At 43.3% G+C, this 102,312-nt stretch overlaps 2 protein-coding genes across 2 annotated transcripts; one reads left to right on the top strand and one right to left on the bottom strand.

The window, feature by feature from the left end:
• The first annotated feature begins 8,615 nt into the window (after positions 1-8,615).
• On the top strand, positions 8,616-50,188 carry LOC121283143 (histone-lysine N-methyltransferase PRDM9-like). Its single transcript, XM_041197298.1, has 13 exons — positions 8,616-8,669; positions 19,458-19,581; positions 20,643-20,914; positions 21,253-21,314; positions 23,340-23,611; positions 29,884-29,994; positions 31,236-31,829; positions 33,391-33,519; positions 37,231-37,812; positions 40,740-40,886; positions 44,055-44,705; positions 48,577-48,705; positions 49,146-50,188. Exons 2-13 carry the CDS (start codon positions 19,464-19,466, stop codon positions 49,361-49,363), a joined length of 3,285 nt encoding a protein of 1,094 aa, XP_041053232.1. The 5' UTR covers positions 8,616-8,669; positions 19,458-19,463; the 3' UTR covers positions 49,364-50,188.
• A 1,783-nt stretch (positions 50,189-51,971) lies between these two features.
• Positions 51,972-100,774, bottom strand: LOC121283144 (L-lactate dehydrogenase A chain-like). The gene is made up of 8 exons (XM_041197299.1): positions 100,743-100,774; positions 96,355-96,522; positions 94,242-94,356; positions 80,098-80,271; positions 72,320-72,493; positions 66,402-66,507; positions 58,986-59,109; positions 51,972-52,136 (listed from the first exon to the last, which is right to left on the bottom strand). Exons 2-8 carry the CDS (start codon positions 96,478-96,480, stop codon positions 51,972-51,974), a joined length of 984 nt encoding a protein of 327 aa, XP_041053233.1. The 5' UTR covers positions 96,481-96,522; positions 100,743-100,774.
• Positions 100,775-102,312: the final 1,538 nt, after the last annotated feature.

Below are 102,312 nucleotides of genomic sequence, written 5' to 3'. Positions count from 1 at the left end.
GTGAGGGGATGTGCAGATGTAGTTATTTTGTTATCCAATATGCACGTCAAATAGATCACATTAAAATTGCATAGTAAACCAAATGCTATTGGTCAAAGTATCAATTCCGTTCAGTCAGATAGTTCAGGGGCTGAAATTTGTGCTGAGTGGGCAGGCACGCATCCAACCCACTCGAGCGTAAAATGACACATGATGATGTCGGGTGAGCATCCCGACATCGTTGCGCATTCGCACTATATTTCGGTCGGTGGGCGCGTGTGGGAGTTGGCAGCGCGCCGGCCGACAATTAAGAGGCATATTAAGGCGGTTAAAGTTGTAATTGAATGAAATTTTTCACTGCCTGTCCAACCTTATGCAGGCATGCGAAAAGGCCAAGTGGCCCACCGACAAGGTAAAAATCCTGGCCCAGGAGTAAAGTCTCCTGATTTTTTGTCCCTCTGGGAAAGCAAATCACTTATGTTGACATACCTGTGTGCAGTGTAAACTAAACATAATATTGGCAGGGGTGAGGCACCAAGTAGGAGATGGTTTTTGAAAAGGGAAGGCTTTTACAATAACAGTGTATACGAAGTGTGTTCTTGGTCAGGGATCAAATATACATTATCACTTATTAAACTTGCAAAGGATAATGATACAATGTTTGTTCCTACAATGTGGATATTATTACACATCAACTATGCTTGAATGTAATGACTGTTGCTATTTGTTATCGTACCCACAAGGTAAAATGATAGTTGCAAGCTCAATTATATCTCCACAAGGAACACCATAGCATAAATTATTGAACAAGTGGGGATAAAATTCTTACCTGCTGATTTTTATTAAAAAGACACAAGTGAAATGAGGTATGCATTTCATTCACAACTTCAGTCAACTGTACTCTGATGGTAAAACCCATTTTAAATACCTGTCTGTATTTGGTGCTATGGTATGAGTTTCAAATGTTGTGCGCGCCACATTTTGCCTGTGACAGAATTAATTTATGTTTGTAGGACCTAGACAATAGGTAGTAATGTACAGGTATATATTTGTCACAACGTAGTTAGTCTCTGTTTGCATTCTGCTGTTTCCATAATCCTCAGGTTTCAATAGCTAAATTTTAAAAGTTTTATGGTGAATTTCTCTTTGCATTGAATAAAGTTGGCTTTTCTTTCCATTTGCATAGATCCCGTATTTTTGAAAGTTTTTTGTACATGTCCTATATGCTTGTATAATCTTAATATAATTTGAAATAGTTCTTTGCTGATAAACCTCAACAATTTCACGTGGACAATTATCTACACTGGACAGGCTTCTGACTGAAAACAGAAAGTGCTGGAAATACTTAGAAGGCCTGGCAGCACCTGTGGAGAGAGCAACAACTGAGTGCAATCATCCAGTCCCGTTGGCGTCAGGTGTCATTGTGCGGTTGGGGGGTGGTGGGGAGACAATTCGGCATGAGGGACAGAAATTGGTTCCACGCCAGCATGAGAGCACAGCGGGATCATCCAACTGTGTCTGCCATGGCGGAATGCAAACCCCACTGGAGGTCGGAGTGAATCCAATTTGCATCCCGGTAATGAGATGCAAAATAAGGCCAGACTGGGATAGCACCCCCCGCATGCCACATTTACTGTTACACTGGTGGGAAAACACACTGGCCCAGAACATGTCTGGACAAGTGTGATGTGCAGAAACTGGGACTTACTGTTAGGGCCTTGCTCAGATCGCGGACATCCAAGGAGCAGAAGATGCTGGAGCCCTACAGCTATGGAGGGACACATGCATCACATGCTGGGTGGATTCTCATGGACATGGTTCTGCTGCGAAGCAGTTCACAGAAGGTGGGAGGTCTCTGTTAATGTCTTGGGTCTGCTTCGGAACATCATGATCTTGGCCATGAGCTGCTACAGATAATCAGCGAGGAGCATGTACCGGACATGGGGGGCAGGGGGGGTTGTGGGAAGAATGGGAGAGGAAGGTCTATGTTTGACTGGGGGAGGAAGGTGTACTGGGTGGGGGGGGGGTTGCTGTGAATTTGGCGGGATGTGAGGAGAAACAAAGGTGTCGGGGGGGCTGAGGTTGGGAGGGGGAGGATAGAGTATGGGGGGAGGAGAGTGTAACGGGGAAGATTGTGGCAAATGGGGAGGTAGGTGTAAGGACAGGAGTTTGGAGTTGGGGTGGTGGAGATTGGAGGTAGGGTGGTGTCTGGGGGGAGCGGGGAGTTCTGGGGGGTGCGGGGGGAAGGTCCAGGTGAATGTGCAAGGGAGGGGGGAGGGGGGAGGGGTCTGTGGAGTCAATGACTGCCTCCTGGGGGGCAAACTGAGGGTGGACATGGCAGAAGGGAATGGTGAGTTTGAGAGGGGGCAGAGGAAGCCGGAAAGGTGGGAGGGTGAGGGTACGTCGGTAGTGGTAAAAGGGATGGCAAGGATGGATGATGGAGACTCGGAGGGAGACATCGACTCTGGGAGTGTGAAGGAGGAGCTCAGGGAGGTCAATGTGGATGGGATTGGAGTCTCAGGAAGGTAGGGAATGTGCACGTTCACCTGGACATCCTGGAAAGACAAAAGTTCAGGTTGGTAGGTGACAGTGGGGAGAAGGAAGGTGATGCCAGGGGGGTCAACTGTGATGGGGGTAAGGACATGGGTGACTGGGGGAGGGGAAAGGATGGGGGAGCTGATCAGAAACTTAGCGACTACTATGGTCGTCAAAATCCAAAGTGGGTGGAGCTTCATGTTGGACGGGCACGAGTGCTGCACAAGAGTGCAATCAGTGTGTGGGCGGAGATGCAGGTCAGCTCAGATGGACAACTGAAAGAAAGCCCCAGCAGGCAGCACGGAAAACACTTGGGACAATGAAATGAGTGTGATGGGTGAAGGCTCTACATGCATGGGAGAGTGCTTGCACAAGACTCTGAAAGGCCCTGCCACACATACACTTCTCCCTCCAGAATCATTCATGGTCCGGCTGCGTGCAGCTGAACTGCCAGTGTCGGGGGGAATGCAGTGGGAGTACTTGTGAAGCCTGTCAATGAAGCTGAAAGACAACATTACACATTATTCAATGAAAGTGAACATATTTTCAGATTATAAAGTGAGAAAATGTGTCCACCCATGCAACCACTTGTGGTCAGAATTTCTTAACGTTTCCAGGCCTACCACTTCTTCTAGGTGCTGCCCTGACACCTGCAGCAGGGGTGGAGACAGCCTGTGCACTGGTTGGACCTGTTGCCTCTGATGATTCCAATGTGCATCTTCTGGACAGCTCGAGGGCCCCGGCTTGCTTTGGCTGTCCTCCTGTGGGCCAGTTGCTCCCTCTGTGGTGGCAGAAGACAAGGTTGACGGGGTCACAGGCAATGGGGACTTGGAGAGAACTGACAGCCTCTGCTTTGCCTGAGTGGATGACCCAGGGGTGTCCAGCTGCCGCTTCTCCTCCCTTCAGGTGTCTGAGGGTCCCAGCCTGACTTCTTGAGGGGAAGGAGCACCTGGAGGTACATTGAGGTGCCGTTTCCCTCTCACGTTGCCTCCGAGGGACTCACCCATGGCTACTGCGATGGAGCGCAGGTCTGCGCACACCTACAGGTTCTGCTGAACCAGGGTCTCCATGGCATCTGTCATCCTTCCCATGGAGATGTGGGCACTACTTCCTCAGGGCGCAGGCGGACACACTCCTCCAACTCGCATGGCACTCTGTTGAGGACTTCCAACAGCTTTGCATTATGTTCCCCTGCCTTCTGCTGACTTTCCAGGAGCAGTTGGAAGGCCGATTTCAGAGGCTTGTCATCTGACTCAGAACTCACAGATGCCTCTTTCCCAGCAGTTCTCCGAGTGCTGGGGGGCTGTGCTGAGCCTGCCTCTCCTGCTGTGGACACGTATCCATGCGGTGACCACCACATTGTGAATCCAAGCCTGCTCTAGATCTAGGTCCCGCCTATGTGTGTGTCTGCACTGATGGAGGGTGTGGGTAAGCACTGTGACAGGTCTTCCAGGCTGTTTATTTACAGTTCTTCAATGGAGGAGGTGCCCTCTTGGCTGGAGGTAAGAACGTGGTGGAGCTGAGGGACTGGCTGGCTGAGGGTTTCGGTCGCTTGTCAGAGCTCCCTGTGAACCCAAGTAGAGATAACTAATGCATGGCAGCAGAGTCAAAAGCAGGAGAGAGAACATTCACATTTGCGTTGAGGGAGGAATGATTTGGTGCAGGATCCTCATGTGGATGTTCGTTGCCAACAGGGATTGTCCATGTCCTCACCAGTCTGCACGAAGCCACGCTCCTCAAAGTGAGTGAGGGGCCTAATGTGGGCCACTCCACCAGCGGTCTCTCCCTGCTGTTGTGAGCCAGCTTCTCCTGCATGAAAACAGATGGATAGGCTGTGAGCAGGACATATGGCACTACGTGGAATGTTTGTGTGGTGAGTGGAGCCATGGACGGAACAAGGACACGAGCTTCAGAGGATATAGGCCTGATGGAGATATGAGGGTGTGTGTGAGAGTTAATGGTGTTGTCCCTTGGGGCGTGTGATGGATGTGTGAGTTTGTGGGTTGACAGTGATGAAGTAGTTGCCTTACCCTGGCAGAACAGATAAGAGCATTCATCCTCTTCCTGCACTGGATGGTTGTGACCTCCTTTGTGGTCTGATGGCACTGACCACTGCTGCCCCCACCTCCCAGGCTGGATTGGTGACTCCGGGTGGACCTCCTGCAGCCAAAGGACATCAGGGTGGCCTTCCACTGCTTTCAACAGGCACCCCAGAGAGGAGTCACTAAATTTGGGAGCTGCAATCTTCTTTGCTTTCAGGCCCAGACTGATGTCTGCAGCAGTCCCAGTCTGAAGACATGAAGTAAACTTGCGCTCTGATGCACTTCAAATACGGATTGAGAAAAGGCTGAGCTCCGCCAGCAATCCGGAGTGTTTCCTGTAGATGCATTATTAGAGGCAGGATGCACCTGGAATGGGACAATATGGCATGAAAATCTACCTTTGTGGCTGGTGGGTAAAACAACCTTTTCCACAATCACTACTGCACTTAATGAAAATCTGAGACAATCGTCCCCAGTGGTATGGATTTTCCAAGCAGTGGTAATGACAGTTGGATTGCCACTGTGCTCGAAAATTCTCACAACTCAACTGTGCTCCACTTTTCTTCTGGGGTCTTCTGAGCCCGACTTTCACAGATGTGCAGTGCAGCATCGCTCTCTCTTTATACAACAGTCCCGGGAACAAGTCTGGTGAACCTTCGGTGCTGTCCTTCTATGGCAATTATATCCTTTCTAAGGTAAGGGGACCAAAACTGCACACAGTACTCCAGGTGCAGTCTAACAATGTTCAGTACAATTGAAGCAAGACTTCACTACTCCTGTACTCTGCATTAAAAGCCTTCTGAAAATCCAAGTATACTACATCCACCAAATCTCCTTGATCAATTCTGTTAGTAACATCCTCAAAAACTCCAACAGGTTTGTCAAAGATGATTTCCCACTCGTTATTCCATGTTGATTATGCCCAATCAAATCATTATTATCCAAGTGTCCAATTACCACATCTTTTATAATAGATTCTACCTTTTTCCCTACTACTATGTAAGGCTAACGGGTCTGTAGTTGCCTGTTTTCTCTCTCCCTCCCTTCCTAAATCATAGAGTGACATTTGCTACCTTCCAGTCTGCAGCAACCATTCCAGAATTTATAGAATTTTAGAAGATGATCACCAATGCATCCAATATCTCCATAGCCACCTCCTTCAACACTCTGGGATGTAGGTCATCAGGTTCCAGGGACATATCAACCTTCAATCCCATTAATTTCCTTCTTATTGATTCCCTTCAATTCCTCAATCTCCCTACTGAGATCAGGTTCAGCTGCCTCTGCCGTTTCTGTCCCTTCCCTGAAGTGATCAGGTCAAAGGTTCTTGTACTGAACTCACATCTTTCTCTAGTTTCTTTCCTGTCTCCCTTCATGCCCTCTCCAAGCTCATCTAGTCTATGAGACCCATCTCCCTAAATCCTATTCACACCAATCTGCTAACCACCCAACTTGCCTTCCTGACCCCTACGTTCGCTGATATTGTAAACAGTTCCCTCTCCTCAGGTATTGTCGCTGTTCCCTTCAAATCTGACATCATCACCATGCTTCAACAAACCTATCCTTACCATCTGTGTTCTTTCAAACCACTGCCCCATCTCCAAACTTGTCCTTGAACATGTTGTCACCTCCCAAACTGTGCCTATCATGCCACTAATACCATGTTTGAGCCCCTCAAATCAGCTTTCTGTCCCTGCCAGAGCACTGAAACAGCTCTTGCCAAAGTCATAAATAACATCCAATTGTGACTGTGGCAAATTATTCCTCTTCATTTTTCTTTACCTGTCTGCAGCTTTTGACACAATGATCACATCATCCTCCAATGGCACCTCTTCACCGTCATCCAGCTGGTGGAAAGGGTGGAGTTGCTTTCCTCTTGTTCCATTCTTATCTGTCTGGTTATAGCCTGAGAATCAACTGCAATAACTTCTTTTCCCACTCTTCTATCATTACCTCTGGAGTTTTCCATGTTCTGTCCTTGGCTACCTCACATTTCTCACTTATATGTTGCCTCTCAGCAACATCATCCGAAAAGACAACATTAGGTTCCATGCCTACACTGACGACACCCAGCTCTACTTCACCACCACCTCCTTCAATCTCTCTGCTGCCTCTGATTTGTCATGCTGCTTGTCCAACACCCGGTACTGGATAAGCAGAAATTTCCTCCAACTAAATATTTGGAAAACCAAACACATTGTTTTCTGCCCCCACCACAAACTCCATCCCATAGCCACCAATTCTATCCCTCTCTTTGGCAACGTAGCATCGGATTTGACTGAGATGAGCTTCTGACCATATATTCGTGTCATCACCAAGCTCACCTATGTCCAATTCCATAACAGTACCTGATTTTCCTGCCTCCGATAATTACTTGATGAAACACCCATTTGTTCCCTCTAGGCTTGACTTTGTCAATGCTCTCCAATCTCGCATCCCATTTTCCACCCTCCATAAACTGGAGCTCCTCCAACATGCTGCTGCCATCATCTAACATACACCACTTGCCCTGCCTTCTGCTCTACATCAGATTTTCCCTTTTGATCTGTCTTCCCTTTTGATCTGTCTTCTCCTCTACCCCAATGCCCTGTTTTAGTATGTGTTTAAATCCTTACATCTTCCAGTTCTGATGAACAAATCACTGTCTGCAAAGTTAATTCTGCCTCACTCTCCACAAATGCTGCCTGCTCTGCTGAGACTGGACTGCTGGGAGAGTGCTGTTTTGTCTTTCGGATCAGAAGTTAAATCGAGACCCCGCCTGCCCTCTCAGATGGATGAAAAAGATCCCATGCCACTATTTCGAAGAAAAGCAGGGGAAATCTCCCTGGTGCCCTGGCCAATATTTACCCCTCAACAAATGTTTTTATTCAGTGTCAATGAATATTTTTAGGACAGAGGTAGATAGGGTCTTGACTAACATGGGAGTCAAAGGTTATTTGGGGTAGGCAGAATGTGGAGTTGAGGTTACAGTTAGATCAGCCATGATCTTATTGAATGGTGGAGCAGGCTCGAGTGACCAAATGGCCTACTCCTGCTCCTAATTCATATGTTCATATACTCAACTGACATCACAAAAAGAGGTTTTCTGGTCATTATCATGTCGGTGATTGCAAGAGCTTACAGTGCATGAATTGGCATTTCTTACATTTCAATAGTGACCATACTTCAAAAGTTCATTGCCGTAAAACACTTTGGGGTGTCCAGAGATTGCAAAACATGCTATGTAAATGCAAGTTCCTTTTTGAGCATTTGTTTTATTTAAGGTTTCAGGTAGTCACTTTGCTTCTGTTAAACTTGTATTTGTTTGCTGCGGCTATTGAAATGGAATGGAAGGATCCTTTAAAACGACTAAAAGTCATTCTCATAGACGTTTACAGCAGAGGAGGCCATTCGGCCCATCGTGTCCACGCCAGTCAACAAAGATCTGACTACCCTAAGATAAAATCAAAATACTACAGACGCTGGAAATCTGAAACCTAAAGTCATATGGACTCGAAAGGTTAACTCTGTCTTTCTCTCCGCAGATGCTGTCAGTCCTGCTGAGCTTTGCCAGCAATTTTTGTTTTTGTTTCTGACTACACTAATCCCATTTTCCAGGTTGGGCCATAGCCCTGGAGGCTATGGCAACGCAAGTGAATATCTAAATACTTCTTAAATGTTAGAAGAGTTTCTGACTCAACCACCCTTTCAGACAGTGAGGTCCAGACTCCCACCACCCTCAGGGTGAAAAAAATTCTCCTCAACTCCCTCTTAGCCTTCTACCTCTTACCTTAAATTCCTTGGTTATTGACTCCTCTACCATTTTGTTAAACTCCGAGCTCCCGCCTGTCCGCCACGTGCTTTGCACCGAAACCCCGCCCCTCTTCCTCGGCGTTGCGCCTGCGCGATGAGCCCTCTCCCTGGGGTCGCGAGGGCGCCTGCGGGCATCGCGCACGCCGATGGACGTCGGATGACGTCAGGCGCCGTGCGGATGTTCCCATTGGTTAGGAGCCGCCAACGGGCTTTTGTGACGTCGCGATTCCCTTCCCCCACTACCACCCCCCCCCCTTTCCCCGGTCTGTTCGGGGAGCCGGAATTGCGCATGTGCAGAAGGCGGCTTCTGGGCGCAGGGAGGTGACGTATAGCGCTCTCTGTTTGTGATTGACATGAGGCTTGTGTTGAGCTACACCTGGGCCACTGCGGTGTGCAGTCCCCGGGGGCAGGGCCGGGGTGGGTTGAGAGGAGATGGGACTGTGTGTGTGTGTATATATACAGCTGTGCTCACCCACATCTGCTTACTGGATGATGAGCACAGCCGCACTGTGTTGGATGGGCAGGGACATCAGTATTACTGAGCGACCTGATGAGGGATGCAGGGCAAGACTGGCGGAGGCCAAACCCAGTGTGACCAACTCTTATGAAGTAAATTAAGGGAGACCTCAACCATGGGACAGGAGATGAGGGTTTCTAATGACTGTAATGGGGAGGCGGGGGCGTGGAGATGTTAGCGACCATGAATGTGAAGGGGAAGGTGGGGTTTGTGTGCTGGCGACCATGAGAGTGTGGGGGTTGGGTGGGTGGGCAGGTGTGGAGAATGTTCTGGTGACCAGGATATTGTAGAGTTTGGGAAGGGGGTGGAGTGTTGTGAATGATCATAAGATTGCAAGGTTGGGAGGAGGGAGTGTTAGTAACCATAACATTACAGGGTTGGGATGGGACGATTGTTTGCTAGCATAACATTGCATGATTGGGAGGGGGTGTTGTTAGTGACCATCATAACATTGCATGATTGGGAGGGAGGGATGTTAGCGACCATAACATTGCAGGGTTGGGAGAGGGGTTGTTAGCAATGATAACATTGCATGATTGGGGGGTGGATGTTTAGTGACCATAATGTTGCAGGGTTGATGGGGAAGGGGTATTAGCAACCATAATATTGCAGGATTGGTGGGGGGGTGAGATGCTGTTAGTGACCATAACATTGCAAGGTTGGGCTTCGGGGTTGCTGGTGACCATGAGTGGGGTGGGGTGGTGTATGCTCACTTAAGGAAATCAAAGAGGCAAAGGCAAGATGATACTCCCAGGCTCAATATCCCCGAGGCTGTCCGAGAAATAAGAGACAAAAGGCACCTCCTTAGACCCTTGGGATAAACAATCAAAATAAGGGACAATCCCTTAAAATGCAGGAAACCCTGCCAGATCCATCCATGCAATTATGGAAAGTTGAGGTCCACAAGACAAATTCTGCCAACAGCAATGAAGCTATTCAGCCCCTTCACCGTTCACTTAGATCACAACTCAATCTCAGGTTGTCAGCTCTGGTTGGATGTATTCCAGGAGGTTTTATGCAGTGAAGCTCCCCATCCAGTCAAAACGGCCATTCTCTCTGTGTCCTCCCCCCCCCCCCATCTGATATTTTTTATAATTAATCAATGAAAGGTTGCCAAAAATGCTTTCAAAAATGTTTTTTAAGTACCCCTATGATTTTTCTTCTGGATTGTTGGCAGTAGTGTCCAGGAGATTAATTTTTCAATCCTGGGGACTTCAGGACAATCGTTGAGGTTTGGTAATCCAACCAAAACTCACCTTTGATCCATATCCCTTGATACCCTTGCCCAATAAAAATCGATTGATCTCAGTCCTGAAACTGCAATGAACCCTTGGCCAATTTTGGGGAGAGAGTTCTATAGTCTTTTTGATGGTGGTTGGGCATTTTAGCGCATCCTGTCCATGTTCTTTCTTGGTACCTAAATGTGCACCTTCCCACGGAGGATCAAGACATTCATTTTGTCTTAATTTCGTTCTTAATTATGATTTTGGGTATCAGCTTGGCTTATTTGGGAACATTCTTGCCTCAGTCTGAAGGATCTCAGTTTGAAACCTGCTCCTGAACTTGGCTGTGTAATGTGGGCTAATAATATACTGCAGTACCAGTGGAGTGATGCGTTGTCAAGAGTTTTCACTATACTGATTAGATGTTAAATTAAAGCTCTGACTGACTACGCGATCATAAAAAAATCCCATGGCACTATTTGAAGAGGGCAGGGAGTTTTCTCACTGACCTGGTAAATATTCTTCAAACAAAAACAGATCAAATTTTGTAATTTGCTGCAAGTTGTTTACCATATTTACCTACGTAACAATCATGATTGCGCTTCAGAGGTAATTAATTAGATGTAAAGTGCTTGGGGATGTAATTCTAGAGTAATATGGTGCCATGTGGATGTAGATCCTCTTTTACTTCAGGCCTTTGAAGTTGCATTTAAATGCAATAATATTTATATTGTTAGCAAAATAATCAGAACTTCATTTTGGAAATTCTCATTCTTTGGCATTGGAATATATGATAATAGCTTATTTATTTCTTAACCGTTCTTTGAAACATTTGCAAAGTGGTAAAAAGCCTGGCTTAAAAATCAACATGAAAAGCTTGAAGCATTTTGAGTTTTGTGTGGCAAGTTCACTAACATTAACATTATACAATGAATTGCATGTAAGCAACCTGAAAAATCTGCATACTGTAGAGAATGTTTAGAAAGGTATCTTAAATTTGAGGTTTGTGTGCGTGAATGGATTGGATGCTGGGAATGCCATTGGTTTAGTGGAAGTTAATTTTTGATGAGCATGATACCAAACAAAAAGATGTTTTAATATTTATGAATTTCTTTGGGGATTATGATTGTATAAGTTCTTACAGATATCTAATACTGACCTGTAAAGTTAAACAAAAGATCAATGCTTTTTATTTATTTGCACCACATTTTCATATCCTTTTAATAGTGTTAAAGAAGTACAGTCTTTGAACAAAAAATGATTGTCATTTAACAAGATTGTTAGCAGGACATTGACAGACGTAATAATAGAAATTCTTTGTTCAGTTAGAATTTCCACTGTCTGATGTTAAAAATGAAGAATTCTAACAGCACTTCCACTTATAGTGTTACATGCAATAAATCTGGTCTCTTGGACACCAGGAAATCTTAACAAACACACAGGTTGTTTTCCTTTCATATCTTCTGAATTCCCAGTTGGGAAAACCATTGTTAGTGATTTCAAATGACGAGCAGAGGTGGCCAGTGAGGTAGTAGATGTTGGTGTTAATTTTCTAAAATTCCCTAGATTCTGGAAAGTAGCAAATATAGCCCCTCTAATCAAGAAGGGAGGGAGGCAGAAAACAGGAAACTATAGGCCAGTGAGCTTGATGTGTGTCGTGGGGAAGGTGTTAAGATCTTTCTTTAAAGGGGTTATAGCTAGGCACTTAGAAAAGCTCAAGGTAGTTGGGAAAAGTCAGCATGGTTTTGTGAAGGGGAAATCCTGTTTAACCAATTTATTAGAGTTCTTTGAAGCAGTAACATGTGCTGTGGTTAAAAGGGAGTCTGTAGATGTCCAGAAGGCATTTGATAAGGTGCCACATCAAAAGTTATTGCAGAAAATAAAAGCTCATGGTGTAGGGGGTAACATATTAGCAGAATAGAGGTTTGACTGGTTGGCAGAAAACAGAGAGTATGCATAAATGGGTCTTTTTCTGATTGGCAGGATGTGACTAGTGGAGTCCCACAGCCGTCTGTGCTGGGGGCTCAACTTTTTACAATTTAGATTAATAACTTGGACGAGGGGAGTGAAGGCATGGCAGCCAAATTTGCAGATGACACCTAAAGATAGGTAGCAAAGTATGTTGTGATAATATAAGCAGTTTGCAGGCGGATACTGATAGGTTGAGAGAGTAAGCAAAAATCTGGCAGAATGAGTATAATGTGGGAAAATGTGAAGTTGTTTACTTTGACAGGAAGAATAAAAAGCAGAATATTACTTAAACAGAGAACGACTGCAGAATTCCATGGTGCAGAGGGATCTAGATGTTCTAGTGCTTGAGTCACAAAAAGTATGCAGGTACATTTTAAAAAATTCATTCGGGGATGTGGGCTTCGCTGGCTGCACATTTATTGCCTATCCCTAGTTGCCTTTGAGAAGGTGGCAGTGTGCTATCTTCTTGAACCGCTGCAGTCCATTATATCACAAAGCTATTAATGTATATAATATTATTAGAAAATATTTTTCTTTTAAAATAGAGGTTTAGCCTATGGGTGTGTCTTAATTGGATTAAAGCCAGCTCGTCTGGGTGCTTTGATGTGTGCTAGTTTTGAAATGTATGAGAGGTAGAGTGCATTTGCATTTTTTTTTTTAATAGAGCATTCAAGAAGTGGGGTGAAATCTGGCACCTGGCTAACAGAGACCAAACAATATGTTTATATCACTAATAAAATTGGTACAAAGAAAGGGGTTTTATTGTTAGAAGAGGTGGAGTTCAAAGGGGCTGATGATACAATGAGAATTTTTATTCAATGAGCTGTGTTGGGTATAACAGCAGTTTTGTGTGTATAGGACAAAGGCAATGTAAGATCAAATCAGCTGTAAGCCTACAACCGTCTCCATAGGAACCAAAGTGAAAGTAACCTCATTTTGAATTCGTAAAGTGAAAATGCTTTGCCTGGTGTCTGGTTAAGTTTATGGGTGCTGTTACCTTAATGGAGATTATTTTGTGAATTTGTTAAAAATTATGATAGTAGTAATTTGTAGCCATGTGTATATATTTAACTTGTGTAAATTAATAAATGTCTCATGAATTTTGATATAAAAACCTCTCGAACTGGTGGTCTGAACCCTGAATTTAGAGCTGCATCTCAAACATACAAAAATAAAATATAGGTTATGACAGTTGTCTAAAGTTTCCCTCTGGAATTTGTAAATAACTCGAGCTTTATCAACTGCTGGGTCATAACAATTACTCACGTAATCAAGAAGGCTAATGGAATGCTATCCTTTATTATGGGAGAAATTGAACATAAAAGTAAGGATATTATACTTCAGTTATATAGGGCATTGGTGAGATTGTATCTCGAATACTGTGTGCAGTTTTGGTCTCCTCAGTTAAGGAAGGATGTAAATGTGTTGAAGGTAGTTCAGAGGAAGTTTACTAGATTTACCTGGGATGAGCAGGATGTCTTATGAGGATAGGTTAGACATGCTGGGCTTGTGGCCAAAGGAGTTTAGAAGAGTGAGGGGTGCCTTGACTGAAGTATATAAGATCCTGAATGTTCGTGACAAGACGGATGTGGAAAGGATGTTTCTTCGTGTGGATGAGTGCAGAACTAGAGGCACTGTTTAAAATTAGGGGTTGCCCTTTTAAAACAGAATTGAGGAGAAATTTTTTGAGGGTTGTGCAACTTTGATACTCTTTCCCAGAAGGTGGTGGAAGTGGGGTCATTGCATATTTTTAAGGCAGAGGTAGATAGATTCTTGTTAGGCAAGGGAACCAAAGGTTATCGGGGGTAGATGGGAATGTGGAACTCGAAACACAGACAGATCAGCCACAAACTTATTGAATGGCAGAGCAGGCTCGAGTGGCTGAATGGCATACTGCGCCTATTTTGTATGTTCCTATGAGCATCATTGTTGTCGTGTGGAATATAAATGTCCAAATATCCTTACTTCTGAACTTGTTCAGTTATCTCTATGCTGACCTAGAATATTTGTTACCCTGATCTGCAAATTGTGATGTCGGAATGGTTAATCTTGGGTCGCGATACCACCACCTGCAAGTGACCTTCAGTCATACGCCATCTGGACTTATATCACTGTTCCTTCACTGTCACTGGGTCAATGTGTTATATTTTGTTTGTGGACTTCAACAGAATTTCAGTTTTTTCTGTACTCTTTCCGGTTATATTTTCTTCAGTGTCAACATTTCACGTAGCTTGCATAGCTATTATCCCAACTTGATATTATTATTATCTAGGTCAGTAGAGAGATAACTGAACAAGTTTAGAAGTAAGGGTATTTGGACATTTGTATTCCACACGGCAACGATGGCCCACTAAATACTATTGTTGCAATATTTATAGGCAAAGTTTGTTGATAGCAAATGGAATGTAAAACTTCCAACAATCTCTAATTTATACCTCTGGCCAAAGCCCGTACATTGACTGTAATATAGAATTGTCAAAGCTTTCTTCGTGGCACCATTTGGAGCATTGGTCCCATGCAAGCTCTCTGAAAGAGCTACTGATTAGTCCCGTTTCTCCTCTTTTTCCAATAGCCCTGTAAGTTTTTCCTTTTTAAATAGTGATCCAATTACCTTTTGAATGTTACTGTTGAATCTCCTTCCACTATCTTTTAGGCAATGCAATCCAGATCATAAGAAAATGACTGCCTCCCTCACAACAAATTCATGTATTGACAGTAGAGGAGGCATAGAATCTCATTCCTTCCAATTTGCATTGTTGTTGAAGAAATATATACATAAAAAACTTACTTTGTTTCTCCTAATCTTTCTTTCCCTCTATATTTTTCTTTCTGCACTTGATTTGAATATTGGAAAAGAAGGAGAAATGGGACTAATCAGTAGCAATTTCAGAGAGCTTGCATGGGACCGATGCCCCAGATAGTCCCCTGTGAAGAACGATTCTACAATTCTATATTGCAGTCAGTGCAAGGACTTTGGGTGGAGGTATAAATGCCTGCATTTCACAAGTCTTCAATCTGATTAGTTAAGGAGATGCAAAGCTGCCTGCCTGGTTAATCAGATCCCAGATGCCCAATGAAGAACACCACACTGTTTCTAGCAAGTTGTCCTACAAAGTATCATGGAGATTAGAAGTGAGCAAAAGTCTAATGAATTGTGGGTGCCATTCATTGACTGGTTACATTGGGGCAAATGAATTTCATTTTTTGTGGCCATAGAGCGCCTTGGGATTCATTCATTCATGGGATGTGATCGTCGCTGGGAAAGTCAGCACTTATTGCCCTGGGGAAGGTGGTGGTGAGCTGCCTTGAACTGCTGCAGCCCATGTGTTGCAGGAACACCCACAGTGCTGTTCGGGAGAGTGTTCCAGGATTTTGACCTAGCAACAGTGAAGGAACAGCAATCTAGTTCCAACTCAAGATGGTGTGTGACTTGGAGGGGAACTTGCAGGTTGTGGTATTCCCATTCATCTGCTGCCATTATTCTTCTCGATGGTAGAGGCCACAGTTTTGGAAGGTGCTGTCGAAGGAGATTAAGACCTTATTAGTTTCATTGCTATTTAGACATCAGATTTTGGGCAAAAACAAAAATACCTGGAAAAACTCAGCAAGTCCGGCAACATCTGCGGAGAGGAACACAGTTAACGTTTCGAGTCTGAATGACCCTTCAACAGAACTAAGTAAAAATAGAAGAGAGGTGAAATATAAGCTGGTTTAAGGAGGGGTAGGACAAGTAGAGCCAGTGATAGGTGGAGATAACCAAAAGATGTCACAGACAAAAGGACAAAGAGGTGTTGAAGGTGGTGATATTATCTAAGGAATGTACTAATTAAGGGTAGAAAGCAGGACAAGCAAGGTACAGATAGCCCTCGTGGGGGTGGAGTGGGGTGAAGGAATCGAAAAAGGCTAAAAGGTAGAGATAAAACAATGGATGGAAATATATTTAAAAATAATGGAAATTGTCTGTTACATCTTTTGGTTATCTCCACCTATCACTGGCTCTACTTGTCCCACCACCACCACCTCCCCCCCACCCCTGAATGCCTATCTTGAAGAAGTATTGCTTTTCTCTCCGACAGGATTTTCGTATCTCACTTTTGCCTTGTTCACCTTCATTGCTTTCGATTTCTCTCCTGGTGTTGACAAGGTGTTCACTAAAACCCGCTTTCACAGCCATATTTCCTTCCTCAGTGACTGTCTCCGTCTTCGACTTACCCCACGTGGATTTCAACCGAAGTTCCATCCCTCATGTTTGGAACCCACCCAGGATTTCAGGTATCTCCAGGACATACAACGCTCCTCAGACTGCTGTTCTTGTCGCATTCTGAGATCCACACTCATTGCCATGCACTGCCATATGAACACACTCGACCTCTCCCTCCAGCAGCACCGCCGTACCCTTTTTCAAAGCTGTGCATGCTCCCAGTGTCATTTTATTCTTTGTCTCATCCGACGCCTCAACAAGAAACTTTGTCTCTTTCTTTCAGGTGCAAAGGAACGCAAGCTCCAACAACTCATCGACACCAACACCCATCTAGGACCTTCCACCCCTAGCCCGTCCCTCTGTCCCCCAATTCCAGCCCCGGTCATGTATTCATCATATCCCCTGACCTTCCCTTCTCCGACGCTGAACGTTCAGTGCTCAGCAAAGGACTTCGTTTCATACCCTTACGCCCTCATCTCAATGAATTTCGGGCTCGGCACGATACTGAACTCTTCTTCCGCCGCCTTCGTGTCCATGCTCACTTCTTTGGGCAGGAGTCCTCTCCCCGTTCAATGGATCCTTTTACCTGCCTCCAATATTCTCCCTCCACCTGGACCCCTCCTTCTGGATTCTTACCTTCTCTTGATCTTTTCATTGAGAACTGTCGGCATGACATTAGTCATCTCAATTTCTCTGCTTCTCTCACCCACTCTAACCTGTCTCTCTCTGAACTTGCTGCACTCTGTTCTCTCAGGTCCAACCCTGACATTGTCATCAAACCTGCTTACAAGGGTGGTGCTGTTGTTGTCTGGCGCACTGACCTCTACCTCGCGGAGGCTGAGCGTCAACTCGCAGACACTTCCTCCTACCTCTCCCTGGACCATGACCCCACCACTGAACATCACGCCATTGTTTCCAGAACTGTCACTGACCTCATCTCCTCTGGAGATCTTCCTTCCACAGCTTCCAACCTGATAGTCTCCCAACCTCAGATGGCCCGCTTCTACCTCCTACCCAAAATCCACAAACAGAACTGTCCCGGCAGACCGATCGTGTCAGCCTGTTCCTGCCGCACGGAACTCATTTCTTGCTATCTTGACTCCAATCTCTCTCCCTTTGTCCAGTCCCTTCCCACCTACATCCGTGATTCCTCTGACACCCTACATCATTTCAACAATTTCCAGTTTCCCTGGCCCCAACCACCTCCTCTGCACCATGGACATCCAATCCCTCTACACCTCCATCCCCCACCGGGATGGTCTGATTGCTCTCCACTTCTTCCTCGAACAGAGGCCTGAACAATCCCCATCCACCACTGCTCTCCTCCGTCTGGCTGAACTTGTTCTCACCCTGAACAATTTCTCCTTCAACTCCTCTCACTTCCTCCAAATAAAAGGTGTGGCTATGGGTACCGCATGGGCTCCAGCTATGCCTGTCTCTTTATGGGGTATGTGGAACATTCCTTGTTCCAGTCCTACTCCGGCCCCCTCCCACAACTCTTTCTCCGGTACATCGATGATTACTTCGGTGCTGCTTCATGCTCTCATCTGGACCTGGAAAAATATATTAATTTTGCTTCCAATTTCCACCCCTCCATCTTTTTCACATGGTCCATCTCTGACAATTCCCTTCCCTTCCTTGACCTCTCTGTCTCAATTTCTGGTGATAGACTGTCCACCAATATCCATTACAAGCCTACCAACTCCTACAACTACCTCGGCTACAGCTCCTCACACCCTGCTTCCTGTAAGGACTCCATCCCATCTCTCAGTTTCTTCGCCTCCGTCGCATCTGCTCTGATGATGCCACTTTCAAAAACAGTTCCTCTGACATGTCTTCCTTCTTCCTTAACCAAGGCTTTCCACCCACGGTCGTTGACAGGCCCCTCAACCGTGTCCGGCCCATCTCCCGCGCATCCGCCCTCTCACCTTCCTCTCCCTCCCAGAAACATGATAGGATCTCCCTTGTCCTCACTTATCATTCCACCAGCCTCATTCAAAGGATCATCCTCCACCATTTCTGCCAACTCCAGCATGATGCCACCACCAAACACATCACCCCTTCACCCCCCCGGCGGCATTCCACAGGGATCATTCCCTCCGTGACAACCTGGTCCACTCCTCCATCACCTCCTACACATCAACCCCCTCCCATGGCACCTTCCCAGAAGGTGCAACACCTGCCCCTTCACTTCCCCTCTCCACTGTCCAAAGGCCCAAATACTCCTTTCAAGTGAAGCAGCATTTCACTTGCACTTCCCTCAATTTAGTCTACTGCATTCGTTGCTCCCAATGCAGTTTCCTCTACATTGAAGAGACCAAATGCAGACTGGGTGACCACTTTGCAGAACACCTTCGGGCTGTCTGCAAGCATTACCCAGACCTCCCTGTCGCTTGCCATTTCAACACTCCACCCTGCTCTCATGCCACATATACGTCCTTGGCCTGCTGCAGTGTTCCAGTGAAGCTCAACACAAACTGGAGGAACAGCACCTCATCTTCCGACTAGGCACTTTACAGCCTTCCAGACTGAATATTGAGTTCAACAATTTTAGATCATGAACTGTCTCCTCCATCCCCACCCCCTTTCCAATCCTCCCCTTTTTTTTCCAATAATTTATATAGATTTTTCTTTTCCCACCTATTTCCATTATTTTTAAACATATTTCCATCCATTGTTTTATCTCTACCTTTTAGCCTATTTCGATTCCTTCACCCCACCCTACCCCCACTAGGGCTATCTGTACCTTGCTTGTCCTGCTTTCTACCCTTAATTAGCACATTCCTTAGATAATATCACCACCTTCAACACCTCTTTGTCCTTTTGTCTGTGACATCTTTTGGTTATCTCCACCTATCACTGGCTCTACTTGTTCCACCCCTGCTTAAACCACCTTATATTTCACCTCTCCTATTTTTACTTAGTTCTGTTGAAGGGTCATTTGGACTCGAAACGTTAACTGTGTTCCTCTCCACAGATGCTGCCAGATTTGCTGAGTTTTTCCAGGTATTTTTGTTTTTGTTTTGGATTTCCAGCATCCACAGTTTTTGCTTTTATCAGATTTTGGGCCTTTGTTTTAGTGTGGTTGTTAATTTGTCAACTGGTGTTTGAGTTTCTGAGTGCATATTTTCCCTGACGACTGTGAGAGTTATGTGCCTCTTTCCTTTTTGTTAAACTATCTCAATTTATTCTTGTAGGAAGTGATGCTTGATGGAAACATGGACTCAAACCGGACTGAGGAGATGCAGTTAGTAACTCCAAGGGAACTAACAAAGCACAGCAGCGTTCTGCGACAAAGTAATTGTGAAAATGTTAATTTATGTAAGTAAATCTTCATTTTGGACCATTTCTGTGTTAAACAGAGTTTTCTTTACATCACAAGAATTTTCAAAAAAGTTTGCATTATTAAGGTCTCCTTTGTCCTTCGTATCCCTAGTGCAAAACTACTCCCCTCAAATTGTTCAAAGTTTTCTTCGAGCACACAGGACCAGCAGCATGATCTGTTTTGAGACCCTCTTATTCAATCTGGGATTGCATATCCATCTACTTTGACACTTTGAATGTAAATAATAACCGACCATAGTCTATTGGAGTGAAGACTGATGCAAGGTATCCACTTAAAGATCGGTCGTGTTCTAGGATTTGGGACCAAAGGAACAGTGTAAACCATTTAACCCCTGGAGCCTGTTCCACCTTTCGATTAGATCACAGCTATTCTGCACCTTAATTCTATCTATCTACCTTCGTTTGATAACCAAAGATCTTGTCTTCATACTTGGTTAAAGACTTCACCTCAATCTGCGCAAGTGTCCCATTCTCCTGCTCTCTTCTCATATATACCCTGTTAAAAAAAAATATCTTGCAATATGTTATTTCAGGTATTAAATCCGTGAGGCTTGTGTCTTTAAATATGTACAAGTTATGTAATATTTTTACTACTTGTCAGTTGCGTATTGTATTGCTTCGGTATTTATGTCCAGTACAATGGTGAGTGAACAGCGACTTGTTTAAATTGCAGCAGGATGGCAGCAAACATATACCACAGGTTCCTCTCTACATATGGGACAGCAAATGGTTACTTTATTTGTAATTACTACATGCCTTGTTTTTTCTCTTTTCCAGTCTCCCAAAACTGTTTATTTCCACATGGTCTTTCTTCAAAGTAGCAACATGTGACTTAGAATGCTGGTCTGGTTTAAATAGAGATGCACTTCAACTTTGAGTATAAGCTGATTCATAATTTCTGCAACAAGTTAAATTAACATGTTGCCTTTACCTTTGGTTAGAAGTTTGTTATTGGGGACAATTCTCCTGAGGATTGTTCCCTTCTTTCTCAGAAGTTGCTCCTAAATGTAAAGGTTTTTTCTTTTTGTTTATCTTAGTCTGTGAAGACTGCCAGGAGTATTTTGTGGGTGGCTGTGTTGCCCACGGAGCACCAGTGTTTGTCACGGACACGCCTGTTGAGATTGACACCCCTTCGAGAGCATTTTACACCATTCCTTATGGGCTTGCAGTGGGACCATCAGGCAATCGAGATGGAGGGCTTGGAGTATGGTGCACTGCAAAGGCCATACCTAAGGGTGTGATATTTGGACCATATGAAGGCCAGATTGTAGTTGAACAAGGATCTATGGAAAAACTATATTCCCAGATGGTATGTATAGTTTATTTTTTGTTCATATTTTTATTGTTGCTATTTCCCCATCTCCCTCCCATAGAATCTTTTCACCGCTAAATGGCCATTTTATTCAGAAGCAGCTAGTATGCAATAAACTGTAAACAAGTGCAGTAGGCAGCCAGACATTGCTTTTGATGTTGAATCTTTTTTTTTGTTACATGTCATCGTAAAATTCAGCTAGAGACTCGTCAATAACCGGAATCCCTGCCATGTTCATTGTAAAAATGCCCAAGCTACATTAGATTACATGTTCGTCTCAACATATAACTTCGTTTCTAAATACATTGGCACAAAAAAAAATTTTCATTTCACAGGTGCAGGAGAGAAGTTTCGTCAAACCAGGTGCCTTTGATGAATCTAAATGCAACTGGATGAGGTGAGTTAACAGTCATTCCCTCTTTATCACAGTGTATTTAATGTTTTGTTTCACTGATAGAATTTTCTGCTTATTGTCCATCAAATAATATGGATTTCCCCAAAAGCATGTTCTCCATTTTGAGATCTCTGGTTTCATTGCTTAGGGGAGTATGTTCCTGACTTCACTCAGTAGCTATTGCAGTTTACCAGGTTATGCTTCTTTTCAATTAGGTTTTTCAAAGAAACTGTTTGCTTTAATCCATATATTCTCCTAAATTTAATAAATTTTCTTCAGATTATTTTTCTCCCCTTCCCTCCTCTCCTAAAGATATTGATTTCTTTGTTGGGCGGTGCCTCAGTCAAGTGACTGTTATTAACATGCAAATTTTGAAAGTAGTGTGTCTGCAAATTACTTAGTCACAGGGAACCAATCACACCTCAATCCAAAGCTATCCTTTCCCAAGTGCACATGCATCATTTCAGGAGTGCCTAGGAAACAATCAGTGGCAACCTTGGTCAACTTTTTGGAGAGACCAAACGTAAACTGGGCGACCGCTTTGCAGAACACCTGCGGTCTGTCCGCAAGAATGACCCAAACCTCCCTGTCGCTTGCCATTTTAACACTCCACCCTGCTCTCTTGCCCACATGTCTGTCCTTGGCTTGCTGCATTGTTCCAGTAAAGCCCAACGTAAACTGGAGGAACAACACCTCATCTTCCGACTAGGGACTTTACAGCCTTCCGGACTGAATATTGAATTCAACAACTTTAGGTCATGAGCTCCCTCCCCCATCCCCACCCCCTTTCTGTTTCCCCCTTCCTTTTTTTTCCAATAAATTATAAAGATTTTCCTTTTCCCACCTATTTCCATTATATAAAAAAAAACCCCACTAGAGCTATACCTTGAGTGCCCTACCATCCATTCTTAATTAGCACATTCGTTTAGATAATATCACCAACTTTAACTTTAACACCTATGTGTTCTATTGTACTATTGTCGTTGACATCTTTTGATGATCTGCTTCTATCACTGCTTGTTTGTCCCTACAACCACACCCTCCCCCCACCTCTCTCTCTCTCTATCTCTCCGCCCCCACACACACACCTTAAACCAGCTTATATTTCAACTCTTTCTTGGACTCGAACTCAAGTTCTGTCGAAGGGTCATGAGGACTCGAAACGTCAACTCTTTTCTTCTCCGCCGATGCTGCCAGACCTGCTGAGTTTTTCCAGGTAATTCTGTTTTTGTTTTGGATTTCCAGCATCCGCAGTTTTTTTGTTTTTATCAACTTTTTTTTTCTCTAATCTTAGAGACACTGAGGCTAATTGTAGCATGCCACAGATGCACCTGCTGAGATCAGTGAACTCAGCATGGGCCAGGAAAGCAAACTTTCCAAGTTTGATAGCTCATCTCCACAGGAGTCTTTGAAGAGCAGACTTGGAATTAGTAACAGTCTTATTCTTTAATAAAAATTAATTTCTGCTTTTGAATGGCAACTGTGGTTGCAGTGGTGGCACACAATTGAAGTTGACAAGCTTCCACTCTCAGCACTTTGGTCAGAAAATAGTTGAGAGTAAGATTGGTGCATCTTCACCACAAGGAAGGAAAAGGGGAGGGAGAGTCACATCTATGCTGTTCTTAATACAATTACTGCCACCCTGCAGAGACCAAGGCATAGTGTCAGCTGCATTTGGTATTTTTCTTTTAAATGTTAACATTCTGATCCTGAACCAGGCCAGTGCACACAGCACTGCTATTGTACTTGGATCTTGTCATGCTTAGTAAGTTATGTAGATATTGGCGTAGTCTCCAGTGGCCAAAACTGTTCTGAATTCTGTAATGTTTCCCTGCTGTAAAGGAACACGCAAGATTTTCAACCCCTTTCTGAAACAAGCCTCTCATTATTATGTATTTATTCGGTAAATGCGAGCAGAAGAAATACTGCACTAGGGATAGAAGATAAAATAGATAAATATTTTTCTGATCACTGAAGAAAAGATTGAAACGTGGCCCATGCAATAAGAAGATTCTGTACTTGATGCAGGTTTGTGAATCTTGCCAAGACACCAGAAGAGACAAATCTGATCCTTTCCCAGTGTAGTGGAAAGATCTATTACAAAGTGTGTCGCTTAATTGAACCTGCACATGAACTGTTCATCTGGCAAGGGGAGGAAGAAGTGAATAGGCCTTTGCATAAAAGCCAATCCATCGCAGGGAAACACAGTAATGTTTGCACATACAGCAGAATAGAGGTGGCCGGGGCATATTCTGTGCCACAGAAACGGGAAATAAAAGCTGAGGAAGAGCCAAATCAAGGTGAGTGTAAAAAGTTTCTTCTGATTTCCTTTCTCCTTTATTCAGAATTTTCTCATTTTTAAAATTCCACTCTCTGACTTTTGACATCAGCACAGTGAATTGGTTGCCCAGATCAGTTTTGTCAGTTCACTTCATAATCGCAAAAAGCTTTCAACTGTATGTTACCTCTCTTATTTTGAGCTTACTTGATCACTTAAATTCCTGAGACACAGAATTATCCTTGTTGGCCTACCTCCATTGTCCCTTGAGCATTAATATATTCCCTACGGTCACCAGAACTGCCCACAATGATCCAGATGAGATCTGATGCAGGTCCCATTAGATTGGAAGGCTGCAGGAGGACATGAATTTGGACTGAAATATTAAAGGGTCTAGGACATTTTGGAAGGACAGGAAGCGAGGAAAAGGTGGAGGAGTAGATCTATTTGTTAGTGATGGTATTAGCACAATAGAGAAGGATGACCAAAGTTCAGGAAACCAGGGTGTGAAAATGGTTTGGGTAGAGATGAGAAATGGTAAAGGCAAGAAATCACTTGTGGGACTGGTGTACCGGCCCCCTGATAGTAACCACATGGTAGAATGGAGCATAAAGGAAGAAATAAAGGGAACCTCAGAAAAGCACAGTAATAATCATGGGAGATTTTGATCTACATATAGACTGGTAAAATCAGATGGGCAAAGGTAGTCTAGGTGAGGAGTTCATAGAATGTTTCTGAGATTCCGAGAGTTTCTTAGAATAGCATGTTTTGGAGCCAGCCAGAGAGCAGGCTGTACTAGACCTGATATTGTGCAATGAGATGGGAGTAATTAATGATCTCTTGGTGAAGGAGCCCCTAGGTAGCAGCGACCATAATACGATTGAATTTTACATTCAGCTTGAGGGAGAGAGAAGTGGGTCTAAGACTATGTTTTTAAACTTAAATAAGGGCAATTATGAGGGCATGAAAACAGAGCTGGCTAAAGTAAATTGGCAAGTTAGGTTAAGGGATTGGTCAATAGAGATGCAGTGGCAAACATTTAAGGGGATATTTCAAAATACATGGAATGGGTACATTCCAACAAGTAGGATTAAGTCCAAGAGACGGACACACCATCTGTGGTTAACTAGAAAGGTTAAAGAAGGTATGAAACTTAAAGAAAAAGCATATAATTGTGTAAAGATAGGTGAAGGTTAGAAGATTGGACAGAATATAAGGAACAGCAAAGGATGAATAAAAGATTAATAAGGAGGGAAAAATTAGAGTACGAGAGAAAGCTAGCCAGAAATATAAAAACAGATAGAGTTTTTATGCATATTTACAGAAGAAACAAGTTAACAAAGTGAGTGTTGGTCCTATAGAAAGTGAGCCTGGAGAATTGATAATAGAAAACAAGGAAATGGCAGATGAATTGAATAGGCATTTTGCATCAGTCTTCACTATAGAGGATACAAATAATATCCCAGAAGCAGCTATAAATCAGAAATTGGAAGGGAGGGGAGAACTCAGGAAAATTACAATCACCAGAGAAGTGGTACTGAGTAAATTGTTGGAGCTGCGGGCTGACAAGTCCTGATGGACTTCATCCTAAGGTCTTAAAAGAAGTGGCTAGTGAGATAGTTGATGCATTGGATTTAATTTTCCAAAACTCCCTAGATTCTGGGAAGGTCACATTAGATTGGAAGATAGCAAATGTAACTCCATTATTCAAAAAGGGAGGGAAAACAGAAAGCGGGAAACTACAGGTCAGTTAGCTTAACATCTGTCATAGGGAAGTGTTAGAAGCTATTATTAAAGAAGCTATAGCAGGGCACTTGGATAAGTTCAAGGTAATCAGGTAAAGTCAACATGGGTTTGTGAAAGGGAAATCATGTTCAACCAATTTATTGGAGTTCTTTTAGGGAGTAAATGTACTATGGATAAAGGGGAACTGGTGGATGTACTTAGATTTCCAGAAGGCATTTGATAAAGTGCCACATCAAAGGTTATTGCGGAAAATAAAAGCTCATGGTACAAGGGGTAACATATTGACATGGATAGAAGATTGGCCGGCTAACAGGAAGCAGAGAGTAGGCATAAATGGGTCTTTTTCAGGTTGGCAAGATGTAACGAATGGTATGGCACAGGGATCAGTGCTGGGACCTCAACTGTTTACAATTTATATAAATAACTTGGATGAAGAGATGGATGGGATGGTTGCCAAATTTGCTGATGACACAAAGATAGTTAGGAAAGTAAGTTATGAAGAGGACATAAGGAGGCTACAAAAAGATATAGCTGGGTTAAGTAAGTGTGCAAAGATCTGCCAAATGGAGTACAATGTGGGAAAATGTGAAATTGTCCATTTTGGCAGGAAGAAAAAAAGAAGCATATTATCTAAATGGTGAGGGATTTCAGAACTCTGAAATATAGAGGGATCTGCGTGTCTTAGTGCATGATCGCAAAAGGCTAGTACGCACGTACAGCAGGTAATTAGGAAAGCTAATAGAATGTTATCATTTATTGCGAGGGGAATTGAATTCAAAAGTAGGGAGGTTATGCTTCAGTTACACAGAGCATTGGTGGCACCACATCTGGAGTACAGCATACAGTATTGGTCACTTTATTTAACGAAGGATGTAAATGTGTTGGAAGCAGTTCAGAGAAGGTTTACCAGACTAATACCAGGAATGCGTGGGTTGTCTTATGAGGAAAGGTTGGACAGGCTGGACTTGTATCTGCTGGAGTTTAGAAGAGTAAGAGGCGATTTGATTGAAACATATAAGATCCTGTGGAGTCTTGACAGGGTGAATGTCGAGAGGATGTTTCCTCTTGTTGGAGAAGCTAGAACTAGGGATCACTGTTTAAAAATAAGGGGTCGCCCATTCAGAATGGAGATGAGGCGAAATTTTTCTCGCAGGGTCGTAAGTCTTTGGAACTCTCTTCCTGAAAAGGCGGTGGAAGCAGAATCTTTGAATGTATTTAAGGCAAAAGTGAAAAGATCCTTGGTAAGCAAGTGGATAATAGGTGGGATGCAGATTTGAGGTTACTATCAGATCAGCCATGATCTTATTAAATGGCGGAGCAGGCTCAAGGGGCCGAATAACACCACCTGCTCCTTGTTCTTATGTATGTTCGTATGTCCCTCTTTAGATTTATGCTTCCATTATCCTACAATTGAAACTCAGCACCTTACTTGCCCTTTTTAAGCTTGGCCTAAATAGCCAAGTGGTTATGGTACTGGGTTTGTAACCCCAAGATCAAGAGTTCAAATCTCACAATGGCAAACCATGAAACAATGTAACTTCATCTGAAACAGATGGAAACGGGTTTGTACTCGAAAGAGTTACTTGCCCTTTTTACCAGAATTGCTCACAACCCTGTAGACTTAACTGCTGTAGATCTCTTATGATCAGCATGCTTTTCCATTTATCACATATTCTTTTGATTCTTTGATTCCATAATAATTATTTTGTACCTATCTAAATTAAAATGCATCACCCCCTGCACTCCACCGAGTTACTTAAAAGGTCAAAATCCTTATGAATCTGGGTGCATTGGTCCTCATTAATCCTCCTATGTTGATATAGTTGGACTGAGAGGACAGATTTAACAAAACCAGAAAAATAAATTACCAGGACCTTTGGAAAAAATCATTAATAGTATTATACATAGAAGCAACAAATGGGAATGAACTATTCAACTCATGCAGTTTGTGTTGGTGTTTACACTCCATGCAGTAACTAGTTCGACTTGTATTCACCACCCTGTTCCCATACCAAATCCATTCATCCACGTATTCAAGCTACTTTGAATTTTAATAAAGTTGATTACATTTGTACCTCAACCACTAATATTGGTAAATTCATAGCTTTGCAATTCTGTGGAAAGATGTTTTTCCTTTTCTTGGTTCTAAATCTCAAATGTTAACTTTTACCTATAGCTCCTTGTTCGAGACCTTTTAATAACTGGAAACAATCTACTTTTATCTATCTTGTCCCATCTTTCATAATTGTAAATAATCTCTGGATTACACGGGGGGGTGGGTGCGCAGTGATTTATATAAGAGGAAATTTGGAAAGTTAAAAAGAAAGGACAAGGCAATAGTGCAGTGCGGCAATGAGGGTAATGGTAATCAGAATGTGCCAGGAAGGGACAGAGCATATAGACATGAGTGCACCAGCAAATATGTTCAGAGCAGGGAAAAGTGGCTTTAAACTAACAAGGGGTGGAGGGTTCAGATGAATATTGATTTAGAAACCTAAAGATAAAAATTGAGGCAATAGATAAGTATATTAATGTGGGTAAAAACAAGCTGAATGGACGAGGAATGGACAGAGAGTTTAACATTAAGAGTGCAAGAGAGTAAGGTCCGTTCAGAGAATAGTAAGTAAAAAAAAATTGTAAATCACTTCATCTGAACGCATGGAGCAGGTAACCAAAGTTGGGAAATAAATATTTCAAGTTACGCAACATTTCGAAAAGACAGGCAGAATGGAGACGGAGAAGCCCCGAGAAAGATTACATGAGGACATGGATTAGAAAGGATTTTGGATCAGAAAATCAGGAAGTAGAATCAGCATGGATGGAGTTTAGGAATAGCAAGGGTCAGAAAATGAAATTACCTGGAAAAACTCAGCAGGTCTGGCAGCATCGGCGGAGAAGAAAAGAGTTGACGTTTCGAGTCCTCATGAAGGGTCATGAGGACTCGAAACGTCAACTCTTTTCTTCTCCGCCGATGCTGCCAGACCTGCTGAGTTTTTCCAGGTAATTCTGTTTTTGTTTTGGATTTCCAGCATTCGCAGTTTTTTTGTTTTTATATAAGGGTCAGAAAATGTTGGTGGGAGTAGTTTATAGGCCCCCTAACAGTAGCTATGCCATTGAACAGAGCATTAAGAAATTATCGGAGCTTGTAATAAAGACAGTGTAATACTTTTTGGTGGAGGGGTGCTTTAATCTTCATCCATACTGGATCAGTCAAATTGGCAAAGGTGATCTGGGAGATCAGTTTGTAGAACGCTTTCATGACAGGAGCAGTATGTTGTGGAATCAGCTAGGGATAAAGCTATTTTAGATATAACATTGTGCAATGCAGCAGAGTTAATTAGTAATGTCACAGTAATTAATATCAGCAGAGAAAAAGTACTGAAGTAACTTAAGTGACTAAAATCCAACAAATCCCCATAATCTGATAGCCCACATCTAGGACCTAAAAAGATAGTGGAAACGCTGGCTATGATTTTCCAAAATTCCCTAGATTCTGGAACGGTCCCAGCAGATCGGAAGGTAGCAAATATAACTCCACTATTCAAAAAAGGAAGGAGAGAAAACAGGGAACTACAGGCCAGTTAGTCTGACATCAGTCATTGGGGAAAGTGCTGGAATCTATTAAGGAAATATTCACAATGCATTTAGAAAAGCATAGTATGAATAGAACAAATCAACATGGTTTTACAGAAGGGAAACCCTGTTTGACAAATTTATTAGAGATTTTTTGAGGATCTAACTAGTAGGGTAGATAAAGGGGATGTAGTATACTTAGATTTCAAAAATGTGACAAGCTGCCACTTAAAAGGTTAATACACAAGATGAGGGCTCATGGAATTGAAGGTGCTTTACTAGCACACGGAGAAGCAAAATTAAAGGGTTGAGCGGTGTGTTTCTGTACCGTAACATCCTGCGATTCATACCATGAAATACTGTATACTTCCTGTATGACCTCTTTGCTGCCTATAAAGTTTCTATTTGTGGCCAATCTGTCTTTTAACTCCATTTTTTTATGCAGCACCATATTTTACATTTTATGTCTTAGCCATTATGTAACGAAATTATTATTGAAAATTCTAATTAGCAACTATGTTTCACTATCCACCATGTTCGTATTTCAGAACAAAACCCAGCAGATAAACTGGTTAAACCGGATATTTGTGACCTGATGTTTTTTTGGTAGTTCTCCTGTTAAGTGCTTTGGGATGTTTTACTACATTAAAGGTGGTATACAAATGCAGTGCTTTGTTGCTGTAAACCTGTGTTATCTGTCCTTTCAGAAGTCCTGCTTTTCTCCTGATTACAGGATTGTTTAGAAAAATTTCCCTACAACGGATGTCAAATTTGTCTTGTTTTGCCTGTCTTTTAGTCCTTGTGAATCCCTCCTTGAATTCAACAAGTCTACAGAATGTTAATTGAAGTTTCAAAAATTTCAGTCCCCGTCTCAGCTCTGGTGGCTTTAGACCACAGTATGAAATTGCTGCCAAAGGCACGGTTTAAACCATTTTGTATTGCTGTTATGTTTTTAGCTATTGTTTAATTTTGTAGATTTCACAAAATCATATTGCCATGACCCAACTGAAGAGGAGCAAGGCTATGGGAATACTGCACAGCTTCAGTCACACCACAGTGCTGACCAGATGAAGTCACCCCAGGGAGGTAGGAGAGCACTTTATTTTTTAAGTGATCTTGTTAGTGGCAGTTTAGAAAACAAATAAAATCTCCATTCACCCCACAACTTCAAGAGTAATAGAAATTCCAAAACGTGGAACAAACTGCTCCAGTCACAGGACACAAGGGAATGGAGACATGCTTGTTGAAAATGGCAGCATTGGCGACCAGAAATAAATTGTCAGTGAATGTTATGTGGAAACACACACACACACACACACACACACACACACAGTAGACATAATGAACATGGATAAGTTTTCTGCAAAGAGGTTGAGCTTAAATGAGCATATGCTGAACCGACACAGATGAGAACCCCTGCCAAGGTGACATTTCTGATCAAAGCATTTCATTGCAGTGTTCGGGCGCATATGTGTTGCCACAGGGAGAAGAGAATTTTAAATGTCATGGCCTGTCAAGACCAAGTAAAATTGATAGACCCTTTTAAGGTAGCTGACTCCTTGAAATTGAGTTTTATTCTTGGCATCTTTGTAATGACGAGTGACTTTTTGAACAAATTACCACCATATTTACAACATTAATTTTTTTTTTGCTTGGGAGAAGGAAGATGCTGCAATTGTTAAGATTAGCATGATTGGTTTTACAAGAACAACAGTTCTAAAACTTCTTCAGCTGCAGGCAACCTTGGCAAGGTAAAATACCCTGTGGACCACTTATTGGTCACACCCCACCCTCTTTTGCTTGCCACTGCAAAGAAAATCCATCAAAATTGATGGAAAGAATGGTGTTACTTTTGATGAGACACCATTGAGATGATGTCGGGTTCCAAGCTGAAGAGCTTTAGTCTTATGTTGGATTCCAAGCTCAGCCGGTTCCTCCTCTCATTTCCAGCCCACAAGTATTAAAAATCTAATCTCAATATACAATTGTATATTGTAATAGTAACATAGATTTTGCTTATAAATCTACATCCATAGTGCTCACACTTATGACGGCTCATGCCAAGTGGGAGCTGGTCTTGATGTGTGATTTCAGTTGAGTGTTAGGGGTGAGGTTTCTGATCAGTTCTCGCATATGGCCTCGGCTGTGGCATTGCGAACCAGTGGCTTGCATTATGGGCGAGCTGCAAAGTACCTGAAGGACCCACCCGAAACCCCAGCAGTCCACAAACCAAACTTCAAGAACCACTTCATAGCAACGAGATATACTGATATTTTCATGAATCCCATCAGTGGATATTTGAACTATCTCTTTTTTTAAAAATACAGATTCAGTTAGAGTTCATCCAAAAAGTGAAGTTTGTGACCCTCAAAACACTTGGCTTGAGAATGAGTGTCAAGATAAAGAAGGAGAGACTCTGCCTGGGGATGTTTTGGTGATTAGTTTGGAACAGTTGGAATCTACTGTATCTCAAGATAAGCCAGACACTCTTGAGCACCTGATAAAGTTTGGGAACTATAAAGCACAAAGTAGACTTGACGGTAAAAATAAAAGGACGCTGAATTCCAGTTCTCTGATCCGTAATAAAGAGAAGCGTTTTCACTGTGACTATTGTGAAAGGAGATTTTATCGTAAAGAACACTTAATGATGCACCACCGCACACACACGGGCGAGAAACCCTTTGCATGCGAGGAGTGTGGAAGGGCATTTGCAGAGAAGTGGAACCTCAAAGAGCACCGTCGCACTCATACAGGAATACGACCTTACTCGTGCCGCTTTTGCGGCAAAGCGTTTTACCGCAGTTCCCATCTGAAGGTGCACCTCCGCCGTCATACTGGAGAGAAACCCTATAAATGCGATAACTGCCATCAGTCGTTTGTGGATTCGTCATCTCTTCAGAAGCACAGGCGGTTACCTTCAGGTAAGGTGCTGACCTGGGAACAGTGTTCCAAATATAGAAACATATTACAATGCAAACATGCAGAGGCACCTTCTGCAGCTGGTAACACTTCAGTGAAAGTTTATTTTGCAGCCTAATACTTGTTAGGTAATATTAAACATGGAGTCAACATTGCAATTTTTATAATTAAATTGTTTAATGAAAAGGCATTTCATGTGGATCTGACCTAGTTACATGTACCTTGTCATTAATTCTGTGGAAGTCTTAGACTCACTAACTTCTAAGACTAATTGAAAACCTTTGTTTCTCGAGCAGTCAACAGAATGATATAATTTTCAATAAAAGCTGAACATAGTTGCAGAAAAGCCTCTATCTCTCCCTCTCCCTCAGTGATTGTAAGAGTTACTTGATAAACAGTGTCCGTATTTTGCTATATCCTGCATCGCTAATGTCAGAAAAATTCTTAATACTTGATGTATTATTGTTATGACCCCCATAGAAAGCAATAATTTTTTAAACAGTTATTTGAATTCCCATTAACCAACTTAAAGGAATTGCACGACAAGATTTCAAGTTTCTGACTCTTTACTGTAACAATCAAACTAAAAGCAGCATTAACTAAGCATAAAAACAAAAAAACTGCGGATGCTGGAAATCCAAAACAAAAACAGAATTACCTGGAAAAACTCAGCAGGTCTAAAGCATTACTTAGGAGGCAGCTATTACTCTAAACTACAGGAAAGATATTCCACCTCAACTTTTTAACACAACTAAAACCCCCATGCCACAGTTGCTTCGCTGCCCGCTCTCAGTTTTTTACATGAACCAGTCCAATAACACTCCCAGCTTCCAACGGGTTCGGTTCAGCCTGTTTTGTGAAGTCATAACATTGAGTGACTGTCAAAAGGCGCTCCTCTTAGTTTCCGGAGAAGTCCTGAACTGACTATCAGCAGGAAGGCTTAATCCTGGTGATATCTTTCCCTGGCCACCCCAGGACAAATCTTCTGGAGTCTTTAGATTGCCAATGGATGTGTTTCTTTGACCAGAGGCTGTGTTCCCTTCCATATTCTGCCTGGTAGTCCACAGAAAGGAAGTACACTCCTCTCTACTGGCCACACTCGTTTGCAGCCTTTTGTCTTTCTGAGAGATCTAAAATCTGAGACAGAAAGTCTGTCCGCACGTAGCCCAGCTGCTCTTGCCTTTGTTTCAGGTGTGACCATTTTGCACCTTGCTGTTGGTGAGTCTCACCCTGTCCCCTGTGGTAACCAAGCCATCCAGGAACTGATCACATGACCCTCTTCACGATTACATTTTATCTTGAATTAAAGAGGCAGTCCCAAAACATAACCATCTTATAAAACCTTGCTTTGATAACACTGCATAAATGGTTGATGACATATTAATGTTTTTAGGTAAAACTTGTTCTGAATTTGCATCCTCATGTCAGCTTAAGCTATCCAAGTTGAAATGTTTGCTGCCAAGAGGCGAAAATACAACAACGGTATCTTTACCTCTCACTTGGGTCAATTTTGATGCTTTGATACATGGTGCAGCCTTAATCCAGTTTGTGTATTTTTCATAGTATGCTGTAAACCTGAGTACGCAATGTTAATACGTTCAGAGGGGCTGGAACCAATGGGAAAACAAGAATCAGACAATTGTGATGGAGCTAGCGTTGGTGAAGGGCAGTTAAACCCATCAGAAAAAAAAGGTAATGATCTTGAGGTAAATTGAATAATTTGACTGCTAAGCAGTGCTTTGCCACATGTTTATGTTAAAGGTTTCAAGAATATTTTCATTTGTGAAGTTACAAATATATTGCCCTTGTATGTAATTTCTTCCCTTCTCTCTTGAAGATGTGGTTCAGTTCCATGGGCTACTGATGCGTCAGGCAGTTAACCTTTCTTCATACGTCCACTTAGGCAGCATATATGAGCAGCCAATTGCGACATCATGACTGAACGTGATCCTCTAATGTACACATTTTTAGCAGAGTGGGGGGGTGGGTAGTGATCAGCAGTAGCCCCTCATTCACTTTTCTTAGCAGACAGTTCAGCCATGGTGGTGTCCCATCATCACGCTGGTTGTGACCATCATTTTCGACGCAGATCATTCCTCAAACCTGATACTTCCAGGCCCACTATTGCAACACACATTAGTGCATTTACTCGCTTGGCCATTTACAGCATGCCCAATTTTATCCTTGGTAAAGGAAATCACTGGAGTTGGAACTTTGGGGGGATAATAGTTGTTATTTGCTTTACTGTATCCAGCAAAAACTAAACTAGCATTAAGCTGATGCAAGTAATGTAATCATATTGTCATGTGATAAACGGCACTGTGGAGAAGGAATGGGATAATTTGTATAGTGTAAGTATTCAAAGGCTGCTTCATGCAGGTCAAAGCAACTGTAACTTATAAATGAGAAAAGCTGCAAACTGTCTTGGACCAACCTTTTCTTTATTCTTTCATGGGATGTGGGTGCCACTGGCTAAGCCAGTATTTGGTGCGCATCCCTAATTGCCCTTGAGAAGGTGGTGGTGAGCTGCTGCTTTGAACCGCTGCAGTCCATTGCTGTAGGTACATCCACAGTGGTGTTAGGAAGGGAGTTCCAGGATTTTGACCCAGTGACAGTAGAAGGAACAGTGATATAGCTCTCACATGAAAGACCTCTTTAAGGTATCACCTGGCCTTTGTCCCAATTTTTTCTCTCGCCTGAAGGCACTGGCTTATGAGGGGTTTTATCGCTAGTAGTTAACTTTAGGGTCCACATATAATATCCTTTCTTCAAGTATGAGCTTTGGTAAGGTACACAAGAATAGCTCCGTGTTGATATCACAGCCCTGTACAATTTTGTCTTTGTCTAATATCCTTGTGTTAATTTTCCAAAAGGGAGCTGTCACCAGCTATAAGAGGCACATACCTGACTGATTTCCCCCCAAACGTTGCTTGCATTCCAATGGCCCCCAAGTCACTCCAGAGTGAAATCTAATCACTCGGATGACAGCAGATTTGAAAGAGAGAGGGAGTAGTACTTGAGGAGAGGAACACTTTACAATGTCAGCGAACATGGGGCTCAGGATGGAAGTTAGCTAGGTGGCAGGTTAGTGGGCATAGGGTCAAGGGAGCACAGGCTGGGTTTCATGGACAAGGTTGGTTTGGAAGGGGCGTGATAGAATAGAAACTAGAGAAAGATGCAGGATCAGAGCATGAACAGGGAAGAGGCCTGAGAGCAGGCATGGCTTGTTGGGGCGAGGATAAGGGGGCTGGTAAGCAACAGTGACAGCTGTGACAAAATCTGTGGCGCTCACTTTTTGTTGGAGGTGAGAGTGAAGACGACAAGGCAGAGGGGTTTAAGGAGATGGTTGTGGTGGAGAAAAGAAGCTGGAGGTTATCTTTCTCTGCACGTTGATACTAGAGCAGAATTCATTCTGTTTTGCGAAGACCTCCAGATGTCCGTTATAAATTAATCTTTTACTGGTTTGAACCTCTGTTACTTTGTCCCACTCTTGCATTCCAGTTTGAAGTAATTTTCCAAATCTCTCTCTTCTATAGCATTTTCAATAACTCCTGCACACTGGATGCATATGTAAATTATAGGACCAGGTGTCATAAGCTTTGTGTCATGAGTCCTTGATATACCATATAAATATTTTTATAGTTGTAAAATATTTCAAAGCATTTATCACACACATGCCATCTACTGGCCACTGTATGCCAGTTTTGTCTTGCCCACCTGAAGGATTTTCACAAGCCAACAAAATCATCTTAAAATACACCTTTTCTTAGTCATGCTTGTGTTGTTTATTCACAAACCTTGTATGGCATCCCCAGTGGAGAATGTGGAATGAGTGCATGTTTCCACACCTGTGTCAAGGCCATTTTGGAACAAATATAAATTAAAAATAACTGCCTAGCTTTATTGAGAGCCACCAGGTATTTGGCAGTGCACCTGTTCTTTGTTAGTTTCTCTATACAGTGGTAAGGTTGAGATGAAAGCAAAAAGTTGTATTGTGTGTACTTCATCTAAATGTTAGAAAGTATAAAGGAGACAGGAAAGTATTGAGTTGGTTCATTTGTGTTTTCTTCTTGTACAGTTTATCCTACTGTAGACTCAATTATTTAATCTCCTGTCGGAGGTGGATTACAACTGATAAAACTTTCAATAAGATAAACCTCTCTAATTTCTTTGTGCTATTGCTTTATAGAGTTACAAACCCTTCAGGAACTGGTCATTGAAATTAAAACTATGTAATGTGCTAATTCCAGACATTGTCAATCCTTTGTACGTTCAATACTTGATTCAACCACAGTATTACTTCTTGGGTTAGTGCGTTTAAATTGTAGAAGAGGATGGCCTGATGAAAGCGTGTGAATCATGCGATTCTTTAGATTGCTGACAATGGATTGGTGAGGGAACTGCCCTTTGGAGACTGTGCTTTACTTTCAGCCACAATCATCGGCCTGTTTTCTTATTCTGGTTTCCACTGCTAAGATGGACAGTGGGACCAAAGAGTCTCTGCTAAGAAAAATTGTTTTAAAAAGTGTTTTGTTTAAAAGTTACAGAAGATAGAGAGAAAAAGAATGTGGAGTGATAGCTGCTGGTGGTGAAAGGTGAAGGAAGAATTATTAAATATGAATAGGCTATCCTGAATGCCTGGAGGAGAAAGAAACTGAGTTAGGAAAACTAGATGAGCGTTGGGGGGTGGTGGGTAGTGGAGAAACAAAAATTGTATGCAATAGCGATACAAATTCAAAATGAAAGGAACAAGAAACCAATAAATATTAAGAAGTAGACTTTTGGAACTAAGGGTCAACATATTAGCACTCCAGTCCATTATACTAAAGTAATAGGATGTGGCTTTTCCTTGCATATTAAGTTCCCAGTTTTGGCTATGAATCTGGTAAGTGAGTGGATTTCCTCTCGGACAGTGAGTGAAGGTGGAACAATCACCTTGAGATGAATACACATAGTTTCAGTGGTTTGAAAATATTGTGCATTCTATAACCACAGAACGGTAGGAGATAGAATTTTACTGTACCATTCCTCAACACTATCAGTTCTCGCATCAGAGGTGACCTGTCTGGCGAGAAGTGAGGGCCATATTCACATGTACAGTGTACATCCTATTGGCCGACAGAGTGGGGGAGGCCCATTGGGAAATGATGTGTGACTTAGGAAGTGGCAGACTTAAATGGAGAAGGGATATCATTTTTGCTTAGGAGAATGAGAAGAGCGCAGACTTTATAACTCTTCAAAATCTGCACCGGGCTTGGCATTGATATCAAATCACTGGTGAAGCAAACCATTTGAAATCTTCCCTGTCATCCACTAGTAAATAGCACATTCTCCAATTCTGTGCATGCATGGCTTTCTGTGGGGATTGTTGATCATATTTTTTTCTTTTTGTGCATTACCCAGTTTTAGTCAATGGAGTTCTTCCGGAAAATGGAGGTTGTGATCTTCTAAAGCCTCGGCTTGAGAATGAAGGAGGGACTGTACCTGGGTATGTTTTGGTTAATGGTTTGGAGCATTTGGATAGTAGTTTCTCCCAAGATAAACCAGACACCTTTGAGCACCTATTAAACTTTGGGAACTATAAAGTACAAAATAGACTTGACGGTAAGAATAAAAGGACGCTGAATTCCAGTTCACCGATCTGTAATAAAGAGAAGCGTTTTCACTGTGACTATTGTGAAAGGAGATTTTATCGTAAAGAACACTTAATAATGCACCGCCGCACACACACGGGCGAGAAACCCTTTGCATGCGAGGAGTGTGGAAGGGCATTTGCAGAGAAGTGGAACCTCAAAGAGCACCGTCGCACTCATACAGGAATACGACCTTACTCGTGCCGCTTTTGTGGCAAAGCATTTTACCGCAGTTCCCATCTGAAGGTGCACCTCCGCCGTCATACTGGAGAGAAACCCTATAAATGCGATAACTGCCATCAGTCGTTTGTGGATTCGTCATCTCTTCAGAAGCACAGGCGGTTACCTTCAGGTAAGGTGCTGACCTGGGAACAGTGTTCCAAATATAGAAACGTATTACAATGCAAACATGCAGAGGCACCTTCTGCAGCTGGTAACATTTCTGCGGAAGTCTTTTTGCACGTTAATACTTGTTAAGGAATATTAAACCTGGGGTGAACGTTAAAATTTTTATAATTAATTGTTTAATGAAAAGGCATTTCATGTGAATTTGGGTTCAGTCAGCACCCTTTTCATCTGTAGTATAAATTGTTGTGATCATTTGAAATTAGGCATTCTTGCATTTGTCCTGAAGAGACCAAGACACAAAGCTTCGGCCATATGTCTCTATTTCAGCAGTATTTGAATTTGAGCTTGTTCAAGTAAGATGCTGACTGGGAAATATATTATGGAAGCTGAGGAATAATGTAGTGCAATTTCTAATCTGTGCAGATAGCTTATGAAACTTTGTTCATTTGGAATCTCCTTTAGACATATTAAAATTGTTAGGTTTAATTTTAATGTTTCACCTTTGACGCATTTAACTGTTGAAAGTGAGGGGGAAAATGGTTTGAATGTGAAGCTGATTACCACTGCCATGTTGTCTAGTTATTGTGGTCCTCACATATTTTGTCAAAAGTGTAGCAATTTTGTCCCTAGCCTTTTTCTTTCTACTATAATACATATGTGCTAAAAAACAGGTTTACTTGCAGAAAATGGCCCACTTGTTTCAAAACATGGTAACCCCAGAGTATAATTGTTATACTTCTGTAAATTATTTGAAGGATTGACCAAGTCATTCAATTTAAATACGAACATTTTGTGGATTTTATTTATACGTTTGATAGCTCTTTTAAGCCACATTTTAATTTATTCTGAATGCTACGTTTTTTTAAATTAATTCATTCATTGTATGTGAACATTGCTGACAATGCCAGCATTTCTTGTCCATCCCTAAATGCCCTTAAATAAGTAATGGTGAGCCACTTCTTGAACTGCTGCAGTCCATGTGGTACAGTTAAACCACAGTACGGCTAGGAAGTGAGATCCAAGTTTTTGACTCAACAACAGTGAAGGAACTACAATATAATTTTAAGTCACGATGGTGTGTGGCTTGAAGGGGAACTCGCAGTTGATGGTGTTCCCATGTGCTTGCTGCCCTTGTCATTCTAGGTGGTAGAAATAGCAGGCTAGGAAGCTGGTGTTGATGGAGACTTTGCGAGTTGCTGCAGTGCATCTTGCATAAACTTTCTGTTCTGGCCATGGTTAAGTAGAATGGTGTGATATTTGTTTTCAAATTAGAAAGTCTGCATTTCTCTAGCAATACGATGGTTTTGGTCACTTTCATCGTCTGTCATAGTGGATGCTTTTGATTTTAGTTTTTTGGAGGAATCTATCCATTTATGCTTTTGTATTGTTTAGCGCAGTTTTGAAAGCATTGTTCACATTCAGCATACAAATAAGTCAAGTTATATTCCCTAACTAAATCTCAAGCTTTATTGCAAATGTAAACCCAGGACCATGACTACAGTGAGGAGTGATGGATCAAATGATGATTAGAGTTCGCTCCTGATAATTCATCTTCAGCGTTTGATTTTGTTCACTTTTATGAATATAGCTTTCATTTTTATTTTAACTTGTAAATACATGTAAATTTTTTAAGATTTTTCCAAGTTTCTCTTTACATTAACTTGTGTGAATTTTTTTTCTTGCTGCTTCTGTCATGTCATATAAAAATATTCTCACAGCCATGTGCTCATTATTTTATAGAACTGAAGTAATATAACAAATGTTTTATCCAGTGAATGAAAGTTGTACTGACCTGAATCATGGAATAATGTATTCTGTGGAAGATGTTTTACTGCTTCTCTTCATCTGCAATCTTCAACAGACTTTAGTCTTACTTTGTGCTCTAGGTGCTAATGTTCATTTGTTGTCCATTTCTAGCAACCCTCCAGTCCTTGTGGTGCTGTAGTGATGAACTTTAGCTTACGCGGCCACTTTAGAGGCATTTTAAATCAACCACATAGGCCAGGCTGGGAGGGATAGGCAGAGTCCCTTCACTGATGAACATTCGGAAACCAGTTGTGTTTTTACAATAATCTGGATGCTTTCTCGGTTTTTTTTAATAGCCCATCTTAACTTCAATTTCACAGGTATGCATGGTGAAAGTTGAGCTCTTAAAGTAACTTTTCATCAGAGGTCACATGCTAACCAGTGCCTTGCTCAGGAACCATTGTCAGGAATAATGTCAGGAAGGACCCGTCCCCTGCCTACAGTTTGGTCCTAGCTTTGTCTTCTGCACTAACTACTAGACTACCACTCCCAGCAAATGAAATGGCCAAAAACTGAAACCTAAAGAAACAGAGCCTTTAGTCCTGTAGAACTATATTTCTCTTCAGCTGCCCAGTTTCCACTTTACAACTGCCATTGATGATTAAGATCAGAGGCTCATTGCATAGGAAAACATAAGCACAGGATCATATCACTCCACTTAATGTGACAAGATATTGGTTAGAATTCTAGTCCTTGATGATAAGTTAGTCCTGGACACTTAGAATATTAGCCATTTTATACAGAGGCTGATAATGCTGAGCTCACAGACTCAGGAAACATCGGCCATGGGCTGAGAACATCATTAAAAAATACTTACATTTACGTAGCCTCTTTCACAGCCTTGGGTTGTCTGAAAGTGCAACAAAGCCAGTGAAGTAGATTTGAAACATGGTCCCTGTTAAAATGAAGTGAATCTTTTGAATGTTATTCTGATTAAAACTAATTATGCTTTCTCACTCCAGGGTATGAGGTTGTTTAGTTATTTAAAGTATGTGAATTATCCTATGCAGCTTACCATACCGATAATTGAGTTTAACCGGAATAGAATTTGTCTTTGTGAATCACCTGCTTACACAGCCATGAAAGTGGCTTTTAATGCTTAACTTGCTATTATTATTTTCTTAGCTTGCTGCAAAACTGACAAGATAGATTCAGCACTAATACATCCAATTGCACCAATGACTGAACAAGGTCAGAATTATAATACAAACGCCACCCATGATTTGCAGTTTGTTCAAGGAAATAACATGGAAAACAAAAGGCAGTACAGAGGTAACAGTACCATGTCAAATGAATCCAATCCTATATGTAGTAGCCATTTGGAGGTTACTAAAAATGTTCTGGAAGATAAAAACAAAAATACCTGGAAAAGCTCAGCAGGTCTGGCAGCACCTGCAGAGAGGAGCACAGTTAACGTTTCGAGTCCGTATGACCCTTCAACAGAACTGTTCTGTTCTGTTCTGTTGAAGGGTCATTCGGACTCGAAACGTTAACTGTGCTCCTCTCCGCAGATGCTGCCAGACCTGTTGAGTTTTTCCAGGTATTTTTGTTTTTGTTTTGGATTTCCAGCATCCGCAGTTTTTTGCTTTTATGTTCTGGAAGATATTGGATATGAAGCTGGGGAGAAGTATTTGAAATTAGAAGGATCAAAAATGTTGGCATCAGCAGGAAAGTGTTTTTTTTTAATCCTCTGTAGTGGTTTGGTACAACTCGGTAGTTTGCTAAGCCATTTCAGAGACCAGTTAAGGGTTAGCCACATTGCTGTGGGTCAGGAGTCACATGTAGGCGATGGCAGATAAGGATGGCAGATGTCCTTCCCTAAAGGACATTAGTGAACTAGATAGGTGTTTCATGACGATCTGGTAGTTTCATGGTCACCATTGCTGAGACTGGCATTTAATTTCAGGTTTTTAAAAAAAATTAATTGAATTTAAATTCCACCAGCTGCCGTCATGGGGCTTGAACCTGTGGCCCCAGAGCCTTAGTTGGGCCTCCGAATTTCTAGTCCAATAACATTACCACTATGCCAGCGCCCCAAGAAACATGATGCTAACAATGCTGAGTATATAAAAAGAAATAAAGAACTTCCATTGTTATTGTGCCTTTTGTGACCTCAGGACATCCCAAAGTACTTTAGAGCTAATATAGAGCTGAGACGTGGCTATGATTGGATGGAAATAGAATTGATGTTTTGGGACATTTAAGCAGCACTTGTCACACACAAAATATGAGAGTCATTTGAAAAGACATAAATTCACAAGTTCCTCAGGGTAGTGTCTTAGGCCCAACCATCCTCGGCTGCTTCATCAATGACCTTCCTTCCATCGTTAGGTCAGAAGTGGGTATGTTCGCTAATGATTGCACAATGCTCAGCACCATCCGTGAGTCCTCAGATACTGAGTCCACATCCAAATGCAGCAAGACTTGGACAATATCTAGACTTGGACTGACAAGTGGCAAGTAACATTCGCGCCACACAAGTGCCAGGCGATGACCATCTCCAACAAGAGAGAGCCTAGCCATTGCCCCTTGACGTTCAATGGCATTATCATCACTGAATTCCCCACTATCAACATCTTGGGGTTACCATTGGCCAGAAACTGAACCGGACTAGCCATATAAATACTGTGCAGGCCAGAAACTCGAAATCCTGCAGCAAGTAACTCACCTCCTGACTCCCCAAAGCATGTCCACCATCTACAAGGCACAAGTCAGGGGTGTGATGAAATACTCTCCACTTGCCTGGATGAGTGCAGCTCCAACAGCACTCAAGTAGCTTGACACCATTTAGGACAAAGCAGCCCACTTGATTGGCACTCCTTTCACAAACATTCACTCTCTCCACCACTGATGCACAGTAGCAGCAGTGTGTAACATCTACAAGATGCACTGCAGGAATTCACCAAAGCTCCTTAGACAGCACCTTCCAAACACATGACCACTACCATCCAGAAGGACATGGGCAACAGATAGATGGGAACACCCACCACCTGGAAGTTCCCCTCCAAACCACTCACCATCCTGACTTGGAAATATATCGCTGTTCCTTCACTGTGGCTGGGTCAAAATCCTGGAACTCCCTCCCTAATAGCATTGTGGGTGTACCTACGCCACAGGGACTGCAGTGGTTCAAGAAGGCAGCTCACCACCGCCTTCTCAAGAGCAATAAATGCTGGCCTAGCCAGTGAAGCCCACATGCCTTGAATGAATAAAAAAGCGTTCTTCCTCCTGCGGCTCAGAGATTAAATTAAAACCATTGTACTGCTAGAGGAGTTCGACCACAAATCAGATACAGAATGAGATTTTACATGACTCTTCAACTAGGAATTGACAGATTACATGTGTGGTTTACTTTTGAACCAGAAATTTTATTTTGATCTCCAAAATTGTTGAGTGCATCACATATTGTGCACAGTTACATATCTGACAGTGACAGCTACCGTTCCTCATGCCAGCTGCAAACACTGAACTGCAGCACTTCACAAAACAACTTCCTTCTGTCTTGTCCAATTTCTCTAACTACACCTTGCTTCACAAGCAGAAAACATTTTTTGTACTGTTTATCCAGCTTGCAGCAACACTGAATTCATTAATGACCATGCTGCAGCTCATATGTTGTGGAGCTGCAAGTTCCTATGCAATAAATTAATTGTAATTTCTTGATCTTTTCAAGAACAAATTGCATTTAAATTGCGACGTTATCCTACAAATATGTTAGAAGGCACTTCATACCTCGAGGTTGCGAGGTGGGGGGGAGGGCTGAATAAGCTTGCTGAACTAATGGCATAAAATATAAACTGGGACTCAAAAGTATACACAAAAAGAAAATGCTCATAAATGTACATCAAACTCTTCAAAATTCTGGATTTTTAAAAAATCAAATATCTACCAAACCAAATACATAAAGAAAAAGTGAAGACTTGTTTGTATGGCAGATTTTCAGTCCTTCGATGTCCCTAAACACTTCACAGCTAGTGAAGTACTTTAGATGGCAATTGTCATGTTTGCAAATGTGCCAGCCAATCTGCGTGCAGCTGCGTCTCACAAAATGACTAGATGTGTTTTAATGGTGTTGGTTGACGAATAAACGTTTGCAAAGACACGCAGAGAATCCCCACTCTTCTATGAATGGTACAACGACTTCCTTCCCATCTGCCAGGCAAACAAGGCCTTGGGTTAAGACTTCATTGGAAAGATGGCAGCTCTGACCATGCAACACTTCCTGGGTATTGGACTGATGTTTTAGTTTAGATTATATGCTCACAGTTCTGAAGTTGGTCTAGAACTTTCAACCTTTTGCCTTGGGTTCCAGTGCTATTACTGGACTGAGGTAACACTGTATGCTAATTGAACTGTCATCTTGGGGATGCATTTGCATTGTGTGTTTTGTTTTCTGCTTTCAAGTTGCATCAAATCCTTGTGTATTTTAAATTATTATAGGGCCAACTTGTGCACTTCCTGAAGTAGATCGTTTTGAAGCAACGTGCTTTGGCAATTCAGGCAACCGTTACCCTGAGGATTTCACAAAACATAGTGATTACAACAGGAGCTCTGCAGCGGACATTTTTTGGGGTGGTACTTTGTCCCTGTTGAATGACTGCCCATTAGGAGACAAAAGAACTAACACTTCCTATTCTCCAATGAATTGCATAAACTATAAAATTGATAACAAAACTACCTCCTGTTTGAGACCTTTGAACAATGGAAAGGAGTTTAAAGAAGTTGCATCTTTAAGCAATGACATTATTTCTACTGGAAGGAATTGCTTTAAATGTGAATACTGTGGGAGGAGATTTTTGCGCAAAGCACAGTTAACAATGCACAGACGCACTCACACTGGAGAGAAGCCATATGTGTGTGATGAATGTGGAAGAGGTTTTGCAGAGAAGTCTAACTTAAATGACCACCGTCGAACTCACACAGGTGAACGTCCTTATGCGTGTACATTTTGTGTGAAAGCATTTCATCGTAGCACACATCTAAAAGTACATCTCCGTCGCCACACTGGAGAGAAGCCATATAAATGTGACGATTGCAAGAAAACATTTGTGGACTCCTCTTCCCTTCAGAAACATAGACGATTTCCCTCAGGTAAGAAGCTCACCTGGATTTTCAAAACCCTTTTGATGAAGCACCTCACAAGATGCTGCTCTACAAAATAGAATCTTGTGGAATTAGTGGCAATCTGCTGCAGTGATTTAAGAATTGATTGTATGCAGGCTGACTGTTATCGATGGATTTGGACCTTCCTGGAGTGGTGTCCCTTCAGGATTGATGTTGGGACCATTCCTATTTACCATTTTCATTAATAACCTAGCTGTTTGTGGTGGGGTGTGGCGGAGTAATCTGTAAGTTTGCAGATGATACCAAGATGTGTATGCTGGGGGAATGGTCCTATGTTTGGAAATTATGCTTAACTTCAGAAAGCATATTGTTGTGCACTTGGGCACGTCTGACATTAAGTATGCATAACACCCAACAGAGATCAGAATTGAAGCCAGTGAGAAAGCTGGACCTGTTTCTGGCAGGGGTGGAGTTCAGATTGTACAAGAGATAGGTATCCTTCAATACAAATCTTGGTTAGTGTGATCTCCTGGAATAGCTCGAAACACCTGAAGCAGTCGGAGAGGAGTCTTCTAGATTGCTGCCCCCTAACTGGCCTGGGTTTTTTGATCTAGTTTTTTTGCCTTGCCAAGGAAATTAGGTGGCTCATGATGAGTAAGGTGCATCTTTATCCTGATGTACGAGGTATCACAACTATAAGAGACAAGCTAGATGAACTAATAAGTCCCTTTCCTGTTCTGTCATTCTGGTTTTAGGTTACACTAAATATTATTTTGGTAGTTTGAGAACAATTTAAAAAGTGAGTTTTAGAATCAATACAAGAGTGAGCGTTGATATACTATGCAATGGCAGGATTGAGATTTGTATCCCTGAGCACCTTTGCAGAGTTCCCAAATTTAATGGTGGGACGGTGTAGATGAAAACCAGGCATTTCTTCACAGTGGGAAAGTGAAAATCCAGCCATGTTTTGAACGCCTGTAAATGGATGGTTGAAGTTAGGGAGCAGCAGTTTACCCTGCACACTCTATGGAGAAATGGTATATGTCTTGAGGAAAATAATCCATTGGAAATGCTTGAGAAGGGTTTCATTGTTTAATTTCTTCTAAAGTACTAATAATCATGGTCAATTTTAACCAATTTTTTTCTTGTTAAATGAAATATGCTGGTAGCACCATGAAGGGAACTTGCTGCTTGAAGTTGTTGAGCCCAGTAAATGTGAAGGTGACAGGATAATCATTAAAGAACAGAGGAAAAGGCCATTTGATCCATTGAGCTCAATATCAATACAATCGGGCACCAAAGATGATTAAAGAGGGGATGCATTCTGTGGGTATTTCAAATTGCCCAGTTCAGCATTGCATACATCTTAGAACTCCCTTAATATTTTGATTCCACTGCCTTTTCTGATTATTCCGAATGATTATCGCCCTTTGAATAATGTGTTTTTGGAATTTTTAAATGGTATTTACTTTTCAGTAATGTAGATAAATTTCCTCTTATCCCACTGGTTAGACTGAAGTAGTATTCTGGATATACTTTATCTGTGCTGTGAGAAAGACTTTATGAATTGCTCCTCTTCAAGTCTGTCAGTGGAGAGGTTCAGTTGTCAATCGAAGTTACGACCCCGAGGTGAGACCTTTATTCCTTTGATACAGGAGCATGCGGCATCTGTCTTAGTTAAATGTGCATGAATGGAACAACACCCGAATCTCAGATGGAACAAGGAGCCATTCTTGTACAATAGCCCCAAATTTATTGACATTTTGCATAACAATCCCATATTTAAATAGCTTATTAATATTCATTAGCAACATCATGAATTTAATTGAAGAGAAAGCTGCAACAAGCAACCGAATGGGTGCAAAACAACAAAGCCTGAAGCCCCAGTGGTATTCCAGCTGAGGCCTTCAAAGCTGGCAAAATTTTGCTCGCATCAAGACTCCATGCACTCGCCCTACAGATTTGGGATGAAAAAGAGCACCCCTCACCACAATTTCAGGAATGCGACAATTGTAACTATCCTCAAGAAGAGAAATAAATCATGCCAATCCTACAACTGCCTCATGATATGATTGCAACTGTCTTGAATTGGAAATCTGAAACTGACACCTTCAATATCTGGGACCAGGTCATGCAAGGCTTGTGTGCTAGATCCCCATGCTGTTTACAATCTACCTGATTGTGGCTATTTACCTCAAAGATCAACTGCCACCTGTTGTCAGTATTAAATACCATCTCGGTGGAAAGTTCTTTAACATGTCGCCTCCATGCCAAGCCTAAACTGACCACGCTAGCTGTACACGATCTGCATTTTGAGGATGACTACAGTGACAGACCCATTCTGTGCCAGATTTGCAAGCTACTCTCAATCTCTTTAATTTTACATACAAGAAACTTAACCTGTCCTTGAACGTGGCCAAAACAAAACTCATATCAACACACACCTCTCAGCCAAATGTTTCACCTCACGTTTTTGCTGAAGGAGAGACTCTGGAATATGTTGAGCACTTCCCATACCTTGGAAGCCACATCTCCCAAAGGGCCACCATTGACAAGTAGATCCAATACCTCGATCAGCTGCACCAGTTCAGCTTTCTACAAACTATTGCAGCAAGCTTTTGACAACATGACTTCCACAAATCAACAAAAGTCTTATTGTACAGAGCAGTTGTTGTCACCACAGTGAGACCTAGGGACTATGCATCAGCGACACATAACAGCGCTAGAGAAATTCCATCAGCAGTGCCTCCGCCGCATCCTCCAGATTCAATGGGTGGACCATTGAACAAATGCTAGTGTCCTTCATAAAGCCAGCTCCCCAAACATTCAGGCAAAACTGCAAAATCAACTTGGATGAACTGGAAACTGCACCTGGATGGCTGTAAGTGTCTCTCCCACCCGGTCCTGTTTTCTGCATTCTTAAATGGCTGATGTTCCAGGGAAGGACAAAGACACTCTGAAGCTCTCCTTGAAGTGTGGCAGCATTCACAGTAAACACTGGGAGGAGCTTGCTACCAGTCATTCAAAATGATGACAACTTGCCCATCAAGATGCATCATGCTTTGAGTCACAATGTTTCAATGATAAGACAGAGCGGTGGCAGAGAAGGAGTGAAAAGAAAACAAGTCCTGCACTCCGGATCCCACTACCTTGTGGGATATCCTGCTTAATGTGTCTAAAGATGCGGGTCGAGAATCGGCCTGTTCAGTCACATAAGAGTCATGGCAGAAACTCGCAACCGAGGAGTCGTCATCTTCAAATTGAGGGACAGTCAATGGCGACAAATCAAGATGTGAGGGAGGCTTATTGGATTAAAAGAAATGCTCATTCCTGCATTTTAGAAAAGTAATGGGCTAGAAATTCATCTTGGGCCATGGCAGAAAACTAGTGGTATTGGATTCAAAACAAAAACAGAATTACCTGGAAAAACTCAGCAGGTCTGGCAGCATCGGCGGAGAAGAAAAGAGTTGACGTTTCGAGTCCTCATGATCCTTCGACAGAACTAGTTCTGTCGAAGGGTCATGAGGACTCGAAACGTCAACTCTTTTCTTCTCCACCGATGCTGCCAGACCTGCTGAATTTTTCCAGGTAATTCTGTTTTTGTTTTGGATTTCCAGCATCCGCAGTTTTTTTGTTTTTATATCTATAGTGGTATTGGATTGTCCACCTTATTACAGCACAGCCTGGCATTTAATGCCATTAACTGCATTAGAATTGTATACCAGGCGCTGTGTATAACAAGCAGCCGATCTGATGCCACCTGTTTTGTGCCACCACCCTTCTACCCCAATAAGTTTTATCGAAAGCAAATCAACTTGGGCAAAAGACAAAGAAAATGGCAAATGTAACTCGAGATATACCTTCAAAAGCATAAACTGTGGATTTTTATTTCTTTTAGGCTGCATTAGACCTGAATATATAAAATCTTTGCAAAAAGAGTCCTTGGAAGATCAGGAATGTTATTCTGAAGCAAACAGCAGTACTAAGCTAAAATTGAATGACAGCTGTGTAAAGGTGGAAGGTACAGGTAAATATCTTATGAATTGCACCTGCTTTCACTTGTATATACTCTTCTTTCCCCCTATCCCCATGATGTACCTACCTTGGAAAATGCTTCTGTTGGAAAGAAGATCAAAGAGTGCACTACATTTATGCACCTACACCCAACTGAGGGTGAAATAGAGGGACCATTTGTAGTGTCAGAAAATTGAGACATAGCACTTCAGCATTGCATGCACTTAGAGAATAACCATAAGAGATTGAATGCCAAAGAAAATAATTTTTATTATTTAGATAGCTGCTTGTTAAATAAGATATTTTCTTGAGCACTAACAAGTTATGGCTTTTTTTCTCAAACACGTCAGATAAATTAACGACAATTTCTCAGAAGCATTACTATTTATAGGCATCAACTCATTTCTAAAATGGAAACCGTGGTCACAATGTTTGTTTTGTCTTTTTTTCTAGATTTATCCAGTTCACTGAGCAAACAAAACCCTGAAAAGAATGTGTGTGATACAGATGTTTTAGTGCACTGTAACTCCATTTATACCTCAGATTGCAGTAGGCCTGAAAGAAAGCCAATTGCCAATATTCACTTTGGTGTTGGTAATGGAGAGAAAATGGAGCCCTTTGATTATACATTGATATCAGAGAGTGGGAGGTATGTAAAGAACACTACATGAGCAGTTACTGACTCCTTATACCAAAATGGAGGAGAAACCCGCTACAAGTACCAACTATCCAGGAACTATTTGCACTAAGCATGCAGCTCACCATTTGTAGTTATACATCTCTAAAGATTGCAGTCACACGCAACAGAATGTAACAGCAGGGAGCATTGTTCTTCGCACACAAAAAAGTGACCTTACATCTACATTTCTAGACAATTGGACCGACAGAGTCCCACCTGTGAAAATCCTCCCAAGAGCAAGAGACGAGATTATGAAGTATTGCCCTTGAGGATGGACATATTGACCAGAAACTTCAACTCCGATGCGACAGAAGTAGAACCAGCATCGCAAAAATCATTCAGCAGCCCTTTCGGTACCTTGACTTCATTACATGACCAGCAATAATTCAGAAGCCATTACTTCTAATTATGCGATGTGTTCCATATAATTTATTTAAAAATTCGTAACATTTGTAGAACAGCCTTTTATTCATTACAAATAATAGATGAAGATTAACCAAAGAAAGATGCACACTTCCAAACCACAACCTCTCACAAGTGGCAACAAAAGAAAAATCTTGGCATGTAGTTTATCCTGTAACTGCATGAATGTTCTACAGAAAATGTACTGAGTTAAACCCCAAGACTGATTTAGTGGGTGAATTTTGAACTCATTGAAAACCTTCACTTGCAAAGAATTAAAATCGACCCCCATATGTCAGTGTTGTTTAGGAATAACCATGTTCCAGGTGTACACCTTTTATATGCACAGGTGTTTTTTTTTAAAAAGAGGGACTTGCTTTCACAATTTCAGAATAAAAGAGTATATTTAATTTTCCTTCAGTTTGTTTCGCTTTATGCAATGTTTTGGTCTATTCTAAATGCTGGAAATATAAAGGTTGTTATAAGTCAACAACAAAAGTAAAATAACCAAAATCAAATCAGAACAGAAACGATGAACAATTTTGTCTAGACTTGTATTTTGTAATGTAAGAAGTAATTTCTTGACTGTAGGGCAATTCGCAATAAAACATCTGAAACAATGGAGCAGAGTTTCCTGTTCCTGTGCCTGGAATTAATGTATAAGCTGGGAGCAGAGAGTACAGAAAAATCAGATGAAGAGGAGCACATGCTGTCAATGAACCCACCAGCTTTATCTTTCCCAATAATTTAAATGAGCATGTGCTTCCTTTATAAGGATGTGCTCCTTGCTGCTTGATTTTTCTGTATTCAGTGTGCCCGAGCAATCTAGCAGCCTCAGAAATCTGAACCATAGCCATCTTTGGTCTAAATTCCTATCACTGCTGAAGTGCAACAATCCGTTTGCATCCGCAGAAAGCATGGATAATAATGCAAACTGGGAAAAAAAAACCTGTCAGTGCTGGAACTTTCAAATCAAAATAGAAAATGCTAGGAGGATTAACATCCAAAATATTGACCTGTCTCCTGATTACAGATGGTGATGGAGCAGCTATGTATTTCCATCATTTTCTACTTTCATTGTAAAATTACTACAGTTGACAACAATTTGGTTATACAGTGGAAATCCTTATAACCGTTGCTTTCTTACCAACAGGGCAATGTCATTGCTGTATCTGAAACCGGCTGATTTAGTTACTGGCTGAAAGTATGGCGATTAGGAAGAGTTAGCTAAATTCCTGATGCAATACTCAGCAATTATATTTGGAATTGATCGAGTGCAACCTGCCGAGCTCCCCACATATACTGTGAGGAAAGTATCTTTTCAGCACTTGCATCACAATGCCGGCGTGACAGAACAGCATCACGCTATTTGCTGTTTTCAGAAATGAATAAAATTATTGCAGTTAACTTTACGAACAAAAATAGTACAACCCATATATAAAAAACTGAATATTTCATAGAGGTCTTTGCACATTGATTTTCACTAACGAGGTTGAAATTCATTCAGGCATTTAGACAATTGAGTCGCTTGGGGAAGTTAACACTGCACAGATCTCCATTATTAAGTTTCCTTTAATTTTCAGATTTAGGCTGTGTGTAGACAGGATGCTAAATGCTTAAAGTGGAAGCAGTAGCACCGAGTCATATTCCGCTGCATTTTATCAGTTGATATTAATGTTCTGGCTATTAATGTGTAGTACACTTATATACTATAAGGAATTATTCCATTTTATTATGCAGAAACTCAATTTGGACACAGCTCTTTTCCAATTAACTCAGTATATGCGCAGCCGGATTTCTCTTCAACCTGGAAGGTAAGGCAAAGACCTTTAGGGTTAAAGGTTAATACATCTTGCTCTTTTCAGGACACCCTTGTCATTTCTTAACTATTAACCTTCAAAGGCTACTGCATTTATCTGCTTTGACATGGATAGTAAATTGGGGGTTCGCATTAAGTTAGCATGCTTGTGATTTGGTTTCTGTTTCATTGCAAGTTGGTTATTTGGTGTCACATAACTCTAGTAAGCAATATCTAAAATACATTCGCATCTAATTTCTGTGCAACATCCATACTGCAAACAACTTGACTAATATTCACAATGAATATACACTATTATCTAATGAGGCACGCACAAGTAATATAACAATGGTGCACTGATAATCAGTTATATAGAGAGGCCTGGCACTTAGCATTTTGTTCACAATGAAATTTCTCGCTGGACCCTCAAAAGATTTTCCACACTGTTTTTCAGTTTTAATTCTTCTTTCTCCTTGAGTGGCTGCTTTAAGATTCCACATACTCCTGTTATTCCCAGGACACAAGGGAGACTTAGAAACACGTCGCTTGTGATATTGTGCTCATCCTGATGTATCAGAATAAATGTTACATATGTTACTGTACAAGTATCTTTAAATGCAAATTTTACATATAAAAACTGATGTGGGAAGTCATTCAAATGCGTACTTGTTAACTAATAAATGTGTAAATGAGAAAAGAAAAGCAGCTTTCAAACACATCATTCCGACAGGAAGTATTCCTTTCACACTCTGGAGAGTTGAGCAAGTTCATCAGCTGTTAAAGGGAAACCATCTTGTGGCCAACTAACAATGGTGCTTTTGATGTCAGTATAAGTTAATTGTTGATTATGTTGTTAATGTTAACCAATGTCAAACTCTATCCACACTACAATGTGCCAGAACCAAGTGCATGATTTGGGGTTGGCAGAAATATTATTTTTTGCCTTTTTTTTGGTTAAGTCATCACTTTGTTGTGAGTGATGCCAAAATGACAATGATGCTCAAGTTTATCGGAACTTGGCTAATAGATTTATCCTTAGCTTTTATTTTCCTGTTAAATGATGCTGTAGATCTCTGAAGCTAGTGCCAGTAAAGAAGCTGAGACAGCTTTTTGAGTCTTATCATTTATCCGGAACCTTGGACATCTGTGTCCATAAATAGTGAACACCCTACACCTATAAATTGTCATTTCGAAAGTTGCTGGCTACCAGAAGAAGTGGTGTTGAAATACCTAGGCAAACTTGGAATCTTGAGTGTTGATGAAAGTAAATTGCTGCAGGCACCAGATGATCTTGAAGTAAAAGAGGGATGGGTGAAATTGGGCAGTGCAGAACTTTGATTGAGATAAGAGAATCGTACTGTCCCCTGATGTTAACTGGGGGATTTTAAACTAACAAAACCAAGATGGATTTTTTAGAATTATGTTTGACCTCAAACAATTCTCCCATATTAACTGATTTGCAGATTATGGAATCCATCAGGTCAGGGGGGTTGGGATGTGGAGGGTGATAGACTTAGACCCTGATTCATGCTAAATACACCAAGTACAAGGGATTTCACCCACCATTGTGTCCTAGAATAGATGATGTATAGTTTACAACTGCTGACATTACAATAGACCACCACTGGTTTCTTCAAATAAAAATAGAATTTTAAAGAAAAGAATGATTTAAAAATTGCTTTTAATGATTTCAAAAGGATGACAACTGCCCTTAGCACCCACAGGAACAGGAGTAGGAATAGCCTGTTCCTCCATTCAATGGCTGATCTGTGACCTAACTCCATATACCTACCTTTGCCCCATATCCCGTTTAGTTATCCAATAGAAATCTATCAATCTTCAATTTAACATTTACAAGTGATCTCACATCAATTGCCATTTACAAAGAGGGTTCCAAATTTCTGCCATTCTTTGTGTGTAGAAGTGTTTCCTAATTTCACTGCTGAAAGTTCTGGCTTTAATTTTTAAACTATGTCCATAATCCTAGACTGCCTGACCAGCAGAAACAGTTTCTCTGTGCGTACTCTATGGCCCAGATTTTTGCTAGGATAGAGAGGTTCATCTTCGTGGCAAAAATCCTGGAAATGACCAAAAATTGTAAGTTCCACCCCCAAACGCAGCATTTTTCATCTTCGCAGAGGCTGGGCTAGAGTCAGGCTGGGGTTCACACATGCATGATTCCCAAAGGCAGCTGGTCATTTAAATCATCAGCTGCCTCCACTAAAGTGGGATTTTGGAAGGTCAGGTATGTGAAACCCAGAGTGTGCAGATTAGAGCAAGTAAGAGGAGGTCTGAACTCAGCAATTTCATTTGGATACCCCTTTGGATGGGGTTCCAGGCCACCTTCTGGAGAATTAAGGCACCCGTTGGGAGAAAGGGCACCCTTTGGGATTGTTAAAATTAAACATGATTATGCACTTCTTATGCACAAATTGATTGGAACTGTCCAGCTGTTAAGGAACTGTAAAGCTGTCAAGGAAGTGTCCAAGTATACTAGGTGAGTTGGCATGGAGGGGGTAAGGGCAAAGCATGGTAGCATAGAAGGGGCATAGAGAATATGTGGTTGGGTGAGAGTGAGGGTTGGATCATTGTGTTTTGTTTTAATCTATTATTTATTTAAGCACAGTGCAGATGTATAGAGGCAGGCCTTCCATCCAGCCAGCCAGCCTCCACAGTTGGCAGCCTCTGCACTTGTCCCAGGGTCGCCTGCCCCGACTCCTTTTTCAGCCTGCGCAACCCCCCCACCCCGACATGTGCTGCTGCATCAATTCAAATTCAAACTGAACTGATGATACAGGCAACTATCAATTGCTCTGTGCATTATGGCCACAAGAAAGAATCGTGTGCTCATTCTTCTCAAACATGCTATTCTCCTCCTAAGAGGGCATTGGTGACCATGGACTTCCATTGGATTCGTCCATGATTACACTTGGCAAAGTACTGCAGTGGTTTGCTGTTGCCTTCTGCTTTATGGTTGACCAGGAAACTCTCCTGCTCTTTACTGCCTACCATCAGGCATATTAGAAGGATTTACAAGCTAATAATCAGCTTTTTTGGCTACCTTCCATGGCCATCAAGTCCTGAAGTAGAACTTAAACCCAGAGCTTCTGACCTAGAGGTAGGGATGCTACCATTGCAGCACAAGACCTCCCTCAAACATGCTATAAGCTTTCCAAATTGACAAACCAAGGTAAAGGACCTAACCTGGTCATGCAGGAGACTCCCGAGGCTAAGAGGAGATTGAGTGAGCTCCAGTACAAATTAATGGGTACTCTGTCTTTCTAAGCAAAAAAAAATAAATACTTGCATTTATATAGCACCTTTCAAGACCACAGGAAATCCCAAAATGCTTTGAAACCAATTTAGTACTTTTGAATTTAGTACTGTGGTAATGTAGGAAATGCAGCTATTTGCACAGAGCAAACTCCCACACAACAATGTGATGATGCTAACACAATCTGTTAACTGCTGTTGATTGGGAGATAAATATTGACCAGGACACCAGGGATATCTCCCCTTCTCTTCAAAATAATGCCATGGGATCTTTTACATCCACCTGAGCAGGCAGATTGGGCTTCAATTTTAAAGTCTCATCTGAAAGACTTCAACAGTGTTGCCCTCCCTCAATACTGCACAGGAGTGTCAGCCTTTTTTTGTGTTCAATTCCTGGAGTGGGCCTGAAACTCACAACTTTCTGATTCAGAGGCAAGAGTTCTGCAGCTATCACTCAGACCAAAAGGCATCAGGTTCATACTGTGCCCAGATACCAGACCAGCGCAGAATTGGGCATGGTCACTGCCTTTGAGCACCTAGTAACTGAACCACACATGCTGAATGGTCAAGGTACCAAAGAGAATTGCCATTGGGACCAAGAGTTGAAAAAAAACAAGATGAATCATGAAAGAATGATGAGGTGATATGAAATTTTTGTTTTAAAGTCCAAGATTGGGAGACAAATGAAGGCAATAGTTTTAGATCCTGCAGAAGAATGAAAAGCTGTTACTGTAAGAAGCAATGCTAGGAAATAGAGTTTAAATATTTGTATTTGTACGTGTTAGGAATGAGTTTTAGTTTTAAAATTTAAGGTTGATTTGTATTTCTGTGTTTGTGTTAAGAAAGGTCAAGTTGAGTTTTAGTTTCACTTTAAAAAGCCTGCATTTCTAATGAGAGTTTTACGACTATTACAGCTAAGTTAAGCAAACAAAGGTAGAAAAACTGGGCTGTCCAACGAGGCAGGTTGCCACCCCCACAGACACACAGAAGAAACTAGAAACAGCAGTTTGATTTGGAAGCTGTTTGAGTTCAGTTGGTTTTGAAGACAGCTGCCAGGAGAGACTGGAAGAAAGGGGATAAAAAGCCAGCCCCAAGTTTAAAAAAAAGACCCCAAAATCCAGGAGGGAGCCCCAAGAAGACGTTCTAGTCAAAAGAAGGACAGGAACCTGGAAAAGGTCCTGTGAAGTGAAATTAAGAGTGAGGGACAGAGAGAAAGGCTCCAAGCTTCAGATTTAGAAATGAAAGCTTCAGGAAGCAGATTTAAATCAAGAACAGCTTGTATGAGATAAGAAGGTCCAAAAAGATGGCTGAAGATCTCGAACTCTTTGCTATGGGCATGTGAAGCAGTGGTGTACCATTGACGGCTGAATCGGCCTGAGAGAAAGTGTCGGTTTAGGAGAAGATTCCAAAGTGAGTTCTGGGAGAGCAGAGATTGGAAACCCTCGTGTGAAAGACGGAGTGCAGTGAGACCAGTTGGTGCACGGTGTGACAAGCGTCTGGGGGACAGTTGAGGAGAGACGCATAGCATCTGGTTGAGGTGGCACCTGTTGTTTGATTTCAGAGGATGGTGTGTCTGACCGCAGGTCACCAAGTGGTTTACATGGACTGTGTACTTACTGTGAACATTAGAGTATAAGATAGTTTTTGTAACTTGTGTTATCCTTACAAATCTGTATATATATGTGTATATATCTATAAAGGTATAGTTGTGAGCGAAGGAGTATTGTAATATAGTTAATCTTTTCTTGTTTAATAAATATTTTATGCTTTTGTTTAAAGTTCATTATCTGACTCTGTTCAGTTGCCCCTCTCCAAGTATCTAAACAAACAAATGAAAAGTTAGGATCTATCAAGCTGGGTTCCACACTGGGACAAGGCTTGTCCAGGGGTAACCTCAGCTGGGATCATAACAGTAACCACCTATTTTGTTGATCCTGTGGATGACAGAGACAGGACAGGCCATTCAGCCCCTCCTGCCTACTCTATCATTCAATTAGATCGTGGCTGATCTGTATCTCAACTCCATTTACTCATCTTAGCACATATCCTTTGACCCCCTGTTCCTTAACAAAAATCTATCAATCTCAAACCTCATGCTCCAATTACCCCAACATCCAGTCTTTTAGGAGAGAGAACTGCAGATTTCTATTAACCCTTGTCTGATAAAATGCTTCCTGATTTCCTTCCTAAAATGGCCTTGCTCTAATTTTAAAATTAAGTCTCACCATTCTTGATTCCTCCATCAGGGGAAATAGTTTTTCTGAATCTACCTTGTGAAATCCTATTAACATTTTAAGCACCTCAATTGGACCATCCCTCAATCATCTACACACAAGAAAATAATACAGGCCAAGGTTTATGCAACATTTCTTCATAGTTTAACCCACAAAGCCCTGGTTCAGTGAATCAGCATGGTACCCCCTTTCAAAGCCAACATATTCTTCCTCAGGCGTGGTATCCAAAACTGAACGCAGCACTTCAGGTGGAGGTCTGATCAAAACTCCTGATTATTTCTACCCTTGTAAATAAAGCATTTGAAAAGGAGCTACTTATCAGTGGGACGAAGGGTTATAGAGATGGGTGCAGATAAAAATGGTCAAACAATACATAATGATTGCTAAGATGCTAGATCTATACAAGTATCATGCCAAATGGTCATGAATGAATATCACAGGCTATAATGTGGAATTTTGCCTGAATTCCATTGGGTGAGGGTGGATTTTTAAAAATTATTACAATCTGTTGGGTAAAGCCCATGACGGAGAAAATACAGTAGAAACAACGGACAGAATTTTAACTGACTTGACGCACAGGATCATACTGGGGCGGTGGGAGAGGGTTGGGAGGAGCATGGGGGGATGGGGTGATCAATTGGGCCTGGGAACAAAAGGAATCATCAATCAGGTGGGCTGCAGATTCCGGCTGGGGGAGCTTGGGGTATGAGGTGGTGGGTGGGGGTGTGTCGGTGGTGGGGAGGGTGTTCTTTACTCCAAAAGTGGTGAGAATGTGGAATTCACTACCACATGGATTGTTTGAAGGAAATAGTATAGATGCATTTAAGGGGAAGCTAGACAAGCATATGAAGGAGAAGGGAATATAGGGTTATGATGATTTAGAAGAGGAAAGATGGAAGGAAGCTTAAGTAAAGCATAAATACCAGCATGGGCTGTTTGACCTGAATGGCCTATTTCAGTGCTGAATATCCTATGTAATCTGGGGCCTGGGGAGGGATTGGAGGCAGTCAAATGCCTCTGGGGGAAGGCCTAATGGAGGGGTACCCAACATGGAGGTTCTTCAGGCAGGCACCTGGATCCAGGGGTAAGTGTGGACACACTCACCTCCTGAATCCGGCTTGCTTTCTGAATCCACCACGCCTTTGGCTTGAGGAAGCTGCCGGGTTCCCTAATATTTAGGAAACCCATCTGACAGTGGTTAAAATTGAAAGCCTGTAGGACATTAAGGCTCACATTCTCGTTACCACATTAGAAGATCCAGCCTGCCTCCTTGAATCCGGTTGGTTACCTGCCCAATTCCCGGCCCCGGATAAAATTGGGAATGGGCAGGTTTGGGTTGGGAAACAGATTTCTCAGACTTTAAACCAAACCACCCCACCCCCACCCACCCCCCAACCCAGCAACCCAAACCTGCCTGTTTTTTCAGCTTAGATTTTTTTAGGCTAAAATTCAGCCGGATGGCCTGTAAGTAAAAAGCTATGCTTGATGGTCTTGTTCTTTGCATTCTGGAAACTGTTTTCACTACAACTACAAAAATCACTGCAAGCAATGTCATACAAGTCCAACAGGTAAATATGGAAGGGGCCACAACAGGTGACGGAAACTGTACCAGTCCCATGGTCATTGCATTATTGGTTTTAATTCATCAATGTCAATGCCAAACTGTAATTTTGTGACTATGTTGCTTGTGAGTATATTCCATTTTTGGCTGTAAATTAAAGCCACCAATGCACTATCCTCCGTGCATTAACAAATCACTGCTTAAATATCTAATATCAGGTACATGCAAATTTATCAAACCTGGAGAAAACAGCACTTTCAAAAATTGCTGCCCCAATTACCGCTTGTAGTATGAAATTTGCACCAATGTTTAAGTAATAATGGAATGGCAGCTGTTTAAAACCTACTTTTGCATTGACGGACACCAGGTGGATGGATCTGATATTTTTCAAAATTGCGTTCACAATACTAGCCACACTTAAACCAATGGCCCAAGACGTGTATCCTTTCAGCTTTATAACATCATGGGCGCTATAGTATATAAAAAAGTAACAGTCATTAAACTAAAGTTTCACTATAAAATATCCTTTGTGGTTCCACATCACACTATTCTACTTTAGCTAAAGAGTCATTTGCTAAAAGACATCTTTTGTGTTTTACATAAAAGTGAAATGTTTACTAACACCAATCGTACAATATAAATATTAAAGGGGTCAGTGATTTATAGGTATAATCTGTAAGTTCGGTTCATAAACAAACCACATAACATAAAAGCATAATAATATAGGAAATAGAAGCGCGAAATAAGCCGTTTGGCCCTTCCATTCTGCTCTGCTATTCAATAAGATCACGGCTGATCTACCTCAAATCCACCTTCTCACGCTACCCCCATGTCTCTTAATTTTCTTAATACCCAAATTAGATTTTGTTTTTATGGTTCATGATTCTATATGAATCTTTTGATGGGGATGACTGCATTGCAGCCCATTTATAATGATTTACTGTCAGTGTTACTCCATGCAAATTTTACACCCGGATGTTAGTGTCGCCTGGTTCCCAAAGCGTAGGTTTTATGCAGTCAACCACAAGCCAAGTGTAAAACTGCAGAGAAACTGTAAGGTAGAACTTAATGACCAGTGTTCTCTCAAAACCTCGAGCTGCTCTGGTGAGGTCAGTTATCCTGAGATGAGGTGCCATTTACATTTCAGAAATGGCACCATTCACTTGAGTTGGGATGGGCACCTCAAAGCAGACTAAGCTGATGAAGGAATGTCCAAAGCCGGAAAAGTGTGTTTGACAGGCTGAATATCCTGTAGATAAAAACAAAAAAACAAACAAACAAACAAAAAAACAAAAAAACTGCGGATGCTGGAAATCCAAAACAAAAACAGAATTACCTGGAAAAACTCAGCAGGTCTGGCAGCATCGGCGGAGAAGAAAAGAGTTGACGTTTCGAGTCCTCATGACCCTTCGACAGAACTTGAGTTCGAGTCCAGGAAAGAGCTAAAATATAAGCTGGTTTAAGGTGTGTGTGTGGGGGGCGGAGAGATAGAGAGACAGAGAGGTGGAGGGGGTTGGTGTGGTTGTAGGGACAAACAAGCAGTGATAGAAGCAGATCATCAAAAGATGTCAGCGACAATAGTACAATAGAACACATAGGTGTTAAAGTTAAAGTTGGTGATATTATCTAAACGAATGTGCTAATTAAGAATGGATGGTAGGGCACTCAATGTATAGCTCTAGTGGGTTTTTTTTTTAATAATGGAAATAGGTGGGAAAAGGAAAATCTTCATAATTTATTGGAAAAAAAAAGAAGGGGGAAACAGAAAGGGGGTGGGGATGGGGGAGGGAGCTCATGACCTAAAGTTGTTGAATTCAATATTCAGTCCGGAAGGCTGTAAAGTCCCTAGTCGGAAGATGAGGTGTTGTTCCTCCAGTTTGCGTTGGGCTTCACTGGAACAATGCAGCAAGCCAAGGACAGACATGTGGGCAAGAGAGCAGGGTGGAGTGTTAAAATGGCAAGCGACAGGGAGGTTTGGGTCATTCTTGCGGACAGACCGCAAGACAGACAGCTCTTTCCTGGACTCGAACTCAAGTTCTGTCGAAGGGTCATGAGGACTCGAAACGTCAACTCTTTTCTTCTCCGCCGATGCTGCCAGACCTGCTGAGTTTTTCCAGGTAATTCTGTTTTTGTTTTGGATTTCCAGCATCCGCAGTTTTTTTGTTTTTTTGTTTTTATCTCTGTGTTTAATTGACTGCCACTGCTCTTCAAGAAATGCCTACCTCCTTGAAGAAGTTCTGTTCCTCTCTGCGACAAGATTTCCGGATCTCTCTGTTGCCTTATTCACCTTCATTGCTTTTCATTTCTCTCCTAGTGTTTGACAAGGTGTTTACTAAAACCCGCTTTCACAGCCATATCTCCTTTCTCAGTGACTGTCTCCGTCTCCGACTTACCCCACGTGGATTTCAACTGAAATTCCACCCCTCATGTTTCGAACCCACCCAGGATTACAGGTATCTCCGGGACATAAAACGTTTCTCGGACTGCTGTTCCCGTCACATTCTGAAATCCACTCTTAGTGCCATGCGCCGCCATATGAACACACTCGACCTCTCCCTCCAGCAGCACCGCCGTACCCTTTTTCAAAGCTGCGCGTGCCCCCAGTTTCATTTTATCCTTCGGCTCATCCGACGCCTCAACAAGAAACTTTTTCTCTTTCTCTCAAGTGCTAAGGAACGCAAGCTCCAACAACTCATCGACACCAACACCCATCTAGGACCCTCCACCCCTGCCTGTCCCTCCGTCCCCACCCTTTCTTCCAGTCCCAACCCCAGCCGTGTATTCACTATACCCCCTGACCTTCCCCTCTCCGATGCTGAACGTTCAGTGCTCAGCAAAGGACTTAGTTTCATACCCTTACGCCCTCACAATGAATTTCGGGCTCGGCATGATACTGAACTCTTCTTCCGCCGTCTTCGTCTCCAGGCTCACTTCTTTGGGCAGGAGTCCTCTCCCAGTTCAACGGATCCTTTTACCCATCTCCAATATTCTCCACCTGGACCCCTCCCTCTGGATTCTTACCTTCTCTCGATCTTTTCATTGAGAACTGTCGAAGCGACATTAGTCGTCTCAATTTCTCTGCTCCTCTCACCCATTCTAACCTGTCTCTCTCTGAACTTACTGCGCTCCATTCTCTCAGGTCCAACCCTGACATTGTCATCAAACCCGCTGACAAGGGTGGTGCTGTTGTTGTCTGGCGCACTGACCTCTACCTCGCGGAGGCTGAGCGTCAACTCGCAGACACTTCCTCCTACCTCTCCCTGGACCATGACCCCACCACTGAACATCAAGCCACTGTTTCCAGGACTGTCACTGACCTCATCTCCTCTGGGGATCTCCCTCCCACAGCTTCCAACCTGACAGTCGCCCAACCTCGGACGGCCCGCTTCTATCTCCTACCCAAAATCCACAAACAGAACTGCCCCGGTAGACCGATCGTCTCAGCTTGCTCCTGCCCCACAGAACTCATTTCTCGTTATCTTGACTCCCTTCTCTCTCCCCTTGTCCAGTCCCTTCCCACCTACATCCGTGATTCCTCTGACACCTTACGTCACATCAACAACTTCCAGTTCCCTGGCCCCTACCGCTTCCTCTTCACCATGGACGTCCAATCCCTCTACACCTCCATCCCCCACCAGGATGATCTGAGGGCCCTTAGCTTCTTCCTCGGACAGAGGCCCGAACAATCCCCATCCACCACTACTCTCCTCCGTCTGGCTGAACTTGTTCTCACGCTGAACAATTTCTCCTTCAACTCCTCTCACTTCCTCCAAATAAAAGGTGTGGCTATGGGTACCCGCATGGGCCCCAGCTATGCCTGTCTCTTTATGGGGTATGTGGAACATTCCTTGTTGCAGTCCTACTCCGGCCCCCTTCCACAACTCTTTCTCCGGTACATCGATGATTATTTCGGTGCCGCTTCATGCTCTCGTCAGGACTTGGAAAAATTTATTAATTTTGCTTCCAATCTCCACCCCTCCATCATTTTCACATGGTCCATCTCTGACACTTCCCTTCCCTTCCTTGACCTCTCTGTCTCAATCTCTGGTGATAGACTGTCCACCAATATCCATTACAAACCCACCGACTCCCACAGCTATCTCGACTACAGCTCCTCACACCCCACTTCCTGTAAGGACTCCATCCCATTCTCTCAGTTCCTTCGCCTCCGTCGCATCTGTTCCGATGATGCTACATTCAAAAACAGTTCCTCTGACATGTCCTCCTTCTTCCTTAACCGAGGTTTTCCACCCACGGTCGTTGACAGGGCCCTCAACCGTGTCCGGCCCATCTCCCGCGCATCCGCCCTCACTCCTTCTCCTCCCTCCCAGAAACATGATAGGGTCCCCCTTGTCCTCACTTATCACCCCACCAGCCTCCGCATTCAAAGGATCATCCTCCGCCATTTCCGCCAACTCCAGCATGGTGCCACCACCAAACACATCTTCCCTTCACCCCCCTTATCGGCATTCCATAGGGATCGCTCCCTCCGGGACACCCTGGTCCACTCCTCCATCACCCCCTACTCCTCAACCCCCTCCTATGGCACAACCCCATGCCCACGCAAAAGATGCAACACCTGCCCCTTCACTTCCTCTCTCCTCACCGTCCAAGGACCCAAACACTCCTTTCAAGTGAAGCAGCATTTCACTTGCATTTCCCCCAACTTAGTCTACTGCATTCGTTGCTCCCAATGTGGTCTCCTCTACATTGGAGAGACCAAACGTAAGCTGGGCGACCGCTTTGCAGAACACCTGCGGTCTGTCCGCAAGAATGACCCAAACCTCCCTGTCGCTTGCCATTTTAACACTCCACCCTGCTCTCTTGCCCACATGTCTGTCCTTGGTTTGCTGCATTGTTCCAGTGAAGCCCAACGCAAACTGGAGGAACAACACCTCATCTTCCGACTAGGGACTTTACAGCCTTCCGGACTGAATATTGAATTCAACAACTTTAGGTCATGAGCTCCCTCCCCCATCCCCACCCCCTTTCTGTTTCCCCCTTCTTTTTTTTTTCCAATAAATTATAAAGATTTTCCTTTTCCCACCTATTTCCATTATTAAAAAAAAAACCCACTAGAGCTATACCTTGAGTGCCCTACCATCCATTCTTAATTAGCACATTCGTTTAGATAATATCACCAACTTTAACTTTAACACCTATGTGTTCTATTGTACTATTGTCGCTGACATCTTTTGATGATCTGCTTCTATCACTGCTTGTTTGTCCCTACAACCACACCAACCCCCTCCACCTCTCTGTCTCTCTATCTCTCCGCCCCCCACACACACACCTTAAACCAGCTTATATTTCAGCTCTTTCCTGGACTCGAACTCAAGTTCTGTCGAAGGGTCATGAGGACTCGAAACGTCAACTCTTTTCTTCTCCGCCGATGCTGCCAGACCTGCTGAGTTTTTCCAGGTAATTCTGTTTTTGTTTTGAATATCCTGTAGCACTGGTAGTGTTTTCCTTTCCAAAAATAGATGGCATTGAATTGGTTTCCAGGCCTGTGAAGTGATGGCCCCATTGAAATTAAAGGATCTATCCAAGGGATGCAGATGGACTCCTCCCCAACGATGAACATCAATAGAGTACATGAGAAGGGATGGAGATCCACAAGAGTGTTTTTAATGAGGCATAAAAAAAATAGAATCATACAGCACACAGAAGGAGGCCTTTTAGCCACCTCATGCTGCACCAGCTCTTTGAAGGACCTATCCAATTCGAACTCTTGTCCCCCTCTTTCCCATAGCCCTGATTTTCTTTTCTTTTCAAATATTTATCCAATTTCCTCTTGGAAGTTGTGACTGGATTTTCTTCCACCACCCTTTCAGGTATTCTATTCCAGATCATATTAACTTGTTGCGTAAAAAAAGACTCACCTGTGCCACCCTCCCCCACCCGTCCCAGGTCTTTTACTAATAATTTAAAATCCATATCCTCTGGCTACCAGTTAATGGTAACAGTTTCTCCCTATTTAGTCTTTCAAAATGCCTCATCATTTCAAATGTCCTTTATGCTTTTCTGCTCTCCAAGCAGAACAAGCACAGCTCCTGTAGTGTCTCCAAATAACTGAATTCCCTCATCTCTGACATCATTCTGGTAAATCTCATCTGCACTCCTGCCAGGCTTTTACATGTTTCCTTAAGTGTAGTGCCCAGAATTGCACACAATATGTCAGTTGAGGCCTAACCAGGGATTTAAAAAAGGTTTTAGCATAATTTCCTTGCTTTTCCCTGCTACTTCTGAAGCTCAGGAATGCAAATGCTTCTTTATTTAAACCACTTTTTCAGCTTTTCCTGTTGCCTTCGAGGATTTGTATATGTGAGCCCCTAGCTGATAATTCATGTAAGACCAGTTAGTAGTCATCTTGGAAACTATCATGGCATTTATGCCACCTGCTCACTTTACAGTTTGATTAATGGCATTTTTAATGACAACAGCACATTATTTGAAGTCAATCAGTTGTACATGAACTGAATGGAAACCAGTTAATCAAATAAAAGGTTATACACACTGCCAATACTAAAGATCTATCCAAGTACAATCACTGAGAAAATGTTTATTTCCTTCAAGTGCCCATCCAATTTCCTTTTGAAATCATTGATCACCTCTGCTTCCATCACCCTGTATGGCGGTCAATGAGTTCCAAGTCATTACCATGCACTGTCTAAAAAATGTTCTTCCTCACATTCCCCTGCATCTCTTGCCCAAAGTTTTAAATCTGTGTCATCAGTACCATCAGCTAATGGGGACAAATTTTCCTTGCCTGCCTTATCCAAACCTGTCATAATCTTGTACACCTCTATCAAATCTCACCCCAATACAACCTAACAGAAGCCTTTAGGGGGACGCAATGGCATAGTGGTATTGGCACGGGTATAGCATTCCAGAGACCCAGGGTAATGCTCTGGGGACCTGGGGATCGAATACCGCCATGGCAGGTGGTGGAATTTGCATTCAATAAAATCTGGAATTAAAAGTCTAATGATAACCATGAATGTCCTTTGGGGAAGGAAGTCTGCTGTCCTGTCCCTGGTCTGGCCTACATGTGACAATTCAAGTAAGGGAAGAGAAGCCATTGCCAGAAAAGCAGAGGCTGCACAGGGGTGACATGCAAAGCTACACAATGGAGGGGAGATACTGGAGGATGATGATGTGATCAGCCATTCAAATGCAACCAATAGGTCTGGGAAGACAAGGTGGGATAAAGGGCCACAGTCACATACAATGTCATTCATAATTTTTGGAAAGGGCAGTTTCATGTATGTAGAGCATAAACTGGATTGAAATGTTTCAAACTGAGAGCTTGAGGAGCAATGGGCAAGGATCTGGGAGGAAACAGCATGTGTGGACCATGCGCAGACAGGTACCGGCAGCCATCTTTGCAGGCGACTTGCATTGGCAGGCGACACAGTGTTTATAATTTTATTGTTCATTCAACTAAGTGACAATCGTTCCTCCAATTCGATTTTAAGGAAACAAAGGCAGGTTGAAGACAGGTTTGGAATTGGAAGGCCAGTTTGGTCGAGGGATTTTTTTTGAGAGAGGTGATGAAAGCAGCCTTGTGATGGGAAGAAAAATTAGAAGCTGAAAATTACTGTAAAGGAAATAAATATGCAACATTCTCCTCATGAGGTCCGAAAGAAATAGCTAAACATCTTATCCCCAGCTCCATGGATGTTTTCACACTTCACAAATGTAACAAGCACCTAGATCGGTCATTGTAAGCGACCTTTTACAAGAACCCATTAACATTTACCTTTCTATAACTTTTCTATGAATTTGATCTCCCTGCTCATTTGCAAGTTTTTCGTCTAATTGCTCCAGGTTGACACCAGCCACATTTGCACTACTCCAAACAGCCACTAAAAAAAAACACAGCATTAGTTGTTTCATGTTACATAAACCACAAAACCCAGAAAATTAAATGAAGTGGGGCCATCCTAATTATGAAGGACCAGGTGGCATCTTGAACAAGCAGTAAAAAGATTGGTCATCACATTCTGCTAAGGAATAAACATTTAAGAAAGACCAGCTTTCATTTAAACCTATTCCTACTAAAGGTCTGGGAATAACACCCAGGTAGACCATTGCAATTAACCCTGTTGCTACAGTGTTCTTCAATAATAACTATCTGTCTGAAAAGCTGCTCTTGCGAAGTTAAGTGAAAGAGATTTTAAAATTAGCAGCATTGTGGAAAGCAAATTGCATCCTGGTCATGAATTGAATGCACTCTTGAACGAGAGTCATGAAACAAAGAAACTTGCAGCACAGGAAAAGGCCTTTCAGCACATCTTGCCTTGACTGGTCCTTTGAAAGAGCAGTCGTGTTTAATCCCACAGCCCCGCTTTTTGTCCACAACTGTGTATGCTCCTCATCCTCGAGTACCTGACAACTCCCTTTTTACACCACCTTTTCAGGTAGAACATTTCAGATCCTGACAACTCTTTGGGTGAAAAGAATTCTCCTCAGCGCCCCTCTAGATCTTCTGTCAATGATTTTAAATCTAAGGCCTCTGGTTATTGCCCATCTGCCAGAGCGAATAGTTTTTCTTTACCAACTCTGTCAACATCTCCTATCATGTTGAAAATCTATATCAGCAGTGGCATTAATTTGGGGCAATATCAATCTTTTATAGAGTTGACGTTTCGAGTCCTCATGACCCTTCGACAGAACTTGAGTTCGAGTCCAAGAAAGAGTTGAAATATAAGCTGGTTTAAGGTGTGTGGGGGGGCGGAGAGACAGAGAGAAGTGGAGGGGGGGTGTAGTTGTAGGGACAAACAAGCAGTGATAGAAGCAGATCATCAAAAGATGTCAACAACAATAGAACAAAAGAACACATAGGTGTTAAAGTTGGTGATATTATTTAAACGAATGTGCTAATTAAGAATGGATGGTAGGGCACTCAAGGTATAGCTCTAGTGGGGGTGGAGGGAGCATAAAAGATTTTAAAATATTTAAAAATAATGGAAATAGGTGGGAAAGGAAAAATCTATATAATTTATTGAAAAAAAAGGAAGGGGGAAACAGAAAGCGGGTGGGGATGGAGGAGGGAGCTCAAGACCTGAAGTTGTTGAATTCAATATTCAGTCCGGAAAGCTGTAAAGTGCCTAGTCAGAAGATGAGGTGTTGTTCCTCCAGTTTGCGTAGGGCTTCACTGGAACAATGCTGCAAGCTAAGGACAGACATGTGGGCAAGAGAGCAGGGTTGAGTGTTAAAACGGCAAGCGACAGGGAGGTTTGGGTCATTTTTGCGGACAGACCGCAGGTGTTCTGCAAAGCGGTCGCCCAGTTTACGTTTGGTCTCTCCAATGTAGAGGAGACCACATTGGGAGCAACGAATGCAGTAGACTAAGTTGGGGGAAATGCAAGTGAAGTGCTGCTTCACTTGAAAGGAGGGTTTGGGCCCTTGGACAGTGAGGAGAGAGGAGGTGAAGGGGCAGGTGTTGCATCTTTTGCGTGGGCATGGGGTGGTGCCATAGGAGGGGGTTGAGGAGTAGGGGGTGATGGAGGAGTGGACCAGGGTGTCCTGGAGGGAGCGATCCCTACAGAATGCCAATAGGGGGGGTGAAGGGAAGATGTGTTTGACGGTGGCATCATGCTGGAGTTGGCGGAAATGGCGGAGGATGATCCTTTGAATGCGGAGGCTGGTGGGGTGATAAGTGAGGACAAGGCGGACACTATCATGTTTCTGGGAGGGAGGAGAAGGCGTGAGGGTGGATGCGCGGGAGATGGGCCGGACACGGTTGAGGGCCCTGTCAACGATCATGGGTGGAAAACCTCGGTTAAGGAAGAAGGAGGACATGTCAGAGGAACTGTTTTTGAAGGTAGCATCATCAGAACAGATGCAACGGAGGTGAAGGAACTGAGAGAATGGGATGGAGTCCTTACAGGAAGCGGGGTGTAAGGAGCTGTAGTCGAGGTAACTGTGGGAGTCGGTGGGTTTGTAATGGATATTGGTGGACAGTCTATCACCAGAGATTGAGACAGAGGTCAAGGAAGGGAAGGGAAGTGTCAGAGATGGACCACGTGAAAATGATGGAGGGGTGGAGATTGGAAGCAAAATTAATAAATTTTTCTAAGTCCCGACGAGAGCATGAAGCAGCACCGAAGTAATCATCGATGTACCGGAGAAAGAGTTGTGGAAGGGGGCCGGAGTAGGACTGGAACAAGGAATGTTCCACATACCCCATAAAGAGACAGGCATAGCTGGGGCCCATGCGGGTACCCATAGCCACAGCTTTTATTTGGAGGAAGTGAGAGGAGTTGAAGGAGAAATTGTTCAGCGTGAGAACAAGTTCAGCCTGACGGAGGAGAGTAGTGGTGGATGGGGATTGTTCGGGCCTCTGTTCGAGGAAGAAGCTAAGGGCCTTCAGACCATCCTGGTGGGGGATGGAGGTGTAGAGGGATTGGACGTCCATGGTGAAGAGGAAGCGGTTGGGGCCAGGGAACTGGAAATTGTTGATGTGACGTAAGGTGTCAGAGGAATCACAAATGTAGGTGGGAAGGGACTGGACAAGGGGACAGAGAAGGGAGTCAAGATAACGAGAAATGAGTTCTGTGGGGCAGGAGCAAGCTGAGACGATCGGTCTACCGAGGCAGTTCTGTTTGTGGATTTTGGGTAGGAGATAGAAGCGGGCCGTCTGAGGTTGGGCAACTGTCAGGTTGGAAGCTGTGGGAGGAAGATCCCCAGAGGAGATGAGGTCAGTGACGGTCCTGGAAACAATGGCTTGATGTTCAGTGGTGGGGTCATGGTCCAGGGAGAGGTAGGAAGAAGTGTCTGCGAGTTGACGCTCAGCCTCCGCGAGGTAGATGTCAGTGCGCCAGACAACAACAGCACCACCCTTGTCAGCGGGTTTGATGACAATGTCAGGATTGGACCTGAGAGAATGGAGTGCAGTAAGTTCAGAGAGAGACAGGTTAGAATGGGTGAGAGGAGCAGAGAAATTGAGACGACTAATGTCGTGCCGACAGTTCTCAATGAAAAGATCAAGAGAAGGTAAGAATCCAGAGGGAGGGGTCCAGATGGAGGGAGAATATTGGAGATAGGTAAAAGGATCTGTTGAACTGGGAGAGGACTCCTGCCCAAAGAAGTGAGCCCGGAGACGAAGACGGCGGAAGAAGAGTTCAGCATCATGCCGAGCCCAAAATTCATTGAGGTGAGGGCATAAGGGTATGAAACTAAGTCCTTTACTGAGCACTGAACGTTCAGCGTCGGAGAGGGGAAGGTCAGGGGGTATAGTGAATACACGGCTGGGGCTGGGATTGGATGATGGGGTGGGGACGGAGGGACGGGCAGGGGTGGAGGGTCCTAGATGGGTGTTGGTGTCAATGAGTTGTTGGAGATTGCGTTCCTTAGCACTTGAGAGAAAGAGAAAAAGTTTCTTGTTGAGGCGTCGGATGAGCCGAAGGATAAAATGAAACTGGGGGCACGCGCATCTTTGAAAAAGGGTACGGCGGTGCTGCTGAAGGGAGAGGTCGAGTGTGTTCATATGGCGGCGCATGGCACTGAGTGTGGATTTCAGAATGTGATGGGAACAGCAGTCCGAGAAACGTTTTATGTCCCAGAGATACCTGTAATCCTGGGTGGGTTCGAAACATGATGGGTGGAATTCCAGTTGAAATCCACGTGGGGTAAGTCGGAGACGGAGACAGTCACTGAGAAAGGAGATATGGCTGTGAAAGCGGGTTTTAGTAAACACCCTGTCAAACACCAGGAGGGAAATGGAAAGCAATGAAGGTGAGCAAGGCAAAAGAGAGGTATGCAACTCCTCTCATCCCCACCCGCTTTCTGTTTCCCCCTTCCTTTTTTTTCAATAAATTATATAGATTTTTCTTTTCCCACCTATTTCCATTATTTTTAAATATTTTAAAATCTTTTATGCTCCCTCCACCCCCACTAGAGCTATACCTTGAGTGCCCTACCATCCATTCTTAATTAGCACATTCGTTTAAATAATATCACCAACTTTAACACCTATGTGTTCTTTTGTTCTATTGTTGTTGACATCTTTTGATGATCTGCTTCTATCACTGCTTGTTTGTCCCTACAACTACACCCCCCCTCCACTTCTCTCTGTCTCTCCGCCCCCCCACACACCTTAAACCAGCTTATATTTCAACTCTTTCTTGGACTCGAACTCAAGTTCTGTCGAAGGGTCATGAGGACTCGAAACGTCAACTCTTTTCTTCTCCGCCGATGCTGCCAGACCTGCTGAGTTTTTCCAGGTAATTCTGTTTTTGTTTTGGATTTCCAGCATCCGCAGTTTTTTTGTTTTTATCAATCTTTTATAATTGGCTGCATTTGTTGCAAACATGGTGTGTCCGCTTCACTCTGTCATGTCATTGAGTGATGGAGATCAGAACTCCCCCCAGCCTCAGGGTGACACTTATATAGAGAAAAACAAGACCACACCTCTGGCCCATTTATCCTGTTAAATAATTACACTCAAATGGTCCATAACCCCTTCACCCATTTCCTAATCAGATATCTTTCCATACTTAAAGCTGTCAAATCAGGTGGCAGTAATGGGAGACTCTAATTCTTCAGCCCTTTCAACACTTGAAGATCACTTGCAAACATCTTTACTCATTACAGCCTCAAAAGTGCCCATATCACTGAAACGTATAAATGAATGAAGGTCTATTCATATTCCTATGATAGCTCCCTTACATTGTACAACAAATCCCCTATGATGGTTCACTTACAATGTACAGTAAATCTCCTGTGCAGTGAATCTAACTTGCAATCATTCGTTCTTGCCATGGAATAACTTGCAAGCATTTCTTCTTGCCACCGAAATGTGCGGTTTTACTTTCCAAACAATTTTAACTAGGCTGACTTCACTGGATTTCCAGCATCCGCAGTTTTTTTGTTTTTATCACTGGTCTTCTGTGCATGTGTGGACCAGTGCACATGCACAGACATGTACCAGTGGCCATCTTTGCAGGCAACTTGCATTGGCAGGAGACACGGTGTTTATAATTTTATTGTTCATTCAACTAAGTAGCTGGCAATCATTCCTCTAATTTGATTTTAAATGTCAATATCAGTAATGTTTGTAACAATGGCACTTAATATTTGTATGTTTAGGATTTTTTCTATCTTAATTTCTCTTACCACATCAACCCTACACCATCTAGAAAAATATATCATCCCCTTCCAAGCAAGAAACTTTCTGGATTCCAACTTTCTCTGGTGACCACCACTGGTGGATACTCTGATTACCTAAGTGGCTGAAAATTGATGAAGTTCACTGATTTGAGACAAGAGCTTTGAAGTGATAGTCCTGAGATTATTTCTTTTTATTAATCGTTCATGGGATATGAGTGTCACTGGCTAGGCCAATATTTATTGGCCATCCCTTAATTGCCCTTGAGAAGGTGGTGGTGAGCCACCTTCTTGAATCGCTGCAGTCCATGTGGTGTAGGTACACCCACAGTGCTGTTAGGGAGGGAGTTCCAGGATACAATGTGACATTTTTCTGCTTAAGCGTCAAACACTTGAGCCATGCATTTCAGAAAAATTTTGTATGAACAACAGCCATCCAAATTGAAATGGAGAAAAAATGCAATTTACATTGATCATTTAGAACAAAGCCACAAAACTTGTACACTTCATAGGCATATGTACAATACCTTTATGAATATTTTAGCAAATTGGCAGGTGACCACATACCACTTTCATCTCCTTGTTCACCGATGATGTATGCATGAACACTTATTGGATTAATTTTCAACTTTGCGCCTAGTAAAAAACGAAACCTGGCAGTGTCCAAGTCAGTACCCATGCCAATCACACGGTGCTTTGGGAATCCACTCAGTCTCCAGGCAACATAGGTCATTGCATCCACTGAAAAGCAAACAAAGTCCAGAAAAAAAGTAACTTCTCATGTCACTGTAAACTAGTTAAAAATGGAAAATTAATTTGTGAAAAAGATTTCATTTTCTGACTGTCCTGTCATATGCTATTGTCTGAAATGCTTGCTATTTAAACGTAAAATTCAATTACTTGAAGCACATGATAGTGATCATGAGTGAATATGAAGGATTTATTTTCATTGTAGGCTGCACGAACAAGGATCTAAATTGAAGTTTAAGGAGATGTTCTGATTAAACTGGGGCGTACCCACAGTACTGTACTGATAACTTGAAAATTAGGAGAATGGTGCAACAAGTGTTATGTAACACCATTTACAAAAAAAAATTACTATTTTGTCATTTAGATCTCATCCACTGACCTCTCAGATTCAGATAGAGTTTCCTAGATTGGGGAAGGAAGAAGAGAGCCTGCAAATAGCAAAATCCAAAAGGACTAAATTCAGAGGAATCTCGATTGTTGGAATGGAATGCAAATGTCAATTAGTGTGGTCAATTCTTCTTTTTTATTTGTTCATGGGATGTCAGTATTGCTTGCAAGGCCAGGATTTATTGCTCATCCTAATTGCCCTTGAGAAGGTGATGGTGAACTGCCTTCCTGAACCACTGCAGTCCATGTGGTGTAGGTAAAACCACTGTGCTGTTAGACAGGGAGCTCCAGGATTTTGATCCAGCAACAGTGAAGGAACAACGATATATTTCCAAGTCAGGATGGTGTGTGGCTCGGAGGGGAACTTACAGGTGGTGGTGTTCCCATGCATCTGCTGCCCTTGTCCTTCTAGATAGTTGAGGTTGTGGTTTTGGAAGGTGCTGTTGAAGGAGCCTTGGCGAATTGCGCGGTGCACTTTGTATATAGTAAACACTGCTGCAACTGTGCATCGGTGATGAGGAAATGGATGTTTAAAGTGGTGGATGGGTTGCTAATCAAGCCGGCTGCTTTGTCCTGGATTGTGTCAAGCTTCTTCAGTGTTCATGGAGCTGCACTCATCCAGGCAAGTGGCGAGTATTCCATCACACTCCTGACTTGTGCCTTGTAGCTGGTAGACAGGCTTTGGGATGTAAGCAGGTGAGTTACTCACCACTTAATTCCCAGCATCTAACCTGCTCTTATAGCCAAAGTATTTATATGGCTAGTCCAGTTAAGTTTCTGGTCAATGGTAATCCCCAGGATGTTGATGATAGGGGACTCAGCAATGGTAATGCTATTGAATGTTAAGGGGAAATGGGGAGATTCTCTCTTTTTGGAGAAGGTCATGGCCTGGCATTTGTGTGGCAAGAATGATACTTAATTGCCACTTATCAGCCAACGCTGAATATTTTCCAGGTCTTGCTGCATATTGGTACAGACTGCTTCGCCATCTGAAAAGTCACAAATGGTGCTGAACATTGCGCAATCATCAGCAAATATCCATACTTGTGACCTTATGATGGAGGGAACGGCATTGATGATGCAGCTGAAGATGGTTGGCCTAGAACACTACCTTGAGGAACTCCTGCAGTGATGTCCTCAGACTGAGATTTATTGCCTCCAACAATCACAACCATTTTCCTTTGTGCTAGGTATGACTCCAGCTAGTGGAGAGTTTTCCTCCTGATTCTGATGGAGGAATTTTGCTTAGGATCTTTGACCACACTTGGTCAAATGCTGTCTTGATGGCAAGGACAGTTCTCACTTCATTTCAAGTTCAGCTCTTTTGTCCATGTTTGAACAAAGTCTGTAATGAGGTCAGGATTGGTATTGTTGCTGGACTAGTAATCGAGAGACCCAGGATAATGCTCTGGGGACCCGGGTTCGAATCCCACCATGGCAGATGATGGAATTTGAATTAAATAAAAACCTGGAATTAAAAGTCTAATGATGACCATGAAACCATTGTCGATTGTTGTAAAAACCTTTCTGGTTCACTAATGTCCTTTAAGGAAGGAAATCTGCTGTCCTTACCTAGTCTGGCCTACTCGTGATTCCAGACCCACAGCAATGTCGTTGGCTCTTAAAATGCCATTTGAAGAAGGGCAATTAGGGATGGGCAATAAATGCTGGCCTAGCCAGCGACGTCCACATCCCATGAACGAATAAAAAAAGAGCTAAGTGGCCCTGGCAGAACTCAAATTGAATATCAATAAACAGATTACTACTCTGGTACATGCTGCTTGAAAACACTACAAAGACTTCTTCCATCACTTTTCTGATGATCGAGTGTAGACTGATGGGGCGGTAATTGGCCAGATTGGATTTGTCCTGCTTTCTGTGAACATTACATGTCTGGGCAATTTTCCACATTGTCAGGTAGATGCCAGTGGTTGTAGCTGTACTGGAACAGCTTGGCTTCAGCACTACAGTTGAGATGTTGTCAGGGCCCATGTCCTTGGTTGTATCCAGTGCTTTCAGCCATTTCTTCATATCATGTGGAGTGAATTGAATTGGCTGAAAAGGCATCTGTGTTCCCAAAGTATTAGCCAGAGCTTCTGGATGACTAGTCCAGTAACATTACACCTCCACCACTGTCCCCACCACCATACAACATGATGATACTGGAGAAGGAGAATAAACAGGATCTGAATTTTTTTTAAATTTACTCCTTCATGGGATGTGGATGTCACTGGCAAGGCCAACAATCGTTTCTCATCCCTAATTGCCCTTGAACTGAGTGGCTTGATAGGCCAGAGGGCAGTTAAGGGTTAACCACATTGCTGTGCATCTGGAGTCCCACCCAAGCAGGCCAAATAAGGCCCCCAAAAGGGCATTAGTGAACTAGACAGGTTTTAACAATAATCGATGATAGCTCCATGGTCACTATTAGTAAGACCAGCTTTATATTCCAGATTTATTAATTGAATTTAAATTCCCCCAGCTGGCCTGGTAGGATTTGAACCCACCAGAGTATATGGCTAGTCCAGTTAAGTTTCTGGTCAGTGGTAATCCCCAGGATGTTGATGGTGGAGGAATTCAGCGATGGTGTTAGATTTCCTCTTTTTGGAGATAGTCATGACCTGGCACTTAGGTGGCAAGAATGATACTTAATTGCCACTTGTCAATGCTGAATATCTTCCAGATCTTCCTGCATATTGGTACAGACTGCTTCAGTAACTAATGAGTCACAAATGGTGCTGAACATTGCATAATCATCAGCAAATATCCACACTTGTGACCTTATGATGGAGTGAATGGCATTGATGAAGCAGCTGAAGGTGGTTGGGCCTCACACTACCTTGAGGAACGCCTGCAGTGATGTCCTGGGACTGAGATTTATTGCCTCCAACAACCACAACCACCTTCCTTTGAGAGTATGGGCCTCTGGATTACTAGTCCAGTAACTACCATAACTATCTTTCCCTGATGTAAACTGCTTGACACAATTCAGGACAAGGGTCTAACTTACTGATGGATAACTCATTGAAACTATCGATGCTATGAGCAACAACAGGAAAGAAGAGAAAGATAATCTTAGGGTGTACAGCCAAAGTTCCAGAAGTGAGGGGCGGAATTCTCCCATGCCCCCATCTGCAGGATCAATGGTGGACGGGAAGAATTCAGCAGGAGGTCCAAAAATCACACAAAAGTGAAAGCACAGCGGGAACTTCCAATACTGCCCGCTATGGGGGATCATGATTCCCGCCAGAGGCTGGAGTGAAGCCTTACCTTAAGGGCCTTGGTCAGCTCGCGGACATCTGATGACAAGATGGAGACCTCCATATACCAGACCCTGGAGCACCATGTGCAGTACAGGGTGGGTGGAGCTTCATCCACGTGGCTCCTCCACAAAGCAGCTTCCAAAAAGTGAGAATTCTCCACGCAGCAATCTCGCTCAGGCTTCAGACCATCCAGGGACTTCACCCAAGCTTTAGACCTTCTTCCAGGGACGTCGCCATGGGTTCAGACCTTCTTCCAGGGACGTCACCATAGGTTCAGACATTCTTTCAAGGACGTCACTAAGGGATCGGATCCTCGAGCTGCAGGATGGAAGGCAGCAGGAGGTACAGTGTGGGAGGTGCGATGGAGTGTTGGAGGAGTGGGTTAAAGAAGACTAAGAGGACTGAAGGTGAGGTGGGAATGTGGAGACCTAGAGGTGGTTGGGGGTGCAGGAAAGGGTTTTACAAGGGTGTATCAAAGTGATAGAGGGAACAGAAGGGGAGGTTGGGAAAGGCCACGTTGGTTGTTGGGCAGGGTGGGTGGGGTTATATCCAGGTGTGTGAAGAAGGGGTCATGTCCAGGTGAAGGGTTTCACAGGGAGGGGTCGATGGAGTCAACCGTTGTCTCCTGGGGAGCGAACTCAGGGTGGCTTAGTACAAGAGGATGGTCACTGTTACAGGGGGCAGAGGGAGCCAGTAGGGTGGGCGGGTGAGGGTGCAACGGTGTCATGTGAAGGGACAGTGAGGGTCACAGAGGTAAACACGGACTTGAGGAGCTGAGCAGGAGGAAGTCGGGTAGGAAACGGTGTATGGGGGTAGGATTTTTGGGGAGGAAGGGAACATGAACATTTACCTGGACATTATCAAAAGGAAAAGGGTTTGGGTTGGAGGGTAACAGTGGGAACGTCAGGGGGGTCAATGGCGATAGGGGAAAGGGTATGGGTGACTGGGGAGGGGAAATGATGCCGGAGCACAGAAAAAAAAGTCACAACCACCCTGCTGGTCTGGTCGAAACTAAGCAGATCCTTGTGTTGTAGTCGAGTATATGCAGGAGAGGTGCTTGGGCCGGGGGGGGGGGTTGCATTTGGCTAAGGCTTAAGAACCATGCTGAAAGAAATCAGTGGACAATACAGCAGTGGAAATGATTGTATTTACCTAACTTAAAATTATGAATTTCCTTTGTTCACCCATGCAACCAGTTGTGATGAAAATTTCTTTATTTTCCTTGGCCTACTTCTTCGAGGTGCTCACCCGACATCCTCGGCAGGGGCAGAGGCAGCCTGCAGATTAGTTTGCCATGTTGCCTTTAATGACTTTGGTGGCTATCCTCTGATGACCTGAGGCCTAGAGGGCCCTAGCTTCCTTTGGTTGTCCCCCTGAGCCAGCTGTGACAGAGGACAAGGTTGAAGGGGTCACAGGCAAAGGGGATTCGGAAGATCCAGGCAATCTCTGAGATGTGAGTGGATGACCCAGGGGTATCCAGTTGCCGCGGGTCCTCCCTTAAGGTGCCTGAAGGCTCTGGCCTGACTCCTTGAGGGGAAGGGGCACCTGAAGGGAGGAGGAAGTGCCTTGTCCCTCCCCTTGTGTGCCAACTGCAACAGCTGCCTCATGGTTGCCATGATGTAGTGGAGATCTGCACGCATCTCCGGCAGGATCTGATGGACTAGAATCTCCATGGAGTCCACCAACCTCCCCATGGAAACCTCAATGTGCGCACAGATCAGCACCACTTCCTCAGAGAGCAGGTGGCAGACTCCTCTGACTTGTGTGCCGCTCTGTTGAGGGCCTCCAATGCCTCTGCCTGATGTTCTCCTGCATCTTGCTTCCTCTCCACCATTAGTTGGAAGGCTGATTCCAGAGGCCCATCATCGGATTTGGACCTCGCAGATGTGTCTTCCCCAACAGGTGCCAGTGAGCTCGGCTGACCCTGCCATCTCCTGTTGCAGACACGTGTCCGTGTAGTGACCACCAGATTGTGAGACCCTTCCTGAGCTAGAAGCTAGAACGAATATCCACCGAGGTATGTGTCCCTGGGCTGGTGGAGAGTACAGGTGTCTGCTGTGACGCCTGTACGGGTGCACATCTCTCCTCTTCCCCTCTCTCCTGGGTCCTCTCTGGGCTAGTGCTTCTGCTGAGGCCTTACAGGGAGTCCTCATCCTCGGGCCTTGGCCTCTTCCTGCTGGCACCTGTAAGTGCGAGTGGAGAGAGCAAGTGACAGCATGATCTGCCTCTGACATGGAGGTACATTTGACCCTCAGGTTTCTATAATATGGATGGATCTTTACTGGGCGGACGCCCAAGTCCAAGCTCCCCATTGCTAACTGCCCGGTCCCACTCCACACCTGCCAGCTGAGCTGCCCTCTCCTCGAACTCTGTGAGAGGTCTCAGGTGTGGGCCACCCCTCCTTCCCTGTGCTTTATCTTCTCCTGCTTAAAAACAACAGAAAAGCTGTTTGAGAGGAGGTGTATGTTGCATCCATTTGTACATTGCAATTTGATGTTCAATTCTCACTCTTCCATTCTTAGATAGCCCACTGTTGTGTGGCATGGCATTATTGCACTGCAAGTTATCCAAAAGGGATAACTTGCTAGCACCCTCCAGAGCACTAAACCCATCCACATCCAAGGAGAAGGCTTACACAGGTACCTGATTCGTGGAGATTACTGGTGCCCTCTACGCCCAAGCCTACCCGCCCCCGCTTCCATACAATGATCTCTGTATGTGGAAGGATAAAGGAGCGACAGTGGTCACCCCACCGCAGAGTGGATGCACTGCAGTTGGGCTGTGAGGCATGACTATGCCATTGCCATTGAGGTCCATGTTCCCTGACATATTGGTCTCGTTGTGGTTGGTGCAAGCAGCTGAAGCTTTACTTATCCTGGAAGAGCCAATGAGGTCGTTCATCCTTTTGCACATTGTATTGCTGACCTGCTCTGGACAACCTGGGCACTGACAGCAATGGCCACCTGCACCCGCGTGGGGTTGGTTTCCCTGCGCGGCCTCCTCTTCCCATCAGCCGGGTACAGTATATTCCTCCGGACCTGGACATAGTCCAGGAGGCCACACAGGAAGTTATCACTGAACTTCACCTCCCCTTCCAGACATCTCCGTCGTTCGTATTGGCAGTGAGGATGCCCGGGTGCCTTCTAAATATGGCGCCCAGATATGATGGCAGGGCACGCACCATCATTCTTCCCTGCCATGCAAGACACCGGGAAACCCCTGGCTGCATCATTAATGATGCCGGGGGCGGAAGATACCATGGGATTTCCCATCAGCCTCCGCAGTGGGAACCAATTCCCGACCCGGTCCTGCCACAGGACTTGGCCCCAGATGGGAGAATTCTGCCCAAGGCAATAAATGAACTCCTGTTCACACAGATGCAAAAGATCTCATGACACCACTTGAAGAGGCCAGAAAAGTTCCTGCACTAATTTTCTTCCTTCGATCAGCACTTCAAAATATCTAGATTTTCTGGCTGCTCACTCATTTGTTATTTGTGGAATCATGCTGGGCACAAGTTGGCTACTGTGTTTGACTACTTAACAACAGTGACAACGCTGCAATAGTAGTTCTCTGAATCACTATCTTACAGCCTGAGGATGCGAAAAGCAGCTACGTACTTCAAAGTTCTTTCTTCGCTTCTCAATAAACTTATTTGGAAAAATGTTTGAATATTGGGTGTCGTACTGGAGCTCAAGGATTGTCTGGCAAGGACCAATCCCATTCAGAAAGAAGGGAGGAGAGAAAATTGGACAGGAAAGAAAAGGAAACAAGTGCAATAGTACAAATGTGTAGTGGTACCCAAATCTTTGCTTTAATCAAGCATTTCACCAAAACAAAAATAAAGATATTCAGTGGTGTGAGGTAGCATTCTAGATTTTCCCAGTGAATACACACATGCAACTGAAGACATTCTCAGCACTGTTTAATCAATTTAAACTTTACCTGGAGTCGTGACAACGAGTAAAACAGCACTTGGACTGTGCTTAACCAATTGAGGGATGATTTCCTTAAAGGTAGCTATGTTTTTCTGTAGCTGTCTTCTTTTCACTTCTCCCACTGCCTGCCGTACGCCAGTACAGATGATGCACACCTTTGAATCTTCTGTAACTAGAAAGTCTGCAGGATGGTCATTATAATAGACAATTATTCAGTTAAAAAGGAAACATAGGTATTTCATGTCAGACTTGGACTGTACCAAAGCTTTAACCTAAATATTCCATTATAAATAACATGAACGCAATTCAGAATGGTATTCGCCAGATACCAATCTTTAAATCTGCACAGTTTTTTATTCCTTACAACTGCTAGCCCATCAACTTGTTCTATAAAATACAAGTTTCCCATATTGTTCAATGGGCCTGGACTTACAGGAGACCGAACAGAACTGATGTTTGCAATATGGTGTTTCCCATTTTGATTACCGTGCAGCTACATACTTCAAAGTAGAACACAAATTGTCGGACAGAATATTGTAACCAGCAAATGTTACATTGAACAATGAAAAAGCTCTGTCTATTGTACTTGATACTTTTAGAATTGCTTCTTTTATGAGCTTCAGAATTAAAAGAATTGTTTAAAATTTATGTTCCTGTCAATGATGAACTCAGTCTGGAGTCGTAAATGTTTTAATTGATGGTAGGCAAAGCTCATGTTGCAGTTGTATACTACAACTATCTGTCAATAACATGCACTTCACTCAACAAATTACATTATACAGGCCGAGAGTGATTCTAGTTTTTCATTACAAGGGTCTCAGCAATCCCAAAGAGAATTTCACGACTTGCTCAGTCCAGCTGTGAGGAAGACTCGACTTTTTAACATTCGTTGCACATAACAATGGGAAGCATGCTTTCCTCTGCTTCAGAAGGTTATGGGTTCAAGCTCCGTACAAGAGAAATTTTGAGCACAAAATTTAGGCTGAGATTCCAATTCAGTTCTGAGAGGTACTGCGCTATCTTTCAGATGCTGTCTTTCCCAGAAGGAAAAGACAGTAAAAACTGGGAAATACTGGTCCAAACTGGTCTTGTAAACACTAAAATGGAACACCGTAAAAACTGGGAAATAAGAATACTAATCCAAACTGGTCTTTCTACCTTAAAATGGAACACCAGTAAAAACTAGGAAATAAGAGTACTGGTCCAAACTGTTTTTTCCCTTCAGGGTTTCAGATGAGGCATTATAAGCCAAGGCAAAAACAGAACTACCTGGAAAAACTCAGCAGGTCTGGCAGCATCAGCGGAGAAAAGAGTTGACGTTGCGAGTCCTCATGACCCTTCAACAGAACTGGAGGAATCCAAGGAGAGGGGTGAAATATAAGCTGGTTTAAGGTGGGGGGGGTGGGGGAGGGGTGCAGGGTGGGTGGGGGGAGAGAAGTGGAGAGGGGTGGTGTGATTATAGGGACAAGCAAGCATTGATAGAAGCAGAGAATCAAAAGACGTCAGAGACAAAAGAACAAAAGAACACAGAGGTGTTGAAGTTGATGATATTATCTAAACGAATCTACTAATTAAGAATGGATGCAACGGCACTCACGGTATAGCTCTAGTGGGGGTGGGGGGGCATAAAAGATTTAAAAATAATGGAAATAGGTGGGAAAAGAAAAATCTATATAAATTATTGGAAAAACAAAAGGAAGGGGGAAGAAACAGAAAGGGGGTGGGGATGGAGGAGGGAGTTCAAGATCTAAAGTTGTTGAATTCAATATTCAGTCCGGAAGGCTATAAAGTGTCTAGTCGGAAGATGAGGTGCTGTTCCTCCAGTTTGCGTTGGGGTTCACTGGAACAATGCAGCAAGCCAAGGACAGACATGTGGGTAAGAGAGCAGGGTGGAGTGTTAAAATGGCAAGCGACAGGGATGTTTGGGTCATTCTTGCAGACAGACCGCAGGTGTTCTGCAAAGCGGTCGCCCAGTTTACGTTTGGTCTCTCCAATGTAGAGGAGACCGCATTGGGAGCAACGAATACAGTAGACCAAGTTGGGGGAAATGCAGGTGAAATGCTGCTTCACTTGAAAGGAGTGTTTGGGTCCTTGGACGTTGAGAGAGGAAATGAAGGGGCAGGCGTTGCATCTTTTGCGTGGACATGGGGAGGTGCCATAGCTGGTGGTTGAGGAGTGGGGGGTGATGGAGGAGTGGACCAGGGTGTCCCGGAGGGAACGATCCCTACGGAATGCCACCGGGGGGGGTGAAGGGAAGATGTGTTTGGTGGTGACATCATGCTGGAGTTGGCGGAAATGGCGGAGGATGATCCTTTGAATGCGGAGGCTGGTGGGGTGATAAGTGAGGATAAGGGGGAGCCTATCATGTTTCTGGGAGGGAGGAGAAGGCATGAGGGCGGATGCGCGGGAGATGGGCCGGACACGGTTGAGGGCCCTGTCGACGACCGTGGGTGGAAAACCTGGGTTAAGGAAGAAGGAGGACATGTCAGAGGAACTGTTTTTGAAAGTAGCATCATCAGAGCAGATGCGACGAAGGCGAAGGAACTGAGAGAATGGATGGAGTCCTTACAGGAAGCGGGGTGTAAGGAGCCTTAGTCGAGGTAGCTGTGGGTGTCCGTAGGCTTGTAATGGATATTGGTGGACAGTCTATCACCAGAGATTGAGACAGAGAGGTCAAGGAAGGGGAGGGAAGTGTCAGAGATGGACCACGTGAAAATGATGGAGGGGTGGAGATTGGAAGCAAAATTAATAAATTTTTCTAAGTCCCGACGAGAGCATGAAGCAGCACCGAAGTAATCATCGATGTACCGGAGAAATAGTTGTGGAAGGGGGCCAGACTAGGACTGGAACAAAGAATGTTCCACATACCCCATAAAGAAACAGGCATAGCTGGGGCCCATGCGGGTACCCATAGCCACAGCTTTTATTTGGAGGAAGTGAGAGGAGTTGAAGGAGAAATTGTTCAGTGTGAGAACAAGTTCAGCCTGACGGAGGAGAGTAGTGGTAGATGGGGATTGTTCGGGCCTCTGTTCGAGGAAGAAGCTAAGGGCCCTCAGACCATCCTGGTGGGGGATGGAGGTGTAGAGGGATTGGATGTCCATGGTGAAGAGGAAACGGTTGGGGCCAGGGAACTGGAAATTGTTGATGTGACGTAAGGTGTCAGAGGAATCACGGATGTAGATAGGAAGGGACTGGACAAGAGGAGCGAGATGGGAGTCAAGATAATGAGAAATGAGTTCTGTGGGGCAGGAGCAAGCTGACATGATCGGTCTACCGGGACAGTTGTGTTGATGGATTTTGGGTAGGAAGTAGAAGCAGGCCGTCCAAGGTTGGGCGACTATCAGGTTGGAAGATGTGGGAGGAAGATCTCCAGAGGAGATGAGGTCAGTGACAGTCCTGGAAACAATCGCTTGATGTTCAGTGGTGGGGTCATGGTCCAGGGAGAGGTAGGAGGAAGTGTCTGCGAGTTGACGCTCAGCCTCCGCGAGGTAGAAGTCAGTGCACCAGACAACAACAGCACCACCCTTGTCAGCGGGTTTGATGACAATGTTGGGGTTGGACCTGAGAGGAAGGAGTGCAGTAAGTTCAGAGAGAGACAGATTTGAATGGGTGAGAGGAGCAGAGAAATTGTGACGCCTAATGTCGCGCCGACAGTTCTCAATGAAAAGATCAAGAGAAAGTAAGAATCCAGAGGGAGGGGTCCAGGTGGAGAGAGAATATTGGAGGCAGGTAAAAGGATCCGTTGAACGGGGAGAGGACTTCTGCCCAAAGAAGTGAGCCCGGAGACGAAGACGGCGAAAGAAGAGTTCAGCATCGTGCCAAGCCCGAAATTCATTGAGATGAGGGCGTAAGGGTATGAAACTAAGTCCTTTGCTGAGCACTGAACATTCAGCGTCGGAGAGGGGAAGGTCAGGGGGTATAGTGAATACATGGCTGGGACTGGGTTTGGAAGATGGGGTGGGGACGGAGGGACGGGCAGGGGTGGAGGGTCCTAGATGGGTGTTGGTGTCGATGAGTTGTTGGAGCTTGCGTTCCTTAGCACTTGTGAGAAAGAGAAAAAGTTTCTTGTTGAAGCGTCAGATGAGATGAAGTATAAAATGAAACTGGGGGCACGCGCAGCTTTGAAAAAGGGTGCGGCGGTGCTGCTGGAGGGAGAGGTCGAGTGTGTTCATATGGTGGCGCATGGCACTGAGCGTGGATCTCAGAATCTGACAGGAACAGCAGTCCAAGAAACGTTTTTTGTCCTGGAGATACCTGTAATCCTGGGATGGGTTCGAAACAAGAGGGATGGAATTTCAGCTGAAATCCACGTGGGGTAAGTTGGAGACGGAGACAGTCACTGAGAAAGGAGATAAGGCTGTGACAGCGGGTTTTAGTAAACATATTGTCAAACATCAGGAGAGAAATGGAAAACAATGAAGGTGAACAAGGCAAAAGAGAGATACGGAAACCTTGTTGCAGAGTGGAACAAAATTTCTTCAAGGTAGGCATTTCTTGAAGAGGAATGGCAGTCAATTAAACAGAGAGATAAAAACAAAAAACTGCAGATGCTGGAAATCCAAAACAAAAACAGAACTACCTGGAAAAACTCAGCAGGTCTGGCAGCATCGGCGGAGAAGAAAAGAGTTTACGTTTCGAGTCCTCATGACCCTTCAACAGAACTGGGTGAAACCAAGGAGAGGGGTGAAATATAAGCTGGTTTAAGGTGGGGGGTGGGGGGGGGGGTGGTTTGGGTTGGGAGAGAGAAGTGGGGAGGGAGGTGTGGTTGTAGGGCCAAACAAGCAGTGATAGGAGCAGATAATCAAAAGATGTCACAGACAATAGAACAAAAGAACACAGAGGTGTTGAAGTTGGTAATATTATCTAAACAAATGTGCTGATTAAGAATAGATGGTACGGCACTCAAGGTACAGCTCTAGTGGGGGTGGGGGGGGGCATAAAAGATTTAAAGATAATGGAAATAGGTGGGAAAATAAAAATCTATATAAATTATTGGAAAAAACAAAAAGAAGGGGGAAGGAACAGAAAGGGGGTGGGGATGGAGATGGGAGTTCAAGATCTAAAGTTGTTGAATTCAATATTCAGTCCGGAAGGCTATAAAGTATCTAGTCGGAAGATGAGATGTTGTTCCTCCAGTTTGTGTTGGGCTTCACTGGAACAATGCAGCAAGCCAAGGACAAACATGTGGGCAAGAGAGCAGGGTGGAGTGTTAAAATAGCAAGCGACAGGGAGGTTTGGGTCATTCTTGCAGACAGACCGCAGGTGTTCTGCAAAGCGGTCGCCCGGTTTATGTTTGGTTTCTCCAATGTAGAGGAGACTGCATTGGGAGCAACGAATGCAGTAGACTAAGTTGGGGGAAATGCAAGTGAAATGCTGCTTCACTTGAAAGGAGTGTTTGGGCCCTTGGACGGTGAGGAGAGAGGAAGTGAAGGGGCAGGTGTTGCAACTTTTGAGTGGGCATGGGGAGGTGCCATAGGTGGGGGTTGAGGAGTAGGGGGTGACTGAGGAGTGGACCAGGGTGTCCCGGAGGGAACGATCCCTACAGAATGCCGACAGTGGGGGTGAAGGGAAGATGTGTTTGGTAGCGGCTTCATGCTGGAATTGGCGGAAATGGCGGAGGATGATCCTTTGAATGTGGACACTGGTGGGATGATAAGTGAGGACAAGGGAGATCCGATCATGTTTCTGGGAGGGAGGAGAAGGCGTGAGGGCGGATGCGCGGGAGATGGGCCGGACACGGTTGAGAGCCCTGTCAACGACCGTGGGTGGAAAACCTGGGTTAAGGAAAAAGGAGGACATGGCAGAGGAACTGCTTTTGAAGGTAGCATCATCAGAACAGATGCGATGGAGGTGAAGGAACTGAGAGAATGGGATGGAGTCCTTATAGGAAGCGGGGTGTGAGGAGCTGAGTCGAGGTAGCTGTGGGCGTCGGTAGGCTTGTAATGGATATTGGTGGACAGTCTATCACCGGAGATTGAGACAGAGAGGTCAAGGAAGGGAACGGAAGCGTCAGAGATGGACCACATGAAAATGATGGAGGGGTGGAGTTGGAAGCAAAATTAATAAATTTTTCCAAGTCCCAATGAGAGCATGAAGCAGCACTGAAGTAATCATCGATGTACCGGAGAAAGAGTTGTGGAAGGGGACAAGAGTAGGACTGGAACAAGAAATGTTCCATATACCACATAAAGAGACAAGCATAGCTGGGGCCCATGCGGGTACCCATTTTAGGCGGGTACACCTTTTATTTGGAGGAAGTGAGAAGAGTTGAAGGAGAAATTGTTCAGTGTGAGAACAAGTTCAGCCTTACGGAGGAGATTAGTGGTAGATGGCGACCTCCATCCCTCACCAGGATGGTGTGAAGGCCCTTAGCTTCTTCCTCGAACAGAGGCCCGAACAATCCCCATCCAACACTACTCTCCTCCATCAGGCCGAACTTGTTCTCACACTGAATAATTTCTCCTTCAACTGCTCTCACTTCCTCCAAATAAAAGCTGTGGCTATGGGTACCCGCATGGGCCCCAGCTATGCCTGTCTCTTTATGGGGTATGTGGAACATTCCTTGTTCCAGTCCTACTCCGGCCCTCATCCACAACTCTTTCTCCAGTACATCAATGATTACTTCGGTGCTGCTTCATGCTCTCGTCGGGACTTGGAAAAATTTATTAATTTTGCTTCCAATCTCCACCCCTCCATCATTTTCACGTGGTCCAACTCTGACACTTCCCTTCCCTTCCTTGACTTCTCTGTCTCAATCTCTGGTGATAGACCGTCCACCAATATCCATTACAAGCCTACCGACTCCCATAGCTACCTCGACTACAGCTCCTCACACCCCGCTTCCTGTAAGGACTCCATACCATTCCCTCAGTTCCTTCGCCTCCGTCGCATCTGTTCTGATGATGCTACTTTCAAAAACAGTTCCTCTGACATGTCCTCCTTCTTCCTTAACCCAGGTTTTCCACCCATGGTCGTTGACAGGGCCCTCAACCGTGTCCGGCCCATCTCCCGCGCATCCGCCCTCACGCCTTCTCCTCCCTCCCAGAAACATGATAAGCTCCCCCTTGTCCTCACTTATCACCCACATTCAAAGGATCATCCTCCGCCATTTCCACCAACTCCAGCATGATGCCACCACCAAACTCATCTTCCCTTCACCCCCCCCGGTGGCATTCCGTAGGGATCGTTCCCTCCAGGACACCCTGGTCCACTCCTCCATCACCCCCTACTCCTCAACCCCCACCTATGGCACCTCCCCATACCCACTCAAAAGATGCAACACCTGCCCCTTCACTTCCTCTCTCCTCACCGTCCAAGGGCCCAAACACTCCTTTCAAGTGAAGCAGCATTTCACTTGCATTTCCCCCAACTTAGTCTACTGCATTCGTTGCTCCCAACAATGCAGTCTCCTCTACATTGGAGAAACCAAACATAAACCGGGCGACCGCTTTGCAGAATACCTGCGGTCTGTCTGCAAGAATGACCCAAACCTCCCTGTCGCTTGCTATTTTAACATTCCACCCTGCTCTCTTGCCCACATGTCTGTCCTTGGCTTGCTGCATTGTTCCAGTGAACCCCAACGCAAACTGGAGGAACAGCACCTCATCTTCCGACTAGGCACTTTACAGCTTTCCGGACTGAATATTGAATTCAACAACTTTAGATCTTGAACTCCCTCCTCCATCCCCACCCCCTTTCTGTTTTTTCAACCTTCCTTTTGATTTTTCCAATAATTTATATAGATTTTTCTTTTCCCACCTATTTCCATTATTTTTAAATCTTTTATGCCCCCCACCCATACCATCTCCACCCCTCCATCATTTTCACCTGGTCCATCTCTGATACTTCCCTTCCCTTCCTTGACTTCTCTGTCTCAATCTCTGGTGATAGACTGTCCACCAATATCCATTACAAGCTTACCGACTCCCATAGCTACCTCGACTAAAGCTCCTCACACCCCGCTTCCTGTAAGGACTCCATCCCATTCTCTCAGTTCCTTCGCCTCCGTCGCATCTGTTCTGATGATGCTACTTTCAAAAACAGTTCCTCTGACATGTCCTCCTTCTTCCTTAACCCAGGTTTTCCACCCACGGTCGTTGACAGGGCCCTCAAACATGTCCGACCCATCTCCTGCGCATCCGCCCTCACGCCTTCTCCTCCCTCCCATAAACATGATAGGCTCCCCCTTGTCCTCACTTATCCCCCGCATTCAAAGGATCATCCTCCGCCATTTCCACCAACTCCAGCATGATGCCACCACCAAACTCATCTTCCCTTCACCCGCCCTGGTGGCATTTCGTAGGGATCGTTCCCTCTGGGACACCCTGGTCCACTCCTCCATCACCCCCTACTCCTCAACCCCCACCTATGGCACCTCCCCATGCCCACGCAAAAGATGCAACACCTGCCCCTTCACTTCCTCTCTCCTCACCGTCCAAGGGCCCAAATACTCCTTTCAAGTGAAGCAGCATTTCACTTGCATTTCCCCCAACTTAGTCTACTGCATTCGTTGCTCCCAATGCAGTCTCCTCTACATTGGAGAAACCAAACATAAACTGGGCGACCGCTTTGCAGAACACCTGCGGTCTGTCCGCAAGAATGACTCAAACCTCCCTGTCGCTTGCCATTTTAACACTCCACCCTGCTCTCTTGCCCACATGTCTGTCCTTGGCTTGCTGCATTGTTCCAGTGAAGCCCAACGCAAACTGGAGGAACAGCACCTCATCTTCTGACTAGGCACTTTACAGCCTTCCGGACTGAATATTGAATTCAACAACTTTAGATCTTGAACTCCCTCTTCCATCCCCACCCCCTTTCTGTTTCTTCCCCCTTCTTTTTGTTTTTTCCAATAATTTATACAGATTTTTCTTTTCCCACCTATTTCCATTATTTTAAAATCTTTTACGCCCCCCCCCACCCCCACTAGAGCTGTACCTTGACTGCTGTACCATCCATTCTTAATTAGCACATTCGTTTAGATAATATCACCAACTTTAACTCTAATGCCTATGTGTTCTATTGTACTATTGTCGTTGACATCTTTTGATGATCTGCTTCTATCACTGCTTGTTTGTCCTTACAACCACACCGCCCCCCCTCCACCTCTCTGTCTCTCTATCTCTCCGCCCCCCACACACACACCTTAAACCAGCTTATATTTCAAATCTTTCTTGGACTCGAACTCAAGTTCTGTCGAAGGGTCATGAGGACTCGAAACGTCAACTCTTTTCTTCTCCGCCGATGGTGCCAGACCTGCTGAGTTTTTCCAGGTAGTTCTATTTTTGTTTTGGATTTCCAGCATCCGCAGTTTTTTGTTTTTATCTATTATAAACCAAGGCCCTATCTGCTCCCTTAGATGGATCCACAGCACTATTTTGAACAAATGCAGTGGAATTTTTCCTGGTGATCTGGCCACATTTATTTCTCAATCAACTTTACTGAGATAGATTAGCTGCATGTGCAATCTTGCTGCGTATAAATAGGCTGTTACTTTTTCTATTTAACAGTGACTAAAGTTCAAAAGTACTTAGTTGGCCTGTAAAGCACTTTGGCTGACCAGTGATCATGGAAGGCATTGTATAAACTTGTGTCATCTTTTTAAAAAGAAACAGATCTTCCTGCAGCCAGATTTAGCAATCTGGTAAGTTTTCATTGGAATTGTAGCTGCTGGAGAGACAAATAGGCATAGGGTATCATTTCTTGAATTTAGCTTAATGTTGGAAACAACCTGAGGCTTCAAGCACTTCTATATTTTAATTGTTCTGGTGATGTGGAATCTGTAACCAAAGCGGACATTCTTAAAGTTTCGGGATATATCCGGACTGTCTATATTACACAATGTATGTTGTAAAGCATTAAAATAATCAGGTTTGCATTTATGTTATTTTTGAAATGTTCAGAGAAAATATTTTTAAAATGCAACCAAATTTGGTGACATCCAAGACACTAAGTACCTTTAGTGATACATCTATACCTATTTAAATTAGGGTTGACCACTGCCCTCCTCCATTCCTCCACTGGCTCAGCTCGTGAAAGCACTGAGTAGCTGAGCTATCTATGTCAATTTAGAACCCGCTCTCTGCTGACTTAGCTCACCTCAATGGGTCTTGGCCTTCTGCATCATCTCTGAGTGAAGCCCATTTGCTTCAGCTGTTGGCTGATGAGATGTGCTGCAAATGATTATTATTGTGACCTCTCTGACTTCCCCCTTTCTCGCTATGGCTAGTTAGAAGATGTAAGCCACATACTTGCAGGCTGCACCCAATAGCAAGGGCTGCCTGCTTAATAATGGATTTTTGCAATGTCCTTCACTCAGCAATCCAATTGTTAGCACACTTAGACTAACATACTTGACTTTATAATCTATATAAATGCAATCACATCAATAAAAACAACTGAGGCATCAATGGGGCATTATAAATAGCTAAATTGCACCTCAAATAAATTGCATCCTGAGTTAGAAAATCAGAAATTGGTCTGGTTCCAGCCTCTGGTCACTATCATGCTAATCCTATGGCACTTTCTGCTCCTTTGAGCAGCTAACCTTATTCCAGCTCTCATTTAAAATCCTTGTTCTCTACCTTCCACCTAAGAAACATGAAAAATTTTCATTACTTTCTCTCCATTGCTTCCCTCCCTCAGCCTCTGCACTGAGTGACTTCTCATCCTCGATGATTTCAACGACCATCTGAGTACATCATGTTCTCTCTCTCCTCTGAGCTCACTGCCCTCCATGTAGACTCCCCAACCCATATTCACAGCCTCCCTCAGAATTGCTGTTTCACTACTCCTGTCATGTCAATCATAGATAAGACCATCTCTGATTACTTCCTTGTATTGCCCTCCACCAATATCCCCCTTCAGCCCCTCAACCTGGAAATAACTTTCTAATTCACTCGTTACTGAACTTTCAAAATCCCAACTGCCTCGCCATTGGCTCTCCATTCACTATGACATTTCTACAGCTGACAATCTGCTTAACCACACTCTCACTTCCACCCTTGATGCCCTAGTCCCCATTAAAACCATTGCTCTCTCTCACACTGGCTATTTCCCTGGTACATCCCTCATCCCCACTCCCTTAAGTCCAAGGGACGTAGTCTTGAAATGATATGGCAGACAACTGGTTTAGCCATTTACCAGCAGGTCTGGTTGGATCACATAAAGTATCACTATCCTTATTGTCAAATCCATCCATGATGTTGCCCCTTCTATCTCTGTAATCTTTTCCCGCTCTATAACCCTCCAAGATCTCTGCACTCCTTCAATTCTGGCCTCTTCAGCATTTCTGAATTTAAATGCTCTGCCAGTGGTGGTCATTCCTCCAACTATGAAGAATCTATGCTTTAATATTCCCTCCCAAAACCTCTTTAACGCTCTTTCTTCCTTTAAGATGCTCTATAATACCTATATTATAGACAACCACATGATACAAAAACCTGCTCAACTACCAGTAAAAAGAAAGAGTCTTTAATGCAAAAGCAAATCCACAAAATCTAAAAATATCACAGATTGCCTAGCAACAATTGAGGCCATGGGACAGATGTCTTTCCTCTACTCATTCAATCTCCCAGGTGACTTGTCACCATGCCAACTACTCAATCTGGGCAGAGGGAGTCTTGGAAAAGGGCCTGGGAGTGGTGGATGGTTCATTACTTTAGATGCTTGCACAATACCTCAAAGTAACCAAAGAAGTAAACAGATTGCTTAAATATACAGCCAGACCGATCTCCAGAGGTTGTGCTCCAATTCCAAGTTGCCTTATTATTAAAAATATGCAAGCACATGCAGAAAAGAGTAATGAGACTAATCCCAAGAATAAAGGAGATGAGCTATGAAAGCATAAGCTTAAGTTCTACAACATAGAAAGAATATTGGGGGAACCTCACTGTGTTATATACGAACATACAGATAAGGACCACTTAATCCTTCGGGCCTGCTCCTCCATTCAACGAGATCATGGCTGATCTGATTGTAACCTCAACTCCACATTCTCACCTACCCCCAATAACCTTTCATCCCCATGCTTATCAAGAATCTATCCAGCTCTGCCTTAAAAATATTCAAAGACTCTGCTTCCACTGTCTTTTGAGGAAGAAAGTTCCAAAGACTCTCAACCCTCAGAGAAAAAAAATTCTCCTCATCTCTGTCCTAAATAGGCAAACCCCTAATTTTAAACAGTGGCTCCTAGTACTAGATTCTCCCACAAGAGGAAACGTCCTCTCCACATTGACCCTGTCAAGATCCTTCAGGATATTATATGTTTCAATTAAGTCGCTTCTTACTCTTCTGTCCTCCAGCAGATACAAGCCTAGCCTGTCCAACGTTACCTCATAAGACAACCTGCCCATTCCAGGTATTAGTCTAGTAAACCTTCTGTGGTATGTAATATGTTACATGAGAAATGGTTCTGTTCACCAGGTACTACTTTAAATTAAGCCAGGAAAGTGGGACCAAGAGAACACATGTTAACTTCATGAGAACTAGTTTTGAACATATACTAACAGATATTTAGAGATATTTACAGCAAAAACAACTCCATAGCATCTAAAAATATCACAGATTGCCTAGCAGCATCTTTCCTCTACTCATTCAATCTCCCAGGTGACTTGTCACCATGTCAACTGTTCAGTCTGGGCAGAGGGGTTCTTGAAAAAGGGCCTGGAAGTGGTGGATGATTCATTACTTTCAATGCTTGCACAATACCTCAAAGCAATTAATGAAGTAAACAGATTGCTTAAATATACAGCCAGACCAAATCATTTATTTGGTTTATATTAACTTATTAATTAATTATTAAGTAATTGTTGTTAAAATGTAATAGATTTTTGCCTCTTGCATTTTTATTCTAACTGCATGGTGTGAACAAAACACTCATTGATTTGCCATGAAACAGACATTTCATTTCACTCGTCACCGGTACAAAGAAACCAGCATTAACCCTGAAACCAGCATTAACCCATGTCCATGTGAATAGCCACATGGTACAAGAGCCAATAGTACATGAGGCTTTTTAATGCAAAGTAAAACAGAATGCTTACCACACATCTCAAAAAGGCAGAGCATTTGACACTACAACATGGGGCTCATTGCCACTATACCAGTTGTTTGCTGGTCAGTGAGCGCAGGGATAAAGTGTGAATGTGGGAGTGCGAGTTAAGGTATAGACAGCTATAGGAGACTTGAATGAGCTCAAGTTTATGGAGAGTGGAAGATGGGAGGCTGGCCAGGAATGTATTGGAATAGTTGGGTCTGGAGGTTGCAAAAGCCAGGCTAAAGATTTCAACAGCAGATGGGCTGGGGCAGTGGCAGAGACAGGCCTATTTTATGGAGGTGGAAGTAGTGATGGAGAAGATATGGGGTTGCATATTCAGCACAGGGTCTAATAGGTTGAAACCAGCCTGGTTTGAGACAATGGCCATGCAGGAGGATGGAATCAGGAGTTTGTGGCATGTGCTGAAGACAATGGCTTTGATCTGCCAAATGTTTATCTGAAGAAAATTTTGACTCATCCAGAACTGCATGTCAGACAAGAGGTCTGTCTGCAGAGAGGCAGCAGTGGGGCCAATGGAAATGGTAGTGAGGGAGAGCTGTGTGTCACCAGCTTAACTGTGGTGCCTAATGTTGTTCCTTTGAATAATGTCTCTCAGGGGCAATTTTAGCTGAAAAATTGGAGTGGGTCAAGGATGGATCCTTGGGGTACTCCAGAGATAATGGTGCAGGGGGCAAGAAGAGAGGCCGTTGTTCGAGATTTTCCGACTCTGAGTGGATAGGGAAGAGCGGAACAAGGTAAAGCTAGTCCCAGCCAGCTGAATAGACAAGAGGCATTGAAAAAGAATGGTGAAGTGAACTGCGTGAAAGGTTGCAGAGAATTCGCAAAGGATGCAGAGGAATAGTGCACTATGGTCACAATCATAGAGGATGACAAGTTTGTATAGGTAGTTTCCATTATAAATGTGGACATAGGAATTTATGACTCAAAAATCTGACAGGAAATAGCAGATTTTTAATATATAATATTGGTGGGTATGTTAGATGAGCAACTTGTGAGCAAATGCATGCTTAAAAAGTATAAAAGTAAAATTATATTTTCACTCGAAAAATTTAACACCATTAAATATGCCACAATAAATCCCATGGTCCATCACCGACCTGTGTCTGCTGAAATTTTGGACTTCAGAAACAGGCTACCATGTAACAAATCCAGAGCCTCTCCCTTCAGTTTATCTGCCACTCTGTCAACTAGAACCAGTTCATCAGAAAGATGCTACAGGAAGAAATAATGCAAAATAAATATATTTGGAAAATACTGGTTTTAGTTTGGTGTTCAATCATTATGTGACATTATAACAATATATCAAAAATATATTCATAGCGTCATTACAGCACAGAAGGAGGCCATTCATCCCTTTGAGTTCATGCCATACCATTGATATCACTCTAGTTGGTCCAGCATTTACAAGTTTCTTAGACCATATCCTCAATCACATTGTCTACATACTTTAAATTGTCTATAAGATTGCCTGTCAAGGAGAGCAAGAGTGTCTAAGTGTCTGTCTTCAAGAGTCACTTAGGTGTATCCTATGAAGCCACAGTTAAAGTTGAAGTCCAAGTTCCCATTCAGTTCCATTCATTTCAAGAAGCAGACATCACCAGTTCATGGTGTTTTGGTTTAGGATTTTTTCATCAATAAAGTAACTAGGGAACTAACAGCCCTTTCCAAATATCGTTGGCACAACGATGCTGCACATGGTTGTACCAAATCCCTTTCCACTTTAAAATGGCGCAGAGAACATTGAGGTAAAGCATGCCTCTCAGAACAGTACTGATTGATTGACCTACATCAGCTCTCAGTCAAGTAGACTCTTGATTTTAAAATTCTCATCCTTGTTTTCAAATCTCTCAATGGCCTCTCCCCTCTCTATCCCTATACTCTTCTCCAACCCACAACCCTCTGAGGTATCTGATCTCCACTAATTCTGGCCTCTTGTGAACCCCAATTTTAACTGCTCCACAATTGGTGACCATGCCTTCAATTGTCTAGGCCCCACGTTCTGGAATCCACTTCCCACACCTCTCCACCTCGCTACCATACCTCCCTCCTTTAAGATACTCCTTTAAACCTGTCTCATTGACTAAGCCTTTGGTCACCTGACCTAACAGCTCCTTATGTTGCTCATGTCATATTTTGTTTTCTAATGCTCCTGTGAAGTGCCTTGGGACATTTCATTACATTAAAGGCACAATATAAATATAAGCTGTTGTTGTTGTTAGGGACGGGCAATAAATACTGACCTTGTCAGCAGTGCCTGCACCAAATGAATAAGAAACTAAAACAGACCATTTGCGCATCATCTCATTTCTGTCTGTGGGATCTTGCTGTGCACAAACTGACTGCCACATTTTCTGACATGGCAACAGTAACTACACTTCAAACGTATTTAATTGACAGTGGAGCATTTTGGAACATCCTAGGGTTGAGGTGGGTGCTATAGAATTGCGAGTCTTTCATTGTTTTCCAATTACCATTGAGAAGGTGAAGGTCAGCCACCTGCTTGACCATAAATGAGTACCTTCCAAGACTATTTCAGAGGGCATTTGAGAGTCAACCACATTGCTGTGGATCAGAAGTCTAGGTTATCGATTTTATTCAGAGCTGAGTTAGATAGATTTTTGATGGACAAGCGTGTCGAGGGTTATGAGGGGACAGGAAAGTGGAGTTAAGACCACAACCAGATCAGCCATGATCTTATCAAATGGTGGAGCATTCTTGATGGGTCATATGGCTTATTTGTGCTCCTAGGTCCTTTGTGCCTATGTTCCTATGAAGTCACATTTTTTTTTATTCATTTACAGGATGTGTTAGACTAGCATTTATTGTCCATCCTAATTGCCCTTGAGGAGGCGGTGGTGAGCTACCTTCTTGAACCGTTGCAGTCCCTCTGGTGTCGGTACACCCACAGTGCTGTTCGGGAGAGAGTTAGGCCAGACCTGTAAAGGAGTACAAATGGCCTTCCCTAAAGGACTTTAGTGAACCAGCTGGGTTTTTATGACATCCATTGTCAACATTACTAACATTTTTTTTTCATTCCAGAGATATTTAATTAATTGGATTTAAACTCTCCAGTATGCTATGGTGGGATTTGAACTCATGGCTGCAAAACTTCTGCATTACTAGTTCAGGAACATAGCCACCATGGCTATCATATACAAAATGTAAAAAAAAACGACAGCTGCACAGAATAATGAATGTGATACATCTTACCTGCTGTAGAACAGAAATGGCACAGGACATACCAACTTGTCCAGCTCCCACTATTGAGACTTTTGAAGTTGCCTTCATAGGAGTGTCAGCATGCACCTCGTGCATCAATTTATTTTTCAAGCTCATTGTTTTTATTTAAACTGAGGTCAGCCTAGAAAGATCAAAAATCTGAAGGGGAACATCATTCGTCTGTTAATATCATACGGTTTGCGGTTTAGTGTTATAGAAAAGCATGAACAACCATGAACATGTACTTCTGACATCCCGAATTTGAATCAGAGCTTCGAGTGACACTTCATCGCTTCTGCTGCGGGTGTATAATTTCTTGGCAAGACATTTCATGCAGCCCTGCATAATAACCGATGCCCAGTTTGAATTGGAGTCATTCGAAGCGTTAACTCTGTTTCTCTCTCCACAGGTGCTTGCAAGAGCAGCTGAGTGTTTCCAGCATTTTCTGTTTTTATTCCTTTACCTCAGGGTTGGAGAGGAAAATGCGACAAAAGTGCGCCGTGAAAGGATGCCAATTGCCAAGCCCGATTTTAATTTACTCCAACGCCCGTTCACTTACACCAAGTTAAAACCGGGTCAAGTGTGAAGCAGCCCCACCAGCCCGGGCTATTACAGACTTAACAAGGAAGGATACCAGGGAATTCTTTAAAACGAGAAAAAGTATGAGAAAGGACGTAACTTTTAAAATATATATTTATATATATTTAATTACGACTTCACTATTAACGATCCTGAGGATCATCAATATTGAATTCCTGGAACTTACACTGTCTGCCTGACATTATCCTCTGGGTGCTTAACCAACATGTATCAAAATTCTTTGTCATTTTAATGAAGACACCAGCACATTTAAATAAAGCATTTTGGGTGAGCATATCACAAGGTGTCATTTCCAGGCTGTTAATGCCCGTCTCAATTTTCTCTCCCTATCAATATTTTCTTTCAAGTCTCTGAATATTATCCTTTTTTTCACTTACACAAACTTTGTTTTTTTTGCTGGCGACTTGCTCTTGCCCCTGGTTTCAGTCCGGCCACTGTTTCCGATGAGGTGGGGGAGGGAGGTGTGTGCTCGCGGGTTTTCTTTTATCGTCTCTCCGTGACCTGATGGATCTTCTCCGCCTCTCTTCCCCTTCAGCAGATGTTTTGTCCCAACCGCTCCCACCTCTCCGTTTTTATTCAAACTCCGAAATCTCCGCTCGAAATTCTCTCCGCTCCCCCCTCCCCCCCCCCCACCCCACACCCCTCGCGCCCCCGCCCCCTTTCCCAGGGCAAGGCCGCCTGTCACCCGCAAGTCGCACAGGGTGTGGTTCCTGTTTCAGCTCTAACATTAACCCCAGGTACTTTAAAATCCAGGACCCACATGAACAGGAGCGAGGTCATTCGGCCGATTAAACGCGGTGGACAACTTTTATTTACCACCCAAGCTATAAACAGCAAAAGAAAGAGGGCCATCTCCCCATCTGGATTGTACAGACCTCACCTTCCTTCACCTTGGTGCCACATCTTCCCCAACACCGCCCCTGAATGATCAGAACCCAGTCTTTTCTGATCTTGTACTTTGGGCTACATTCACATTATAACTAGTGTCTTCAAGACTTCCCATTGCACTTAATGCAATACCCAATCTTTTATGAGCTCAGGGTGCAGGATTCGCTGCAGCATTTATTGCCCATTTGTAATTGCGCTTAAGAAGGTGCCGGGTACACACCATCTTCAACCCCTGCACTCCACTTGGTGAAGGCTTATGGTGGAGGAAAGTGGAGCTGAGACCACAACCAGATTAGACATGATCTTATTGAATAGCAAAGCAGGCTGGAAGGAATAATTGGCCTACTCCTGTTTATAAGTCCTATGTTCCTAAAGCACTCTCACAGTTCTGTTAAGTAGGGAGTTCCCAGATACTTACCTGGCAAAGATGAAGGAAGGGTGTTTTATCTACAGTCTGGATGATGTGGGGCTTCCAGGAGGTGATGTCTCTATGCACCTGCTGCCCTTGTCCTTCTAGGTGGTGGAGGTTGTTGATTTTAAGATGGCAGCATTTTGAAAGAAGGCTCCGCATTGCCAGGAAATTAAGCCTCCAGATCGGTGATTAGTCAAGCTGGAGCGGCCTGATTCAGCTTGGTGTCATCAGCTGTGCACATCAGTCTTCTCCCTAGCCACATCCCACCTCCCCCCTCCACTTGCCCCCCACCCTCAAGGATTGGTTCTTGAGTTGACCCCAGAACTGCAACCGTGTGGCCTAGATGTGTGTTGCTGTGTTGGAGTTGTTGCCATTCAGCAGAAGGCATTTGGGCTGGAATTCCTCTGCACAAGGGCAGGCTGGGCCAGCAAAAGCGGGCGATCTGCTTAGCCTGGAGCTTTTCAGAAGCAGAGGAATAGCAGAATTTTCAAGGCTTGCCAATTGCCTGTTGATGGACTGTGTCTATCTGGGACCAGAGAGCTTCCCAGAATCCCACATATTGCCTCATCTCCATGTACACCACCAATGCCTGAGATAGGAAACATTTTTGGAGGTCATAGCCACATTATATACCCATTGTTTATACCTGTGCTGGGGGAGGAGCATGAAAACCCTGTTAGGGGGAAGGAAGTAAGTAAGAATTTATGGTAAGGGAGAATTTATTGAAAAGGAATGAATTACTTAAAATCTCCAGGCGACCAGGGCTACCAAGCACATTGGCAGTTAAAGGTTATCAGATGAACCTTGCACAGCCTTAGGGCCTGCAAACAACAGAAAGGCCTTGGGAGCCGGACTGCAGTCAGATCATTGGCAATAACAACTAAGATTAAGTGTGCTCTTCAACAGATAAAGGAAGAACAGATGGTCCCAGCTTAGATAGAAAGGAAGGTCTCTGTCTGGGTGAAAATTAGGGACATACGATGCATGTACCTGTTACCAGAGATGTCTGTTTAATGTAAACTTATATGTTGACGAGATTGGAATCTGGAAACTGTTCTTGAACATGACCGATAATGTATAAATATGTTGAACACTTGTAATTTAGCAGAGTGCTATCTCAAGCTGTATTGAGATGGTTCTCCCCTTGCAATTGCTCGAATAAACGATCATAACCTGTACCTGAGACTCCTGTGGTTAGTTTGTCAAAGTGACCACAACAACTCAAAACTCTTTCTCTATTTTCCATCTCTCTTTGTTCTATTTTGCTGTGATGTTGGTGCTGCGTCATAGAGACATGGGTTATATTCATGAGGTAATTCTTTATTTCTTTTGGTTATGCATAAGCAATTGTACCCACAGCAAATTACCGTAAGGAGAATAAATGTGTATTGAATATATTGAAGCAAAGTGAGATTCCCTGAAGCAGCTGTCTCTCTCTGAATCATTTTAGTCCAGGTTTGATTCTTGACATCAAATTCACACTCTTGAGGTTTAACATCAGGGTTGAATCAAAGGAGCACCCCACCAATGCTAAACTTGAAGTGTGAATGCACTGTAACTTTCTGGTGCAAAATCTAATCTAAATCAAAATCTAGGTCCACAAAGCCATGGATGTTATATTACAAATAAGGAAAGAAAATGCTGAAAATAAGTGACAGGTCAATCAGCATCTGCAATGAAAAGGTGTCAATCTTTCAGGTGTAGACCCTTTAATAGAACTGTCCGACAGAACCTACACACAAAAGGTTAACTCGTCTTTTCACTTTTAGATGCTAACGGATATGTTGTCTATATCTAATACTTTCTGAATTTATTTTAGGTTTATATTATTTTGCAGTTTTTTCTATTGTTATTTTTTATGAGTGTTTTGGGAGTATTATTGTAACCCAAGACTAAGATCATACTTTACTGGGCAGCAATGATCCTCTTGCGCCTATATGCCACGGACACTTGGACTCATGAATACAGGTTCACCTTCATTTCTCAATGTTCGCTGACTTACATTGGCTCATTGTCCACCAATGCCTCAATTTTAAAATTCTTGAATGCTTCCTATTTTTTTCCCATGCAGTATTTCATTCGTTTATTCACCTTAAATCCTAATTTGTTATATCATCTTTTTCCTGTACAATTCAATTTCAGTAATAACTGTAAGATTTCTAAATGAAATAGACAAATGACATAGAGTTTACTGCACAGAAATAGGCCATTCAGCTCCTCCAATGTGTCAGTGCTAATGCTCCATGCAAGTCCCCTCCCACCCCCTCTTTATCTCACGCTATCAGTATATACTTCTTTCTCCCTCGTGTTTATCCAGCTTCGTCTTAAATACATCTACACTATTCACCTCAACCATTCACTTGTGATAGTGAGTTCCACATTCTCACCACTCTCTCAGTAAATCCTAACTATTCCTTTATTTCAACTTGGCTTCTTTCTCCCTACTCATTATTTAGGATCAAATCTAATATTATCTTACCTTTTGTGGGTTGCTTCATCTGTTTTTCAATAAAAAAATGTCTTGATAGATTTCAGCAAAGTCCTGTGACATAAAGGTTGCCCAAACTATATGGTCAAATTCATGTCAGAAAGATCAAAATCAAATAATAATAACAGCTCATAGCACAGCAGCACACTCACCTCCTTTATGTTTTGTGATGATGGAAGAACATAGGAATGGAAACAGGCTGTCAGCCTCCTAAGCCCGTCCCTCCATTTGATGGGACCGTGACTAATCCGTATCCTAATTCCATCTACCTACCTTGGCTTTACATCTTTTAGTAACAGTGGCTAACAAAAGTCTATTGATCTCAGATTTATTAATTGGGCTAACATCTACTGCTTTTTATGGAACAGAGTTCCACCCTTCTACCACCATTTTTTTCCCTTTATTCTTTCATGGGATGTGGGCTTTGTTGGCAAGGCCAGCATTTGTTGCCCATTCTTAAGTCTTTGAACTGAATGGCTTGCTAGGTTTCTTCAGATGGCAGTTAAGAGTCAACCACAATGCTGTAGGTCGGGAGTCACATGTAAGCCAGACCAGGTAAGGATGGGTTTCCTTCCAGATGGCTTTTTATGACAATTAATGATAGTTTCATAGTCACCATTACTAAGCTATATCCCAGATTTATTAACTGAGTTCAAATTCCACCAGCTGCCACAATGGGACTTGAACCCATGTCCCCAGATCATTAGCCTTGTGTCTGGATTACTAGTGCATTGACATTGGCACTAAGCCACCATCCCTCTAAAAGGGGGAGATATGTATGCTAGATTTGCTAATGGCCGGGATTTTCCAGCCCTGCCATGGCAGGACCTGCCGCAGGGAATGGGGCGGCCCAGCCAAAAGTCCATTGACATTCATTGGAATCGAGTGACCCTGGCAGCGAGCAGGGCCAGAAAATCCTGTTCAATGTCTCTCGTGGATGACCGAGCTCTGATTTCAAGGTTTTGTCCCCTTGTTGCAGGACTCTCCCACTAGCAAAAAAGGTTTTCCTCTCTCTATGTTCTTAATTCCTTTCAAAACCCTAAAATTCTCAATCAAATTGTGCATCAATCTTCTATATTCCAAGGAAAACAAGCCTACTTTATGAAATCTCTTTTTCTAATCTGACCCTTGGAGCACTGGTAACATGTTGGTGAATCTGTGTTGCAGCCTTTCCAAAGACCAATACTATATCCCTTTTCCAAAGTATGGTGCCCAGAACTCAAGATATGATCCAACCAGAGTTTAGTAAAAAAAAAGGAAATGCTGGAAATACTTTTATATGAAAGAGAGTTATATTCAGCCTGAACTGTTAACTCAGTTTCTCTCTCCACAGATACTGCCAGACCTACTGAGTTTTTCCAGCATTCTGTTTTTATTTTAGATTTCCAGCATCTGTAGGATTTTGCTTTTATTTCAGAGTTTTGTATGGTTGTAGCAAAATGTCTTCTCTTTCAAATTATTGCCCTTTAGATATAGTGGTTAATAGTTCAATAGCCTTTTTGGTTTTTTTTGTACCTGACTACTACATTTTAGTGACCTGTATATTTTTCTTGACCTCCAC

The sequence above is a fragment of the Carcharodon carcharias genome, chromosome 10 (genome assembly GCF_017639515.1).
Source record: "Carcharodon carcharias isolate sCarCar2 chromosome 10, sCarCar2.pri, whole genome shotgun sequence".
NCBI lineage: Eukaryota > Metazoa > Chordata > Chondrichthyes > Lamniformes > Lamnidae > Carcharodon > Carcharodon carcharias.
The sequence above is the reverse complement of the archived record's forward strand: the minus strand, read 5'-3'. Positions and strand labels throughout refer to the sequence as shown.

Bases quoted from the DNA above. Each gene is read 5' to 3' on its own strand.
- LOC121283144 (XM_041197299.1), bottom strand. From the start codon at position 96,480: ATGAGCTTGAAAAATAAATTGATGCACGAGGTGCATGCTGACACTCCT. The intron at 94,357-96,354 runs GTAAGATGTATC...TTCTTCCTGTAG, and splicing joins CCATTTCTGTTCTACAGCAG to CATCTTTCTGATGAACTGGT. The intron at 80,272-94,241 runs GTCGGTGATGGA...ACCATCCTGCAG, and splicing joins CAAAATTTCAGCAGACACAG to ACTTTCTAGTTACAGAAGAT.
- LOC121283143 (XM_041197298.1), top strand. From the start codon at position 19,464: ATGCTTGATGGAAACATGGACTCAAACCGGACTGAGGAGATGCAGTTA. The intron at 33,520-37,230 runs GTAATGATCTTG...TGCATTACCCAG, and splicing joins AAACCCATCAGAAAAAAAAG to TTTTAGTCAATGGAGTTCTT. The intron at 44,706-48,576 runs GTAAGAAGCTCA...TATTTCTTTTAG, and splicing joins ACATAGACGATTTCCCTCAG to GCTGCATTAGACCTGAATAT.